At 37.3% G+C, this 144179-nt stretch overlaps 5 protein-coding genes and 3 long non-coding RNA genes across 11 annotated transcripts in view; 4 read left to right on the top strand and 4 right to left on the bottom strand.

Annotated features, from left to right (window-relative positions):
* Nucleotides 1-5838: 5838 nt before the first annotated feature.
* Nucleotides 5839-19059, bottom strand: LOC136268568 (GPN-loop GTPase 1-like). The gene is made up of 14 exons (XM_066063946.1): nucleotides 18888-19059; nucleotides 17268-17361; nucleotides 15884-15923; nucleotides 15757-15823; nucleotides 14455-14492; nucleotides 12246-12324; nucleotides 11190-11284; nucleotides 10150-10195; nucleotides 9337-9411; nucleotides 8935-9006; nucleotides 7319-7441; nucleotides 6747-6843; nucleotides 6195-6305; nucleotides 5839-5981 (listed from the first exon to the last, which is right to left on the bottom strand). The coding sequence occupies exons 1-14, from the start codon at nucleotides 19035-19037 to the stop codon at nucleotides 5908-5910; spliced, it is 1161 nt and encodes a 386-aa protein (XP_065920018.1). The 5' UTR covers nucleotides 19038-19059; the 3' UTR covers nucleotides 5839-5907.
* Nucleotides 19060-19088: 29 nt separating this feature from the next.
* Nucleotides 19089-70853, top strand: LOC136268600 (ankyrin-1-like). The gene is made up of 22 exons (XM_066063979.1): nucleotides 19089-19257; nucleotides 22071-22150; nucleotides 25671-25924; nucleotides 40146-40191; nucleotides 41850-42010; nucleotides 44426-44624; nucleotides 45625-46474; nucleotides 47708-47891; nucleotides 53746-53849; nucleotides 54139-54282; nucleotides 56983-57139; nucleotides 58104-58264; nucleotides 59477-59595; nucleotides 61148-61301; nucleotides 63545-63626; nucleotides 66584-66960; nucleotides 67004-67060; nucleotides 67123-67209; nucleotides 67626-67689; nucleotides 67742-67853; nucleotides 70219-70329; nucleotides 70693-70853. Exons 3-16 carry the CDS (start codon nucleotides 25904-25906, stop codon nucleotides 66617-66619), a joined length of 2418 nt encoding a protein of 805 aa, XP_065920051.1. The 5' UTR covers nucleotides 19089-19257; nucleotides 22071-22150; nucleotides 25671-25903; the 3' UTR covers nucleotides 66620-66960; nucleotides 67004-67060; nucleotides 67123-67209; nucleotides 67626-67689; nucleotides 67742-67853; nucleotides 70219-70329; nucleotides 70693-70853.
* LOC136247408 (uncharacterized) lies at nucleotides 67941-69350 on the bottom strand. The gene is made up of 4 exons (XM_066039087.1): nucleotides 68382-69350; nucleotides 68259-68327; nucleotides 68140-68208; nucleotides 67941-68089 (listed from the first exon to the last, which is right to left on the bottom strand). Exons 1-4 carry the CDS (start codon nucleotides 68644-68646, stop codon nucleotides 67941-67943), a joined length of 552 nt encoding a protein of 183 aa, XP_065895159.1. The 5' UTR covers nucleotides 68647-69350.
* Nucleotides 70854-85807: 14954 nt separating the features above from the next.
* LOC136268648 (uncharacterized) lies at nucleotides 85808-90367 on the bottom strand. 4 transcript variants are annotated; one of them, XR_010707080.1, is made up of 8 exons: nucleotides 90327-90367; nucleotides 90236-90260; nucleotides 90087-90173; nucleotides 89932-90022; nucleotides 89508-89619; nucleotides 87802-87901; nucleotides 87336-87446; nucleotides 86806-86971 (listed from the first exon to the last, which is right to left on the bottom strand). It is a non-coding gene; the product is annotated as an uncharacterized lncRNA (long non-coding RNA). The 4 variants fall into 4 exon arrangements; XR_010707077.1 differs by lacking the exon at nucleotides 89932-90022 and adding an exon at nucleotides 85808-86004 and having other exon boundaries at nucleotides 86149-86971; nucleotides 90236-90366; XR_010707079.1 differs by lacking the exon at nucleotides 89932-90022.
* On the top strand, nucleotides 88408-89230 carry LOC136268666 (uncharacterized). Its single transcript, XR_010707084.1, has 4 exons — nucleotides 88408-88722; nucleotides 88779-88847; nucleotides 88898-88966; nucleotides 89017-89230. It is a non-coding gene; the product is annotated as an uncharacterized lncRNA (long non-coding RNA).
* A 3461-nt stretch (nucleotides 90368-93828) lies between the features above and the next one.
* Nucleotides 93829-113533, top strand: LOC136268613 (transient receptor potential cation channel subfamily A member 1 homolog). The gene is made up of 7 exons (XM_066064001.1): nucleotides 93829-93844; nucleotides 99597-99620; nucleotides 101022-101419; nucleotides 101969-102172; nucleotides 110235-110303; nucleotides 112701-112919; nucleotides 113009-113533. The coding sequence occupies exons 3-7, from the start codon at nucleotides 101084-101086 to the stop codon at nucleotides 113369-113371; spliced, it is 1191 nt and encodes a 396-aa protein (XP_065920073.1). The 5' UTR covers nucleotides 93829-93844; nucleotides 99597-99620; nucleotides 101022-101083; the 3' UTR covers nucleotides 113372-113533.
* An 8271-nt stretch (nucleotides 113534-121804) lies between these two features.
* Nucleotides 121805-128012, top strand: LOC136268578 (probable outer membrane protein pmp20). The gene is made up of 2 exons (XM_066063958.1): nucleotides 121805-127127; nucleotides 127678-128012. The coding sequence occupies exons 1-2, from the start codon at nucleotides 122122-122124 to the stop codon at nucleotides 127760-127762; spliced, it is 5091 nt and encodes a 1696-aa protein (XP_065920030.1). The 5' UTR covers nucleotides 121805-122121; the 3' UTR covers nucleotides 127763-128012.
* A 15899-nt stretch (nucleotides 128013-143911) lies between these two features.
* LOC136268663 (uncharacterized) overlaps nucleotides 143912-144179 on the bottom strand; it is a 2558-nt gene continuing 2290 nt past the window's right edge. The window contains exon 2 of the long non-coding RNA XR_010707081.1: nucleotides 143912-144179. This exon is cut by the window's right edge and continues 601 nt beyond it. This is a non-coding gene — a long non-coding RNA (uncharacterized lncRNA).

Below are 144179 nucleotides of genomic sequence, written 5' to 3' on the forward strand. Positions count from 1 at the left end.
CTAGTAATGTTTCACTGTTAAAAAATTAATATAAGTGAAACCCATTAAAATGATAATTTTTTTAGAGGTGCTTATTGCGTATAAATAGGGGTGATGGTATTAAATGATCAACTAGTCATTAGTTATAGGAACATACTTGGTTGCTGGTCCACAAACTATGTATATAGATAGTTTCACCCATCTGTGCCAGGTCTGCACCAGCTCCATCATAAACTGATTTCGGGTGCGTGCCTTATTTTCAGAGGGGGTTTCAGCTGAAACCATTGCAACCCTACTGTATCCATCACTGGTGCAAATGGAAATTTGTACCAGGCCGCATCAGGGTAAAAGTCACATGATGGGGACATCATGGGGTATGTAAAAGCTGCAGTATAATATGTGTCAAGCTGAGGTGGCATAATATAGCTATAAGGAGACTTATAAACAGTCATGGGGGGAGCCACTTCAGCCTGACAAGCAACTGCAGCATATCCCATCATATGACCTCTTATCTGGAAGCAGCAGAAACAACTTACAAAGATTTAATAGGCGCTGTCAGTTAACTAGAAACTAGAATACTTTGAGAACCACTTCATGTTTAAATAGTTGAATCTTTATAACATGTGACCGGATTTCACATAACAAGGCTTCCACACACACAAAATCAAACTTACATTTTTACCAGAAATGGATTGCTGGCCTACACTGTACTTCCTTCAGGACTGGCAAGTCTGGTTTCTGTGGCAGCTTTCTTCCGACCCTGTCAAAGCCACGAGTGGGAGATTGGTGCCATTGAATGGCCATGGCTTTGTGATAATGGTGTGTAGTGAGCTGGGACTTCACAGAGAGCTCGCCAATAGTGTTCTCAGTCAATTTGGAGTGATTTGAGGGCCATGGAGAGCCCAAACTTGGCCTCTGGATTCCAATCATCTTCTTGCTTCATTTTATACCCCTATATTGAGCCCACCCACCACCCACCACCCTCCCGCCCTATTACTACCACCTGTGATATTATTACCCGCTCGAGAAAAGCTTCCCAAAACAGGGCTAATTTTGGGTATCAGAAATGTATACACCCACTCAGTGATAGCTAGTAAATAGATGCACACTTGGTGCAAATTGTGTTTGCACAGCTGTAGGCACTGGGAAGTTATTACACAATGATTACTTAAAATCGCCATATCTCCTAACGAAGCTTTGTGCGTCGAAGCCGGGTTTTGTCAAATTCAGTCACATATGTTTTTGGTTCAAGGAGTAGCTAGACAATTTATACATCACTGCAGGATAGATGAGCAGCTAGCCAACAACTGCATATTCAGGGATAAAAATGATAGCGCATTCTTGACTGATCTATTAGAGTATTTTAGTGTAGGTGACTGCTCTATTAGGCCATCATTATTTTATTCCTTGTTTCCCGTCACCGCCTGCATCAATTTTTAAACACCCCCATCAAATTTTACTTATTTGATTATAGATCATGTGAATGCACTATTTCATGACAGAGGGAGACACAGGATGACCAAGTGTTAAGTGTGTGCATTAGCTATGCATATAAAGAGTAACTAAAGGGTGCGTGGGTGCACAGTCTTTGCACCTTTCAAGATCACAATACTCTAATAGAACAGTCACATACTCAAATAATAAGAGTCAACTGCATAATTAATATCAGTAATCACCTCCCACTCACATCACTTTTTGCTGTACTAGGTGATGGGAAACAAGCAGTATAATATAATGATGGCCTTAGAGTATTTTCTGGTTTTAGCGGAAGGACATGAAAGGATCCAACAATGCTGCAAAGAAGCATTACACTATAAAACCCAACACTTACATTGGTGTGAATCAGGCATCTTCCATTGGTCGTTTCCGTTCCTCATTCCATTCCCATTTTCCTGCAATTCTGCTTACCCTATCTTATTGCCATAATCCAACAAGTACACAAAAATTTGGAATTTTCAACTAGAGTAGGGACCATAGCACATCAATAAAAAGTACTGAAACAAGCTGGAGTAGTGCACGATATTAAATCACAATAAAACAATAAGAAATGTTATATCCCTACTGTGCTCAAGATACCATAATAAAAATGCACAGCAGGGATAGGGGTGGGTGGTATCTCGGTTATATTGTAAAACCGCGATATTTTGATGTAACGATACCGGTATCGTCAAAAATTCTTGGAAACAATATTATCATGGTCTCGTGATTACTGCAGTGTTCTCCAATAATATCCATATTAGCTAACTACTGTAAACATGGTGCTGCTGCTTTAGCTCCAGGAAAGGGAAGGATCAGGACTATAGATTGAGATACTCTAATAGAGCAGTCAAGTAAATCTAATAGAGCATTCATGCGAATATGAAAGTAGCTACTAAAGGGACTTTATTATTTAGATTGTTATTGAGGAAAGAATATTTCTGTACACTATAGCATTATAATAAAATGTGCACGGGTGATGCAAAACCGAGATGAGTTTTAATTACTATATAGTTAGCAGTGTTTTAGTCATGTATGGGATCTTGAATTTATGTCATACACTTGGGTGTACAAGACACATCTTCACCATGCTTAATTGTATGTCTACCTGATGCCTATATCTCCATGCATAGTTCAATGAATGGTAAATGCCATGTAGAGGCAGGTACATGTAATTCTTATAATTTTGCACATCCATTCATTTTGCTGCAGGTTATATCACTTGTGTAGGCAGGTGTAGTTTCATAGTCGAGCATCTGTCAAAATATGAAAAAAATATCATGATAATTAGTAATATCGTGATATTTTTCCAATGATATATCGTGATAGTAAAATTTCAATAATGCCCAGCCCTAAGCAGAGATATAACACTTCTTATTGTTTTACTGTGATTTAATATCATGCACTACTTTCAGTACTTTTATTGATGTGCTATGGTCGCTGAAAATTCCAAGTTTTTTTGCGTGCTTGTTTGTTAACTAGTGATGGGCGATACCAGGATTTTCAGAACGATATGATATCGACTAAAAATAACCGATATTGATACTTTTCGATACAATATTGTAACATTAATTTGCATGTAAAAAATTGCTAGTTTTCTCTTTGAAGGACCTGGCTTGACAAGAACCACTGGTTTACTGATGCACAGCATGATAATGTTGGCCAGACGTTTTTTCTGTGGATTTTGCTACATATCAACCACTAAGGAGCCAGCACAGCCCTGTAATCTCGTCTCTGGACTGCAATCGTGGTCTGCCTCCATTTTGAAGTCTAACCCTTGCCCACCCCGCCACCCCTTTGTGAGCACTCGTGATACTACTTCGCTCGTCCAACTGCTCAGATTTTCTATCTTATTTGGCAGGAAACTCTACAAGCAGCTACAAGTACTGGAAGTGGTCTGACAGGTAACAGATTGATGCATCTTTAGTGTAAATTTCAGACGTGTGCTTGCTATCCTTGGAGAGTAATGCTGGCTTGAATTCTTTAAAACCGTTTATCTTGAAACTTCTAATGTGCGATTTGGATCATTTTTCCAAAATCCAGTCACATCAATTATTGTCTGAAAAATGAAGTATCCATTACGCTTTGTTGTCAGCTATGTTCAACCTGTTACACAGCATTACAAATCAATAACTGTTCAAAAAGCACCTCTGCAACCGAAGTAGCCACTATGAAAAATACAGATGATTTGCATTTCGAAGGGAAGCCATCATGTGCTACCACCAAATTGACACTTTTGGCTGTCAGCAAAGATGAATGGGACACAAAGGAGGACACTGGTAAGTTCATGAAGAATGCGTTGTACGTACTGAGGTATGCCAAAAGGCACCTCTTTGGGCTGAAGCAGTGTCGAACAGTGAAAAAATCAAGCCTGTAGCCTTAGCCATTATCGAGTTACGCTTGTCTGAAGGCATCAGTCAGTCAGTCAGTTGAAAATTCCGTAAAATTTTTTGTAGCAACTTGTTGAAAGCATTTCGGGTCAATCTGAAAGTTTGTTTGGGCCTAACCAATACAGTGGAACCTCTTATCCGGGCGGTCTGGTACCTACTACTGTCCGTATCTCAGAAATGTCCGTAACTAAGAATAACATGCTATTATGCTAAAGTGACTAACTTAAATACAAGTAATGTTGTTATTGCTATCAGTTAGTGCTATGCAGTTTAGTGGGCAGAGGTGGAAGTCACTACAGAGCAGTTATGGTCACTCCCCTGGGCTGTAAAAATGCATTATCACCTAGCAACCAAGTGGTAGTTATTAGTAGTAGAATAAACAAGCCATCAAACAGGTAAACAGCAGCCTTTAGGCTCCCTCCTTGTGCTTTCATCTAAACCAAACTTCATTATGGTCAATAAACTACAAGCCACATGACCAATTTGGGCTGTCTGGACAATGGAGGTGCCCAGATAATAGAGGTCCGGATAAGGACCTCATCACCTAAAAGTCAGCCTCGATTTTCCACTGTACCAACTCATCGTCATCTGGGAAAATCGAGGCTGACTTTTAGGTGATGTTATTTTGTGGGCCACACCCACTCCTTTGTGGTCCCTACTATACAGTACAATAGTACTGTATCTTAATAATTTGTTTGTTTATATTTTGTAACATAATATGATTATCACTTTTTTCCCCCTGAATATATCAGATTGTTAACTGTACTTTTCAGTACTCATAATCATAATCAGTGAACTTATATTCTTAAGAGAAGTATGCCAAAATCAATTATTATTGTCTATAAATGAATTATGTTTGTGGCAGGAAGGAGAAAAGACACAACTCTGTTGCATGAGATGTCCCCTGCTCACAAGATATATCAACCCCTCAATGAGGACATAACCCCTATTCAGTTCGATCTTCAGAATCATTTAAGTAACATTCGTGAACATCACAGACAAAGAAGATCTGCATGTCATGACCGATACCTGCTGTTTATACTTGATACTTCTGGAAGTGTAGGATCTGCCACATTCAGTCGGATGGTCAATAATCTTTCTGTTCTTGTTCCATTATTTTGTGACAACACTAAAGTGGCTGCAATAACATTCAGCTCAGAAATATATCATCACTTCTGCTTCAACTGCTACAACATGCAAGAGGCAAAATCTGCCATAGCCTCCATAAAATATCGAGGCGGGTTAACCCACACAGGAAGAACATTAAAATGTACTTGTGAAGAAATCCTCACTGCTTCATGTGGTCTACCTAGTGAAGATGAATACCGCAATTGTCCAGCTCCAATTGATGTGATTGTTATTACTGACGGCCATTCTAATGGTCCATTGGATGTGTGTGAACAAGCCAAGTGTCTTCACAACCACCCCTTCTATGACATCAACACATTTACCATTGGAGTAAAGAACTACAACCAGAAAGAATTAGATTGTATAGTTGACCAAAGGATCTGAATCTTAGCCACATTTTCAATATGGAGAGTTTTGATGAGTTGGTGGAGTTCCTTCAAGCTGTTATTACATTTTTGCAAACTCCTGTTGACCCAAGTGATCCGACAAACCCAAATAATTATCGATTGTGCTTTGATGCTAACACACCCTTTGAAAAGTAGTAACACATACGCTTAAATTTTGCTGCTATTTGCTGTTACTTTATGCTTAACCATATAAGGTGTATACACTAACTTGCTGGCTATACACACATATAGATATAATTTTATGAACATATGCCACTGATATGCAACATATGCTGGACCTCAATATTCTTATATACACATGTTTATATACAGGAGTACACTGCATGTGTGATTTAAACTAATTTGTATAATTATGTGCTGTAATAAAAAACAACATACTTTTCAAATACAGGCTCTACAGTTATCTGACCACTCTAGGGTACTAACTATTTTGTTAGAGTATTTTGATTCATGACATGTACTGTAGGATAATTTTTTAAAATTTGCACATTGCAAAAAGTGACATTTACAAATATGATGTGTGGATATCATGACTGAGTTCTTTTGACTTCTGTTGATGTGGAGGATTTCAAAAACTTCTGAAATGATTCTTCTTCCAGTTCTACAAATATGTACGTAAACATTCTAAGTATACAGTTGTGAACCAGTGAATGGTCCCAAACTGTAATGCAGTACATCCGTTACATACACATTAAAATTGATGGCATGCGTTTGCATTATTATACAGGTAGCAATACATACATGCTATGGTCAAATTTTACATTAATTTTTCTGTTATCACATTTACTATGTGCTGTACAAGATCAATACTTACTGTCATTTGTGTCATCTTCCATGGCATCATCTGAATCTTCCTCATCTGCTGCACCAAGGTTAACAAAAACTCTGTTGGTGGCTGTCTCCACTGGTCGTTCGGGATCTTTTGCTGAAAAATAAAATGTAGCTGTAGCAGTGTGTGGCGTATTTGTAGTGTGTGTAGTATTGTAAGAGTGTGAGTGTAGGTACACGTGTGTGCGTGTGCATGCGTGTGTGTATGTGTAGGATCGGTCTTTTATAACATCAGGTCGGTAGGGGCCAGTTTTTTTTAGCACCGTGTCACACTCCTTGTGGTGACCCTGGAAACAGCTATTAGCCAGCTAAGCTGACGACAGTCGTGAAATTATATACTATGTGATGAGCCCAGGATGCTGTCCCCACTTAGCACATACCAACCTGGTGCCTCTGCGGAGGTTTCGCAAGCCTTCCACAAGATAATACCTTAAATTTGCACATACAACAGAAACAGCTTGGTGGGTTTGTCACAATGTTAATGGCTTTGTGCACGTGTGTGTGCACGTAACAAAAAATGTGTGTGACACATACGCACCAACAATGTTTGGTGCAATATCAAGAAGGTTAGCTGCACCAAAATCTTTCCTCAACTTCTCCAATTCTGCCTTCTGCTTCTCTTCATTGTCTTTAGCCTACAATAACAATGGTATACTAAAATGAACACCACTATATACATATTAATAGCATTAATGTGTTGTATAGATGTGTATGGAGGCAATGAGCTCAAGACAGCTGCTAAAAGTATTAACACAGTAAAGTAGTATCAGGCATGTGTTGTTAAATTATGCACTGTAGTTGCTGAGTTTCAGTGGCTGTAGAAATAATAATTGCTGCACCCTTTATCATTATAAGTATGTACGTAAATACTTACTTAAGAGTGTATATCAAAATTTCTTACATACTGTATGTACATACAATGTATGTGTGGCATATGTGAGCTTATAGATCAATAGAACTTCCATTACTTGTCAAGTACACCCAGTGTATAGTACTTAAGTTTGATCAACTTTTCAATTGCATACTCACTCGCATACTTACTCAATAAGAGTGGCTACTATTTAGAATAAAAAATAAATTTCTATGCAGACGCTCATGTAATATACATACCTGTGATTGCTTGGCCTTTAATAGTTGTGGATAATAGACTGAGTGATATTCCTTCACACCATCAGCAACTGCTTGAAAAAATTCTTCTATTCCAGTTCCGAGTAAAGAGGAAACTCCAACAGCCTGTAGGAGATAGTACAACATTACAGAAAAAGTTACAGTAAAAAAAGTCACAGTAACCAGACAATTCAAATTTAGGCCTGCAAGGTATAAAAAAAAGGACAATGCATCTTATAGTGCTGGTCACTGTAAAGCGCTAATAACAATAACAATACGTAAGTCATATCCTTGTGTATGCAAAATATTTAGCAGCTCAGCAAACGGTTGGCAACGAAATGTTTCACTTTTTACTAGTCAGTGTGGTCACACTCTTAACAATTTGAATTTCATTAGAGACTAAGTAGCAGATGGAGATACTCTAATAAAACACTCACTCCGATACAACAGCTAAGAATTTGGTAGTATACAGTGACACCTACAGTACTGTACCTATGATCCATTGCTATAAAGGGGACTGCATTTAAGAAATATCAGAAGTGTACCAAGGTTGGCTTTTTGATATCCTATATTTAAGTCTACCACAGGAACAAGTGGTTTAGTGACGTACAAACTTTTTTGATCTAGATACGTAGCTGCTACGTTCTTCATGTGGTTATGTAAGTTGAACAAGTGTCTGTATTTGTACATTGAACTGCTGAGGCGTACTGAGCGTACCAACAAATTACGAACTCCCTTTCTACACTCAGACTGGGCAGAGGGGAACTGATAGTAGTGATCCAGTGGTGACCAACTAACAATCATATATGGAACCAGGAAAGCCCATACTACAGTGGCTGACCCGATTTAACATATCCATACACTAAATAGATAAAGGTGTACCTTGAAGAAAGTAATACGTATGTACAAATCAGAAAATTACTGAATAAAGGCTCATTATAATCTCCGTTATATAACAAAAGGCTGCTGTATCCTTACAGTAATAGAGCTGTACTGTAAGTGGACACATGATCATTACACTGGAGTGTTCAATATAGGAAGGGTAAGAGTGATCATATAATTGAAAAGTAAGTAAAATCAAACAGCTATTTGTTTTATCACAAAACTTTGTTAAACTACCCTAATAGAACATACACCCACTCTAAATTTGAAACAATGATTATGGTATTAACTATTAAGGTATTCAAACAATGGATATTTCTGTTAATCAATTGACATTTGGGTAATTGATACTCTACTACGTTTCATATTAATAGCTCCAACCATGACAATCAAAGTGATGAGCTTTATTAAAGGAGCAACCATCTGATGAACCAGAGAACAGAATATATAGCTACAACTGTACAGTAAGTTCGACATTTGTGGGTATCTATTGTCAGAGTTGTGTAATAGATGCCTCACCACCATAGGCAACCAAGCATTGACAGCGACTATCAGGGCTTCCTTAATGCATAAGGCTTGGTTATGCCTAACCGATACTGCCAAGCTGTTATGACAGAGAAGTGAAGCTGGTTTTTGGGTGATATTTTTTTTGGCCCAAACCTCCATGATTCCTACTATACAGTACTACCGTACATACTGTATGATACAAATTCCATGTATCATGTGTGCATGCTTACCTTCAAATTTTGATAAAACTCATCCAATACTAAGCTCATTGATCTGGCTAAACCTGAAGCATATGAGGTCTCCTAAATAATAATCACAATTTATTGTTACGATATTGTACATATGAACATACTATTAACGTACACACACACTTACACAAAAAGCAAAGCATAGCTTGTGCTATAAAGCCTTAACAAATAAATAATAAAATGAAATACGAAAAATAAATAAAACTCAGTGCAACCAAACTCTCCTAGGGGAAGGACTAGTACCCCACAGGAAGTTGCACCATTTCTTACAGGTAAAGGTTTGAAATACTCGTACACTACATATGCATGCGTGCATGTACGCATGTGCGCACACACTGCATACACACACACTACATACGCACACACACACGCACGCACACACACCTGTTGTAATGCTTCATGGAACACCTCAAAATCTTGCATCCATTCCATAGCAAATGTGTGATCAACTATGTCAGTCTGTGGCAGTTGGTAAAGTATGAACAACATATATGTGAAACAGGAAACAACACATTACACTATATAGATTACAAATACACGTATGTTGTACAAAATACCAAACAAAGAAGAACCTGAATGAATTGAAGGGGTCAGCGGCAAAAGGGGACAAGCACCATTGAAAAATAAGGTGACCATGTGGTGGGCATTAAATAGCATTTTGGGCCATAATTGAATTGCTGTAATATTTGAGACTGCCTTGAACTTTTAAATTCTGTTGTTTACTTAGTAACAACATTATTCAACATGCCTTAAATGATCCATTTCATTTTTAAGGGATGAAAAAAATCTAAAATGGCACAGCTGATCCCTTCAATTACATCTAAGTTAAAGTACAGCTGTAGTTCCAGTGATCACATTTTTGCTCAAGTACTGTGAGTACATACACACGTGTTGGTAACCCATGATGGTATTCTAGTTATGGATTGATCCATGCCTGATCGACTAGTAGTAGGCTGACCTGTTTACACAGAGGGAAACGATGTAAAATCAAACGGTACCTAGATGGCTACCAGTACTTCACAATCCATCAACCACGTGATCACTTCAAGTTGTATCACATTTTAAACCAGGACAGTCAACATATGTAAGCAAGTCAACCAGTGCATTACACATACATAGCAATTTGGGAATTGTACATGTGTGCTAGAGTTGTACTGTATGCACACAAGTCAACTTTTATGATACGGTAGAACATACCTTGTTCATCACTACTACAAAGGGTAGTTTAATCTTGTACAGAATACTGTAAGCAAAAAGTAAAGAAATAAAACACATAGCAGATACAGCACAGTACAGTACATACATGTATACAGCACACATACCTGCAGGATATGTACATATGCACACAGCCACACACAGTACAAAACAGTGGTTTATCTCATTGTAATGTACATGTACAGTATCTAGTGGTAGGGCACAGTTACCGTAAGTCGGGGTACTGTTGGCAAATGAGGTTTGTCGACTGCTCAATTAGAGTATATATTGCTCGTGTACAGTAAACCATTCTTAGACACTAAATTCAAAATCTTGTGTACCCATACTGTACTCATTGCTGCTTATAAATACTAACAAACAAACTGTGAACTGGTAAGTGACCAGTTGTCATGGCAATGGTCCACACCTTAACACAGCATTGGTAAAGTGTGCATGCAAAAGTACCTAGCCATAAACAGTTCACATAATATGTAAAAACTACAGTAAACAGTTGATACTACATAGATACAAGTATGGTATAAGAAGTCACAACTATGTGAAACAAAATGCCTACTCGGATACACCATAATATGGGCACACTGTGTGCTATCAGATTGTATAAGTGTCCCTGCTGAAAAGTACATGCATGTAAAATGATAAATGATATAGGTGGTCTGTTGGGGCTTTTTTGTACCGGGTCTTGAGTCACAGCATCCACATGTATGATTTTTAATATATAGGTCTTGTACATACGTACATTACAACCACTACTGTAACATTCTGTAGTACTCAGAACATACAGTTGGTCTTCAGTTATCCGACCCTGAAATTGAGTATTTCAAGTGTACATATGTTTCATTACACAGTATAGTTGGATGGAGGTCGGTATATAATTCAGTGGCTTGAAATCTGAACACTGCCATCATAGACCATTAGGGTTCACACAGCTGAGGGTCAACTGCACACATACTGTACACAACTATATATATATATATATATCACATGTACACTACACTAAAATGTAACTACTATACAATACATACCTGCAGGCATACAGCATGTTAGACATGAACGTGACAGGATTAACACTGCGGACTATATCCATGATGTAGACTATAACTGTAGGATATGTTGATGCCTGTAAACAATACAATACATGTAAACCCTCAGGGCATTCTACCCTTGTATACAGTATCTGAACCACTGTTCATCTACAGTGTGTATGTAAAAAGAAAAGAAAAAATGTGACTCTTAAACTTCACAAAACACCTATGCCTTGCACATATATAGGCTAGGGCTGAGCGATACTACCGCTTTAGCGATATATCGCGATATTTTGAAAGTATCGATATCGCAATATTTTGTTATTAACTATCGTGATACCATGCCTGTACATTACTGTCATTAAAAATCCATTTGTTATGCAGTACTAGGCTAAGAATCCTTGTAAGTGATAAAGTCCACCCATCTGGTTTCCCCTGCAGAGAGGTGTGAACACCATAACAACCTCAAAGCATGTGTTACAATAACTGTTACTGTAAACAAGGATGATAGTGGCTAGTTTGTTATCACCTATAAGGACTTCCTGCAGGAATGCTGAGCAATATGCTATGTAGCACCAGCTATGATTGACTTATTTGTAAGTATCGTGAACTATTTAGTATCGTGAATAGTGGCTTTAGTATTGATCGTGATACTAAAATGGCAGTATCGCTCAGCTCTAATATAGGCTATGTGCGTATCCTTACCCCAGCATATTCACCCACAGGAACACATTTGTCGATTGTCATAAACATTAAAACTCAGATACATTGTTTCTGGATTGGAAGCGTGCATATGTAGAATACAGGAATATGCAATTTATAAAAATTCAGTAATTCATTTTTGTACAACATATAAGACTTTTACAAAACTTCAACAAAACACTTGACTACATTTTGTGCAGATCCACATTCTATTTTGCACAACAGAACACATGCAATAACGCGCACTGCTAAAAATTGGACAGGAGATTTCACAAACTACACATACATCATTCCCACTAACATCTACATACCAGTATACAGAGTTTGACCATAATGCTCATGTAATTTACTTACCAAAGTTTCAGTGATAATACTCCCAGAGGCTGACCATGTAAAAACCTCTATCTGTCCAGGAGTATCCAACAAAATGTACCTATTAAGCAAACACACATGTGACCCAGTCTGGGAAAACTGGTCTTATCGCCCATTTGAAAGTATCAAGAAATGCCGGTTTTAAATATTCAGAGTGTTGTAGCTTGCCAATGGTGGTAGCTACGCGTACCAAATTTTCACACGTTTTACAACAATTTATTACCTTCCAGATCATCCACTGAAGAACTACTCAGCAGCTAAGTTTCCTGTCATTTTAGATAATTTTTTAACCGAGGTTGGCTGTATCAGGCGAGCTCCAAAAGGGATGGGAGGTGGGGGCCTGGAAGGTGGGAAAGATGCTGTTCAAAAATTGAAGAGGAACGTTTTGGGATGAATTAGGCCAAGTTATGGGCCATTCAGGTCTCACAACTGGCTAAAATAAAAGGAAATTCACTGCAGATGTATTTATTCAACATCACGGAGCTGTACAGCCACATACAGCTAGCCATTCCCAGGGTGACCACAGCTCCATTAAGGCCCCACACCGCACGTACGGATCGCCACTGGGCTTGGGAAAAGCAGCCAGCAAAACCAGACCACTCAAGTCTAGCTGATTTTGATTGTATAGTTTATTCATGTAGCTTTGTGTTCTGGGTGAAAAATCGAATCTCTGACATGGGCGATAAGACCGGTTTTCCCAGACTGGGTCACATACAGTATTATACTTAAGTGTGTTCACTAGTCATAAAAATGTTACACAAAAGTACAATAAACAAAAAATTAGGGATCATAAAAAAAGTAGTGAAACAGGAAGGTTGCCTATACCTGAAGATACTAGTGGACATGGGTATAACCAGGGATTAAAACTCCATTAGTATATTCTCAGGTATGGGCGACCTCTCTTGTTTCACTCACACCGCACGTACGGATCGCCACTGGGCTTGGGAAAAGTAGCCAGCAAAACCAGACCACTCAAGTCTAGCTGATTTTGATTGTATAGTTTATTCATGTAGCTTTGTGTTCTGGGTGAAAAATCGAATCTCTGACATGGGCGATAAGACCGGTTTTCCCAGACTGGGTCACATACAGTATTATACTTAAGTGCGTTCACTAGTCATAAAAATGTTACACAAAAGTACAATAAACAAAAAATTAAGGATCATAAAAAAGTAGTGAAACAGGAAGGTTGCCTATACCTGAAGATACTAGTGGACATGGGTATAACCAGGGATTAAAACTCCATTAGTATATTCTCAGGTATGGGCGACCTCTCTTGTTTCACTCACACCGCACGTACAGATCGCCACTGGGCTTGGGAAAAGCAGCCAGCAAAACCAGACCACTCAAGTCTAGCTGATTTTGATTGTATAGTTTATTCATGTAGCTTTGTGTTCTGGGTGAAAAATCGAATCTCTGACATGGGCGATAAGACCGGTTTTCCCAGACTGGGTCACATACAGTATTATACTTAAGTGTGTTCACTAGTCATAAAAATGTTACACAAAAGTAAAATAAACAAAAAATTAGGGATCATAAAAAAAGTAGTGAAACAGGAAGGTTGCCTATACCTGAAGATACTAGTGGGCATGGGTATAACCAGGGATTAAAACTCCATTAGTATATTCTCTGATATGGGCGACCTCTCTTGTTTCACTCCTTGTACATTCAAAACAACATCGCCAAAATTAAACACCCCAAACAAGCAACAGCGAAAAGAGCTATATAGCCAACCCCCTAGTCCAAACCGGCCACGTACATCAGAGAAGGTTGGTAATGCACCATCAAACATCTCAAGTGATCTCAAAACAGAAGTTCAATCCATTTCATTTTGCCCCGACACATCAATACCAATAAAAACTATTCTAATGCATGAATTGATATCAATAAATTATGGTTTCCATATCTAGGGTCCTTCTTTCAGTTACCAAACATTTTCTGTGGCTTTCCTAGCTAAGAAACAAATGCTACATAACGCGTAATTCTCATAAAGGTGATGAATGGACTTCAAAATAACAATGCCAACTTCATGGGACATGTTTGAAAGTGAAATTACACCTAGCAATACATCATAAGGCTATAATGCATGATCACCTTCCACTTTTAAAAATTGCATCACGTTTTTTCAACCACAATGTTTAGTCTCTTCTGGACACATACAGTACATTATGATGCATACAGTAGATAGACTAACTTGCAATCTGTTCCCTTCTTATCAATCAATCCAATAACCTTTAAAAAATGAAAATTTGGTAATGTAGTTTGACAGATAGAGAGATATTGCAATACATAGCCATACACACATGTGCAGCATATTGTAAATGAAGTTTGTTAAAATGAAACCACTTTTAAATTTGTAATGCATTTTGATAATGTGAACATTTGTCCCATTTGACAGGTCACATATACATATGTGACCGGATCTGCAAAAACCTGACACAATCGTGCATTTTTTGAACTCCTGTTTATTAAATATTCATAATCTACGTAGCCAAGTGTATGTTCTGGCAAAGTTTCAGCCTCATATGCTGTGAGTTACAACCCTACAAAGCAGCAACAACAGAAAGATTGAATTGTACAGCAAGTATAGGGAAAATAGATTACAGGTGCATACTAAAATGGTTGTAACCTGTAACTCAATAATCAGTATGACATATGGGAGTTGCAATTTGCACCATCGTGTTCATAGTGAATAGGGTTCACACAGCGGAGGGTAATCAATTATTAATCAATATCAATTATTAGGGGAATCAATTATTACTGGGTAAGTTTTTCCTTGTTTCTTCACTACACAGAAAGATTGATCACATACTACTTTCATAACTTGCATATCCTTGGGTCTACTGCAATGAAACAAAGATTTTCGAGCTACAGGGAAACAAGATGGTATCCAGGTTTTTATTACTAGACCCTTTCTTCACTAAGAACAAAGCAATGAAAAACTTTACGGAACTTAATAATATTTCACCCATTGTATTCACTGTAAATTTAGGTTTGCACGATTGTGTTGGGCTTTCACAGATCCAGTCACATATTTATAGAGCCCTAAATCCAGGGAGAGGTAAATGACAATTCCTACGTACATATAAGTACAGTGCATGTACAAACATATACTGTAGGATTGGTGTGTTTTAAAGTCTTATGTGGTGAATAGTATAAAATGAGTATATTTCAACCACTATGAATTTAGACCTATGGTAATTTCTACTAGCATCTTGATTTCAAACAACTTTTGAGTTAGCCAATGAACTGATGTTGTTAACCAAATCTATAATATTTATGAGAAGTCTTAAAAATATATTTGTTGATATGTAACTGTTGAAATGGTAAAATCTTTAATTTTATACACTACAATGTATAAGAACATAGAGAGGTACTGACACACTACACCGTACTTGTAGATTATAACCTTACTGTACATGGAAAGGGTGTAGAAGTGCAAGACACTGTATATACAAGAGTAATCACTTTAAACACACAAACAGTGACAACTTACTTGATCAAATCTTGTTGAGAAGAGGTTTAGAGAAGTGACTATAGCTCCATTGGGACCTAACCCATACCTAACATGGCAACCACACATGTGTGTATTAATTGTTGTCAAGTACCGTATAGTGACTCACTGTTTCATGATCTCTTTATACTTGACTGTATCTCTGATATCTGGAATATAGTATAATACACAAAGATATGTTATATGTACATACAGTAATATGAAACGACTGAATACTCAGTTGAACATCATTACATGAAAACACAGGAACCAGATATGGATTTTTATTACTGTAAAGCTGGTAATTTTTGAAGAGTTTCTACTTTCGGATGTTTCGAAGAGGCCCTTCTCTTCGAAAATAAATTCCACGTCCTGTTGTTCTTTGAAAAAAATTCCCACAAGTGAAAGCAACGATCCAACATTAGGCAATTTGCTTGTACATTCCTCGAGTTTTAGCTCAGTATTACTGATGATAATGGGTAAACTGTATCCAATAACCAGAAAACAGGTGATCCAGAATGGGAATTGATGCCGTCTGCTCTATAGAATCTATGGTAGGTAGCTAGCTACAATCGAGTCAGCGATTTTACTCCACTCGAGACTCCCCCCTGTCTTCTTTCCAGTGCAGGGATGGGGTTATTCCATCAGTAAGTCAGTTTTTGGCAGACATTCAGATATCTTCATAATTTGTGGCACAAATTTCCGTTTATTTGAAATCCACCCGGACTTCAAAATATACACTCTTCGAAATTAAAATCCTTCGAAATTCAGATTTTGCTTATGATGCAAAATTTACTGCTTCGATAATAACCCGCTATACGGTACCAATTTTTAGTTGTTCATGTCGCAGGCAATGTGTAAGAGTTGCAAGAAAGAACATGATGATTCATTGTGATGAAGACTAACATGAAGAGTTAGCTCTTAGTAACAACTGATGTTGTGCAGGATATTAGCAACATAAGAGAGTAATTCACTGTATGTAGCTGGTTGATACAACCTGCACAGTGTGTGAAGGATATGTTCAGCATGTGAAGCACGCTTTATCTAAGGGAGTCTGGGGACATGCCCCCCACCACCCACACACAAAAATCTATCAGTAACAATTTTGATTGTAATTTTATTTGAAAGTGAATGTTTTATTCGAGCGTTAATCGGATGGCTGGAGGTTCGAGGCTGCCCAGGTCCAGTCATGGATATTTTCTATTTTCTCCACCTTACTTTACAACTTTAAACAGACTGTAGGACCAGGTGTCCTACAGACCTTCAGCACTTGTGCTGTAAAGCCTTAACACAATAAATAATAAAAACAAAGAGTATCACTACTTGGAAAAGCAGAGGCCACTCTAAGGGAAGGGATCTAGCCCACTCTCCCCATGGTATAGTACACTATATTATGCTAAACTATATCAATGGTAACCTACACATATGTGCTTGTAATAGCACTGCAACAAAGAAATAAATACTTGCTGTGGTATTAATAAGTTTAGTACACGAATTACACACAAATAACTCACCAATATTAGCTGGGAAGGGTACTTGGTTGACTGCAGGATCAAGGTTGATGCAATATGGTGGGCATTTCTTGGAATATAAGTGGGTACTTATTCTCTGCAGAAAGAGGTGAACTTGCTAGATATAACACACTGAAAAGCATGACAAATTATGCACAAATACAGTAAGTACATACGGTAGTATGTAAAAGCTATATCACAGATTGGAATATCTTAGTATTGACACGAATTCAGAGACAAAGCTGAGGATCAATATCAACATTCAACTGCTGTGATAAAACTGGCTCCTAATTGAAAGACGTACTGGTAAAATGGAGCTGCCTTAAAGCCACCTCTCTAAAAAGGTCAACTTTTAATCCTACAAATCATGGAATTTCATGATGACAAATACATAATGTGAGCTGGGTCACATGATCTTAACGAGTATTCCAGTACCAATGTTACTAATGTTAACGAGTACTTGAGAATTTTAGTATTTGTTTCATCCCCAGTACAATTGCACTGCTACCAGTGAAGTTACGGTAAACACAACAAATGCAACAAAAATCAATTAAACATCAGACATGCAGTGTTGGCAATCAAAATTCAGTATCAGTACACAGGTTCTAATAGTTCTTGCGTGCCGACAAATTTAAAGCGGAAGTCACGTGTGGTAATTATAGTTTGAAGTTCAAAAATAAATCGATTTGATTGGTCGAAATTCTATGCACGTGATTTCGCTTGTTTTTGTTGTCGCGCAAGAACTATTAGAAGCTGTGTATAACATGTTTATGCAAGCTACATACAAAGCCATATACATCAAAGTAGCAACAATCCTTCACCTATCACTGCAGTCATAGATTGACATTGTCCTCAGACTCATGTAAATAATTGAGAAATTCTACTCCTGCTGTGATATATAACTAATAACGCTTTACTATGACAGACTACAATATAAGAATACAGTACATACTATGGCAATATTATCAAATATCAAAGAGAGCAGTGGGATGTTGCACTAGGGTTGTACGTAGCAGCAAGAGTTCATAACATTTTTTTTGCAAAGTTAACTTCTCCACAGGCTTTTGTTACATTACATACCAACAGCCACAAGCAAAAAGCATCTGCTTTGCACTCCCACTGCACAGTTTATAATATATTGACACAGTCTCAAGCGTTGTGTTACAGTCATCATGGCTCCTGGTGAAAATTGTTGTGGGGTAAGAGTAATGAGATAAAGGCTTGCTACGGAGAATATTCATGCTCGGACTTCTAATTATTAGGCCGCTCCAACAAAATTCCTTGTTTCCCATTTCATTGACCTTAAAAATACATGCGGGCAGGCAGTTCATTATCCATTATAGATATTTCCACTAGTTTTCGAAATTCATAACTATCTTACAGGTAAGAATAGAGTAGAAATATTTAAACTAAGAACCTTAACAGTGAAAAGCTAGGTAGCTAAATGGGCTTTATTCTGAATGCTAAACTATAGTTACTGCTATGATGCCTATGTAGTCACATGATAAATAATGAATATTTGAATGAATGACCATGCGGGAAGAGAATCTGCATGCGGGCGGGAAATGGGAAACAATGAATTTTGTTGGAGTGGCCTTAGACCCACAATCAATAATTTCATACCTGCATGAAAGTCGTTTTTCCTGATCCAGCCATTCCGAGACATACAATACAAGTGGGTTTATCGCTAGCAGTGACTGCTGACTCAGGTTTTGTCAGCAACGAAGCTGCCGCCTGTTCACTTGCACTAGAAGAGTCCATTCCTTCTGCCATTGTAATTCGCAATAGCGTTAATTAAATCCGGTATTTATAGAATTACGGAGCTAATTATGTAATTAGCTACGACACATTCTCGTGACGAAGTGGGTAGGTTGACATCGCCCTATGCTAGTAGTCTATAAAAAACTTGATTAATGGCACTTATGCCGAGACTTACGCATGATGTTGGCGGAATGCTGGTTTTGGAAAGTGCACTCAGTCAAGTAGAACTCACGTGAGTTAATTGCGAGGGGTTAGCTAATTGCTGTGTTATTATTATTGTTATTATTTATCAATTTTACCAAAAAGGAAGGCATACACAAAAGGCAAAGCCTGTACTTGCGCATGGTGTTGTTTCTTCTGCACTATGACAAGGCTGGCACTACATGAGGCTTTCCACTTACAAGTTTTACATAGGGAAGGTAACTAGGGCTAATTAATAATAAACCATAGAGGTCAAGGGGTGTAAAGGCAGGGGTGGATACAGGGGGGCTCTTTACCCCCCTCCAAAATTTTTGTATACCAAAGATCGAGATAGTCTAATAGAGCAGTCACTAATAAAGCAATCACAGTACTAGAATAGTGTGTAGCGAGCTATTTAAGGATTTTTATGTTCTTTATCAGCAATAAATGCATAGTTGGTGAGGTGGGCAGCTATTGTCAACTGGCTGTGACCCTTTTTTTTTTGGTCTCACCTTACCAAACCAGACAATGTAGTGCCTCAGTTCATTTTGACCCCCCCCCTTTTCATAAGTGACACTATGCATTTTTTGTTGTTGTAGAAGTTGAAGTTAGTCTTGATTTTTTTGTTTACTTTAACTGTTGTGACCGAGTGTATTAGATCAGAGTATTCACTGTTACTGTAAGTAGATCGTATCAATATAAGTGACAATTTCTTGCAAGTTTCATTCAGCTAATTTGCTAGCTAGACAGTAGTAATAGTTGATCACCACAATTAGAAAGCTACGTCCAGCATTCATGTATGTAGCTAGTATTTTTGAATTAGTGCCTACCTCTATTCTTACTACCTGCATTTTCACTATTCATTGTTTTGTAATGGAATTCCCTTGCCATCATAGCCCCCAGCATTTCTGCTGCTAAGTGCTGGACAGTTGGATAACACTAGTGACTGTTATTGCTATCTTAATTGAGATCATTCACATTTAGCTGACCCTGGGACAAGTCAGTATATAATATGTTATTGGACAGAAAGTTGTGGAGTGATGAGGTGATGATTATGATGGTAGATCTCACCAAAGCCTGGTAGACATGTCTCATAACTAGTAACCATATACATTTATTCACATATGTCGTACAATTCTCTTCTTCCCTTTCTAAAGCATATCTGAGCATATGAGCATAATAGTCATGAAAATGTGTCACAAAAGTTAACAAACAAGCATATTTTATATGAAAATAACTAGTAACTGAAGTACTTAGTTACCTTTACAAAAGTAAGTTACACGTGTGGGATAAAAGTAATGAGTAACTATATGAAGGACTCCCCAACTCTGATACCTGGAGAGTCAAGCACTCTGCACCATACTCCAAAGCACAATAATTGTGAGAGTATCCACAATTATATATAGTGTCAGTGCTAAAGGGTAATGATAATGAATCATCTGCCTGAACTACGTATGTTTTACAGAACAGTCTGACGAAGAATATGAATAGTAGCCTGACAGCCTAAGCGTCTTTCTGGAAATCCAACACTTTTTCTTTATGTAAATCAATGCAGTTTTTTGTTGTTTGTTTATTGTTGAAATTGCACGTTTTCAAAAAGTAGTGGACAAGAAACATAATTGCAATTGTAGTGGCTTAATGTGGACCCAAATTAACAGATCTGAAATAAAAGAATTGGACAGTTATAAAGTGTAATAACAAACATGTCTCTGTATATTCTACAAGTACACAATAAAGATTTTTTAACTAGAGTAGGGATCATAGCACACCACATCGATAAAAAGTACCAAAACAAGCTTGAGTAGTGCATGATATTAAATCACAGTAAAACAATAAGAATTGTTATATCCCTACTGTGCTCAAGATATGCCATAATGCACAGTAGGGATATAGCACTTCTTATTGTTTTACTGTCATTTAATATCCCTACTCTAGTAGTTACAAATTCCACAAATTTTTTTGTGTACTCTTTTTTTTGTAAAATAAAATTATTATGACTAAAAGTATTATTAATCCATGCATACCACATATGCATACCACATCAAAAGAAAGAAATGGCATTGCATGCCCCAGCTATTGATTGTCTGAAAAGTGAAGTATCCATACGCTTCGTAGTCAGCTATGTTCAAACAGTTACGAATCAAGAACTGTTCGAAAAGCACTTCTGCAATCAAAGTAGCCACTATGAAAAATACAGACAATTTCCATTACGAAGGGAAGCCATCATGCGCTACCACCAAATTGACACCTTTCAGATGAATGGGACACAAAGGAGCACACTGGTAAGTCCATGAAGAATGCATTGTATGTACTGTGGTATGTCAAAAGGCATGTGTCCGGCTGAAGCGACGTTGAACAGTGAAAAAACCAAGCCCATACATAGCCTTAGCCATTATCAAGTTATGCTTGTCCGAAGGCACAGTCAGTCAGTCACTAGAAAGTTCCGTTTAATAATTTTTAAAAGATTCCATAGCAACTTGTTGAAGTGTTTCAGGTCAATCTGAAGGGTTGTTTTCCTTAGTTTTGCCTAACCAATGCTGCCTCATCGTTGTCAGGGAAACGTAAGGCTGATTTTTGGGTGATTTTTTTCATGGGTTATGCCCAAACCTTTGTGGTTCCTACTATACAGTACAATAGTACTGTATGATTGATTGTTTCAAATGTTCACTAGATGAGTATAGAGTGGTTCTTGTATAGTACTGTCAGTAGTTGTTGTCACCTAGTGTTGATCATGAAACATTCAAAGATATATAAATTCAACTACTTAATGTGATTTGTACTATACTTACACATTACTGTACTTTAGTGACATCTGTGTTATCAGTTTGTTCCATTGTGAGATGGTTATTACAAGAATCATTGCAGGTGATGATGAGCTGAAGTGGATGATGATAAATTATATTGAATAATCAGGAGTACACTGTATATGTAGGACAATTAATGAAGTGAGGCTAGTACGTATGTATAGGTTGTATATATCCATAAAACTGACATGAGATGGTTTGCAATGCATTTCAATCATATTTACATAACAAAAAGATTCTAGCTAGAAATTCTCTTAATGCAGTCATATAGTTATTGATATTGCGGTATTGTGGTTCTGGTAAATGGCATTGAGTATCATACAGTATGATAGTACTGTATAGTAGGGACCACAAAGGTTTGGGTGTGGCACATGAAAAAACATCACCCACAAACCAGTCTCAGTTCTCCCTGATGACAACGAGGCAGTATTGGTTAGGTAATACTAAGCCCAAACAAGCCTTTACATCGACCCGAAACACTTTCACAAGTGTCGGGTCGATCTAAAGGCTTGTTTGGATTTTTTTTGTTTTAAATTTAATAAATGGAATTTTCTAGTGGCTGAGTGACTGACTGACTGAGTAACTGCCTTCAGACAAGCGTAACTCGATAACAGCTAAGACTACGGGCTTGTTTTTTTCACTGTTCGACGTCGGTTCAACCAGACACGTGCTTTTTGGCATACTGCAGTATATACAATGCATTCTTCATCGACTTACCAGTGTCCTCCTTTGTGTTCCATTCATCTTTGCTGACAGCGAAAGGTGTTTATTTGGCGGTAGCATGTGATGGCTTCCCTTTGTAATGGAAATCGTCCATATTTTTCATAGTGGCTACTTTGATTGCAGAGGTGCTTATCGAATAGTTCTTGATTCGTACTGCTGTGTAACTGGATGAACATAGCTGACAAAGGGGGGTATTACGTTTTTCAGACGATAATTGATAGCTGGGGCACGCGGTACCAATAATGGAAATGCACAGTAGAGATAGGACTGTTGATTGTAGAGTATCTCTACCCAAAAGGCGCATGCCCACTGTTGAGTTTGTTATTGTGACGTAATATGGTGGCCATGTGTTGCTTCATTTGGCCTCCAGCCTTGTGACTGCATGTGGTCAGACAGGCTGGCAGGCAGGCTGGCAGGTAAGCCATAGTCTCTCAAAGTTAACACTACAGTTATGATACTGGCTACTTCCACAGGCATCAAATTTGCTGTAAAGAGGTTTCACAAACTTGTGTAAACCTAGCATATGGATTTGTCATTCTGCTTCTTCTTTGTTGGTTATGACACAAAGAATGAGCATACGTGAGTGAACTCTGAATCCCGGGCCTTCTAATTCCATGCTGGATTACAGTAACTACAAATCCTTATGCTAAAGGTTTGCAAATATATTACTGATGGCCCACCAAATGTGGCACCAAAAGGTTAGATCCAACCCAGAATATAATGTTTTACAATGCAATGTAGAACTTGCGCATGCAGGAACTTATTATCTTGCAGCACTTATGAGCTCCATGGTTATACAAATACCAACTTATTAAAATAACAAGTTATAAATACTGTTCTGAGTGAAGATAAGCTCTTCTTTACACACTGGAACACTTTGCAGAAAATTGGAACATACCGTATACTTCATAAGTAATGGAAGTTTTACTGTTAATTATTACCGTTTTCCCAATGGCTTTAATACATTTTTATGGGGATCCACAGTATCCAGTAGTTGTGCAATACACAATTAACACTGATTGCATTCCTAAGGTCTTACATGCAACTGGAGCAACTGATATGACAGCCACATGTGGGTAAATGGACTGGCCCTTGAATTGCTTCAACAACTTACCAGCAGAACTAGGTTTTAGATAATGTAATTTGCATAAGTACACAATTGAAGCCATTTACACATAGTCTATAAAGTCTAAGTAAGTAGGATAGAGGAATTCTTAAGAAATTTGCATCATCATTGTGGTTGTGGTAAAATATCTGTGTATGGCCTCCCCATAAACATTTTACAGTTATCTATGTATGTATATAGCTGTATGTATAGGGTAAAACAGTGGACCCCAGGGCCGAGGACCAGAGGATCCAACTCTTTTTGTAATTTTACTCACTTTGCAATATTCTATACTTGTACTAGGTACCTCTGCAAGTAGTCTTGCATGGTCAATCTACTTGTTCCCCGTCACCATGTCTCATGTCTCACACGATGTTTAAACCAATTAGAAATAATAAGCACCTCTGTAAAAGTGTCTGGAGCTGACTGCATTTCTCGGCATTTATAGGCCACTTGCCTGCTGCAATATGAACATACTAGTCTACTATGTCGCCTAGAAACATTGTGCAAATGTACCACGATGTATGAAGTCTGGTTGTTGAGCTGCTGGACTGAAACTTGCTTAGCTAGTAATGGCTATTTCCCCTGAATATTGCACAATGTTCCTAAACTTTAGTAGCGAGTTGACATAATAGACTAGTATGCTCATTGTGCAGCAAACGAGTGGCTTATAAATGCAGTCAGCTTCAGACACTTTTACAGAGGCGCTTATTATTTCTAATTATCGTGTGAGACACTGTGACGGGGAACAAGTGGATTGGCCATGCAAGACTACTTGCAGAGGTACCTAATAGAATATTGTGAAGTGTACAAAATTCCAAGAACCGTTGGGTTCTCGTGGGTCCTGGGTCCTTGGTCCCCTGTTTTTACCTACCCGTATGTATAGCTACATGTATAAAATCCTGTTGGCTGGTAGTTAAATACCTGTATTACATCACACGTTTTCATTCAATGTTATTAAGCCATATGTAAATCCCAAAGGTTTTTTACTGAGTATACATAGCACATTTAATACCTCCATGTAGAGACTACATTGTAACAACCCCTCAGTACAAGATCTTGTAGAAGAATAGAACCATCACAGAACACTGTGATGAACATGCCACTGTAAACCGCATTGATTATGTAATGAGATATAACTCGCACAATTGAGCATCCGCTACTACCACACCTGCCAAGCAGGTGTTTTCCACAATGCAGCTCATTGTTACAGCCCAAAATTGTGAATGCTAGTCGTGGACGGGTTAAGCCTTGTACAGGTGTATAACCATCACACTGCAGTTAGGTGTTGTAGCAGTAGAGTCAACTGAGTTTTGTGCATTTTGTAGTGCCAGTGCGCTGACAATAATATATAGGAACATGAACACTGTTAAAATCACTGGTTGCCAAAAGGCAGGATGATTATCATAAACTTATTGACAGTAATATTCCGAAACACATTTATAAAATATGAAATGGTCAGCAAGAAGATAGGTCCTGGTTGTTAACTCTAATAGAATTCCCCTGAACTCTGTGTAGAGAGAAAGTTGCAGAATTTCAAAAAACGTAATACAGCCACTTGATTGCCTCCTTAAACACAAGGATACAAAGTGCAGTACTTAAAGTCTTATAAGAGCATTGATTTCCTCACGTTGTTTTGCACAAACATTTCTTTAGAATTGTACTGTATATAATTATACCAGTGCATGAAAAATTATTTCCTGAAAAGGCTATTATATTAGATCTAGGCTGAGTTATCTATATCTACTGTTATGGCTTTATGTGTAGTGAATGTGACATCCTGCACAATTAAACCTGATACAAGTCAATGTAACTTAAATCACTCCTCTTTAGGGGACATCTTCAAAATGAATTTAGACATCATAATGGTGCTAAAGAGGGATTTCAGCCTGTCACATTTTTACCCTACATGCTGCACAAGGGGTAATGTAATCGAACTGTATGTCTGTTGTCATCGTCTGATCAAGATTTGGGGGCAACCAGCAGCTCAAAATCCAAGTCAATAAGTAGATTTCACAAACGCAAGTCTCCTGAACTGTGGAGAGAAAGATGCAGCCACTTGCTTGATGCCAAGGATACAAAGTGCAGTGAGTATTGATTTCCTCATTGTTTTGCACAAACATTTCTTCAGAATTGTACTAGTATTAGTTAGAACAGCTGACAAGGTTTCCACACTATTGAGAGACCCGAGAATAAAGCTACCCACAAACTTAATTACTGAGGCCACAACTGTGGGTAGCCAAGCCCACATCATTTTACAGACTCTAAAACCAATGTCAGCTCGTTCTAAGTGATTTAGAAAATTTTCCTGAATGAAGTAAGTAAAGAAAGAGTGAGAGAAGGTGGAAAACTGTGCATCCTAGCATTGGGATTTATCCTTAAGTCAAGTTGGTTGTGTCAGTTCCACTGCACTGGCATCACATTCATAACATTACATGAAAAAGTGCCAGTATCAAGTAGTTACTATGCTGGGCTAGAATCATGCTTGTCTTGTCCAGAAAGTAAGCTATTATGAAGCAAACAGTGGGTGCTAGCATTGAGGTTTATCCTTTAAGTTTATTGTATCAGCTCCACACCGTGACATTGGTGTATTGACTGCTTAGATTTGAATGCTGATTGATGTCTTGTCTAGAAAGTGCACTAACAGTAAGGACATTTTGTTTTTGGCTTTTGCCGATTTTTGTTTGATAAATGTAGTAAACAGGTTACTAACTAGCTATTTAGTAACCCAGCCACAGGTTTCTATTGGATTTAGTAACCTCAGACATCAAAGGAAATATTACATAAAATTTTCTAAATATAATGAGGCCATTCCAAGTGGTAATCTTGTTTCTAGTCCCAGTTTTTGCTTTCCCTGATTTGTGCCATTACTTGGTGTTAGCTATGTCTGGTCACAATTCAGGGGCGGATCCAGGATTTTTCAAGAGGGGGGTCTCTGAGCTGGGTGGAGGGTAACCCCCCTAAAGTTCACAAAATTATTCAACTCAGCACATCCGGCCTATATACGGCTGTACGTACCATTCATACATAAAATGTGTCCTTAGGCAAACTTTAACAAGCACGATGTGTGTATCTAGCTATAACTAGCTGGAAACCTACACTGCTGTTTGTGCAGCTTATTGCTATACTATGCTATTGTAGACTTATAGCTTACTACATACGCAACTTCCTGGCACACAGTAGTCACGACGAATGATAGAGCACTTGTTCATTACACCAGAGATTTTCGATCACACTTCTTGCTTGCTTTCACCCTTGCAGAAGTGGCACCAAAAGTGAACCTTGTGCAATTGCGAGTGAAGTTGGTCTTCCTGACTGTGTCACTTTGTATTTCACACTGACGAGTGCGGGGACCGGCATTCTATGTCTTCTGGGTGAGGTCTCAAGAACAGCCGAGTGATATCATGTGCCCATATTGACCAATGGCGGAGTCAGGTGTATTACCACAAAAGAAAAGTAACGGCAGTAAAACACTCTTTATATACAAATCAGACGTACCTGACCCCAAGGCCCCCCACCTGTATCCACCCCTGCAATTGTAGGTTGCTTTAAATAGAGCCATACCAACGTGCCGATTATCTGTGTTTAAAATGCTGTTTGGTAGCTATGCATCTACTTGTTCACTATTTCCTCTTGCATAGATGATTTTTCCTATAGTGTGGTTAAATTAACCTTTATGATCTTAGTTACAGATGTAGGGCTAGTTGCTGTAGTATATAGTGTCGCTAGAATACCTAGGATCATTGTGGATCATGCCATGCCCAAATCTATGTCACTAACAGTGTTGGGCAAGCTACTTTGTAAAAGTAACTAGTTACATGTTACATATTACTTGCAACTGAACTATTTAGTTACAGTTACATATTACCCATAAAATAAACTAACTATAATAATATTACATATTATATTACTTTGTGTCTACAGCCTTAAGCTGTCATGTGTGAAACTACCACTTTATCACGTGACATGATTGCGTTGTTGGACAATGTGCAAATCTTGGTTATAAGTAAGAAGCTGGTGAATAAACTTCATTCAGTAGGCTTCGTTACTTCGGCGTTACTCAGAGGATAACTAACGAGATTAGCAACTTTGTTACTTTTAGTAATAATATTACGTAATATTAAACTCGTTACAGTAACTATATTACTTAGGTAACGCGTTACATTTGTAAGTAAAGTAACTTAAGTTATATTACCTGTTTTTATAGCGTATTTCATTATATTACTTAGTTACCACAAAAGTAATAATATTACGTAACGCGTTACTCCCAACACTGGTCACTAATCATCTCAATCAACATATACATGTAGCTCTTAATTAACACCTAAGTTTTGATCAAACTGGGTCTCCGAGTCAGATCCAGTATACTCGTGGGCAGCCAGGTCAGCAGTACTGACTCGCTGTTGGAACACCCATGTATCCCCATTCTTCTCATTCATGTCACAGTACAGTGTCTCTATAGCTGCTGAAGCCTTGTATTGAAGTGATAATTATTAAGACAATTATTCAAATTGAAGTAGACTAAGACTTTGTGCTGGCTACTATGGGAAATAACATACATCCATTAAAGAATTTGTTAATGAATGAACATGAATGGCGTCTATGTAAACATGCATAAGTCTAAGTAAACTTGAGTACACACAATTAGAGTCTAAATAAACAATTAGATAATACAAAAGTTTAAGTAAACACGAACAGAAAGTTGCAAAGACTTGATGCATATTACATTGTGTAGTTAGTTATATACATCATGTTGTTTCTTGCCTTTAAATCAATAAGCTTATAATAACATGCATATGACTACCACAGAATTTTTTGTCAACCAGACTTTCACACTGCCACACATTTACATTACAGTAGTCTGCACTTTGTATATACATACATATGTATGTATAGTGTATTAAATCTTACAGTTAATGTACAGGTAGGAGCTAGTAACAGAGAATGTTTAAATGAAAGACATTCACAATCAGTAAGTATTTATTTATACAATCGTTGTCATCTATATATAAAATTATGTGTGTGTATTGTAAGCACATGTACATACGTATATAGACACATGTGACAGCATACTAAACTAAAATGCAATTAAATACAAAGAATTTCTGTGTGATGTGGTCAAAACCCATCGTAAAAAAGGATCAGTTTTATTCTGATAGTGTGGTGAACAATTTTAAATTGCAAACTAGAAATATACCTGGCCTTTATTTTTGATGCTACATTGAGCTGGTCTGATCATGTTTCTCGTACTTGTCAGAAGTTGGGTTATTTAATTAATCAACACAGACATGTTCTTCCTTCTAAACTTCTAATGGATTCACTGGTTTTATCACACATGCATTATGTGTCTGGGGTCCATCATTGAATCAATGCCAGTTGCTACATTTACAATGACTTCAAAACTGTGCGGTGCAACTGGTGTTTTCCATTAAACAAGACTGAGCATATCTTTGACAAGAGCTGCAAAAGCTTAAAGTTATGTACCCAACGTATTCATTTCCGCTTGGCTTGTGCTATGTTCCATCAATATTATGTTTATGCCACCTATGCAGTTTGGAAACCACACACCCTACGACACTAGAACTCCACCTTACTCTGCACATTTTATTTGAATTTGGTTGTCTCAAACCGAGAAGTATGTAAGACACCATAGTATGGAACAATCTGCCTCAGAAATTAAAGGAACCGATATCTAACGTTTCAGTTACATGTTTCTGACTCCCTGTATTCACAGGCTTTAGCCTTCTCACAGGTCCCTAGTGGGATAGCATTTAATAAAACTTTTATGATGCCACTAGTACATGTGTATGTGTGTATTAAACTGCCATCAGTTCTACTGTGTTTGTGTGTACGTATTTGTGTCCCTCCAGTGAGGAAGAGCGGTGCTGTCGATCATTGAGAGGTAAACTCATCAATCAATCAATCGTACAAAAAGCAAAGCATGTAGACAAAATCACACCATAACTACATACCATACATACAGTAAATTCACCCATGTAGACTGCAATACGAAGTACATATATTCAACCAGGCAAGACCTTTGTATCTATAAAAATAATAATAATACATCCCTTCTAAAAGTTGGGACTTTATGTGCGTATTATATGTAGCTCTATAATAATTGGTACGGTTATCTTGAGTATGAGTATCATCAATAATGATGGCCCTGCACTTATAGCAGACATGATAAATGAAGAGAGATCAAATCAATTTGATATTCCATAATCTTGCAGAATCAACTTCCAATTGTGAATAGTCTGAAGCTATTAACTATACTACTGATATTTTAACAACTATTATACCTATGGACAATGGTCACTGTAACTATGGCACAAAGGCCATGCACAAAGAGCTAACTGAGATTTACTTTACATGCATAAGCAAATGTATTTACACATTATTACTGTACAAGTACACATGGCAGTTGATAGGTCATAATGTAAATCCTAAACTACAACACACGAATGTGAAGTATGCACAACACTGACATTAACACACATGGTATATAATATGTCGCAGATGCAACACGTACACACAGGACTATTATTCTAAAGCTCTTGCCTATTATGCAAAGAATTTGTAACTCATGCAGATAACAGAAGAATAAAAACTATTAAACTTTTACTTTTGCATGTATAGTAGTATGCACATGTACATATAGTGCACTTCAAAAATTTATTGAATGTAGCTAGTTGCATAATAATACAAGTCTACTCCATCTATCCATTGAATCAACCATAAGAATGATTAACTATAGTAAATTTCAGCAACTGCATGTACCTCCAGTTTGTGATGGTTAGAACAATGGTTTACTACTGCTAGCTAAACTTTTATCATCAATAAAGGAAAAGTTTATGATTATGATTATTAGCTATTACTACTGAAAATGCAGTTTTTCAAATCAGTATAATTATTCAATTGTTTAGCCCAAAATACCAATCATGTACAAATACAAGGTCATTCGTATGCACAGGGGTGCATGGGATTGGATAGCTGGTTTCTGTCATGATATACGTTATCTGGGAAATAGATAGCAGCTGAACTTGTAATGATTAATTCCGAACTTATAATTGAGAGGGTGATGGTGGTGGGTGGAAGACACTAAAGTGCTCAGGAATTGTTATGATGAATCATAATCAATGTCTCAGTTGTGAAACAATTTCACTTCAGTCTTGACACATACTGTAGCCATTTTAAGTCAAATAACTAATGTAGCTAGATGCATCATGTTATATTATATCATAGTCGGATTTCCTCATTGAGCAGCATGTCATTGAACTATCTCCATGAATTTGTAACTATGGTACTGATGTATGTAGCTAAACTAGCTACATGTTTAGTTCTGCAGGAACATCTATAATAATTATTACATGCAGATTTCACATATGTTATGAGATTAAAATTACAGTCAAAGAGAATCCCTGAAAGATGCTGGGTGACACAGTGCAAACATGCACTGAGTGGTTGAAAATAGCTATATTGCCATTTGGCACACTTAATATTCACCATTAAATTTTGAGTCCAGTTAAGCGCCGGATAGCTACTAATAATTATTATCAAACTATGCAGATGCATAATCAACTGAAGATTATAAGGAAAAGGCCATTGTTGGATTTGAAATAGCTATTTGCGGTTTGCACTTGGGTGAAGTGGAATGTTCAGTATCTATAGCTAACCGGCGCTATAAAAAGCACGCAATTTACAGTACGCTACCCAGTGTTCAAGTACGCAACTTGAGTCTCTGCCTGCAGACAACGATAGTCACCTGCGTTGCTTACTATACGATACTTTACTGTGGCTTAGTATCTACAGTATCAGCTGGGTTCGTTAAATCCTGTTGTGAATTTATTCAGTACTTTGCCGACAGATAGGCACTGGAGGGTGAACAACACGCTGAAGAGGACTGAAAACACGACCTTCGAGCCGGTCCGCCTTTTCCTATTAGAAGTAAGCTAGCTAAATTATTCAGTTCAGTGATGTTCCCGTGGGCCTAGGTCTAGCAGATTCCTACTATAGAGCCCGGACTAGTGCACCTATCAATGTATTCCCCTCCCCCCCCTCCCCCCCCCCCACTCGGGCGTAAGTCTTTACAGGGGGACGGAATTGACACGAAACTGCTGCCCCACTATGGGGCATTACAAGTATTTTTTGATGTAATCGCCTTCTGTGCTATGTCAAATCCCCGCGTTGCAACTCATGGGGCCAACAGTGGGATAGTAAGAGGGTGTCACGTAGGTACGCGCTGTAGGAAGATCTGCGACAGCGGTCCAAATGTTGACCGGCCAAAATTTCGCTTTGACCGAGAAAATATTATATATCGTATCGTTTAATGTTTGCCGATATCGAAAAGTATCGTTATGTTTTTTTCAGATTTTGATATTTCGATATGATATGTCACGTGATCTGAATTTACTTTAAAACGTGTATTTTAGCTTATTTAATAGCTTTCCATTACCTTCAGATCACTATTACTCTTAGTATGTGGGCGGAAAAATCCCCATTGTGTATAACCATATAGCTACCTACTATCAATTATGCAAGAAACCAGCAATTTACTCATGCAAATTCAGGTTACAATATCGTATCGAAAAGTATCAATATCGGACAATTTTAGTCAATATCGTATCGATATTGTCATAAATATTATATTCTCCATACCCAGGTACGGAGAATATAATATCTATCATATTGTATCATGCTGAAAATCCTGGTATTGCCCATCACTATTAATTTGACCTGTGACTAAGAGCCCTTTTCAATCATAGACCGGTGACCTAGCTTTCAGTACTTTTCAATTGTGGGTCAGAAATTTTAGCCTTGATCATTGACTTGGCACAGATTTGGTGGCCTTGGCCTTTGATTTAGACTTTGACTTAGACTTTGACTGCGGTCGCAGATCTACCTACAGTGAGTGCCTGCATGTCACCTTGCGATAGGTTTGCCCTACTATGGAGCATTTGACATTTGGCTGTGTCAAATCCCCACTATAGCCCCATATATGCCTGGGGGGGGGGGGGGGTGTGGACAGTGGGGCAATACATTGATAGGTGCATAGAGCAGAAGTAACACGATCAATTGTTCTCATGCAGGTTATTATTATCATTATATTTGATTAGCTAGAGCGTAAAGCTAATTTACAAGCACAATTGCAAATACGTATTATAGTATCTATTCAGTAAACTTTTGAACTGTTTAATTGATCGACATGAACAACACCTGAAGGCAATCGGTTCCATTCAGGAATGGTGCGTGGAAAATAGGAGTACTTAAAATAATCTATGATAGGCCGGTAATGGAGGAACTTCATGTCATTTATTAATCTGGTGGTAGTAATTGGTGATAGAGTTGGGAGATAATTTGTTGGAATATGTAAGATATTATAATATAAAGTAAAATTAGATGAGTGCTCTCTCTTCGAAGTTATAAGGTTGGCCACTTAAGTGATGACAACAATGAACTAATACTGTCCCTAATATTTCTTCTCCAAGGTTGGTTCAATACAAAGCGAGCTGAATCATTTCAAGTTTATTAATTTGATTTTGGTGGTAAGGATCTCAAATAGATGAAGCATAATCTAGTAATGGTAACACAAACTGCTTGTAGCTCAATTCTTTCAATGCTTTTGAGCAAGTGTGGAAGTTACGATTCAAAAATCCAATTAATTTCATTGCTTTGCCACATACATAGTCAACGTGCGGTTGCCAAGAAAGTTTATGTAACTCCAAGATAGGAATGTTGTTCAATGATGTTAAGAACTTGACCTGACATTGAGTATAAGAATTCACTTTTGTGGTGGTGTTTGGACATGCAGTTGTATGATACAGTAGTTATTGGTGTTAAATTTCATTTTCTACTTGTCAGCCCAGGCAGAAGGCCTTTGTAGATCTTCCTGAAATATTTGGTGGTCAGTAGCAGCAGTTAATATTGGACGATAAATCAAACAATCATCTGCCTAACTGTGCTCTGAATATCTGTGACCAGATCATTTATATCAGAAACAAGGTGGGCCCAAGAACTGAGCCCTGGGGGACATCTGATGTGACTTCGCATGGGGCAGAATATGAGCCTTCGACTACAACTTGTTGTGTTCTATTGGACAAAAATGAATTTATCCATTGCAGTGGCTTCCCTCTTATTCCATAGAATTCTAGCATTTGTACAAGCCTTGAATGTGCAACCTTATCAAAGGCTTTAGAGAAATCTAAAATGCCAATGTCAACCTGAGTTCTGTTGTTCATAAAATGGGAGAAGTCGTGTATGGTGAGGAGTAATTGCAATTCACATGAGTGTTTTGTTCTAAATCCAAACTGGTTGGGACTTAATATTTGGTGAGTTTTCAAGTGCTTCATTATCTGACTATCTAGAATATGCTCAAATGTTTAACACAAGATAGAAGTCAAAGAAACGGGTCGGTATTTTGATGGATCAGATCTCTTATAATTCTTTCTTGAAACTGGTGTAACATAAATTCTGGTGGCAGTTCACTAGTGTCTAAAGACTGTTTGAAAAGATGAGTGATCATTGGAGTCAATTCCTGTGCCAACTCATGCAGAATCTAATGTTGTCAAGCCCGCAGGCCTTGTGAGGATCTATTTGAGAAAGTAAGGTAAAAACACCATGCTCCGTAGTACTGATTTCAGGTAGAGGTGGATAAGTTGATTCTGGTAGTGCTAGTAGTGAACTTAAGTCTTTAGTGGTGAATAGAACCATCCTGCAGGAATCTGCCAGATAAGGTCCTTTTTTCTTGCAAGAAATATTCTTGTAGGAGAAACCTTCAATTCCGACAGGATTGATTGATTCTTGCCGGCACTGGGATCAGGTCCTTTATTGCAATATCTTGCATTTTTGTTCTTTTCTACTGGGTTGCATGTGGTAAACACTTATGATGCCAGATTTGGGCCAAACTTATTATTAACTTGCTATCATTTAATGACAATTGTGACCCAGTCTGAGAAAACCGGTCTTATTGCCCATGTCAGCAGATTCGATTTTTCACCCAGCACACAAAGCTACATGAATAAACTATCTAATTCCACAATCACAACCAGCTAGACTTGAGTGGTCTGGTTTTGCTGGCTGCTTTTCCCAAGCCCAGTGGCAATCTGTACATGCGGTGTGGGACCTTAATGGAACTCTGGTCAGCCTGGGGATGACTGTATGTGGCTGTACCTCTGCTGTGCATTTCCTTTCATTTTAGCCAACTTTGAGACCTGGATGGCCCAAAACTTGGCCAAATTCATCCCTACACCTTCCTTTTCAATTTTTGAACACCATCTTGCCCGCCTTCCAGGCCCCCGCCTCCCACCCCTTTTGCAGCTCGCCTGATACAATCAACCTTGGTTTAAAAACTATCTAAAATGGCAGGAAATTTAGTTGTTGGCTACTTGCACGGTGGATGCTCTGGAAGGTAAGGGATTGGTGTAAAATGTGTAAAAATTTGGTACACATAGCTTCAACCATTGGCAAGCTACAACACACTAAATACTTAAAACCGGCGTTTCTCGATACTTTTAAATAGGCGATAAACCTGGTTTTCCCAGACTGGGTCACAATTACTACCTGTACATGCATGTCCTAGGTTGAGTCCACACCAGACTTTGGTACATAGCTAGCTCGAATCTCCCCTGTTCGAGGAATCCTCTGGATAAGTTTCTAGCTAATGTGTAACCCCAGAGAATGGGTCTGCGAGGACGAGACTGTAGGGGTAGATAATAGCTAGATATCAGTAGCTACGTATATTGACTAGTTTTTTTGCGCCAGAGCTACGTATGCCCATAACAGTTTTACGCAGGACTCTCAAACAGTACTTAATTCAACAGTCTGGACTATACTGGAGAATTCGAATGCTGTTCATAAAGCAATCAGTTGCTTTTTGGCACGTGGCTGTGCTGATTGAAACACTTTAGGTATTTAATTTGTCCTGTTCTTGTTTGCTCAAGTTTTGTGTTGTACTTTTATTTTTAAAGCTATGCAGCTTCTTTGCATGCCTGTAGCTATTGTGCTTTTTGCACGTCAGTATAGTTGCATGAGTCTGAGGTAGCTATATATGTAATTTTTGAACATATTCTCTCTAAGCTTGAGTCATTTTGTTGGTTAAACTATAGCTGCCGGTCACCATTTTATTACACTGAATATTGCAAATGAACATACTAGTGAGCCATATGGAGGTGTTGGTGGAGATGGAGTCGTTTATCAGTAATTGTGACTGGATTTTGGAAAAACGATCCAAATTGCACATTAGAAGTTTCGAGATAAACGGTTTTAAAGAATTCAAGCCAGCATAACTCTCCAAGGATAGCAAGCACGTGTATGAAATTTAAACAAAAGATGCATCAATCTATTACCTTTCAGGCCACTTCTAGTACTTGTAGCTGCTTGTAGAGTTTCCCGCCAAATAAGAGAAAATCTGAGCAGTTGGATGAGCGAAGTAGTATCACGAGTGCTCACAAATGGGTGGGGGGTGGCGGGGTGGGCAAGGGTTAGACCTTAGAATGGAGGCAGACCAAGATTGGAGTCCAGAGACGAGGCAGTGCTGGCTCCCTAGAGGCTGATATGTAGCAAAATCCACAGAAAAACGTCTGGCCAACATTATCAGGCTGTCCACCAGTAAACCACTGATTCTTGCCAAGCCAGGTCCTTCACAAGGTCTAAAACCGCCACTCGAGCTCTACACACCATCCATGCAGAAAAGATGTCTGTTAAAACCAGCCTCAAGTAGTTTGAGTGGTACTAAGTGTGAAAACTACTAGTACAATAGTGTAGCTATCCACTGGATGTGTTAGTTTGATTTTGCCTGATGTGCGATTTGGATCGGTTTTGTGAAATCTGGTCACAATTTTTTGTTCATATAGCTACACCCTGTAGCTAGTTGAAATTATGAGATATTGATTGTGACTCAATCATGATTTAATAGGGGGAGGGAGTGCATGATGATAGTATGTTGATCAGCAAATGACTCAAATTATTTGAGGGTTTCTTGTAGCTATTCTGTTAGTATCATTTTCTTCTTGGTAGTAATAAGGTACCTGTAGCATGTTGAATTGGTCAGGTATGTATCTTCTCAGTCTGTGGTCTGTCTGGCTGTTTGTGTTTGTTGCTGTTGTATTGTTTCTCTGTTACATTGTTGCCTGTACTGCCGCCTGCATCTTTGTCTGTCTTCTTGGGATTCAAACTTGAAGCATTCAGCTTCAATACCTTCCATTGTCTACTGCTGTGTAGTAACTATACGGGGAGGTCATTAAATTGAGTCACTTGCTGGAGCAAAATGATGGTGTTACAAGTAAAAGGAAAAAGATCCCTAATCAAACTTAAATTTCCTAATGTTTCCTTATACTTGTTTGTTTACTTTTTTGTAACATTATTATGACTGGCGAACCCACACATAACTACTGCGACATCAAAGGAAAGGATGGTGCCAAAATTAATGTTTTCATCTGAATGTGCTCCCCAGCTATCAATTACTAACTCGAAGGTGAAGTGGCCATTACGCTTCGCTTTCAGCTATTTTCAGTACGTTACGTGGTGCAGCAAATGAAGAACAGTAGTAGAAGTGCCTCTGCAATCAACCCAGTCATCACAAAAATATGGATGATTCGCACACCCCAACTATGAATTACTGACTCAAAAATGAAGTGACCATTACGCTTTCACCTATTTTCAGCCAAAGAACAGTATTAAAAGTGCCTCTGCAATCAATCAAGTCACCACAGAAAATATGGATGATTTCCGTTTACAAACATGGGGAAGCCATGCATTGCACTACCATGAATCGACACATTGGGCTGTCAGCAAAAGAAATGGGACACAAAGGTAAGTCTATGATGTGTGCATTCTATGTACTGCAGTATGCCAAAAGGCATGTCTCGGGATGAAGCGACGTCGAAGAGTAAAAAACTCAAGCCCATAGCCTTACTGAACTGTTATCGAGTTACGCTTGCCTGAAGGCATCAGGCAGGCAGACAAGCAGGCAGTAGAAATTTTAATTGAATATATGTGACCCAGTCTGAGAAAACCAGGGTTATCGCCTATTTAAAAGTATCGAGAAATGCCAGTTTTAAGTATTTAGTGTGTTGTAGCTCGCCAATGGTTGAAGCTATGTGTACCAAATTTTCACACGTTTTACACCAATTCCTTACCTTCCAGAGCATTCACTGTGCAAGTAGCCAACAACTAAGTTTCCTGCCATTTTAGATAGTTTTTAAGCCGAGGTTGACTGTATCAGGCAAGCTACAAATTGGGTGGGAGGCGGGGGCCCTGGAAGGCAGGCAAGATGGTGTTCAAAGATTGAAAAGGAAGGCTGAGGGATGAATTAGGCCAAGTTTTGGGCCATTGAGGTCTCAAAACTGGCTAAAATAAAAGGAAATTCACGACAGAGATATTTATTCAACACCACAGAGCTGTACAGCCACATACAGTCATCCCCAGGCTGACCAGAGCTCCATTAAGGCCCCACACCACACGTACGGATCGCCACTCGGCTTGGGAAAAGCAGCCAACAAAACCAGATCACTCAAGTCTAGCAGATTTTGATTGTGGAATTGGATAGTTTATTCATGTAGCTTTGTGTCCTGGGTGAAAATCGAATCTGCTGACATGGGCGATAAGACCGGTTTTCTCAGACTGGGTTACATATATTTTTTAAATTTCATAACAATCTATTGGAAGCATTTAGGGTGTACTGAAGGAACTTTTGGGCTTGGTTATACCCGAGGGTTTGGGACTCTCGTACACTATCTGAGAAATCCAAATAGAAATCTATTAATTATTTAGAAATCTTGAAATCTGGACCCATCTAGAAATCGGATATTTTCTTTTCTGTCCGAATTATTGACTTGTCGAGGTGAACAAAGATGGCTACGATGACTATTTGCAGTATTTGACTGCATACTTGTGCTCCTGTCGAGGATTCTGTGATCCCTGTCATCCATTCATGCACAAATAAAACTTGTAAAAAATTAATATTGTATTTGAAATATTTTTGAAATACATAAATATTGGGACTCTCGTACACAATTTTGGAATTTTGTGGGGCGTTGGCGGTCCCTTGGTTATACTTAACCAATACTGCCAAGGTACCAGGATGGTATTGTGAAGCTGGTTTTTGGGTGATATTTTTGGCCAGAAAAACCCAAACCTCTAATATACAGTGCTGCCAAACTGTATGATAAGGAGGTAGTAATGAGATACTTAGTTATGTTTGGGGTTTACTTGCTGTCAGACCTTTAGTACTGGTCACTGTAAGGCCACTCGTTGTTAATTTTATGTTTCAGATCCCCTGCCTGCATTACTACGTATATCTCACCACCTAAATTTGGTCATTATTGTTATTATAAGTTTTCATCATTATTTCATCATCTCAATGTTTAATCAGGGCCGGTGGAAGCACTACGGCCACTACAGCCACTGCCGTAGCAGATTTTCACAGCCCAAGCCAGTCATGTGAGCTCATGCCTAGCTAGGCTAATCTCGAAGCTAATATAGCTACACACTAATAAGGTAGCTCCATATAGTAGTTATGTCGTCAGATAAGACATATGCTAATCTATATCTGTTTCTAGACAGACACTAACCATTCTAACCTTTAATACAGTAAAAGGATGTGCAGCCCACTTCATGTTACCACTCGTTTAACCTCTATTATATCTGTGTGTATAATGATCGAAGCACGTAATGACCAGTGCGGTGGACGTTCTTCCAGCTCTGCTGAGAGGTAGGTTGTAATTGTATAAATGAAATTAGACTTTACAACATATAGAAAGGTAGTGTGACAGCTAAGGAAGTTACAAAAGTCAGTGTATGTATGAAGCAATATCCACAATCTCTGAATCATTACCTGGCTTGTTACCTGATCAACCACTAAGAGCTTCCACTGGCCCTGTTAATGATTGTATAGAGGTTATAAATGAACTTGCGTACATAGCTAGAGGCATAGAGAAAGGAAGGTTAGATGGGCTGAAGACCAATCCCAATGTCAGGAGAAGGGACTTTTAATTAATTAACCCCTTCACTTCTCAATAAGTTAATGATTAATGTAAGATTGAGACACTCTAATAGAGCATTCAGAGAAAGGTGCATGTAAGATTGTAATGAATAATGAGCCACCCACCCACATTGGTTTAGGCTACTTGAAACATAAAATTAACAGTAAGTAGCCTAAAGCTCTAATATAATAATAACGAGTTGGCCTAGTTAATCCAGTCATGAAGTACACTTTAGTCATGCAATTACAAGGTGGTTTATTAAGATTGTACTGCTGCTAGTGTAGCATATCATGTGAAGACCATTTTGTTCTCTCCATTTACATTTCAGTTTTTCATTTTCCATCTACAAGGCATTCCACCATTCCAATTAACAGGTATACATGCTGTATAGCTAGTGTAATGTATTAAAATAATCAAAAATAAAAATTAATAAATAGTTAACAGTAATGACTACTTACCTTTAATTTCAATAGTAGTTTGAAGGGTGTACTCTTTCAATTTTTCACAGCTTGGATTTATTGATATAGTTGATTTTATTTGTTTTGAAGCGTTAAAGCTGGCCCTTTAGTTTGCTTTTACCTTTTTACTTCTACAGGCTTTGATAAGTCAGCATGTGGACTCTATTGTTTCTCTATTGCAGTATTTTCAATTAAGAACTTCAGACAATGATTTAATTAAGGCAGTAACTTACCCAGATTTCAAGTTGGGAGTTGTATATTTGTTATGTATCATTGCTGTAGCAGAATTTAAATTGGAAGAATAGCTGGTAGAGTGCTTACTTAACTTGTGAAGTGTGAGAAACATAAATTTTATATGTGTAGTAACCACACTGTATTACGATTAGGGTTGTGTGATATAATAATGATAACATGATTATCATGATACCTGTGTGATTATCGTGATAAAGATAATAATTTTTCTATTATCGATATCTCAAGATGACAATAAATCCCTGTATAAGCGGTTTAGCCGGTAGGTGTGACAACAAATTGCAGTAAAGCTGACTGCTCTATTATTAGAGTATCTTGATCACATGACTCTTATGTAGTCTATATGTTTGGTATGTAGCCTGGCTAAATAAATTATAAAAATATAGTAGTACTCTAATAGAGTGCACATTTTTTCTGAGCACTTCTCAAATTTTTCTGAGCACTTCTCAAATTTTTCTGAGCACTTTTAAATGTTCTAGATTTTCCATGGATAGATTATATTCTGGTGTAATAAGCTAGAATTTCCATTTTTAAGGTAGAAATTAATTGAGATGAGCAACTGATGGCAATAATTAGAATATTCTATAACAGGCTGCCATGTGATGTACTCTTTTTGCTTTTGCTGTATATTGCTTTAATGCCTTTACGTATATTATAATATAATTAGGGCTGTGCAATAATGAAAAAAGTCTATGTATAATTTGATTGTTTTCAATATCAAAAACCACATTATCATAATGATCGATATTATTTTGACAATGATATGTTGCATAGAGTACACTTACTATACAATAGTCAATATTGAATTTTTTGCGCATGACGGGTAACTTTCAATGTACAAAACCTTTAGTAATGTAATGGAAATCTGTATAAATATCAATGAGTTATAACGTGAAAACCAACCGTACAAGCATGCAGTTACCAAGTGAATTTTGAGATCCCTTTATATATGCAATGTTCAGCAACTAGCTAAATAATATAATATTTTACAAATGTCTTTTAAAATCTGTAAAAATAGACAAAAGCCAGCATAGCTACAATAGAAATGATATCTAATCTAAAACAGCCCAGCTGTGAAAAAGGGTGCAGCCTTCCAAAAATAGGCTAGTATGAAAAAGATGTGACATCAAAGGTTTCGTCAAAGAAATGGCTGCAATGATGTTATGCCAATTGAGTGACAGTATAATATCATCTTGACTGCCACCTTTGATATCACATCTTTTTCATACTAGCCTATTTTTAGAAGGCCACAGAGCTAGGCTGTTTTGGATTAAAGCCTAAAAAGTTAGAATTTACTTGCATTTATCCTGTATGTTATCAAGATATGGAACCGCAATCACCTTCAACTGACGAGTTGCAAACTGAAGCTCAAGAGACTATTATACGTTTGGAAGAAACCATACGTTCTACAGTTAATGTGCACACGTTGACTAATCGATTCCTACACAGAAGAGGTAGAAAACCAAAGAAATCTTTAGTACAGGTTAGCTGTCACATCTACATTACTGATTTGCTATACTATAATCATATGCAATATATAGTTAAAGGGGCAGATCCAGGAGGTTCAAAGAGAAGCCACCTTTTTGGAAGAGCATTAATTTTACTTGATGAGTTGCTGACATGTTTTTCTTAAATTCAGCAAACCAAAATCAGTATATATCAGTCAAAGAAATACTTATTGCAAGACTTGTAGTGACCAAGCATCCATTTTTCCTTACTTTGCTATATACACAATGACTTGAAAGTCCTAACCCAGCATCTTCAGATGCAATAAGCACCTCTAAAAATAATTATTTACAAATACTTTTAAAGCCTTTGGTTGCATTTCTGAAGGCCTAAATTACTATCGAGATAATTTTCTATTATCGTGATAAAGATAACAATTTTTTACTATCGAGATAATAGTAAACTTCTGTAGTTTTTGTAAATTCTATTTGGATAACATATTTATGGAATTGTCTCTACTCAACTTATAGACTATTTTCAATTACTTTTAATGTATAGCTACTTGCTAAACTATTCTTAGACGGTCTATATACTAATGTATGAAAGTATAGTTATGTTGTTTTGTGCAGATCACTCCTTATCGAGATAAAATCATTATCGAGATAAAATTGGTCCTCATTATCGAGATATAGGTATTTTCATTATCGCACAGTAATAGTTACAATGAAACACTACTGAGAAGTGATTATTTGCTATGAAATATTGCTACTATGTACTACAATTACCATACTCCAGGATGGAACCCTTTTTTAAAATTCTGGATCTGCCCCTGAATTATAACACATCTGTGAGATTGCATCTGATATGTCTGGGTCTTTCCCCGAGTTATAGCACATCTGTGAGGTTTATATCTGATTTTTAAACACTCCATCCTTGGGTAGGACATAGTGTTTACTATTAGAGCAGTCTGAGGGTGGAGTTCAATTTTTTTTGGGTGCAGTTTTGTGGTATGTATCTAGACACAAGAACGCCAGCATGCCACACCATGCATCTATTGACAAGAAGAAATTTTCATGCATTCATAGTTTCATGGTCCCTTCTCCAAAGCACACCATTTATGCATTATAGCTGTCCGCCAAATAGGGTAGACCATACAGAAAATTTGATTGGATTTGCTTCAGTGATCCGTGAGATAAGGGTGGCTAAAGCTTCAATTTCTTTCTTCATTTTTTTTATTCTTAGGGATCTACGGTAGTCTATACTTTTCACAAATATTTCATTATAAGTGTTTAGATTAGGGTTGAAATTTTGTATTTATAAAGAGCATAATAAAAGTGAATTCATGTGCTAAGTTTGCAAAGAATGTGTTAACCACTGTGCTATGAGCGTTTATTCACATAAAAAGATCAAACTTTCGTCATGGCTATATATGTACAGGGTAAACTGGCTTATGCAAATAACTCGGTATATACATAGGCTAGCCATCGTATCAGTGCCTTTTGATGGTTTGAAAAAAGAAAGGAGCAACAGCAAAGCAAAAAGAAAATAAAAAAAAAAACTGAACAACTGTAAAATCACTAGGTCGAGATAGAACAGTCACCATTGGGTAAAAATGCATGGAAAATGTTGGGGAAAAACAGGGTTCAAATCAGGACCTCCATACTGAGCACCCCAGTCCTCAACTACTGAGTCACTGCTATCGCGGTTGTTGACTTCACTTAATTTCTGCTTTATAAATGAAACTTCTAGCTTAAATTAATAGTAAACGTTCATAATTTCATAGATTTACCAATGGAAATTCTAGATTGTTCTAGAACATCCTGTGTGCATTCTATTAGAAGTCCTGTGTTCTATTAGAGTATTACAAAAATATAACATGCAGTACAATACAATTATAACTTCTGTGTCCAATAATCATCATTGTGTCTGTAGAGAAGAGAAATTGTGGGTAAGATGAACCAACCTTTGGCTAACTTTAGAGTATGAAGAAAATGAAATCCAGCCAAGCTGTGAAAAAAGGTGCGGCTTTTAAAAACCTGGGTGAAGATCAAAGGTGGTGGCCAAGAAATAGCTGAATGATGTCAATGCAAATAAATGCATAGCCATATTAAATTAGGTATTAGCATCGTTCTTCACCCAGGATTTTGCAACTCACTTCAGCCTAATCTTTATTTTGAAAGCATAATTTTATAATAGACTTGGTTTTTGAACACTGCTTCAAAACACATTGAACTGTTTTCAAAGCATAATGAGCTGTTTTCAAAGCATAATTAGCTCAAGTCTAGAAGGAAATCCCATGATTGGCTGTACCAAATGAATTCTTTCAAGGCACTGTGAAGGTATTGATATTATAGCAAAAAAAATCTCAAGTGTTTGTGATTCCTACTACATTTAGTGTTACTGTACTAAATAATGATAATAATGCTCTATATAGCAAATATTTATATCACAGGCAGTGAGGGAGCAAGATAAGAATACAGTAGACAAGTGGGTATCATACTTGGAGTCTAAACCACACAATGAAAAAGGGAAAAAAATTGTTGATCAGTTCAGCTACGAAGATGTTACAGACCAGTTTTATAATGCTGTACACTATGCAGTAATCAATAATGATGTCATCATGTTTGAAAAGCTCTGCAGTGTAGATGCAGGTACATAGTTGTTTGTGCACATATACTTTATACATAGGTACCCTCCGATTATGCTGGAATAATAATGAGCATAATAGGTGCCTGAAAGCATTGAGCATAATGCTAGGAACACTTGTGTATTACCATCAATTCTTGCTTATCAAAATACATATTACAGAAAAATATCAATATATTCTAATAGAACAGTCAGAAAATAATCAAACAGCTGACTGTTCTATTAGAGTATATTGATCTTTTCTGTAACATACATTTTGACAAGTAAGGATTTAGAGTCTGTGCTTCAGCAACTTACTGTTTTCCCATAAAGTGCAATTTCATGGAACTGAGGTATAAATATTGAGCATAATAGGTAAATATTGAGCATTACTTTAAAGATAATTGAGCAGTGCAGCATAGCATAATAGGTAAAATAATGAGCATAATTGGCGGGTCCCTATTTATACATAAAATTATTATGTATTATATACAATACGTCCATATATACATGCCTGTACGTATATACTGTAGCCATGTTTTAGCATAGATAGTATGCCCTATGTAGAACATGCTCAGATAAGTCATGATGCAACTGCACTGAGGTATTCCAAAAGGCACTTGTTGGGCTGAAGTAATGTCTCGCAGTGAAAAAAAAACCAAGCTATTGGCTTGACCATTATGGAGTTAACCTTGTCTGAAGGCATCAGTTGGTCAGTCAGTCAATCAGACTTTTACTTAAAAAAATTAATAACAGCTTATTGGAAACATTTCAGGTCACACTGAGGTTTACTTTTGGGTTTGATTATACCTAACCAATCCTGCCAAGGCACCATGAAGGTATTGTGAGGTTAGTTTCTGGTCAATAGTTTTTTTTTGTAGGAAAGTCTTCATGATCTCTACTATACAGATGATGTAGAATTTTAAATTATGAAGTCTCTCCCTATTATGATAACAAGTATATACATTGTGTTAACTTATTCATACAATAATTATATTTGCTAATCTGTTGTGTGTACATACGTAGATGTGAACAATTCTACTAATGAAGAAATTGAAAATCCTCCATTGGTCTTGGCTGCATTAAAGCTACCTAATGAGATTTTTAATGAAGAATCTGTTGATAATGGAGAATCTGTTGATGAGGTAGATTTTCCTTGCATACACGTACAAGAATCAAAGTGGACTGATTCTAAGCTTAAGCGTAAAACCACTTTTCACGCTTTACTCCAACACGACAAAGTTGATGTCAATAGCCAAAATCGTGCTGGAATTACTGCCTTGCATGTTGCTTGCAACAAAGGAAACTGTCATATGGTAAATGAACTTCTTCAAGTCAAAAACATTGAAATCAACAAGAAAGACAAAAATCATAATACACCTTTACATGCAGCTTGTGCTCGCGGCAATCAAAATATTGTTGAGTCTCTCATTAAAGCCGGAGCTGATTGCACAGTAGTAAATGATATTAAGAGACATCCTTTACATGTTGCTGTGGTTGAACGAAACCTAGAAGTAGTAATTACAATTCTTCGCAATGCTGCATCTGCTAATTTGTTACAAGATCTCTTAGATGCAAGAGACAAAAGAGGTTTTACTGTATTTCTGCTGGCTGTTCAGTCTGGAGATGAGCAGACGGTGAAGCATCTCCTGGAAGAAAAACATGCAACAATAAGTGACAAATGCGGATGTAGTTTCAATTCTTTTCATTATGCTGCTAGCAGAAACAAAGACAAAATTTTGCAGATGATATATGGACATGACGAATCTATTTCTGTTTTATTGCGTGATGATGCAATGACAATATCAGGTGACACACCTCTTCATGTTGCTGCTGAGTACAACCAAGTTGATGCCCTAAAAATTTTAATTAAAAGGTGAGAAATTCTGTTGTATCACCATTGCGATAATTATCCTTTATAATGTCAAATGCAAGAAAAAATTGGAATTTTATATTCAAGTAGAGGTCATAGAAATAAACAAGGAAGGTTGCCTACACCTGCAACTCTACCAGTGGACATTTAATCCCTACTTCAGCCAGGTAGACAATAGTATAGCTATGACTGAAGTACATATCATGTATTGGGATTAAAATTAAGGTCCACTACTTTTTATTTCTATGACCCCTATTATAAAATTTTTACTTATTTTTGTTTGTGTAACATGATTGTGACTGATGAACCTGCAAAACAAAGGATAAAATGGTGTCAGACATGTCTTAAAATATGTCTGAATGCGCTCTGACTATTAATTAATGAGAACGAAGTGACCATTCTGCTACTGTGTTACAGCACTACAAACAAAGAGCAGTACAAGAAATGCCTCTGCAACCAATTTTGTCACTATGGAAATTAAGGACAATTTGCACTATAAACATTGTAGTCAACACAAGGAAGCTGTTACACACTCCTACCCACAAATAAACACCTAAGCGGTGGTGTAGAAAGAAATAAAACACAGAGGAGGACAACATGATGCATCCATTGTAGCTGCTGTAAAATGGCATGACTTAGACCTAAGAGACATCAAACTGTGGAGAAATCCAGCTCGTAGTGTTCACATGTTGAGTTATGCTTGGCTGAATGTACTGTATCAGTCAGTTAGTTAAATGCACTTGATCAGAAAATTCAGTTATTTGAATTTGATCTAACTTGTTGGAGTGTTTGTGGTTACTCTGAAGGCACATTTGAGTTTGATTATACCTAGCCAATACTGCCAAGTTTTTGTGAAAGAAAAATGATGTTAGTTTTTGAATGATATTTTTGGGTAGACTATACTGTATGACGTTTAAAATTTTAGGTGTATGTACGTAAAACAGGTATCCTACATGTATATAGCAGGTGTAGGTAAAGTAACTGCATGTATGTATGTAATCTTTGCAGCTGCTCCTTAACCCGTACTGATATTACTAATTGATAAGTTAATGCCATGATTTTTTCTTTATTTATGGGTTCTTAATATTGCATGCCACACAAAGCAAGATTTAACACGTGTGTAATTTTCTAGATGCGTGATATAGACATTTCATTGTCTTATTCATATTTGTAATTCCCAGGAGTTGTAGCAATTAATAACTAATATACTTTATTAACACCTTTTGTGACATGTAGGGGTGCTAGTTTAGAGAGGAAAAATGTTCATGGAAGAACGCCTCTGTTAACAGCAGCTATTAATGGCAGCATCAAGTGTATGCAACTGTTAATTCAGAATGGTGCTGATGTGACCACTACTGATGATTATAAAAGAAACATTGTCCACTGCATTGTCATAAATCAGGATTTGGATGAAGTCAAAGTAAATTATGCATACATAAAGTGTACTGTAGGCTGGCCCTAACAAGACTCACTGTAATGTATTGTGAGGTGAAGAATGTGTACAGTTATGGTATCTCAAACATTAGTATCACCTTTGCTTTAATCCTCCTCTACCACAGCCTGGACACTGGGTAGCCTTTGGAGTACAGTATGTTCACCTGCAAGGAGGCTTACTGTATAGGATTGTCTGCCTACCTACCAGGAAAGAAACATAATGCTTATGTACAGTAGATATACAAAACAGACTATTTTGGGAAATTTTGTACTTCATGATCATTTATACCAAAATAGACCAACTTAGAGAGCCACAGAAGGGCGCAATCTGTGATGTACATCAAACATACAATACCACTCAAACACTACTATCTGCTTGCTTGTCCCTCATAGAATATTGAACTACCACGCTTACAGGTGTTTATGGTGTGGAATTATGCACATTGACTCCAGAACACGATCACATACAATTTATACCTCTATGTGTACTTTACTGCTACCAGCATTTACAATATTATTAGACTTTTGTGTAATATCGATATTTGTATGCATTATGCTGTACTGATATTACTAGGACCTAAGTCAAATATGCTCAAAATTTTGCCCAAAATGCTTTCAGGAATTTCCCAACTTTTTCACCTATTATGCCTTTCAGTGTTCTCATTATATGCTTGCATTATGCTCCTAAGTTAGCAAGATTTCTTACTGGAACATTTTGATCAGTGAATGCTCTATTAAAATACAGGTATTTCACTACAAATTGACTGTTCTATTAAAGAGTATTGATCTAAGGAGTTCTATGTACAAGTATATTGCAGTTTGCAGTTTTCACTGGCTGCTCTATTAGGGAGTATTGATCTATTTTCATGGAATTAAGCTCCATACTAATATGCTAGCATTATGCTGGCATAGCACTCCAGCCTATTTTGCTTTTAACATAATTATTTGACACAGGCCTAGATACTAATACTATGTTGATATCAATAGCGATATTACAAGCATTGGTATTGGTCGATTACTGTATATTTCACTTTAAGCAGTGATAAACTGCAGGATTGTGTGCATGAGCAGGGAATTTGGTGTGGCTGGTGTACACAAAGTTGAATCACAAACTGATAAACTTTTTCCATTCCTGAAGGTTCTTTGTTGCAGTCTCCTTTTTATTCTGTGATTTGTGGTGGGAAAAATCAGATATTGTTCACCAAACTACTTTGCAACAGTCATTGTTAACTACATTAATATGAGTATTAGAAAGCATATTGGATAGCTGGAGGAATTTTAGTAAATATCACTCCACCATAGAAATCAGGTGTTACAATAAAATCTAAAAATAATGAATATTGGTTGCACTTTGAAGTATCAACTGTTTCTGTAATATTGTTTAATCAGAAAATCTGTGTGGACATTAAATATCAGATATCATATTGGATGACAGTACACCAGTACAGCCTTAATAAATAATACAGTACAGCTCAGCTTCAAGGTAACATTTGTCTGTATCTAACACTTGATTGAAACATGGGCTAGATGTAAGCAGACATGAGCAAAATCGAAGGCAAGCCGTGTCCTTTTGCAGTTTGTACTGTGACTAAACTTGCATTGCAACACAATCATTGGCTAGAGTATAATTTTATGCGGACATGTGAGACACACACAGAATGCGGGCAAAATTCAAGCGAAATGTGAGCAAAAGTTGGGGGAAAATGCATCCAGGGCTTTTACCTTGGAGCTGAGCTGTACCATACCAGGCATGGATGTAGGAGAATTACATCACTTGCTAGAAATCAGTCAGCATTTTAAGACTATAGACTCTAATAGAACAGTCAACAGACAAATCAAGTATATGCTCTATAGCTGAAGTCAAATTTAATACTAAAGAGATTACCTATTTTACAATGTATAACCATTAATGTACCATGAAGCCACCTAACTTCGAAGGCAAATTTTAGGATATATATCTTATAAACCTTGGTTGGCCATGGTACTTTGAGTTAAGCCATGGCTGGCTATGGTACATTTTTAAATGTACCATGGCCTTGATGTGGGAGCAGTACCACCAATTTCTTTATATAAAAACTCAACCTGAAATCGATTGTGGGAATTTATTATTGGTCATGGGATGAAAACCATGAATCCGATTTTGCATCCCACAGCATTCAGATGGAAATGATTTGTCACCCTTGTCATCCTATGAGTTAAGAAAATGTTGGTTTAAAGTGAGAGCTAGTGCTATAGCATGTTCACAAGCAGTTTGCTGCATTTTCAAATACGGACCATGCACACTTTTCGAGTAACATGAGATAAACACTCTGCAGTAAAGTTTACCCCTATAGATGTTTAGCAAGTGTTGTAAATAGTCTGTAAAATGATGCAGCAGCTTTAAAATACTTGTAAAATTGCTTGTTGACCTTATCCGTGATACCCTTAGGACTTGCCCATTCATGTTAACAACATAGTCACAACATTAGTTGCTGCTGTCCCATAATCAAATTTCACAAGCTGGTCTATATAATAAATTCAGTGGTCATTCTTGTATTGGTTTGGGTGATTTATCACCCGCGGGCTCTTAGCCTGCAATTGGCGTGGTACATATCAGCTGTATCACGTGCCCTCGTCATTTGTCTGATATATACACCCACACCTCGGGCCTGACAGCCCTTGAGCTTGGGTATGATTATTATACTAGCTATTAAAAAGAATTAAAATTGTAAAGGGAGTAGGGATTGGTATAATATACATGCTACAAAAAGTAAGGAAACAAGCTCAAAAATGTTACAGCTGAAATGAGAAATGATCCAGCAATAAAAAGTAAGGAAACAAGATTAGATGACTACTTGTTAAAATGAGACACACTTTAATGCCTAATTTTGGCTAGCATTTTGAAATGAGACCATCAAATTAGCCAAAAGTAGGGATTAAAGTATGTCTCATTTTAGCAAGTAGTCGTCTAATCTTGTTTCCTTACTTTTTATTACTGGATCATTTCTCATTTCAGCTGTAACATTTTTGAGCTTGTTTCCTTACTTTTTGTAGCCTTTTCATTATATCAATCCCTACTCCCTTTAATAATTTTAATTTTTTTTAAATAGCTAGTTTGTTTACTTTTTCTGTCTAGCTAGCTAGCTATATATAGCTATATTTATTATTTTTATACTCTTTGTTTTCCACATAGTATAAATATCACTTGAAGTAGCTATCTTTTACCTTCGTAAGCAATAAACACCTCCAATCACTTTGTCTTTTAAAGCTATTACAGCAACTGTTAAAGGCTTCAGCTGCATTTTTAATGGCCTAAATACTGATGACTTAACAGTAAACATCATAAGAGTGGAACCCTTGCTTTTAGAAGTCTGGATCCCAAGGTGGATCTGCCCCTCAAAGGCATTATTAGCTAGCTACCTTGCAAAAAAGCTAAACTGGTAAGACTATAAAATGACTACCCAGCGTTAATAAATGCTAGAGACAACTCCTTGGGTACTACACGCATTCACCCTCGTCTTACACACACGCACTCACACTTTGCTAAAATTACGTGTTTGGGTTGTGGTGTGCACCGCAACTATTAATTATCCTTCGAGAAGAACAAAGAAGCAAATGAATGATGACAGCAAACAGCGTGGTGTAGTGGACAGAACATTATTGGAACAACAGATTCGTGAATCCGCCGTCATTACCTTGGCTGTCTGAAATTCTGGAGCCGTACACCTAGCACAACCGGGTCTTACAGCAGGCAGGCAGATGAAATCCAGGTGAATGGACAAATTTCATAATAACAAAAGTTGACCCTAGCAACCTGAATTTTACAATATTTGTAGGGGTAAATGTCTATAGTACCATCTCCAAATTTTAAAAGGATAGCATATAGGTCATGAGATATAACATTTTAAATTTTGTCATTTTTCCATACATTGTCTATGAGAGGGGGCAACAGCTGCCCCTTCTGGGTGGGCAATCACATAAATAATGTGTGGGGATAACAACAAATTCAATTAATGTCATTTTGAAATTTGTAGTTTTCCTGTACATTATCCATGTGATTGCCCAGAAGGGGAAACTGTTACCCCCTCCCATAGATAATGTATGAGAAACTGCAAACTTTAAAATGTCGTATCTCATGATCGACCTACATAATTATGCTATCCTCTTAAAAATTGGAGATGTTACTTTTGACATTCAGACCTACAAAATACAGGTTGCTAGGGGCAATGGTTTAAAATTCATTATTATGAAATTCATCTGTTTCAAAAGTTTTAAATTCACTGTACATCGAAACATTCAACTTATCGCTTCGTTTAACCAAGGTACACAGTATTAATGCATTCCAGGTGGATTTTTTAGGTAAAACTTATTGCAAGGCTTTTTTTAAAGTGCAAAAATTATGAAGTCATATGATTTCTTACCAATCCCTACATATTAAGTACTATCATACTTAATGATATCAGACAAATCACTCGGGCCCATGATACAGCTACATAGTCAAACCTCATAAATTACTTTAATTTGTTGTGAAGTCATAGCTGCTCTTCTGCTTTGTAGTTGGAACTGGTCAGCAAGCTTTCTAGAACCACTCCTACATAATACTACATACGTATGTTTATGACAGTATTGACAGGTCTTATGTTATCATATAGCCAAAAATATCAATTATCGTCAGCATTTCATCAAAACCATCATAACTTTGTAAGTGAACAACCTATGAAAGTCCAGTTTTCACTGTTCAATAGACCGTTTTTCACTCTTCATATAAATCGAATTTCAAAGCGCTAGCAGAAGTAATTAGCTCATTATGTCAAAAAGAATAAAACTGTAATTGTTGCCGAAGTGAATCTACCTGCATTATCGACCTCCCAATGCATTTCCATAGATCTATTATTGACGGGTTTAGAAACTTTCCGCTCTAACTTTATGTGGAATTCACGGATTCCCTAAAGATTTTTATATAATGTGGGCATATCCTTGGAGAGTAAATCGCTCAGGTTTGGCTGTGTTGTGCTGTTCTATCATTCTGTAATTACGTTACGGGCTTTTGTGGTTGGTGAAAAACCACCTAACTGTTCGTAATAACTGGGTATCTAGGATCTAGGACTAGTAGAAAATATACATGAAATACCTAACACTTACCAGCAAAGAAAACCACATATTTTGCTCTTTGTTTAATCCGCATACTAATAATTACATTATGCATGCTTCAATACTATCGATAATAGATATGTGTCGATAATTGGTCGCTTACGCTATGTGACCCAGTCTGAGAAAACCAGTCTTATCGCCTATTTATAAGTATTGAGAAATGCCGGTTTTAAGTATTTAGTGTGTTGCAGCTTGTGGAAGCTATGTGTACCAAATTTTCACACGTTTTACACCAATTCCTTACCTTCCAGAACATCCACTGTGCAAGTAGCCAAAAGCTAAGTTTCCCGCCATTTTAGATAGTTTTTAACCATGGTTGACTGTATCAGGTGAGCTCCAAAAGGGGAGGGAGGCGGGGACCCGGAAGGTGGGCAAGAGGCTGTTTTAAAACTTGAAAAGGAAGGCATAGAGATGAATTAGGCCAAGTTATGGGCCATTCAGGTATCAAAACTGGTTGAAATGAAAGGAAATTCACAGCAGAAGTATTCATTCAACACCACAGAGCTGTACAGCCACATATAGCCATCCCCAGGCTGACCAGAGCTCCATTAAGGCCCCACACCACACGTACGGATCGCCACTGGGCTTGGGAAAAGCAGCCAGCAACTATGTATACTTTTACTGCATAATTTCTGTTTAAATAATGGATGCTATGTGTACAAAATTTATATAAAAGATCTCATTTAAACTATTTATCATTTACACTTTAGACATTCTTCAATCGCAAGCTTGACAATGCTGCTATGTTGATTGATGCTCAAGACATTGATGGCCAGACTCCACTTCATATAGCATGTATAATTGGACTTTACAAGTAAGTTCATACCATGTGTTTGCATAGCATGTCTTTATATGATTTTCACATACACTACTTTAGAGCAGTTGATGTATTGGTATATAGAAGGTGTGCTCGATAGTTTGTACTTGAATTTACTTAACCATTGTCACTAAAGTCTAGTAGTAGATGCTGAAGCTAGATAATTTTTGCTGGGAAATCTTGATCCCAACTATCAGCCAAGTGCTACTTTATGTTATACATTAACTGGTTAAAAATACACTCCTAAAATTTTTGTAAACGTACGTAATGTGTGCATCTTGTTCAGAATTGCAGTGGAGTTGTTGAAGAATGGTGCAAAGATGACTTTGAAAGATGACAATGGCAGTGCTCCTTTGCTTGTAGCTTCTATTAGAGGACATTTGGAACTTGTTAAATTGCTGGTTGACAACTATGCAGATATTGATGTTGCGTAAGTTACAATATGTACGTATGCTAAAAAATAGGTGCTATGTAAGTTTATTGCAGTTTAGTGTTGGCAAAGTTTGTGGATTTAAAATTTGTCTTTTACGTAAATACATCTACGTACCTGAGAAATTTTGTACTAGTTAAGTTAATTAAGGCTTGTAATTACATAGTTTTGAATGCTTGTTCAATGCACCATGAAACAAATGTTGTGATGGTATCATCAGTGCTTAGTTCTATTATGTGTTTCTTGCCATGTTTAATTAAGGGAGTTATTATGGGGTTTGTATATAACTCATCATCTCCAAGCACACATATGTAAGTCTGTCAGTATTCATGTATTTTATCACTTTTAGCACTAAAATTACATATTAAGAATAACCTCAATACACTTGTTCATTATTCAGAATATCTTTACTGAATTCTTGAAGTTATTTCACATGGGTGAGCTACTCCATATGTTTCTACCGGATTTCATTTTGGGAAGTGATAGAATGCCTATAGGAAGTAGAAAATGGACCAAGATAAATAGTATCTATTCCAAAACATGCAGCCAAAATGTGAAAAAAGAGTGTGACGCCAGGGTGAAAATCAAAGGTGGCCAAGAAATGGCTGCAATTATGTTAAAGCCAATTATTTTTGATGAGTGCACTCACAAATGATTAGCATTAACCATTTTTTAGCCACAACCTTTGATGTCACAACTTTTTCACCCTGGCTTTTCTGGAGCCACATCCTCAATTCACAGCTTAGCTGTTTTGGTATACTTCTAATTGTTTGCTTTCTTTTTACTTGCAAATTGTCTTTTTCTTTACTACAGGAATGAGGGAAGAGTGCAGGTCTTCTCTAGCTTGTAACATAGCTAAACTCTTTACAAGGTGACTTGTAATGTAGCTGAACTCTCTAGAGGTTGACTTGCTTGTAGCTAAGTATTCTCTAGGATGACTTGTTATGTACTGTAGCTGAACTCTCTACAAGGTGACTTGTAACATACGTAGCTGTACTCTCTTCAGGGTGACTTGCCAGATCTTTCAAAAGGTTAAGTAGTAGTCTCTACAGAGATACCTGTAATGTAGTAGAGCTATCTGCAGGGTGACGTGTAACATAGCTGATCTCTCTACAGGGTTACTTGTGGCATAGCTAAACTCTCTACAAAGAGACTTGTAATGTAGCTGAACTCTCTACAGGATGACTTGTAACATAGCTAAACTCCCTAGAGGTTGTCTTGTTTGTAGCTAAACTCTCTGCAGGATGTAAGTAGACTCTCTGCAGGATGTAGCTAAACTCTTTACATGGTGTCTTTTGACATACATAACTAAATGCTCTAATAGTAGTATAAGAGTGACTTATTACTTAGCTGAGCGCTCTTATAGGATGACTGTTCTCAATCGCATACTTACTACAAGCAGTTTGTTTTTGCTTTAAAACTTGGCAGTTTTAACTCCGATTCACCATTCTTCAATGATAAATCTACCTACGTATATGCACACTGGTACAATAGTTTTTTGTTAGCAATCCACAATTGCACAATTGTTATGTTTACCTTGGTTTCTTCCAAACCATAAAAGTTTTGAGGTTTGATAGTTAACCTATCCAAGTACCAATTTACAGCTTCTTTTCATAAGCAGTTTACACTGTAGGTGTGACAATAATAGTTATTTAACGTGAATAGTCATTAATAACTCCCTGACCATTTATTGTATTGAAACCAAACTTGGTACTAACAATTGCCTTTAAACTTCACCTATGCGTACTAAATGTCAAGGTAATCAGATAATGCATGGCAGCTTTTACATAAGTGTAGAAAATCAAGATATTAAACTACTAAGATTTGAAGGCTCGCATATGCTTGAAAATTGCATTATTGTTCTTCCTTTCAAAAGCACACTGGTGTGATGTGCCAACATCTTGTACTGAGTATCGTGATCATTATTAAAGTATGTGGGTAAGGCTTGTGTATACTATACCTAGAAAAAAGTATATGTAAATATGTATAGTGTTCATGATACTGTACACTGTACCAATGTGTTAGTGCTATTCAGTTGTGACATTTAATGGCAGTGATATATAGGTACTGTACTTACTGTATGTAAAAACCAGCTACAAAGTAGGGATTTAATTGCTGATAAGGAGTTTTCAGTTGTACTGATCTCCAATTAATTAATATGTACCTGTGTACCTCGAAAACATTACTCCTCAAAATATTTAGGCTATACAAACAGACAATTACACACCACAAAAAATTAATACATGCTCCTTTTCCAGATTACTCAACATTTTGTTGAGTTATCAAATTGGGTGGTAGTTACAGCAGATCATTTATTCTGTGGGACTATTCTTAAAGTGTAACAGCTACTGTTACCAAAAAGATCTGGATAATACTAACAGCAGTACAAGCACACACCTTTTGTAATGTAGTGCTTACATAGTTAGTGAGGCTTTCTATTTGTTTGTAGTGAGCAAGAAGCTTTTTAACATTACAAATAATAGTATTTATACTTGCCATGCAAACTATTGTTGGCAATTTTCTTTCTCAGTGTGGATTGTGCCGATTACCAAAATGATAGAATATTGCTATGATTATCAGTAACCAAACCAATTATTAATTCAATTGTCGGTACATTTCTATTACAGTGGTAATACATACTGTTTATTACGTATATGCAAGCAGCTATGATGGATGTACATAACTTGTTATTTGCTTCAGCAATGAAACAACTGGCTGGACTTCTTTAACTTGGGCTTCATCTCAAGGACATACAAAGATTGTCAAGTACTTATTAGACAAAGGGGCTGATGTAGATGGAAAATTCTCCCCTGATAAACTTAAAAGTAAAAGTGGCAATAATAAAACATCTTGGAATGTAAGTAGATTTACGTATGTATATAGTGCGGATATTTGTGTGAAATGATAGCATGTATGTATGTAATATGTAATTGTGTATGTGTTTCAGATTAACTCTACCATGGTAGTTTAGACCCTTGATTATTAATACATTGAGTCCCCATGATCTTATCAGTGAGATGACTTCAACCTTTAGAGGTCTAAGGCCAGGCCTTAAATTAACGTGTGGTCAACGGACAAATAGCACAATGTCTTCACATAATTAGTTTTGGGCGGACACACATGTCCTTGCAAAACCAATAGTGGTACCATAAAAGCTGATGTGTACATTTTTGTTATGTAGTGCTAACAATAGCTGTCACTTGGTTGCTAGGAGATGCTACATATTCCCAACCCAAGGATTTACCAATGCCACCTCCCCTTTGTGTACTGCTATCACCAGCAGCTGTAATGACCACAGCCTGGTGATATGTTGCAGCTATGTGGTTGTATTTAACTTCAAAACTAACTCCCTATTCCAATTCCAGCAGTGTAAAGTGCTCCTCTAGCTCATGTCTGTACAATTTTACTCTATGTCTGTACATTTGTGAATATGTAAGGACATTAATTTTGTCCTTGGCACCTTAAAAATTAAATTAAGGCCTGTAAGGCTATTGCATAAATATCTTTTGCTGCATGAATCTCATTGCCGCTACCACTGCACTGTGGGTGTGGCTGTATGATGCACTGGGAGTGCTGTAGCATGCATGTTATAGCTGCTGCTATTACAATGAGGGTGTTGCTGCATGATTCAGTGTGAGACCACTGCCGCATGACATTCTGAGAGTGCTACTGCATGATGCTCTGAGGGCACATAAAGCTATGTTAGTCTATTCTAAAAGGAGTTGATGCTGAATTTAGTAAAAGTAGTGGTGTTTGCATTGAAGTTAATGTATGTAACTACTGGTGTTGGATATGTGAATTTTATGCATAACATTTCACAGACCACTCCACTGATAACAGCCTCCTTCTATGGCAGAGTGGAAGTTGTGAAACTACTACTTGATAAGGGTGCTAATGTAACCTATGAGGATTCAGAAACAGATAAAGGAACAACAAACTTCTCCTGCAACTGTTTGGTGTTTGCTATTCTCTATGGACATAGGTGCGTGGGTTGCACAGACACAGACACACAAACACATGTGCATACAAACACACATGTATCATGGACTCACCATTATCCTTTTTTGTGTCCCCATTCTTTTGCTGAACCCCTAAACAACTCCTGTCACGGTTACTCACCTTACTTAATGAAAATTCTCGGTGAAATTTGTTTACTAGTAAAAGTTTTATTTTCATATATCTACCAATGGACATTCAATGTGCTTTCTATTGGTAGTCCTCAAAAAAATTAGCACTCTATTAGAATATTACTGTACAATGACATTAACGAATATAACATGTAATACAATACAATTATAAATTCTGTCTTCAATAATCATCATTGTATCTGTATAGATAAGAAGAAAAGGGCAAATTCCAAAGCCAGCTGATGGCTGCCTTTGGGGGCATATAAAGTACAAAAAGAAATAAAACCCACACAAAAAATAGCCAAGATGTGTAACATCATCGCAGCCATTTCTTGGCCTTGACAACATTTTTCACCTATACTGCACCCTTTTTCAGAGCTGGTGTTGATTTACTTACTTACTTACTTTATATAGTGCCTTCAGACAAGTGTAACTAAATGACAGCCAAGGCTAAGGGCTTTATTTTTCACTACTAGATGTTGCTTCAGCCCAACAGGTGCCTTTTGGCATACCACAGTATGTACAATGCACACATCATTGAGTTACCTTTGTCATCCCCCATTTTGTTTTGCTGACAGTGCAGAGTGTCAGTTTGTGGCAGCATATTACGGCTTCTCTTTGGATTTTGATGAGTAGCTATCATGTTTAGCATCCTTATTTTCCATAGTGACTGAATTGATTGCAGAGACACTTCTCATACTGTTCTTAGTTTGAAACACTGTGTAATGGGTTGAACATGAAGAGTAATGGCCTCTTTTTACTGTATGGGATGCATGTTGACGCTATGGCATGTCTAGCACATATGCAGTGGTTCACCAGTCAGAACTTTAAGTTCAGTTAGGAATCACGATAATAAACAGTATTGAAACAAGGGAGGTCATCTACACCTGCAGATATGACATTTAATCCTTAATTCATAACAATGACTGAATTAGGGATTGAATGTCCACTAGTATATCTGCAGGTGTAGGTGACCTCCCTTGTTTCACTAATTTTTATTTTTATGATCCCTAATCGAACTTAAAATTTCTGATCTTTCCTTGTACTTGTATACCATATTGTTATAGGGATGTTGCCCTTGCAATTGTTAACTCAGACAGTTGGCAAGACGCTATGAGATGGCGTGCTGAGAATGACAAATATGGACAACACACTCCAATGAAACTGCTTATTACACATATGCCAGGCAAGTTTAAGCATGATTTGTAGTAGCAAAGATTGAAGTGAACTTTAATAGGAGCACTAAACATCAGTATTGAAGATATTTCAATTACGTACATGTTATTTCATAACCAGTGAAATCATTGCATACTCCTAGTATAAATGTAGGCTTTGCACAATGCTAGAACTATACGATACCAGTAATCTGGAGTGTTTGTAAGTCATACAACACTGTGGCAGGTAATTGAATAGATGACCCCAGACAATTGCTTTGTATAATTGCACTCTGACTAGTTAAGATACCCTATACAAGGAAACAAGTCAGTGTGTCACAATATATATTATGACATGCACAATTGTATCTTTCTGCTATCAAGCAAGATTTCAAGGCTGAAGAAGGCTTTATCACAGCATTTTTTGTTTGTTAATATTGAGTCATACGTAACTTAACAGCTTTATGATGCAGGCCATACCAACATTATGATAGTGTTCCAGTAAGTTGCTCTGACTAAGTGTGATACGTAGTTTGGAGAATGTGGTTTAGGTAGATACCATATTCATTGTGATTAGTCAATTAAATTTGTAATGCATCACACCAAGAAACTTTACTACTATGTGCAATACACAGAAGTGTCCACATATACCGCCAGTTTGGTTTAGTTTCAAGGTACATGTATACCAGCCATAATGACTTTAACTTGTATGACAACAGATTGCTTGAGAATCCTGTTCAAGGAGCTTTAAATTAATAGTAAATGCAGCAACTTTGTAATTATACAGAAGCAGCAGAAGGTGTGCGGCTTAGGGGGCCTTGAAGCTCCCAACTTTTACTCAGTATATCAAGATACTCTAATAGAGCAGTCACATTCTAACAAGTCTAAAGTACCATTTTTCAAAACTTTCCTTGTGGACATACCCTCTAGCTACTGAAACACTTCAGCGAAACCTTAGCCCCTAACTTTTCAACTCTCTGATGTTACTGTACACTGTACCTCATACTAATGTTATCTTGAATTTATTTTTTTCCAAATGCGGTCTCATATATGAAGAAACCATTTTATGTCAAAGTTGAAAGGTGTATTCTATTGTCATAATGCACCAAGTTGTGGTTTATTAATGCTGTATGTAGTTTTCCACCAAAGCGCGCTGTGTTATCCACAGAGTGCACTTTATATTCCTTCTGTGCAGCAATAAATGCGCATTGGTGACTCAGACACAGAGATACTCACGATTACCTTGTACTAAATCAGTTGACAACAATATTAGTGGTGACATGAAAATTTAAAAAGTTACTATGCACATACTGTATAATATATTATAATGTATTTAAAAATGCTGTCCGCTAAACTGATTACTGTGCACTACTGCAATGATGGTGACTGCATATCAGGTAGGCATGTGTGTTACTTACAGATGCCATGAAAAATAATTAATTTTTTGGTATGGGTTTTTTCTTCAAAAGTGCAATGCTTTACATGGAACAATATCTAGAACTATACACCTCAGTTTGCCATTTTGTAATTCTTTCTACTAAAAGACGCTTTAAATAAATGATGATGTCTCATCCAATCACACAGATGTTGCAACAGCTGTGATGAATAAGTGCATACAGAAGAAAAAGAAGAGTGGTGGGAGTTATTCTGTCACTTATACCTATGAGTTTTTGGATGATAATGATGAAGATTACAAAGATGATGATAAGGATGATGATGATGATGATGATAATAAATGGTAAGACAATATGACATACTACATGTAATAATGTTATTACATAGCATGCTTGTATTGTAACAAGTAGAAGGAAAAATTAGGAATTTTAAGTTACTAGCACATCACACGAAGCGGTCTTCTGCAGAATGAAATCACCCTCCACATGCTTTTTACGTGTGGTAGCTGCAAATCACATTACCTCAAGAATGTGAATCAATAAGTAATAATCCCAGACAAGGTTTTTATTAGGTCCATGCAAACAAGTAGAATTTGAGGAAGACGAGAACGGGATGGGAACAGAAAGCCGGAATGGGAACGATCCATGAAAAATGTCTGATAAAGATCATCATGCAATATTATTATAATATTTCTTTGCAGCATTGTTTGGATCCTTTGCTAAAATGATCGAAACACTCTAATAGAGCAGTCAAGAATGTTTTGTTAACTATCCCACAAGGGACCCACATTGATAGATGGACTATAGCTGTCATAGATTAGCTATATAGACTAGCTAGTCATCAATATTGAAAGTTAGTTACTCCTTTGAAACCATAAACATTATTAAATTAATACTCCTATGACTGATCATATGTGACCGGGCCTGCGAAAACAGGGCATGTGGACACAAACTACATTCCATCACTCTACAGGCCATATATTAGTGCTGGAAAAGTATATTTCCATTCTGTAACTTGCATCATGATGCCAATTAAATGCTTACTAAGAGCTGAACATTGCAATGCCATAGCATAATGATACAAAAAGTTATGAGTGATGAAATTGTGAAAAAGTAGGCAAAAATCATGTGCCCACATGCTCTATTGTCGCAGGCCTGGTCTCATATTGTCCTCTATGAATAGCTACCACATAGCCATTATTTGACCTTTTTCTGAGGTTGCAGGTACAACTTCCCACATCTATATGCAGGCACTGTCCATTAACTTAGAATCATTTGTAAACCTATTCATGTTAAATTTTATGCATGACTTCAAGGGAGTAATTAACCTGCAACGTTGATGACTTAGCTAGTCTGCATCTATGACAACTATAGAGTCCATCAATTACCAGTATTTTATGGTCCCTATAGCTGCACAGTGGGATAAACATTGTTGACTGCTCTATTAGAGTATTTTAATGCAGGTGACTGCTCTATTACAGTGTTTCGATCATTTAGCAAAAAAATCCAAACAATGTTGCAAAGAAACATTGTGCTGCAAATATAACCTATATCCAACTTGTATATTGCATGATGATCTTTATCAGGTATTTTCCATGGGTAGTTCCCATTCCAGCTTTCCGTTCCCATCCCGTTCCCGTGTTCCTCGAATTCTACTTACCCTACTATACAGTAATACCTGGTTTTTCTTTGTATATTAACAGGGTGTGTTTATTTAATAAAACCCAACATTTAGGATACACATTTGAAGTGTTTTGTACATCTATATAGAAATCTTTATATGTGACTTGTCACGTGTTTAATAATAAACTTGTACAATGTAGGCTTGCATTGCGCCAATTAATGGCAATTATGCTGGCATAATGCTTAATGCTTTTGCTAGCCTATTATGCTCATGCAATTATCCCAATATATTACGACAATTTTTAAGGATTTTAATTAAAGTGTGCAATGCATGCACCAAAAATGCAGCAAAACATTAACACACTATACCTTGATACTGATGTAATGCAAGAAAATGTGCAATATTATTGTTTCTTGGCTGATTATACACTTTGCAGAAATACTGTAAGATTGAGACACTCTAATAGAGCAGTCACTTACTCTAATACAGCAGTTAGGAAAGGCTGATATGGTCTAATAAAACAGTCAACTCTAGAGCATAATCTTGATTTTTAAAGCATGATTTTGAGCATAATAGGTTGGATTTTTGAGGACTGCTTAAAAGCATGCATAATAGGCTATTTTATAAGCATAATAAACTCAAACCTTTTAGAATGGTGGCTTTTATTATTGGCTTTCCGTTTACATAATGTATTCATTTCTATGTTTTTGCACTGTCTTAGCAGCACACATGTAAAGCTATACATATTTTCCCGCCCAATTGCACTTGTGATTGAAACCAATTTGCATAAGTAGTAGCAAATTGTCATGAAAATAAAAAGCAATTAAAGTTAGTGATCATGATTGCCCACTTGGGCCAAATGGTGTCAAGGCTGGTAGCATACTGTAGTTACGTACTTGTGTGAGTAGTGTATGAATGTGATGTGTTTGTGGTCATGTGCATGCAATTATTTACTTGTGATAGCACGTCTGAAAAGAAAACGTCACAAGTGAGCAAGTGGGCAGCTAGTGAATTTAAAAAAGAAGCACACGCACTGAAAGTTATGGTATGATATACAGCATGTGTGTTGTCATGTACAGTACATGTAATGGCTTGCCTGGGAAGTTTATTAACTGTTGGACTGTTGGCTGCATTCCATACTTTACTCAGCCAGGGGAGTTCAAAGGGTAAGCACTAACTCCCTCTAGATTACCAAATATTTTGGTAGGCTGACAGATGAAAGCATGCTCATTGGTAGAAAAGGGAGGTGATATCTAGGACACTGAAGGCAACTCTAGCTACTGGAGTGGAGCTAAGCCCCATCTAAGATCTTAGTGGGACTGAAAACCCACTTAAAGATTGATACACTCTAATAGAACAGTCATTGTAATACTCTAGTTGACAAATATAACGTCTTTAAACAGGCTGTAGGACTAGATGTCTTACAGACTTTCAGAATTTGTGCTGTAAAGCCTTGATAAGCAAAAAATAAAATGTCTGCTTTAACAAGAACAAAGAAGTATATTTATGACATCAGTTGAGATTATACCTCTTTACACTCCTCAATTTAAGGTGTTATCTGAACACTTTGCTACCTATTGTTCATATAATATTATAGTCTTGGCTATCTTATCAGCGTTAAATTCTAAATCATTTGCAACTGTATGACTTTTAGTACCGGAGTAGCTGCACTATGTGAAATCAGCTTTTGACATGTAGTTAAACTCTGCATAGATAGCAAATAATAAGTTTGATGTGCTGGAGGTGAGGGCAAAAGGTTGTTTACAAAATGAAATTTGAATGTGTAGGTATGGATTAGGCTCAGTTATGAGTAATTCGGGACTACAGTGAAAGGAAATTTACATCATAGGCCTTTATTCAGCACCACTGAGCTGTACATCCACACACTACAGGTTGGCCAGAGCTCCATCAATACACCAGACTGTTTGTAAGGCTTGTCACTGACTTTGTGAAAAGCAGACCATTGATTTGATAGTTAAATTTTATATTCATGTAGCTTTGTGTTTGTGGTGGCAAATCAAACTTGCTGTCATGGGTGATAAGATCGGTTTTCCCAGATCCAGTCACATTTGCTGTACCCTAGAATACATTTCCCCATGCAAAACTGGATGTGATGTAGCTACAGGTTTACATTTAGGGGCAGTGGAGCAGGCCAAAGAGTGAGGGAGGGGGCCAGGCCAGCTGTAAGCTGAAGACAAAAAAAAAATCAATAAATTAAAAAATTAAAAAAGAGAGGTAAAAAGGTAACTACCTGTTGATAATAGGTGCCCTCCACCAACTAAATGTCCTTATTTATACATAGCTAAGTAGCTTGCTACACTGCTTCTCTGAATACAATGACTGCTCTATTAGAGTACCTAGATCCTGACTGTTCTATTAGAGTATCTCAATCTTTTCTTGCAAACATTTTTCCATAAAAGTGGAGGGGCCCATGGCCCCCCCTGTCTCCACCGCCTATGTTTACACTGTCTCACTAGGGATCAGTGATAATACTTGGTGTGTAATCAAATCTTCTAATCTGAATGCAGAAATATCTCACATGAACGGTGACTCAAACATTTACTTCTTGACAATGTACAATAGAATTTGCCATAATCCTTTTCACTGTGCTTGTATGAAGATACAGTAGTAGGTAGGGGAAAATCTTTTTGATTCAGGGTGGGAAGTCATTTAGAGGTTTAATTGAAATCTAAATATTGGGTGGTGTCTTCGTGTTGCACACACGAATTATAAAGAAATAAAATACATTATTTCAGTATTTAAAGCTATATTTCAGTATTTCTCTGCGATCTCCTATAGTCTCTAGTAGTCTCCTATAGTCTCTAGTAGTCTCCTATAGTCTCTAGTAGTCTCCTATAGTCTCTAGTGGTCTCCTATAGTCTCTAGCAGTCTTCTATAGTCTCTGGTAGTCTCTATAGTCTCTAGTAGTCTCTAGTAGTCTCTAGTAGTCTCCAGTAGTCTCCTATAGTGTCCAGTAGTCTCCTATAGTCTCTAGTAGTCTCCTATAGTGTCTATGGTCTCTAGTAGTCTCCTATAGTCTCTAGTAGTCTCCTATAGTCTCTAGTAGTCTCCTATAGTCTCTAGTAGTCTCCTATAGTCTCTAGTAGTCTCCGATAGTCTCCTATAGTCTCTAATAGTCTCCTATAGTCTCTAGTAGTCTCCCATGGTCTCTAGTAGTCTCCTATAGTCTCTAGTAGTCTCCCATGGTCTCTAGCAGTCTCTATGGTCTCTAGCAGTCTCTATGGTCTTTAGTAGTCTCTATGGTCTCTAGTAGTCTCCTATAGTCTCTAGTAGTCTCCTATAGTCTCTAGTAGTCTCCTATAGTCTCCAGTAGTCTCCTATAGTCTCTAGCAGTCTCCGATAGTCTCCTATAGTCTCTAGCAGTCTCCTATAGTCTCTAGCAGTCTCCCATGGTCTCTAGCAGTCTCCGATAGTCTCCTATAGTCTTTAGTAGTCTCCTATAGTCTCTAGCAGTCTCCCATGGTCTCTAGTAGTCTCCTATAGTATCCCATGGACTCTAGCAGTCTCCTATAGTCTCTAGTAGTCTCCTATAGTCTCCTATAGTCTCCCATGGTCTCTAGCAGTCTCCGATAGTCTCTAGCAGTCTCCTATATTCTCTAGTAGTCTCCTATAGTCTCCTATAGTCTCCCATGGTCTCTAGCAGTCTCCGATAGTCTCTAGCAGTCTCCTATATTCTCTAGTAGTCTCCTATAGTCTCTAGTAGTCTCCCATGGTCTCTAGCAGTCTCCCATGGTCTCTAGTAGTCTCCTATAGTCTCTATAGTAGTCTCCTATAGTATATCATATATTGCTACCCCATACACATAAACATTATTTCATTCATCAAATCCAAGCTAGCTATACCATTTATGCACTAGCCGTATAACAAGCTATGCTAGATAGCCAATGCTGGTCAGAATTTTGCAATAATACTAATAATTGCTTATTACTAATATTGTGTATTGTGTATTAACCTGCTTATGTCATTAATCATCCAATATAGACATCCTTATCATCACTGTCTCATCTGTTGTACTGACGACTCACCACATTGCAGTGAACTAGAATCCCAAGTCTAGCAAAGCCGGCTGTGGCAAAGATTAACTTGTAATACTCATACACATTGCTTCAGATCTGTGTATATATTATTTCAAGTTTTAATTAACTTGTGCTCTGTATTGTAAACTGTTTATAACTTGTTTATACCTTCACATAGTAATCTATGCTCTCACGTGTGCCATATCCACCTCACCAGATGCACGTGCACACATAAATAAAATGGCGGTGTGAATAGCGTGGCACTGAACCAGGGCTGGCACTGAACTCAACTCGTGTATTAGTGGTGGTTGTTTACGTGGAAGTGGACGTTTCCATACTTGGGTGAGGAAATTGTGGTTTCGCCCAACCTTTATTTATTTGTTAGGAAACGTGTAAACAATCGGCGACCATCGGCAGTGCGGACAAACTTAAACCTGAATAGGTTAGTGATTCAACCATCAGTTCGTCAAGTCCCCAATCCAATTGATGTGAACATCCCAATAGGTGCACACCGTTTCAAATAACGATTGCAGGAAAGGCGGGGTTACAAGCGGGAGGAGACCGACAATCATGGTTCCATCAAATAACATTGTGAGTGTTGGGTATAGAGCAATAGTGTTCTATTACTATTTATTTAATAAATTGCTCATATGAATTATAAAACACTTGGATGGCTTACTTGTGTATAAGCACGCAATGGATCGAGGTAAGTTGGAAGGCTACGAATGTGTGTTGGAAGTTATTATCTGTGATTGTGGGTTTGAGTTTATTTTGACTGAAATGTAATGTTGGAGAACAGAGTAAGGATTCTTGTGAGCTGGAGACATGAGTTTTGTGTTAATACATTGTTTTCCACTGTGACGTTAAGGGGGGGGGGGGGGTCAGGAGTTAGCAAGCGTACCAAAATCAGTTTGGAGATGCCCCCCCAGCTGCAACATTGGATTATTAATTTGTTCCCACCGTGGCAAGCCGCTGATACATATTAATTTTGTTATTTTCTACTTTAGGACACATGTAGACCATCGGCAGTGTGGACAAACTTTAACCTGAATATGCTAGTTTGCTTAGCCAGTACGTCAAGTCCTTAATCCAATTGTTACAATTGTTGTGAACATCCCAATAGGTGCTCGCCATTCCAAATACAGATTGCAGGAAAGGCGAGGTGGTTTTCGTCCAACCCTAAGGCGGGTTGTAATCGGGAGGAGACCGACAAAAATGGTTCATCAAATAACACTGTGAGTCTTGGTTGTATATAGAACAACAATTACTATTTAGTTTATAAATGGTGTACAATTGTACTGTGTGTGTGTGTGTGTGTGGGTTTAGTTAGTCCAAGGGTTGTTTGGATCCAGATTCTTCTTCCATTTCTTTGTTGGAATGGTTGAGCTGCTCCTTGTTGTATGCCTTTTTCCATTCTCGCTGTCCTGCCCATTATGACCCTCTTCGTCATCGCTGCTACTAGTGATCTCACCTGTCCAACGTTAAATAAACCATGACATCATGCGTGGCTAGTGTGCTCACCTGCCGAAAATTGATCATCCTTTGGTTCTATTATTGTACGATTGTTGTCATCCACAGGGTCTGTGCTACCTGTAGACACAGACAATATTAGTTTGGAATTATAAGAAGCCTGCGTTTACCATCAGGGCTGGCTGGTTTAGTCAATGGCCCAGTCTTGGGTTCCACCCCTTCCACTGGCACACTGGTAGCTGTGTAAGTGTAATATTGATCATGGCCCCACAAGGTCACAAAAACTTAATCACCTTGGCAGACTGTTACGGTAATGTTTTCCAGTAGTGTGTCCTGCCAAACTACCGTGCACTTTCTAGATTTGGAATTTGTGCCTCTCTTTATAGTGCAGTTATTGGTTCCTTTTGGCACAAAGTCCCTTGCCACGTTGTTAGCCCCCATCTTGCAGCATTTGACTGCATCCCTGATAGCGGTTGCGCTGTTTGTTAGAGCTTGCGCCATGTCCTCGAGGCAGATTGCCACGGCTCTTCTCCCTTGGAGCGTTACCCCTGTCCGCATGCTCTGTAATACCTGTGTGTCGTATTAAGATTTACCCTAAGTATAAACCACACGTGCCCAATCCGCTCACCACATGCTTTCCTTTTTCCTCCACCATTTTTTCTGCCCAACTCACCGCCTCTTCTATGGTGCTGAGGACTACTGCCTTTTTAGCATCCAGAGGGTCAAGGGAATGCTCAGCTAGGCGTTGTGATTCTGTAGGGCACAAGATGGGCAATACCCGTTCTTCGATGAACTCCTCCAGTTCATCCATCAGGTAGCCAAAGTTACTCTCCACAGCAAGCTGCAAAGGTTATTACGATCAGGCACAGTGTACACATGCACATGCGTGCTCTCTCAACAGACGGTATGTTCTAACTACTACACTATTACCTTTTCTGCAAAGTAAAGGCACACCGTATACCCGGTCACCAGTCTGGGATCCACCCCGGCCAGTCTACTCATAGTCCTCTTGAAAAGTTCATTGTGGACGTAAACAACATCATTCCTGAGCGCTTCACCCATACTGATGGCCCATCCGACTGCCGATGTAGCATTTCTGCATGCCACTCTCAAGCCACTGAACGCAGCAGACTCAATTTCATTAACCGGTCCCACGGCCGGTTTATCAAAGGGTATCAGCAGCGCTCTTGACATGTACCTACACATGGGACAGAAGAATATTACCACCAACCATCGTTAACAGGTCATTGATGCTTTATCAACTTTGTACAGTTTTATTTTAATCTTATTTTGACTCTTACCTCCTTACGCTGCACATGTTAAAATTGCAGCACAAAAGTGGGATTGAACGCGGCTTGTAAAGTCCTGTCCGCATGTTTCCGGTCAGCTTGCCGTTGCACAGCTGTATCAGCAGATCTCCAATGTCGTCCATGTTTTTTGGATCATCCAGGGCAAACGGCAGAGTGGATTTCTTTATTCCCTCCATACACAGACTATCGGAAGTCCCCTTCATCTTCATGAGGTGGCTGACCTCTCTCTGTCCAAACACAGACAGAGTGCACTCTATGGCTGTGGATTTTCCTTTAGGGTTATACATAACAGTCGGCCTCGCTAAGATCACACCGCACATACCTGTCTCGGTGTCTCCAAACAAGAATGGAATCAGACACGAACCATTCAGGTCCAGCACGGTGTCATAGTGGAGAGCCATGATGCCCGCTGCTACTGATAGCACACCTGCTCCATAAACCAATGTGTAAGACCTCATCCATGCAATAGCCTGGCTCACCTGCTACAAAATTGTGCTTCAGTGTGCTCTTCATTACCTCCAGTAGCGCATTAAGGGTGTTGCTGGACTCCAGAGGTACGGCAATGTTGCTGAAGAGTGGCAGCGTCAGACTTTGGCTCTTAACAGCAGGCAGCTCAATGTTTGGTCCTCCGATCGGCTGCCAAGCGTATTTGGACTCTCTTGTAGGAATTAGAATGCCAGATCACAGACACATCTATTGGTGGGCTTCAAAAAAAAATTGTGATCAGCCATTGTCGGCTCATTTGTGTGTGTCGTGGTCTACATTAATGTACGAATGAGTGCAGCTTACCACCCTTGACATATGCTTTGTTCCCTTGCAGCGGTCCTTATGGGTGAGTGCTACTTTGAAGGAAGACACTACTCGGTCAACCCATCCAGTGTTGTGATGGCGTCATCTATCAACCATGTGTCACGCACGGACATAAAATACTGTGAGTTTCCACTGTCTTGTATGTCACCCTTAGGGTTACCCACACGCACGGTCGCACTTGCCAGCTGACAACCAGCTACCAGATGTGCATGTGCTGCTCACCTGTGTGTATGTATGCTGCCCTAATAGTCCCATCAAATGTATGAAAGGATGATGGAAGGGGTGTTAATGATGGACTATTAATGTTGGCTTCAAACAAATGCATGTGCTGATCGACCACAGACACAAACCCTATATCTATTGGTGGGCTTCAAAAAAAAAATGTGATCCACCATTGTCGGCTCCTTTGTGTGTGTTGTGGTGTGCATTAATGTACGAATGAGTGCACCTTACCACCCTTGACATATGCTTTGTTCCCTTGCAGGGTGAGTGATACTTTCGAGGAAGACACAACTCGGTCAACTCATCCAGGACCACTTCAGGGCCGGAAGGTGGACAATGACTGACTCAAGTGCTCTTTATTTTCTTATTTTAAAAAAAAAATTTTATGAATATTTATTATTATTAATATTTTGTGCAAATCAATTTTAACTCCTAGTCATCCGGATAGTCTTTAGCTCACACCTTAAATTGCCACAACTTAGATGTGAAATAGTTTGAAAGTTCTATAGCCCCTAAATGGTGACACAGCAAATTGTTTATAATGCCACATAATTATAATCCAGATGACTTGTTTGGCAAAATCGGGGCACATATGTGTACTGAACCACTGAGAACCCTAAGGAGCGCTCTGTTGCATTGTAACCATCAACAATAACTATCAAAGCCTGGATGGCTTGTGGGCCTTAAGGTTAGGGGTGGTTGACTAATATTTGTTTTGTGTTATTTGCCACTAGTGCTATGATTTGTGGTATGTGTAGCCACTTCTGAGAATAAAAAAATGTGTTAATGATGGTGTTGAATGAACATTAATTTTTAGATGATGTGTTGTCAGGATACTGAGAAACCCTTGGGTAGACATAAGACATAATCAAGCTACAGAGGTGTCAATCACCAGCTGACCATTGAAGCTACCTGCACCTTGGTGACCACCTGGTAAACTGCATGCTGACTCCAAACCATCAACCTTAGGGTACGCCTACATTAATTTGGGTTTTACCTATTGACATTTTATCATCACCTAACCCTATTATGTCCAGATCCACGACTCCCTGTCACTAGCTAAAGATGTTCTAACTATAATAGTATTGTTGTTTGTGAAGATAGATTGACAAACATGACTGTATATGGCTCTATACACTAAACCCAGTCCTATTGCCTAGCTATACATAATTGCAAGTATTGAGTTAAATGCCTTTTTAAAAATTTTTAAGGTGTTGAATGTCGCCAATGAATGAGGTAGTGATATGGTAGGACGTATAGTGCCACCATACATAAATTTCCAAAACGTCATAAATATTTCATAATTACAGTGCTCCTGACAAGATGCTAATATCTTTGTCAAACTCCACCAGCTCTTTTATGTACCATCTAACAACATTTTACAGTAAAGAAAATAGTTAATCTATTTGCATGGAAGTGCCACCACCGCCCACACGATTTTGATCAAAAATCACATTATCTGTTTCAACACTCACATAGAGCAATAATAGTTAAGTTAACAATAGATTCAGTTAAGGTGGAAGGTATGGAATGATGTTACAGAAATATATTTGTGGAATTAACTTAAATTAGTGAATTACACATAATTATTTTAAAATACAAAATTGAAATCAACTACACAATGGAGTACACAAAAAAAGCCAAATTTTGTAAGAATGATGTGTATATTACATGTGACAAAGTTACAGAAAGAAAATGTACAAAAGCCACACCCACCATTGTTAATCAAGCAATGAAACTTTGCGATGAGACTTATACTTCTTCATTTGCTTTTCGAGTGCTGGCCCTCCCTCTATGCCTTCCAAGTATCCAAACATGTAGTCTCTAGCTTTCCTATAATAATTGCCAATGTTCTCTGAGCTAACCTGGTCCAATCCTTGAGGAATTGTAGTACGTAAACGCTGTATGGTGTAGTTGGTGTTAGCACGTGTAAATCTTTTTGCTTGGCCCCAGCACTTCTCTATGGGGTTGAGCTCGCAATGAAACTTTGGCAAAAATATGCACACATGATGGTGATCAATCAAAAAATGCTCAATCTTTGTCTTCTCTTCCTTAAAATCAGTGTGACTTGCAATTTCTTCACGCATCTCATCCAGCTTTATTTTTGGTTTGTGCTTGCCCCTTTCAGTGAGAACCCGGATTAGCCCTTTAGGAATGCCAATGTTAAAAACTAACCGCTGGACTTTTCCATTCCATATGGTGTCTCGCATAACCGGTTGCTTTCCACCAGGCTTAGCATTCATCTTATAGGCATTTAGAGCATCATCACCATAAGCTCCATGACAACTGCTATGATCAAAAACCCACGCAAGCTTGTAGCCTTCACTAGAGGAATATTTGGTATTTTAGTTGGTCCATAAACTTAGCAGAAGTCCAATACCCATCTTTTGATTCTCCATACTCAAGAGTGGCTCTTGCACTCTGAACCAAACCAGGTTCGGTGACAGAAACAGCAGCAAACTCACTATCCGTTAACTTTAGATATCCATCCTTTTCAGTAATGAAATCTGATACCATTATACCGGCCCCTCTGCTTTTAGGTACCAACATGTGATCATCTTTGGAACCCCATTGCGTCCGCTCATAATCACATGATTGAAATGTGGACTGGTCATGGAAGATCACAATAGTTTTTTCAATCTGATTTGCAGGAGGGGTCTCCAAGTCAGCTGGAAGACATGCAGCAGCTTCTGGAGTTGGAGCATTATCTTTGTTCAAAAATCCTAAAGCAACCAGTTTTCTTAAAAATTTCTTTCGGTATTCTACGACATCATCTCGTTCATGTCAATCGACATACGTACCCTTTTTGGCATTGACGACAGAAAATTCAAGTTCATGAAGCCACAGTCTGGCAGTCTCCATACTAATCTTACGCGGATAGCCAGGCTCAAGGGTCTCATTAAGAAGTAATGTTTCATTGACCCACTTGCAGAACATAGGAAGCCTAAGGTTTCTTCTTCCTTTGCTTGCAGCATTTTGCCTTACATATGCTGTTGCCACTTTATTTAATTCTTCATTGTGCCACAACACTCCGGTTCTTCTGTATTTTCCTTGCAACGTGTCAGGAAATGTGCCTTCATTGACTAAGAAGGTAGCTCTCCATGATCTAACGGTTCTATCGGTTCTGCCTAAAACTATGGAAATATACTTAGCAGCCTCTGATAGGTTGATAGATAGAACGTGTACGAGCAGATAATACAACAGAATACACAGAGATAATATATCATCCCGTGAAAGCCCCTCAGCCCATTCCATAGCATGGACATGAATGGAGCTCTCTTCGTCAAATGGATCAGTTTTGGGGTCATAATCAACATCAGACTCTTCATCACTTTCAATAATCTCTGGTGCTTGCAGAAGATCTTGAATAGAACTAGAAGATTGTTCCAACAATGGCAACTGTTCCTCTTCACTGCTATAAGTAGCCTCTAACCTACTTTTCTTACTACTCCTAGCTTCCTCTAACTGTTTTTGTCTCTTAGTCTTACCAGGCATCACCAATAATCGTTTAGTACAGCTTAAAACAACAAAACAGATCGCTAGTGCGCTATAATTAGAATAACGAAAATTACGCAATCCTGGTTTCTATTGGATAAAACATAGCAACCCCATTGACGTCATTAAAACTAATCAAACTAGGGCTTAAACGAAAGGTTTGATTGTGGCGATCAGTTTTTTATATTGTTGCTATGGGATGAAACGCTTCGTTATGGAGGTATCGCTGTATGAAATTTTGGAAGTTTATGCATGGTGGCACTATATACAGTAGTTCGAATTATCACTGGCCATTGCACTTGTTATTGTAATGTTTAAAAGAAACACTTGACATAATAAGGAAACATAACAAATTAGCACAATTATTGTATAATTCATCACCACCTGTAGCTGTTCCATTATGTCATCACCGTTAGAATTCCTATATAAAGGGTAAGCTTAAATGACAGTCATATACAGTCTATGATCTCATAATGACAAGCTTAGTCTTACTGGTGACTTTGTTCAATTGCTACTTAGCAATGTTCTGCACTATTGGATTCGTGTCAGGGGTACACTTCAAGTCGGAATGGGCCAGTTATGTTCAACTGGTAATAGCTCAACATCAAAGGAACACACAGGGACCATGTGTCTTAAGTCCTACCCAATTTTCGATAATTTGGATGCAAAGTCAAAGTAGTGGTGATATTGAATCTCCTAGACAAGTAAGGATACACACTTACCTGTACTATGAAATGCCATTCACCTTTTTTTTAATGTATATAACAGATTGCTGATCACAGTATTGATAACAACTCCCTACAGAATAACTTGTGATGTAATAAAATTCTATAATGGAGTAAATAAATTAGCCGAATGCTCTATTAGGGTGACTGTTCTATTAGAGTATCTCGATCTCGCATTTGCTACACGGAGTTGGCTTTCGAATTAACTCAGTGGTTTGTAATCCGATTCTTCTGTACTACTGCAAGGACTTTCTATGAAGATTATTCCAGCTATACACCGATTTTCAGCTCATTGCTCTAAGCGGTTTGCCTAGTAGGCGTGAAAACTAATACTTTTTTATTCATAAAAATCGATCGCGTAATTGTGACACAGGTTGGGTTTTGTGTCATATCTCCGTGGTCTTTATCTCGATTCCTTTCAAACCACCAAAAGGCACTCCTACGATGGTTACTCCATCTACATAGCAATTTTCAACTCATTCCATGAAGCGGTTTACCCTGTAGGCGTGACAACAAATCGATCTTGTTTTACGCGAATAATCGGTCATAACTCCTGAACCATTCATCGGATTTGTACCAAATTTGATGCTAGGATTCGCCTTTGGACTCCCTTTCTGTGTGCCAAATTTCAAGGCGATCGGAGTACGCGTTTGCTTGTTACAGCAATTTTTGCAAGTGTGCGAAAAGACGAAGAAGAAAAAAAGAAACGAAGAAAAAAAAACCAAACTTTGGCAGCTCGTATCTCGGAAATGGCTGGAGCGATTTCCTTCAAATTTGGAATGTAGACTCCCTTGGCTGGCGGGCAACTGTGTAGCAAATTTGGTTCCAATCAGATAAGTGATCACCGAGATACAAAGGTGTGAAAATGACGTTTTCGTTCTTCCTGTCAATATACTCACGGTGTGGCGCGCCGGCTTCTTGGGCCGCACGACACACTACCGTGTGTCTTGATCTATATACATACATGTAATAAAAATTGTTTGGCTAAATTGTACCTAAAATGTACTAATAGTTTCAAGTTGATATACCATTAAAGCTTCAGTGTAGATAAGGCATCTTGAACCTGGAGATAAACATTACACATTTTTTCCTAATGCATACAGACATGGAACTATGTACGTTAATGTAACCCTACTACAAGGTACAATGTACTAGCTATAACCCTGCTGTGGATTTCAGATACATCTGCAGTAGCTATAAAGACATGGGTGATCATGGATAAGGTGGGCTGGTTAACTGTGTCATTAATCATCATATGTTGCGGTCTGGCTATATTTCCTAGAATTAACTTACATATATATTGTATAACCTTCCCAATGGTTTATTCCTTAAAAGGGCAATGATACAGTCTGTACAATAATACCCGTTATAACATGGAGCAGTACACCATAAGCTTTTGTGGACAAATCAATGAATTTTACCACAAAACATCAAGCCACCCTAATCTGAAAAGGCCCAGATTGCCCTTCAATCTTGCTCTGTTCATGCAATGACATGCTCCCATAGGTATACACAAAGGAGTCGAAATACTGATAAAGAATATTAATGCAGACACATCATGACTCACTCACATGCACAGGCGAGCATGGCATCCCTGTATATATATGTATATATTCATACAAACATTACACACCACTCTTTACACTGCTCATGTGCATATACTACAAACACACACACACGGTTTTTTTTGTGTATACACACTAAGCCTAAACATAAACACTAAACCGTACACAGGCTTATACACGGTACACACACTACAATCACATACACCTTACGGTTTGTACTGCTGGTCGTTGCAGATCCAGAACTGTAGCTGCATGCCACAATACCTTCTTTATACAATAATGGTTTGTTGTTGTTGGTTGTTGCAATTATATCAAATATGGTCATGTTCTCATGAGGTCAATAAATATAGCTAAGGTCAATACATTATAAAATGAATTATTGATGGAAATGTCAGGATTCTAAAGAGGTTATATGATCAGGAAGATTACTCCACAACTGAACGACATTAGGGGAAAAAAAGAACCGTATTCAGTCAAAGTGTCAATTCTCGGCAATACTTGTACAAACAACTGCCCCTTGCCAGTGGCTCAGTCCTGTAGTAATTCATCACAATAGGTAACATACGTAGGTGTCCAACTGAGAATCTGTACCAGCTTAACAGATGTGACAGGCAGACTGGACATCCTGCAGCTGAATTCCTTACTAATTTCCTTTCAATAAACATTGATCATGAAAAGCTACCTCAGTTTAGTTATCTCTACTAGTGTATATATACACCGAATGGAATCTTAGTGTGACAAAACATATGTTATAACCGGCTAGTGATTTGATTGTAGCAAGAGTCTATAACCCCCAAACCCCTAGCCCCCCATCTCACTTTTATTATGAACTCCTGGTTGTAGGAAAATAGAAAATGAATACTAAAATCATTCCACAAATGACACAAAAAAAGTCAATAGAGCATAGTCATTAATTGGTCTGCAACGTGAGTCATTTCGAATATATCCATAGGTTCTTGGTGTCATGGACACTCAGCGATGATGAACTAACAGTAGAGTCACGTGACGGCCTGATATTTTGAAATCAGCTGTAAGCGAGCGGGTAAGCAATATCGAGTAGTTAATCGGAAAAGAGATTGATATCAGCTTAAATATGCTAGTAAGTGATCACCGTGGTCCTGATAACACACACGGGCGCCGCACTGAAATTGAAGTTATGGTGGCCGCAGCCGGCAATGTACCATAGCAGTGCATGCATATGGAATGGGACCCAGGGTGTTGATCACTATGATTGATTAGAACGTTAATTGATTGAAACCGAACATGGGCGCTTGCTGTTGCAAACATTACAAGTAAGTTGTTTGCCAGGGTATGGGAGCATGGAGCCAAGTACATATAGGTAGTGAGATCATGGTTGTATTATGTATAATGAGATATATCCAGTGAGATAACCACTGGCCAGCCTAAACTTAAGAGCCACAGTTGAAGTTTGGTGTCCACATAATTGCTTGTACACTGTTGTAAGACATTAGCTGCATCCATGACTCAATATCATTGGCTTTGTAGTAATGCTGATAGTACACCACCTGCAGCTGCTGGGATATTAAAGGGTGAGATTTGTGTGCAGTTTCAAATGTACGTAGAGTTGTGATTTGTCAAATGTGTCTACTGTATGTATGGTATAAAGTTGTCAGTGCACGTGTGCGTGTAGTGTGTGTGCGTGCACGTGTAGTGTGTGTTTGTGTGTGTGTGTGTGTGTGATGTAGTGTATGTGTACGTGCGTGCAAGCGAGTTCAACGGCTAGAGTTAATGTATACGTGTGCATTATCCAATTTGGTCAGGGCGCTTTTTAATTTGGAAAGGTTAAAATTTTTTCTTTTGTTGCGGTATTGTTCTTATGTTTTCGAACATAAGTTTACTTAACTAATAGCAGGTAGGGTACAGACTGTGGACCCTAGGGTCACATAAGGACCATGCATGCAAAGCAGTCCACAACAAATAGCTACAAGCAAGTTTACCGGGCATTTATATCATTGTATTACCCATGCTAGGCTTTATAAGGCTTTAAGGTATACTTTCACGTTTGCGCAGATATGCGTTTGCGAGTGTATAAACGTGAGTTGTATGCATAATATGTGTGTGGTTATGCGCCATGTGAATGTCTATGTGTTGTTAACGTCTATATAGCAGTGTTCTTGTGTGGCATGAGTGCTAATACAATCATGTGAATTGTTGTATTATTGTTTCTTTTTAATATTTGTTTAACCTTTTAGAAATTAATTATATTGATGAAGATAGGTGAGCCATTAATAACTTTCATTAGTTAATGCTGACACAGGGGTCTCAATGTGTTAAGTAATGGTTGATTGTTAAACATTCTCAAAGAAGGTGCTAAGCATTCTCTATTAACAAGTGGTCCTAAATTAGTCTATCAGGCCCCTTAATCAGACTTTGTCATGGGTTAGATACTTTTTTATCTCCAAAAAAAAACCCTGTAGGGTGAAAAGGTGTACTTTTGTTCACAATTGGTGTGCACATGTGTGTGTGTATGTGGGGGGGGGATCCTCAGAACCCCTCTTGGTTATTTGCCTGTCTGCACATATACAAGTGGTATGCACATTTGTGACCAGATTTGCGAAAAGGGGGTCCTCCACACACATCCAATTTAACACATTCAGCATATCGTAACTTTGAACATGGAGAAACTATGGACTTGAAATTTTCACTGTCCAGAGCACTAACATAGTGTAAGGGGTGGTACAATTTTCAGGTTTGTAGCTTTAGTGAGCATCACGTTATGATCTTTCAAATTCATAAAAGTGGATGTGTGTGGAAGACCCCTAGGCCTTTACGCTACGCAAATCTGGTCACATATTGTGCTTTAGTGTTCAAAGTGATGATATGGTTTGTATAGAGCTGTACTCAGACAGAGACACTTTTATGAAAACAAAAGTTACACTGGTACAATTAACAGGGCACTGTGATACAGTATCTACCATTATTTACTCTTGTACTTTAATAGAACAAGTAGATTACGTTGGCAATAATAGAGGCTACTGAAGTAACTGTAATTTGCTTTATGCATGTATACCAAGCTATACTGTATTGTGTGACTTGGCTGCAGTCAAAAAGTATTATTACTTAATATTTGTATGTTTCCAGAGAGCCAGTGCAATGCACAGACATTTCAAGGCCGGTGCAATGTACCGGGTGTGCAAGGCCGGTGCAGTGCACTGAAGCATGACTGAAATAAGGTGAATAATTGAAGTGTTCATACAGTTGTCGTACATTGTAGCAACCCAAAGCTGTATTACTGAAAATAAATAAATTAAAAACTTTATTTATCATGTTTAATGATTTGTTTATTCACTTTTTTTGTTTGTTTTAGAATGGATGCTGATCAAATTTAAAGAAGTGAGTTGGCATTGTTTAGCATCAGTATGTTATAGAGGAGGGCATCCATTGCCAAATGACAGTCTTTCCCTACAAGTATGACAGTTACCTTTAGCAAAATATCACTAAAAGTATTTTCTAATTTGCACCTCAAGTTGCCTTACTGTCAGCAGTTCCAGGGGGTGCAGACCTACTGTAGGAGTTTGACACTTTGTTATAACACAGATTTGGCACCTGTTATATACTGGTGAATGCATTGCTCACCATGATTCACCTCAGTGATGGTAGCTACTACCTACCATCTTTACAGCTTCCCCAGTGTGTTTCCCACAATTAAAAATGGAGTGCTCAATGGTAGCATGCTCTGGCCACATTAAGCTTTCACGATGCCCAGTTAAGTGATGCTCCAGTATAAAGTTGCACGGGTTTAAATCACGGTGAATCCCATCCTCATCGCCAATATGTCATGTATCAACGTCTGAAAAGTTAGCTTTACAGTAGTTATCATATGTACGCAAAATAATAAAAAATCGGCTATCGTCTATTACATATGGATCAGGAATGCCATAGTCAACAGCCAAACACACAGCCGACATAGACACAGGTACTGTTAATGGCACCTTGAAATGTTATATAACATATCACTAAATTAGTTAATCAGTCTATCACATACTTTAAAGTTGTACAAAGAAACATAATTATTTGGATACCAAACCACGATACTGAATTGTTTGTTTGGATATCCAAACCCAAAAATACAGAATTGTTAAGATACCCATACAGATAGTTAGTTCTCCTTGTAGGGGTAGATACTAGTTGGATAGTATGCGACAGTATCGGTACTTCGCATATACACTGTACTGTAGAGTCATCGAGGCATGTCATTTTAAGTAGATTAAATAAATTTCTGACAAAATAATTGATGGATAATTTAACGGAAGACTCAAGTGATAGCTCGCCATTTAAACAGCACTGACTATCGTTCACTGCAATATTGTTAGAAAATGTTTTGAATTTACTCAACATGGTGTTCATGCATGTGTTAATGAAATCATCAACCCCAATTTTGCATTATAAATCATGAACAGATAATCTGTTATGCAACTAAATTTGTATCACACAGGTTTAATACAAAATAAAACGATAAACCACACATGACTCCTAGAAGGGGGCCATCCTATAAGTTAAAAGATAATCACGATTAATAGTTTGTTCTGTATTGTATTGGGTACAATATCTTTTCCTAAATTGTCGTTTATGCCTATAAACATGTACTTCGATTCAGTTACAACCTAGCTATCAATCAAGGTTCCTCTAGTATATGTTAAATGGAGCCTATATTGCAACCCAAGTGCTTAATCAGTAATTATTGTTATGTTATGTTGTTACAGTTACATGTGTGTTGTTATTGATTTGTTTCAGTTTACTCGTCGATGAGAAGAAGATTCAGACTGATTACATTTTTTTTAAATTAATGTACTAAGAGCTAATGATTAAATCAATCAGAATCAATACACAGATCTAACCTGGCTAACCTAGAGCTGAAGCAGAAATTGTTATGTATTGGTACCCCTATCCCTAATAAATAAATGGAAAACATCCCACACTGGTTTGTTGTGTGCTCATTTCATGTACCTAAATGTAGGGCTTCTTTAACGATCATTGGACATGCATAAATACGTACTGCTATATAATTTACTAAACACACAAGGTATGCGGTATACAAAACAAGGTGATTTTTCTGTTCCAGATTTATTGGAACTGCCTGTACAAGTCGTGCTTTTTTTTCTTCTTTTTTATTTGAAGCCTTGAACGAGATAAGTGTATAGCAAACATCATGCAAACTTCTACATATGATTATGAGCCGTATGCACGATAGAGCGTGATTCAGTATGTTACAGAAAATGACAACAATACTTGATTTAATCAATATTAATGTTCCTTTTTTTAAAAAAATGTGGATAACAATGATGCTTAATGACAAGGTGATTATTTTTTTAGGGTTAGTCAAAGGTTAACCAAGTTGAACCAAAACCCTATCCTGGTCACATCCATATTTATTCTCATGTGCACCCTAAGTCTTGCTCTTACAAATGACAAGATAATGTTACAAACACATCTTACATAACATTTAACATATATACCTCCAGTGACTCGGTTCCAGCAACAAAGCTAACTAACCCCATTAAGGTTTCAATCTGTAAACTGACCAGCTATCAACACTGTTAACTTTAAAGGTCAAAGTCATACCATAGGTATCTATGCTCTTAAGCTGTACAATTTTTTTTTCTTCATTTTTAATTTATTAAACACACACACACACAAACAGTAGCTAGCTTTCCACCTTCTTTTACCCTTCAGGTTTATAAAGACTGCGGGCTACATATAGCTGAAAATCCTTTCTGGTTAGGGTAAGATTTCTTTTATGGGGGGGGGGGGGGGGGGGGAGGATGGGGTTATTTGGAAGCTACATCCTATTATACACTAACCTTTAAGGTTATATCTTATCATCTAGGTAACATCGCTGTCCGTTCATAACGTCAGCGGTCGCGTGAGCGTCGAGTTACCTGCGTACCGCATACCGTGGTACGGACTGAGATATAAGCGCAGTAAGGCTTTTGTTCCCACAATCGATATAATGTACTCTGTAGCAAGCTTTTAGGCGAGCAATGGTTTGGTTGGTTAATAAAATGCAACCGTTGCTTCAGATGATCACTTAGAGTTGCTGACTATTAGCAATCAACTGAGATACGTTGGCATCGACTTTCATCTTCGTATAGCTGTCGTGATGAATTCCGGGGATAAGACTAGTCACTGGTGTGATTCACCCTAGTAGTTCTTATCAACCTTTACCAGTTAGGCACTGGAGTGTGTACACAGAAGACAGGGCCTGTTCGAGGCGTTTACTCAAAGTCTATGAGGAGCCTAAATGAAAATCTCAGATGTAGTTAGTACTGAGGTAGCTTATACACCAGGCCCGCACATGGCAAAAGTCACAATACAAGTTAGTCTGCAATGAATTGAATTGAATGAATTGTAGTTACCAAATATGCACAGCAATCACCCTCCCATTCTGATGTTGTCCCCACCACACACTGGTACTCTGCTCGCTTGTATCGAGAGTGTAACTTGCTCACATATGTACGTGAGCAAGTTACACTCTCACTTGCTCACATTTTTTTGGACAGTGATAAGTACTTGTAAGCATTGCAGAATTTATTGGGCCAATAGATATTAATGTTGTAAACAGTATACATGTATTTGCTCCATAGCGTTTAACTGGAATCTTACAGAGCTTAGATAATTTCCCTTTATGTTGCTATACTAGGGGTATCAGTCTGATGGGTATACTGTACTTACTCAAACAAAGTCTAACTTACTATTTAAAAAATAAAAATAAAGAATGCCCAATGACACTAAATTGCAATGATCCCAATGACACTATATTGTAGGCACGCACACACACCCATACAAGCCCACGCGTACTTATTCAGTGGCATATTCTTTATAGCATGCAGTGGACAGACTGACAGTGTACAGATGATGATGCGTTACCCATATTGACTGTGTGAATTTTATGGCTGTTGGAAGTTAGGATCTGTTGTCACTCTCTATTCTAGTATAGCGACATAGCCCCCAAATTTAACACAATTGTGCACTTTTTTTCATAAAACTATGAAATTTCCACACAAATAGTACTCCTGGTGATATGTAATTTCTGATATAGTACCATCACAGATTTGACCTTTGGTGACCTCTATGGCCACTTTTATACAAAAAAAAACAGATCATTTTTGCCCTTATTTCCATGAGGCATTAAATGACAAGTAAACATATAGTACGAAAGCAAAGGTCTTGATGTAATAAAAATCTCAGTTTTTATTTTGAAGTCATTAGGTGATATAATTCCAAAGTTATGGTCACTTCTGTTAGCTGCAAACCTTTAAATTCACCTACCTTTGGGGCGTAAATTAACCATGGCCACTTTGTGCTAGTTTGGCACTGTATCAAAAATACATGTCTCTAGGAGTATTATTTGTGTCGAACGTTTCAGGATTTTATGAAAAAGTGCACAATTTTTTACTTGTGCCGCTGTACTATTCTGGGTGGAACAGGATTGATTATTTCAAGTACAAAATTGCTATTTAAAGCATTTGATATGCAAAGCAAGTTTGTATTTGGTGTAACCAAACCAGCCGTGTCTGCCATATCTGCAATAATATTAATGAGCTTACAATGACTGGATTCAAGTAGGCATATTGTTATCTACTTACAGCTGATGGAGTCTAATGTTTGCTATGATATTTGAATGGAGGATTTACCACAAGGGTGATGCATGCTCCAGATGTAAAAGATGTACATCATCGGTGTGCCGGCATCATGGAGATCATCAGTGACTTGTGACAATGCCATATGTGTCTAATTATTTTGAGTGATGAATATTACATGTACACTTACAATGTACAACATTATATCAGTGTGTTTGCTAAAACTAGAGCTGCGTTCACATACATAAGTATGTAAGAAAGTATACGCTGTTCTCTAAAAACGGTTGCATGGCTCCACCCAAACAAGGCATGCAATACAGCATTTCAGTGACTTGTAAATTGCTTTGTGATGGTAGGCACACAAAATCAAATTTTGGTAATACTTTTATGCTACTAGAAGCAATAAAAAATTAAAATTTTCTAACAAGGAATAGGGATCGCTGAAAAAAAGCCAGCAAACAAGAAGGGATCGCTGCGGTAATAATGTTATCCACAAATCCCTATTTTGACTCAATATATAGGCTACTCATTCTTGTGAACTACTAAAGCCTCTGCGCTCAAGTGTTAATTGCATCATGTAAAATCATTTTAGGTTAATTGAGTATCCAATTAGATGGTTAACTCCCTCTTGTATATTTTATGTGGATTACATTATTAAGTACTCACTAAAACAAAACCTTGATGCAAATTTTCATAAGTTTATACGAATATCAATATCGTAACAACGGACTATACATTGTCCTCAATATTTTACGCATGGATACTCATACAGCACTACTACCCATCACTCAAGTTATATGGTTTGGGACAGCCAATAAGTACGGTAATTTGAAGTGCTTTTTTTTTCAAATCGGGGATTGCAGTTTAACCACAAACCACCCACTTTACAAATTTCACTTAACATAATGCCTTATGGTGATCTTTATGATGCTTTCCACTATTTGGAACATCAAATGATGCTTAATTGTAGGCTCCACCCTCTCAATATGAACAACGCTGATATCGGGAGGGAAACACGCACAACCCACAATTTTTTCATAGAAAGGTGTCTTTCAAAATAAATAGTAACTTGATGTGTGAAGGAACAATGTGCAACGTAAATTGACCGTGTATGGACCACAAAGTGATTTTAATCCTAATACAACACACTTTTCTATAATATGGTCTGACTATACATGTAGGTACCACAGATAACACTTGTACTTGTGTGTTTTATTAGGATTAAAAATCACTTTATGATCTGACCCTAGCATGGTCAATTTGTTACGCATTGTTCCTTCATTATTATTTATTTTGAATGACGCCTATCTATGTAAATTTTGTGGTCAGTGGGTGTTTCCACTGCCAAAATTATCCGTTTTAATACTGAGAGGGTGGAGTCTACAATTAAATATCATTTGATGTTCTAAATAGAGGAAAATGTCATAGAAGTCACCATAATGCATTACATAAGTAAATTTTATAAAGTAGGTGTGGTTAGTGGTCAAACTAAAAAACCCAATTTGAAAAAAAAAGCACTTCAAATTTCCATACTTATTGCCTGTTACAAGCCAAGTAGCTTGAGTGAAGAGTAGTAGTGTTGTATGAAATACATGTGTGAAATATTGAAATCAATGTAAAGTTAGTTGGTATGCCACACTCTCATTAATAATATGAGAGTGTGTTTGCATAATATTATGTAGTCATAATTAAACTATAGGAATTTTCTTAGCAGGTACATACTTAACCACCCATCTACTTGGATTCTTTGGAAACCATTTGAGCTAAATTATATTGACATTCGATAATTCATTATATAACTGTAAGATAAAGGTATTAGCAAAATTTGATTTTGTGTAGTCGATGCCATCACAAATCAATTGCAATGCTCAAGTCAGATCACTCATTTTCTCTATTGCCTGGCAAGGCTGGCATAGACCTAAATACAGACCTCTGTAATAGAAATTGTATGGCACATACGCGCACAGTTTTAGTTTTAGAAAACACACTGATATAATATTGTACATTGTAAGTGTACATGTAATATTAAACACTCGAAATAATTGGACACATGATTTTATGATATGACGAAGGTCACTGATGATATCCATGATGCTGGCACACCGATGATGTACATCTTTTACATCTGGAGCATGCATCACCCCTTGTGGTAAATCCTCCATTCAAATATCATATTAGACTCCATCAGCTGTAAGTAGATACCAATATGCCTACTTGAATCCAGTCATTGTAAACTCATTAATATTATTGCAGATATGGCAGACACGGCCGGTTTGGTTACACCAAATACAAATTTGTTTTGCATATCAAATGCTTTAAAGAGCAATCTTACTTGAAGTAATCAATCCTGTTCCACCCAGAGTAGAGAGTGACAAAAACATCCGAAGCTTAAACAGCCATAAACTATAAAGTCCACACAGTCAATATGGGTAACTCATCATCGTATGTATACTGTCAGTGTGTCCACTGCATGCTACAAATTTAAAGAATATGCCATTATGTGAGCAAGTGTGTGTGGGTGTCCATATTTGTGTGAGTGTCTGCATGAGCCAGCATAGTCAAGTGGTTCAGAGCATCAACGTGTTAATCGAAAGGTTGCAGGTTCGATTCCCAGTCAGGACACTTTGGTTGTGTTGTTGTTTCCTTGAGCAAGAAACTTTAATCACATTGCTCCAGTATACACAGCTGTTAAATGGGGACCTGGTGTTAACTAGGGAAACAGCCCACCAAGCTGTAACATCAGTGGGTACCTGGTAATAACTGGTGAAGCAAATATCAAACTGTTGTCCATGTCTCACTGATGGGTGGTTCAGTACACATGTGTGACCCAATTTTGCAAAACAAGTCATCTGGATTACAATTATGTGGCATTATAAACAATTTGCTGTGTCACCATTTAGGGGCTGTAGAACTTTCAAAGTATTTCACATCTAAGTTGTGGCAATTTAAGGTGTGAGCTAAAGACTATCCGGATGACTAGGTGTTAAAATTGATTTGCACAAAATATTAATAATATTCATAAAAAAAATTTTTTTTAAATAAGAAAATAAAGAGCGCTTGAGTCAGTCATTGTCCATCTTCCGGCCCTGAAGTGGTCCTGGATGGGTTGACCGAGTAGTGTCTTCCTTCAAAGTAGCACTCACCCACAAGGACCGCTGCAAGAGAACAAAGCATATGTCAAGGGTGGTAAGCTGCACTCATTCGTACATTAATGTAGACCACGACACACACAAATGAGCCGACAATGGCGGATCACAAAATTTTTTTTGAAGCCCACCAATAGATATAGGGTTTGTGTCTGTGGTCGATCAGCACATGCATTTGTTTGAAGCCAACATTAATAGTCCATCATTAACACCCCTTCCATCATCCTTTCATACATTTGATGGGACTATTAGGGCAGCATACATACACACAGGTGGGCAGCACATGCACATCTGGTAGCTGGTTGTCAGCTGGCAAGTGCGACCGTGCGTGTGGGTAACCCTAAGGGTGACATACAAGACAGTGGAAACTCACAGTATTTTATGTCTGTGCGTGACACATGGTTGATGGATGACGCCATCACAACACTGGATGGGTTGACCGAGTAGTGTCTTCCTTCAAAGTAGCACTCACCCATAAGGACCGCTGCAAGGGAACAAAGCATATGCCAAGGGTGGTAAGCTGTACTCATTCGTACATTAATGCAGACCACGACACACACAAATGAGCCGACAATGGCGGATCACAAATATTTTTTTTGAAGCCCACCAATACATATAGGGTTTGTGTCTGTGGTCGATCAGCACAAGCATTATGTTTGAAGCCAACATTAATAGTCCATCATTAACACCCCTTCCATCATCCTTTCATACATTTGATGGGACTATTAGGGCAGCATACATACACACAGGTGGGCAGCACATACACATCTGGTAGCTGGTTGTCAGCTGGAAAGTGCGACGGTAACCCCAAAGTGTCATACACGACAGTGGCAACTCACAATATTTTATGCCCATGCGATGGCGAAAGGTAGCCATCACAACACTGGATGAGTTGACAGTTGTGTCTTCCTCCAAAGTAGCACTCACCCATAAGGACCGCTGCAAGGGAACAAAGCATATGTCAAGGGTGGTAAGCTGTACTCATTCGTACATTAATGTAGACCACAACACACACAAAGTAAGTAAAAGGTGGACATTTTTTTTTGAAGCCCACCCATAGAGATAGGGTTTGTGTCTGTGGTAGATCAGCACATGCTTTCAGTCAGAATCACTAGTCTGTATACACGTGTCCACAGCAAGTCAACAGAATTACACTCAAGTATATATGAGACAATGTCAGCAACATCAAGATGCCGATGAAGGACTTCACATCCAGTGATGGAGGCTATGCTAATCAACGCCCAGTCACATGATCGACCATATGTCAAGTGTGGTAAGCTGCACTCATGAGCCTTATCCACAATGACGATTAGTGACATCAAAAATAAAAATGGCCCCGATAGTTGGGGGACGGTTGTAAATTTTGTATGGGCGACTTTTGGGAAGAAATTTTTGAACAATTATATCTCAGCCAAGAAAGAAGATATCGAGCTCTAACCCGCAGTTATGGTTTTAAGATAGTACCAAGAGTTCATAATATAAAGAAAGGAGTATCTAACTCTGAATATACCCCATAGAAACACTCTGCGTCAAGTTCCCCGTAAATGTTAGTGTATTTTCCGCAAACTGTTGACACTTTACTATATCACACATATTTGACAGGTGACAAGGGACTTTGGGACTCAACGTGGCAAGGGACTTTGTGCCGAAAGGAACCAATAACTGCACTATAAAGAGAGGCACAAATTCCTATTCTAGAAAGTGCACGGTAGTTTGGCAGGACACACTACCGGAAAACATTACCGTAACAGTCTGCCAAGGTGATTATAAGTTTTTGTGATCTTGTGGGGACATGATCAATATTACACTTACACAGCTACCAGTGTGCCAGTGGAAAGGGTGGAACCCAAGACTGGGCGTTTGACTGTACCAGCCAGCCCTTATGGTAAACGCAGGCTTCTTATAATTCCAAATTAATATTGTCTGTGTCTACAGGTAGCACAGAGCCTGTGGATGACAACAATCGTACAATAATAGAACCAAAGGATGATCAATTTTCGGCAGGTGAGCACACTAGCCACGCATGATGTCATGGTTTATTTAACGTTGGACAGGTGAGATCACTAGTAGCAGCGATGACGAAGAGGGTCATAATGGGCAGGACAGCGAGAATGGAAAAAGGCGTACAACAAGGAGCAGCTCAACCATTCCAGCAAAGAAATGGAAGAAGAATCTGGATCCAAACAACCCTTTGGACTAACTAAACCCACACACACACACACACACACACACACACACACACACACACACACACACACACACACACACACACACACACACACACACACACACACACACACACACACACACACACACACACACACACACACACACACACACACACACACACACACACACACACACACACACACACACACACACACACACACACACACACACACACACACACACACACACACACACACACACACACACACACACACACACACACACACACACACACACACACACACACACACAGTACAATTGTACACCATTTATAAACTAAATAGTAATTGTTGTTCTATATACAACCAAGACTCACAGTGTTATTTGATGAACCATTTTTGTCGGTCTCCTATCGATTGCAAACCCGCCTTAGGGTTGGACGAAACCACCTTGCCTTTTCTGCAATCGGTATTTGGGATGGCGAGCACCTATTGGGATGTTCACATCAATTGTAACAATTGCATTAGGGACTTGACGTACTGGCTAAACAAAATAGCATATTCAGGTTACATGGTCTACATGTGTACTAAAGTAGAAAATAACAAAAATTAATATGTATCAGCGGCTTGCCACGGTGGGAACAAATTAATAATCCAATGTTGCAACTAAAGGGACATCTCCAAACTGATTTTGGTACGCTTGATAACTCCTGACCCCCCCCCCCCCCCCCCCCCCTTAACGTCACACAGTGGAAAACTCATGTCTCCAACTTCATGTCTCCAACTCACAAGAATGCTTACTCTGTTCTCCAGCATTTCAGGCAGAATAAGCTCAAACCCACAATCGCAGATAATAACTTCCCGCGTACCAAAATCAGTTTGGAGATGCCCCCTAAGCAAGCACACAGTGCACCATTTATACAATAGAACACTATTGCTCTATAACCAACACTCACAATGTTATTTTCCGGAACCATTATCGTCGGTTTCCTCCCGCTGGCAACCCCGCCTTTCCTGCAATCGTTATTTGAAACGGTGTGCGCCTATTGGGATGTTCACATCAATTGGATTGGGGACTTGACGAACTGATGGTTGAATCACTAACCTATTCAGGTTTAAGCTTGTCCGCACTGCCGATGGTATAGCACGTGTCCTAACGAATAAACGAAGGTTGGGCGAAACGACAAATTCCTCACCCAAGTACGGAAACGTCCACTTCCACGTAAACAACCACCACAGTGCCACACTTTCACACCGCCATTTTAATTATGTGTGCACGTGCATCAGGTGAGGTGGATATGGCACACGTGAGAGCATAGATTACTATGTGAAGGTATAAACAAGTTTTAAACAGTTTACAATACAGAGCACAAGTAAATTAAAACTTGAAATAATATATACACAGATCTGAAGTGATGTGTATGAGTATTACAAGTTAATCTTTGCCACAGCCGGCATTACTAGACTTGGGATTCCAGTTCACTGCACGAATGGGGTGAGTCGTCAGTACAACAGATGAGACAGTGATGATACGGATGTCTATATTGGATGATAAATGAAGTAAGCAGGTTAATAGACAATACACAATATTAGTAAGAATCAATTATTAATATTACTGACCAGCATTGGCTATCTAGCATATAGCTTCAGTTGTTATACGGCTAGTGTATAAATGAGGTAGCTAGCTTGGATTTGATGAATGAAATACTGTTTATGTGTATGGGGTAGCAATATATGATATACTATAGGAGACTGCTAGAGACTATATGAGAGTACTAGAGACTATAGGAGACTGCTAGAGACAATAGGAGACTACTAGAGACCATGGGAGACTACTAGAGACCATGGGAGACTACTAGAGACCATGGGAGACTACTAGAGACCATAGGAGACTATAGGAGACTGCTAGAGACCGTAGGAGACTACTAGAGACCATAGGAGACTACTAGAGACCATAGGAGACTACTAGAGACCATGGGAGACTACTAGAGACTGCTAGAGACCATAGGAGACTACTAGAGACCATAGGAGACTATAAGAGACTGCTAGAGACCATAGAGACTATAGGAGACCATAGAGACTATAGGAGACCATAGGAGACCACTAGAGACTATAGGAGACTACTAGAGACTATAGGAGACTACTAGAGACCATAGGAGACTACTAGAGACTATAGGAGACTATAGGAGACTGCTAGAGACCATGGGAGACTACTAGAGACTATAGAAGACTATAAGAGACTGCTAGAGACTATAGGAGACTACTAGAGACTATAGGAGACTACTAGAGACCATGGGAGACTACTAGAGATTATAGGAGACTACTAGAGACTATAGGAGACTACTAGAGACTATAGGAGACCACTAGAGACTGTATGAGACTACTAGAGACCATGGGAGACTACTAGAGACTACTAGAGACTATAGGAGACTACTAGAGACTATAGGAGACTACTAGAGACTATCGGAGACTACTAGAGACTATAGGAGACTACTAGAGACTATAGGAGACTACTAGAGACCATAGTAGACTACTACAGACCATGGGAGACTACTAGAGACTATAGGAGACTGCTAGAGACCATAGGAGACCACTAGAGACTATATGAGACTACTAGAGACCATGGGAGACTACTAGAGACTACTAGAGACTATAGGAGACTACTAGAGACTATAGGAGACTATTAGAGACTATAGGAGACTATCGGAGACTACTAGAGACTATAGGAGACTACTAGAGACTATAGGAGACTACTAGAGACTATAGAGACTACCAGAGACTATAGGAGACTACTAGAGACTATAGGAGACTACTAGAGACTATAGGAGACCACTAGAGACTACTAGAGACTATAGGAGACTACTAGAGACTATAGGAGACCACTAGAGACTACTAGAGACTATAGGAGACTACTAGAGACTATGGGAGACTACTAGAGACTACTAGAGACTATAGGAGACTACTAGAGACTATAGGAGACTATTGGAGACTACTAGAGACTATAGGAGACTACTAGAGACTATAGGAGACTATTGGAGACTACTAGAGACTATAGGAGACTACTAGAGACTATATGAGACTACTAGAGACCATGGGAGACTACTAGAGACTACTAGAGACTATAGGAGACTACTAGAGACTATAGGAGACTACTAGAGACTATAGGAGACTATCGGAGACTACTAGAGACTATAGGAGACTACTAGAGACTATAGGAGACTACTAGAGACTATAGAGACTACCAGAGACTATAGGAGACTACTAGAGACTATAGGAGACTACTAGAGACTATAGGAGACTACTAGAGACTATAGGAGACCACTAGAGACTACTAGAGACTATAGGAGACTACTAGAGACTATAGGAGACCACTAGAGACTACTAGAGACTATAGGAGACTACTAGAGACTATGGGAGACTACTAGAGACTACTAGAGACTATAGGAGACTACTAGAGACTATAGGAGACTATTGGAGACTACTAGAGACTATAGGAGACTACTAGAGACTATAGGAGACTACTAGAGACTATAGGAGACTACTAGAGACTATAGAGACTACCAGAGACTATAGGAGACTACTGGAGACTACTAGAGACTATAGGAGACTACTAGAGACTATAGGAGATCGCAGAGAAATACTGAAATATAGCTTTAAATACTGAAATATATCTTTAAATACTGAAATAATGTATTTTATTTCTTTATAATTCGTGTGTGCAACATGAAGACAGCACCAAATATTGCTGCTCACACAGTCATGTTCCCATGTTTACCACTGTATTAATGTTTCCAGGTTGACGCTAAGCGTCTTGAACTCCTAAATCATCCACTCTCAACAAAGCTGCTAGCCTATAAGTGGAGGTCTTTTGGATTGTACTTGTACTTGGTAAACTTGATCACCTACTGTACGTTTCTTTCCTTTTTGACTGCATTTGCCTTAGTGTCACCAACACCAAACAGTGATGAATGTAAGCTTCTTGATTAAAAATTGATTTGTATTGTATTAACGTGTATTTAATTTCATAGGTGTTACAAATGGTATGTTATATTGTTGAGAAATGGATTTGTGAGTTCAAAGTATTTTATGTAGCAAATTGTTATATGTCATCAATTGAAACACTTACAAAGTACAAATTATTTTATGCAACAAAAATAATTTTATGGAAGAGTATCATGCACTGATTCATACATTTTAACAATCACAAATACATCACATCCCTTTTAGCTACTATGTGACCAAAAGAAACTGTTGTTAACTTGGAGTGGCTTTTGCATCTATATACTGTAATATGTCAAATATTGTTGCAAGTGCTATACAATGCAAAATAGCAAGTGAGAAACAAATACATATAGCACAAGACAAAGCCAAGTGCTATTACTTAGTTTTGAGAGTACTCTTTGAGTGAGTTTATTAAACAGGTGTAGTATATCATGTGCAATGCAATAATAAAACAGCTAGGTTAATTGTAATGGCATTCTAACAGAACAGTCTCACGTATATTTGCTATTAATACTAAAAAAGCCAAGCTAATGTTAACATAAAAGATGGTGGTATAAACATGAATTCTGTGTATGCAGGAGTTAATCCACATAATTATATGTGGAGGGGTGGTGCTTATATATAATAGCAAACAAGACATGAATTGTTGTTATATTGTTGTTATGTACATGTCTTATTCTTGTTTGTGTAGAAATGCAAAATGCTTCATTCTGTAAGTTATAAGTTATATGCTTATTGATCATATAATGTTGCTGGAAATACTGTATAGATATAGCTAATGTTTGTTAGGAGATTTATTATATGTTATACTACAGATATCATGGTATATGAAATAGCATAATTCTACAGTACCCTGCTGCTAAAAAGTGGAAATATCATAAATGACAAAATCACCTGGAATAGTCTTAATGTATCTAAACATCAAATCCAGCATTAAAAGCAAGAAAACACTTAGAGAAGACTGAAAATTAAATTTTAAAAAAATGCCAAACCCTGATATTGATTTTGGTCTGCCTCCCTGTTGGTCTGCTAGCCTGACCACAATAAGATATTACTATGACACATTCATTTATTGTATAGCTCATTCAAGTTAAGCAGCAAGATTGAGGTACTCAAATATAAAGTAGTTACAGCCACGTGTGTATATCATTGTTATGTTATAACAAAATGTTAACTAATAGTACAATTAAAATTTAAATGAAGTAGGATCCCAGTGATAAACAAGACATAAAGTGATGGTAACTATTATAACGTACATAGCTATGTGGGAAAATCCTTTCTTTGGCATTGAGCAAATGGTGGTAACGTGCCAATGTAGGCATTTTCCCAAATAGCTGTGTTGTCATAGCTGCCATCATTTGTGAGTTGCTGAGAAAAAGTCGGTCATTTTCACACATTCCTCGAATTCTATTTTATTACTTCTCTGTTGTCTATAGTAACAAAGGAGTGGACGGCAAATGTTTCAGCCTTTTGTGCTAAATAGTCTTGGAGTTATAGTTCTAGGCAGTTGGTACAGGAATAATACAGCAGATACATAACTTACAGGTGTATATTTAATCGATCATAACACACGAATGATGCAAACTTCAAAGGTGAAGCTTGGCTCAGTCTGCTCACCATGAACTGGACAATCGATCAAGATTAGTGTTTTCCCTGTACATCTCTGCGTCTCTGTGCAGACAAGAAAGAAGGCCATGAATTGACAACGATAAACTTTATTTTTACCACACTGCATACAGTATAAGCGCCCATAATTCATGCATCTTGTGCTGGCTGTATGAAAAGATTTTTCTTACTCCCCATGAAAAGGCGAATCTGATGGTGTATAGGTTTAATTGATTTGAGCTTTGTTTCAGTGTATACCAATGCAGTTAAAACATGTAATTTTTTTATGGAGCACATGTCCCACTTTATTTCAATTACAAAGCAAAAACGGCCAGTTGTCACTCAGCAGGTCACATTATCTTGCTTCACTACTTTATATCATTGGAGCCTTCATTTTCAAATTTATAATTTTAACTGTTCTAGTTCTAAGTGATAGAAAAGCTGTTATAGTGTGATAGTATCTTTCCTTTAATATTTATATATTTGAATACCAAGTATACCATGTTAATACAACATCTCGTTTCCACGTGGAAGCGATTACAGCAATTTGTAATGTTTTCTGTATTTTGTACCATTATATGTACTGGCAGAAATTCCTTGTGCTTTGCATATTATAAGGGTACTAGCACTGGTACCTACCCTACAGTGCAGGACTGCTTACAATGTCATGCATTTTATACTAAGTTTAATCTTGTAGCTGTCTAGTGACAAAAGTTCCTATACACAGCATTGGAAACCCAAGTATAAAACATCACCTGTCCATAGTTTAAGTATATAGATAATGTAGTATGCTTCAAGGCACACATTCAGAAAAGAATGTTGCACCAATAATGTTCAGAATCAAACTGTAGTATAACTAGTAGTACCTGTCCTATTAGGCACGTTATATATGTAACATATATCATTTTATGAAGTTTAAAATGCTGACAACAAAAGACATGAATTTGTACATACCACTGGAGCAATAATTGGTACCTGCTTCACAGTGCAGCACTTGCCATACTGTGTATGTTATGTGCTAAATATGCAGAGCCATCTCCACACTAACTAAGCAATGGGAACTACGCATTGGTTAGTGAGGTAATTGTCTGATATCAAAGAAAAGTAGACAGACAGGCAGACAAATGGCTTTCAGCTTTACATAAACATATATAGATATATAGATGCATATACAGTGGAACTTCTCTTAACAAACTCCCTGAATTATTACAGTATGGCAACACTAGTTGTTAAGTCAAACATGCAATTTTCTTGAATAATTGTCCAACAAACCATAGCAACTGTTGCTTAGCAATAATTTTTACACTCACCAATGGTTGGCAATGATATTGCAAGGCAACATGGATATTTACAAATGTTTGTGACACAACAAGTAATATACTAATTCTGTTGCTTAGTTTGCTATAGCTATAGTGTATCAACTGTCTCAGTAAAAGCCTGCCCAGTTTGCACAAACATGCATTTCGATGGTGTACATTTTAAGCCAAATCCCAATATTGTAGACTAACGCAATGAAAGTTATGGCTGCGAATGTACGTAAGTGCCTGTAGTTTATCAATCAGTACAGTCTAACTGTTTAAGTAGGGATCCCCGAAAGTGACACGCGCCACCCAAAATTCCACCTTTAAAAATCATCCTAGAGACATCTTATGCCACGAAAATCACCTTTATGGAATAATATTCAAGGGGTGCGACACCTTCGCAAATCTGTATGTGATTTGAAATCATTTCATGATTTGAAACCTGATTTGTGATTTGAAATTGGATTTGTGATTTGAAAATTGATTTGAAACTTCACTTGTGATTGCCATAGTGTGATTTGTGATGTTATTACTGTGTTCTGAAGGACAGTAGTTCATGATTAAAACTAGTATTGTATCACTGTCAGCTTGTATTGTTTAGAAATATGTTTTCGAGAGTAATTTTCAAGCAGTTTTAATTATTTGCGTGGGCAAAACCGCTCGAGATTTTGTTGATTTGTGATTTGGTAGCTGAAGGGCATACGTGATTTGGAGAAGTGTCGTACCCCTTGATAATATTAGTCCATCTAACGTGAAATACAGCATTAAAAACAAGAAAACACTTACCGGTGACCAGATATAGAATTTTAAAAAGTCTCCAAAACTTGAAATTTCGTCTCACTGCCTCACTGACCACAGTCGCAAGCCTAGAGCCCAAACGAAGCAGCACACGGTCACCATTTTACACCACAACAACAAACTCACCAGTGGGATGTGCCTTTTGGGTTCCAACGTGTGTACATCCTGTGCGCCTTGTCTTTCCTTTTATCTTCAATCAGGTTGGTTGTCTTCTACTTCAAGCATCAAAACCATACCAAGGTGTTAATTCTCCGTATCAACACTTCTCTGAAGACTCCACAAAATTATTTCAGAAAGCGCTTATGCTGCTGAGACACTGCTGAGAGAGTGGGGCACTTATAATGTCAAGTGTTGCACATGAAACATTTAGGCTGCTGAGTTGTCACTTTGAGTTTTGCCAATGCCTGGACTGCAATCGATGAAGAGATTTGTTAATACATAATAGATGGACTGATACTCGACAGATTGTTCTTCTGAACACACTGACTCAGCCACTCAGTGCCGGACGGCGAGATCAGCGAGTGATTGGATGGTACTTGAGTGGAAATTGTATTACTTCATCTTGTTAGTTGAGACTAAGCTCCCGATAACTAAAAGGGCCTGTTCATTCAAACAACTTCCGACCCGGGTATATAGAATGCAGACCATGCAGACCATCGTACTGATACAGGTCATAGATCCAAGCGGCACCACTGCTACTACGAGGTAAGCTATGCATGGTACTGCAGGCCTATGTGCTTCCAATTTTGGCACAGCACATACTTTAAATTAATAAGCTGTACAGGAACTTAATAGCTAGTTCACAAGTTACACTGTAACTAGCTGTGCTAGCTACAACAAAAACTAAACAAACTAGTATTTTTTTTAAATTGTTAATTTAAAAATGAAGTAGGGATCTATACAATAAAAAGTAGTGAAACAAGAGATAGTATTACAGCATAGCTTGATGGAGAAGTCCCTACTTTGGCACATTAGCTATAGTTTGCTCAATGTCAAAGTAGGGACTTCCCCATCAAGCTATGCTGTAATACTATCACTTGTTTCACTACTTTTTATTGCATAGATCCCCACTTCATTTTTAAATTAACATTTAAAAAAAATACTAGTTATCAGTATAGTCACTGTACAAATCGATTTCCTTGCTTTTCCTACTATGATTCCAAAACTACTCACCACAGAAGGCTGAAACTTTGGTGATCCATTCCTTGGATACTGTAGATAATACTGAGAAAATAAACAGAAATTCAGAAGTTATGCAAACAAGGCTGGTTTTTGCTGAGATGGTTACATATACCACAAGCTACTATTGGAGATATGTACGACGTTACAGGACACAATATTGATGTTTTATTAAAGGTACACTGAAATGGTAATTATACACGTTGTTTTTTATTATCAATCCTTGCTATTAGTGGGATAGGTTGTATGTAATTTAGTCAGATTTTGTTTTGTTTAATAATACAATTTAGTGTATTATGGTTAGTCAATTATATTACATCATAATGCATCAGACAAAGAAACTTTAGTACATGTTAAGTGCCATTAAAGTGACAGAAGTGGCCATGTACAGCTAGATTTGATTTAGTTTCACATCATATCTACCATAACAACTTGAAACATGGTAAGAACTTGTACTGCAACCAGTTACAAGCCTATGGGAGATGGTTAGTGAATTCATGCTGGTCCGTTATAGTCTCATGTAGCCAGACCACTACTTTTCTTTTGTGTGTGGGTGGGAAAAACTTTTTCTTTTTCCTGCCCACGCACAAAAGAAAAAGTAGTGGTTTGGCTACATGAGACTAGGTCTGTTGTAGTGAAGAATGCTCCAGAATGTTGGACTGTATTTAATCAACATTTGTGACTGAATTTTGGAAAACCACCCATATGGGCACGCGTGAAATAATTAGAATTTTCATGGTTAGTGGGTTGCTAAAAAGAGTAGGAAACAGTTTTAAAAATATTTTAATTTCTCGTAATTTAATGTGTTGAGAATGGCTTAAAACCAACAACAAGTATATTTGCACTATAAAGTTTGTGATGTGATCATTAAATATTTTAGGTGTCAAATGCCCCCATATGGGTGATTCTCCAAACTTCGGTCACATTTAAGGCTCCAATACAGCAGATGGAGGTAGAGAAGTGTGAAAAAAAAAACAATTGTGATGGTGCCACTGGCAAGATATGCATGAAATGTTATCCCTACCAGGCATGCAGAGAAGCGACTCAGGAAAGTGTAACACAGATACCATTGTTTGTTTCATGGTACTGCTAACCCAGTTTTATAAACAAACCGAAATAATCCTACTTCAGTGAAATGAAGTGTGAGCTTCGATAGTACAAAGCAATGCAGGCTGCTCAGCTACAGGTAACTACAGAACAACTCCACTATTGTTTTCCAGCAGAACGTTCAAGTACTCTTGAATCTGAATAGGAGAGCTTGGTATTACTACCTGCACATTAGACTTTCACTGCTTATCTACCTGGTTTTCCCATTGTAAAGTGTGTTATAACAGTACTTCTGGTTCTTTGTCTTAATTACATTACAACATGACGTAACAAGACTTTGTGGCTTACTTAATATCTCGGTATAACAACATAATTGAATTATTTAAAAGGTGTTTTTGTGCATTACACGATCAAGCAACCCATTTATTCGGCAGTGAATTTTCCATTTCAGTGGACCTTTAATAGTATATACACTGTATATTATGTTTGTATCTAGCATTTGCATTCATATTATGTTGCTTGCTTTTTTAACAGCATCTAATGTGGATGACTGCAAAGGTAAGATTTGAATGTGTACTAATAACCAAAATTATATAAGCTGCAGTAGTAGGGATCATTCTGAAATGGCTGCAATGATGTTAATGCTAACAAATATAATAAGGCACACTAGTCTACAACCATGCCTGAATTGTAGGAATTAAATGCCCATTAGTATATCTGCTGGTATCTCTTGTTTCAGGCATAAAGGTTACCAAAGGTCAAATCTGCAGTGGGTGTGTGTGTGTGTGTGTTTGCATGTACTATGTATGTTTGTATATTTGTTTGTCTTTCCACACCCATGTGAGCAAAACTTTGTTTGCTAAAAACAGCCTTTATGTGATAAATAAAGGCCATATAGAGCCTGTATTAAACTTCCAGGCAGGTAAGCTTTGGTATAAGATGGTTAATACATGCCTGTTTGAAACACTGGTGAAATGAGTTTATAAGGATGCGATGATGGCCTTTCCCAATGGGCTCTAGGGACGTCTAACAGCTGAAAAATAACACAGCTGGCCTCCTAGGCTACCAAGTATAACGAATTCCTCTGAGTTGAAAAGGGGGTGTGCCCATACATACGAGAACGAAAATGAAGACTTTGCCTGGAGAATTTGCATAAGAAAATGCTATAGACAAACTTTAAAACAGTTAAGAAGATACTTCTGTGCATTATTAGTAGGTTACAGCGGTTTGTTCAAGGTACACCTCCTTAGCAACATAATTAGAGAATTACAAAATATTTCATCAATCACGAAATACAAATTACAAAGCAAAACCCAATATAAATATTAGTTTAGTACACTGTTTGATGCCTGGTTTTTAGAAGTAACACAACATCAACTTGTTTCTGTTGATTTTGCTACATATCAGCCACTAAGAAGCCAGCACAGCCCTGTAATTTTGTGTCTGGACTTCAGTCGTGCTCTGCCTCCATTTTGAGTCAATCTCTTGTCCACCCCAACATCCCCCACCCTCCTCCCCTTTGTGAGCACTCATGGTACTACTTTGCTCATCCAACTACTCAGATTTTCTATCTTATTTGGCGGGAATTTCTAGAAGCAGCTACAAGTACTGGAAGTGGTCTGAAAGGTAATAAATTGATGCATCTTTTGTGTAAATTTCATATGCGTGCTTGCTATCCTTGGGAAGTTATGCTGACTTGAATTCGTTAAAATCGTTTATCTCAAAACTTCTGATGTGCGATTTGGATCATTTTTCCAAAATCTAGTCACCCACTGTATATGTATCTAAAAATACATGTTATGAGGAGTACTATTTTCGTATGCGAAGTTTCATGGTTTTATGAAAAGTGCAATTTTTTTGGTTGCACTGCTATACTAAAAAGACATATGTACTTTATATAACATAAGGATGTAAATTATAAACCAACATGTTTAATGTATATATAATTATTTTTCACAGCTAACTATGGCCTGTTTGCTGTGGCCATCATCATTATTTTGTTTTCTGCCATCCGGATTATCATGGAAATACTTGAATTATACTACCTACATCTAACATATTTTTTTCAATTGGAAAATTGGTTGGAAGTTTTTCTATTTGTGTCCTCCATAATCTTTGTGTCATATGGGCTGCAGTCTGGATGTCAATGTCCAGCCTCTTGGCAGTGGCAGTTTGGTGCAGTTATATTGTTGATTGCATGGTTAAATTTGGTATTGTTTTTGAAGACGTTTCCTTTAACTGGAGTTTATGTTCTGATGTTTATGGATATTCTCTACACTATCTTGAAAATAATTCTACTTCCCACTTTATTTGTGATTTCGTTTGGTCTAACATTTTATATGATATTTTACCGACCAGTGAGTTGAAAATGTGACAGTACCATATGTATGTATAGTGTACTTGTTGTATTAGTTTTAAGGCATTCAATTCAATCTTGTTTTTAAATTTAGAATTTAGAAGACAAGCAGTCATCTTTCCTTTGTGATATACTTGTCTATTGAATACTCTTTAGTGCATGAGTGCACATGGTATAATACCTTTGTTATATTGTTTTTGGATTGGTTATATAGAATCTTTCTTAGGGTTAGAAATAAACCACTGTTCTCTTATTAAGTGAATCAAATACGTATGTGTCCCAGCCAAACAAAACCAGTCTTATAGCCATTCCAGATACTCAAGTTCAGTCTTGACCTTCCTTAGCTTCCCATACCTTAAATGATATGAAATAAATCTATTTGAAATCTCTGCCACAATATTGTGCTATGCAACACCATTAAGCAGACAAAGTTTTTAAACAGCTACCTTATTCACAGGTCAAGTTATGAATTGTCAAGTTGTGTCAGTTGGCATAAGACTGGTTTTAATTTGTCGGACTGGATAAAATATTCATTCATTTACCACAACAGGGTAGACGCTCAGCATTTTCTTCTCCTGGTCGCTCCTTGCTCAAAACTTTTGTGATGACCACTGGAGAGTTTGACTTTGATGGGATATTCTTTAATAGTCAAGAAGATGCTGAAGAAGGGAACAATCTGTTTTATCCTCAAGTGGCATACGCTTTGTGGATTGTGTTTATTATACTAATGCCCATCATTTTGACAAATTTACTGGTAAAGCTATATAGAGTAGTGTATGTGTAACATTCATAATTTACACTCTTATTTTGAGTTTGCAAGAAACACATTTTATGAGATATCAACTTAGAAACAATAATTCATCATGCATAATATATGCATCATAAGTGACCATAAGTCGTGTACCTTATCATGCATAGTTGTACATGTGATAAGCGCCTTGAATGCTATGTCACTTCATGGATTGATTTTTGCTTTAAGACATTTTTATTGCTTTACAACATGTATATAGAGCAGATATTCTTCAGATTGTAGTACCACTGCCTAGACATATTATGCCATGTACTTAAAATACAGAGCAAATTCTGGTAAATAGTTAGTGTATGTTGTTATGGCATTATTTCATGACATCATAGAGCACCTTAAGTCACTCAGTTATGCTGTATTCTTATATTTTCTGTACAGGGTATAATTATGCCATGTTTTCATTACAACATTGCATGCTTTGCGCAGCTTACTGACTATAAAACAAGGTCGTAACCAGCACCCATAAGCTTACATATTTGATGGCATGTAGATTATAGAAGTACAGTAGGAACTGTGAGACTTGAAGTAGTGTGTAACTTATAGTTCCTTACGCTATTATACATAATGGACTCTGATTAATAAATAAGTCATCATGTAATGGTTGTAACATGGGAAATGAGGGCTTTTCCTGATACGTATGCCTAATATCCTGGGGGCCGCAAGCCCAACAGCTGAGGGCATACATATCAGACAAAAGCCTAAATCTCCGTGTTATAGCTAATATCAATCCATAATAGGCTAATAGCAGGCTAATAGCCCAGGCCGGATAATCAGTCACCCAAGCCAACACGAGTACATCTATCTATCTGTCTGTCTGTCTGTCTGTCTGTCTGTCTATCTATCTATCTATCTAAAGCACTGCTGCAAGTGCTGTATGGGAAATATAGCATGAAAAGAGTGGGCGAGAGACAAATATAGCACAAGGTGAAGCCAAGTGCTATATTTCATCTTGAGACCACTCTTTGAGTGCTATATTTCATGTACAGCACGAGTTAAGGCAGTGCTTTATCTGGTATAGAGAACTGTCAACTTGAGATACACACAGGACACACAAAACAATTAAAATCTCATGGAGTAGTGTTATCATCGGTAGAATAGGCATTGCACCTGTGTTTCACCTGTGTTGCACTGTGCTGTGCCTGCATTAGTTGTTTTGTGACTCTGGTATGTCTTCTCAACAACTAAAAGTGGTACTGTAATAAGCATATTTCCGTGATATTCCTAGGACTTGTCTGTTTATATGAACAAAATGTAGTAAGAACGTTCACTGCTGCTGATCACAAACAACCATCATCAAAAAATTCAAGTGTGTCTATAAATAAAATCCAGTGGTGCTCCTATTACTGGTTGGGCTGACTGGTCAACCAGCACAGTACAGGCTATCAGCCTAGACTGGCTTGGTTGATTAGTTGTACTGGCCAAGAGTGAGTGATTACTCACTCAAAGCAGGCTATTAGCCTGCAAATAGGCCTGGTAGTTCTATAACTACCTGATATAGAACTGTGGGTCTATGAAGTGTCCTATAACTGCCCAATATACCGTATAGCCGGAAAGTTTGGCGAGTGAACGATGTTTCGCCAAACTAAAATCTGCCAAATTGTTTGTCCAATACAAATCTGTATTAGCTCAACAAATCCGCCAAACTTTGTTCTCGCCAAAATCCTATTGCGACAAATTTGCCAAAGTTTCCTCCCGCCAAACTTTCCAGCTATACGGTAGAACACTTGTGCTTGTATGGCTAATATAGGACACTTTTTTGCTTAGATCCTCCCATGCAAATATATGCATGTGTGAAAAATTTGATTATGGGTCAGCAATTGGTATGTTCTGGCTATGTTGCCTAGATGTGTAAGCTTACTTGAAGAGTAGTTATTTCGTGTTATCATTAATGTGGGTGTGGTCCATATTCAAAAACGTGCAGACACACTTGCTATAGGGATGCAGTGATTACGCCAGAATAATTTTCAGCATAATGCTATTCTAGTATTATGCTAGCATTTCGAAAGAATTATGAAAGATTTCATGAATGAATGATCGATATACTCTAATAGAACAGTCACCAGATCGAGATACTCTAATGGAACACTCACCAGATCGAGATACTCTAATAGAACACTCATCTATATATACTCTAATAAAGCAATCAATCCTACTTTTTGCCTATTAGAACAATGGAATATCTTGTTTATTTGCAATAATTAACCATAGAATTTTAAATAAAGAGTCAATTCTACATTTTTATTTCTATATTTTTTTTGAGAATAATGCATAAGTTTTGGAGCATAATGCAAGCCTTTTCCAGGAAATTTTGAATGGAATAATGCAAAGAATCATGAGCATAATTACCTCAGCCCTAACTTGTTATAGTACTAGTTCTCACGTTAGCCCACATTTTTCAACTCGTAGGAAATGAGAATTACAAAATGCTTTCCATCTACATGTAAGTGCATGGTTTTCACCAACTGGTGCATGCTAATCACGTGAGTATTGTTTGATCCCACATGTGCAATCGATTTTGACCGTGTCTGTATAATCACTGCCCAGTTATAGCCCAGACTACATTCTTATGTATACCAAATGGGCTACATTGTGAATGTAGCCTGGGTGGCTCCTTTGATCTAAGGTGTGAAAGTGTTACATGTAACTATGTGAATGTTATAGTAGAATGCATATTTCAAGTATAAAACAAAAGCATTTTAAAACTAGCATTAACATTAACTTCCATGCATGATGCAAGTTACAGTAAGAATGAAATCATGTTCTTTCTAGTTCATAGAATTGGACATGTGTGGAAGATTCTTTTTGCAAATTTGGTCACACGTGTAGTATGTGTGTGAAACATGGATGTATGTATACCATGCAAATATTATCTAATCCAAAACAGCCAAGCTGTAAAAAAAAGAGTGCAGCCCCCAAAAAGGCTATGGTGAAAAAAAGAATTGTCGTTATTAAAATTTTTACCATTAACCTACCATCACAGCCATTTCTTGGCTGCCACCTTGGATTTCACTTTTTTTTCACCATAGCCTTATTGAGGGCTGCACTCTTTTTTTACAGCTTGGCTATTTTGGATTAGATATCACTTCTTTTTGTATAGCCCAAAGTTGGCCTATGGCTGGCTTTGGGGCTATTTAACCGATCTTTTTTTTTTCTTTACCACAAGGAGAAGACAAAAGATTTAATCATAATCAAGATTTAAAGCAGATTTTTAATACTTTAACTATTTTTGATTTTATCAGTAATTATACAAAATACATAATTATATTTATTACATGCCAATTATTTCCTACAGGATAACTTGTTTGCAGCTGATCTCTCTGCTGGTGACTTGAAACGTAGCTGAACTCTCTACAGGGTGATTTGCATGCAGCTAAACTCTCTATAGGATTCTCCCTACAGGGTGACTTGTTTCTAGCTGAACTCTCTATAAGGTTATCTGTTTGTAGTTAAACTCTCTACAGGGTGATTTGTATGTAGCTGAACTCTCTATATACAAGATCATTTGTTTCTAGCTTATCTCTCTATAATGTAACATGTTTGTAGCTGAACTCTCTACAGGATGGTTTCTTTGTAGCTGATCTCTCTACAACGCAACTTGTTTCTAGGTGAACTCTCTACAGGGTGATCTGTTCATGGCAGAACTCTCTACTGAGTGACTGAACTCTCTACAGGGTGGTTTCTTTGTAGCTGAACTCTCTACAAGGTAATTTCTTCTAGCTGATCTCTCTACAGAAGGGTCATTCCATACCAAATCAACAAAAAAAAATCCGGACCACTTTCGATTTTCATGAAATTTGGCACAAATGTGGACCCTATCAAGAAACTTTCTCACACCAAAATTTGGCTCATTTCATTGGTCTCCCTTTAAGTTATGACCACTCAAAGTTTCTGCTGAAAATTTTATTTTGCTTACACGTCTTCAATAAAATGACCATTGCTTGTGATTCACGTAGAAACTTCTGGTTAAGATGTTTGAACTCCTTATTAAATTCTCTGTCAGGTGATATATAATGTTTTATAATTGCTAAAAGGAAAAGGTCAAACCACAAAAATGTAGCCTTTTCCTTTGATCTTAATTTTCAAAAATATATATTCTTTGATTAAATTTATTTTTGGTATACATGTTGCTCTAATACCCATCCTTCACCACTGTGAGTTTAAAGTTGGGACCAATAGTAGATCATGAGTTATAAGTGTTAATGTGTAGCCTTGTAATCACTGCTGTTTGTATGGTTCAAGTATGCAAAGATGCAATACCAATTGCAAGTAAGTTTATATAATGCTATGTCACAATCATTTTATACATTGTTGGTTTATAAGTAAAATTAACTTGTTTATGTTTTGTAAGAAAACCCAGTAAAAGCTTATACTTAAATACATATACTTAAGTAATTTACCCCTTATCAAGCTTGTTCCTGATTATGACACCAAGTCTATTATATAGTAGTGAAATATTGAACTTGATGACCTTTTCACTAGCTACAGTAACTGCTACTGCTACTGTTAGCATTTAATGCTGACTGTTGATATGCAAGTACATATTTTGATACACAAATGTTGCTATAATGGAAACTATCTAAGCCAGTCAGGGCCAATTTTTTTGGCCTTAATATGCAGGTGGCTATTTATATAGTTTGATGTGTATAAAAGTCTTACTAGAACAATTTAAAGTTGGCCCTTAATAGAAAGGTGGCCTTTCATTACAGGTGGCCACTAAGACAAGTTCCACTGTAATTTGAAACACTTACAAATAAAACATAATGTTATGTAGCTGCATTCTTTGTTCTTAACACGGACATGAATGTTTCAATATTGTAATCTACTAGAGATTTTCTAACAAGTAGTAATGAATGACTGATGCAGTATTAACAGCCTTTTCAACTTATACCTTAAAAATTCAATTGTGTACTGACATCAATGCATCAGGTTTCATTGCATATCAGAGTTACATGTGAATGATTGTAGAGACTGTCATGCAATATGCACCACTTTCAGTCTCAACCTTTACTATAACGCTCTGATTTAACTTTGAAATTAATTGCCTTGACCCTTTCCTTAATCAATTGTTGATGTATTTCACTTAAAGCTATAGATATGTATCAGTGTGCAATTGCTGTAGTGAACCTTTGTACAATGTACTTTCTATGGAACATTTCTATGATTAAGAGCTACATTGCAATTTTTATCATGATACAGTTGATGTATGGAGTTTACACCAGGTACCTTAGGGCCAAAATTTCTGGGCCTTAATGTGCAGGTAGCTGCTTAATACATTTGCATAAGTGTATAGCAACAATTTAAAATTGGCCCTTATGGAGTGGTGGCCACTTCCACTCTGTTCTATCAAATTTTTGATGAGTAAGTGGTTTTAGAACTGTACATCTTTCCAGCAAAGGCATTGTTTATAGGTACAAACATATAAAGGTAGCCTTTAAGTGTTCAGTAGTAGGCTTGCCCTTTCAAAGTATGATTCAAAAGTGATAATACCTTGTAACATATCTTAGCGGCTACCTTAAAGGCCACCTTTTTATAAGGGCCAACTTAAAATAGGATATTTCTACTCTATAATGCAACTATATGAAGTAGCTATCTACTAAGAAGCTTTGGATATCACTAAGACATGGCATTTCAATTCAACAGTTCCACTTTACATGTACATATGTATGAATAACTGTGTCGTTTACATCCATTATACACATGTATATAAGATTGGAAACTATCATCATAATCTGTGGCCGAATATTATTATTATACAGTAAGTAAAATTGAAAGAATAGATTGGAATATCATTAGTTGTACAGTAAATCCCTTATGAATATAGCTACCTCTATAATAAGTTGTAGTGGCCACCTCTATTTTATAGCACATTGAACTTACAGCAAAAACATAATCAGTGATTCCTTTATTATAGGCAGCCTTATTATTGCTCCAACTTTTCTGTTAATATGGTTTCACTGTAGTGAGCCCTTGTCAATACAAACCCTAACTATTCTTAGAGGTGTACCGATATGGGTTTTTGGCTTGTACCGATATCCGATATTGATGCCACCAAAAGAAGCCGATAACCGATAGTCGATCCGATATTTGCATTATAGTTAAAAGTGTACATTTACCTACCCTACAACAACATGTACATATATTCATTGCTATACTCTACCTGTGGTGGTATACAGCTTGGGTTTCTATTGTGCAATCCAGACAATTAGGCACCCACAAACATTTTTATGTATACTCCCATGAAGCCTTATACGGACATTTCTGCATTCTAATTGTTTGTGAGAAAGCTGGTACAGCAAGTTTCCTTGGTTATCTTGTGACCCTTTTTATTACAAGGTACTCTATAACTGCTTCATTTATAAAGACTGTGATAAACTTTCTAGCAACAGACAGTAAAATCACGTGTGTTTATATGGCTTCTAGTAGCGTAGCGCTTGTTTCAGAGTGAACAATAAGCCACTGGCACTAAAGAGCCACATGAATAACGTAGAAAACCAATGCACAATCCGTTTATGTACAAACTATTGCTACTGTATAAATATCGGTAGCGATATCGGTCCTCCTGCTGTTCTGTACAGATACCGATATTGGTAAAAATTACCATATTGGTGGTCGATATTATAGCCGATCCGATTATCGGTACACCTCTAACTATTCTAATGCATAAAATGGTATTTGACATACCAATATAAGGTTACTTGCAACTGGTATTGGAAATTTCACTGTAAAAATACCATACAAACAGCAGTGATTACAAGGCTACACATTAACACTTATAACTCATGATCTACTATTGGTCCCAACTTTAAACTCACAGTGGTGAAGGATGGGTATTAGAGCAAAATGTATAACAAAAATAAATTTAATTAAAGAATATATATTTTTGAAAATTAAGATCAAAGGAAAAGGATACATTTTGTGGTTTGACCTTTTCCTTTTAGCAATTATAAAACATTATATATCACCTGACAGAGAATTTAATAAGGAGTTCAAACATCTTAACCAGAAGTTTCTACGTCAATCACAAGCAAAGTTATGGTCATTTTATTGAAGATGTGTAAGCAAAATAAAATTTTCAGCAGAAACTTTGAGTGGTCATAACTTAAAGGAAGAGCAATGAAAAGAGCCAAATTTTGGTGTGAGAAAGTTTCTTGACAGGGTCCATGTTTGTGCTAAATTTCATGAAAATCGAAAGTGGTCCGGATTTTTTTTTGTTGATTTGGTATGGAATGACCCAGAACTAATAAACAAAAAAGCACTTTGATATGGGCAAGAATGAGTGAGTTATGAGGCTTTAAAATATCCCATACATTTAGTACTATATACATACACAACTTGCAGGAGATACACAATACTGTAGGAGTATGCAAACCAGGTGAACCAGATAAAGGAAGACAGCCAAGCCAGCTAGAGCCTAGTAAGCCAGGTAAAGGCAAAGTGTACAATACAAGAAAACATACCACACTCTTTACAATACATTAGTACAAACAGACAGCCAACCCAACCAGAGCCTAGCAAGCCAGAAAAAAATACAAGTAAACAATACAACAAACATACCGCTATTAATCCTGTTATTGTGCAGCTGGCATGGCAAACTTCCTTTGTGTTGGTGTCGGGCATGGCCGCCTTAATTAGCTACCTGCTTCACGGAGGACATCCACTGGAAGCTGGCATGTCAACTTGAGACTTCGTGTGCCAGCTGGAAATACTTTCAAAAACAAATGAACAGTAGTTCGCTCGTCTAAATAAGTATTTGAATCTTCCTGCTTTGTAGTGGGTGTCACGTGCTGTTTTGATCAGCATTAAATAGAATTGTCGTACCATGTCTATCACCTCCACAAAAATACCTGCCCATTATACGATTGACTCTTCGTACAACACGGATTCTATTCCAGGTGAGTGCGAAGCCTTAGGCCTTGTAGTTTTCTCAAACATTATTTATTTATGATGTAATTTTAAATGCTATTATTCTTAGTACTTAGTTGTATAATTATTAGATATGTCTATTTTGTAGATTGGTTTGGCAGTAGATGATATTAAAGGCATACAAGACAATGCTGCTCTGAAACGTTTGGCTCTTAAGGTAACTTGAAAATCATTTTTATACTGTGAATTTGTTACTTGATACAGTAGCTATTTCAGAATTCGTTACCACAAAGCAATAACAGTGCAAAACAGAGCTCATACACACTGTCTTGAGTCAATAATTTCTTTCACTGGTTGAATTTTGGTAATGAATCATACCAACATGTGATCTTTAATAATGGTGATCTTTGGCCATACCTGACAACAATACTAGAGTAATTACCACTGTATTCCATCTATTTACAAAAATATATTTAGCCTCTGACTTTCCATTGCCTTGATAAACTATCTGCATTTTTGTCATTTAAAATAGTAATAATTTACGTAGTGTAGTGAGTGAGAATTTAGTGGCAAAATTTTCTTATTGCTTCAAACATATGTAACATTTTGCTTGGAGTAACTAAACCTCTGTGGTAGTTGGATTGAAACTGGATATGGAAAATGGAAGCATAAAACTGAGATGAATGGAACAGTCATATAATGTGTATGCTAGAGTGAACCTTACTTACTGTACTGGTCACCTTTTGAAGATCACCTTGTTATGAAAACTGCCCTTTTACAAAGATCACATTGTAATTGTGAACCTGTTAAGTATGTAGTTAGGTCCCAAACAAATATATACTATGTAACTAAGTAAGGCATTCTCGGTGACTGACCACTTCTGCATGGATGAAGCTCATATTAAACATTTTGTATGTTACTAATGAACTAGTGTATGGTACAGATTGTGTAACCTCATGTAGGGCCACCCACAGTCGCAGGGGGGGGGGGGGGGGGGGGGAATTTGCCCCTGGGCCCCGCCTGAAAGGGCCCATTGAATACCTGTTTAAAAGATTGATATACTGTAATAGAGCAGTCAAGATCTATATACTCTAATAGAGCAGTCACAGTATTCTTCAGAGGAGAAGCGTAGCAAGCTTATAATAAAGAGGTAGTTGGTGAGGGACAGCTATTGTCAGTGCCAACATGTAATGACCTTTATTTTTTATTTTTTATTTTGGTCTTCGACTTACAGCTAGGCTAGCTAAAGTTGTGATTCAAAGTGGAACCCTCCTTGCCCCTGGGACCCCACTTTAACTCTTTGTCCTGGCCCCTTAATTTCTCTGGGTGGTCCTGACATCATGACTTGAAGTCTTGAGTGAATGTGTGTATACTAAGATATAGGAGATGGCTTATTACAAAGTCATGAACTATAGCCATGCTTGTGGGTATATTTACAGTGCAGACATAAACCTATACTCTAATGAATGCCTCAGTTCATGGTGATTATGAAGAATGACACAAGTCCCAACTCTGTAGCCTGTTGCACTTGAGACATATGGTCGATTAAAGAAGCGCCTGTAATTTTTTCTCATATAGGCACTATACAAATCAATTATTTTGTTCTTCTTGTTGTCTATCGCTATATTTCCGAAAGCACTTACCAGAAACTTTAACAGTCCATTGGTTTTCCCACTAGACAACAAAAAATTATAAAATGAAGTTTAAGGAAAATGCAAACAAGTCAGGTTTTCGCTCAGCTGGTCACATTTTGCTTCCAGTATCCATTTCCAATAGGGGAGTTTAGTATAAGTGTCTGGGAATACAATTAGTGTAATTGCATATTGCACAACCACTGATCCCCATAAAAATGTATTGAAGCCATTGAGAAAACGATGATAATTGACAACAAAACCTCTGTTACTTACAAAGTATCCGATTTTCTGTACATAGATACTGTAGGAACTACATTGATTTTCCTTTTGTTTTGTGGCTGTCTGCTGTTAATAGGATAAAGGTTACCGAGTTATGGAGCTGTAAAGTTCAAGATTTTATAAAACAATTCTTTCCAAGGCTGATACTTGTGAGCTTCTGCTTGAAAACCACTCAGAACTGATTAGCGCTGCAAGACTTTTAATAGATAATTTCATTTATTTCATGGAATATGAATGCTACAATCGACCAGAAGGGTCGACAAGCAAACATGATGTTTAATGCACCTGTAAACACTATCCAGGTGATCCTAATGTTTGTTCTTGTGTTTTTCTTTGATCAAAACATAGAAACAAGTATCTGTTTGCATTCCTTGATACCAGAACACTTTTCGCTATGCATTATGAACTTTAGTAGTTTGTAACTAGCCAGCCACATAACCTATGACAAGCACACAACCACCAACACGTATAGAAATCCTTCCAGTGTTGTTTGCAAGACTCCTTTTGTTTCCGTATAACAAAAGTTTTAGTGTCTGTGGTCATCTGTTTCCCAATGGTTTCTGTACATTTTTATGGTTAACCACAGCATCCAGTGGTTGCACAACGGCAATTAACAGAGCAATTAAAATATTTCCGCTTATGCTAAAGTCAGCTATTGCAGTATTGTATGCTAAATTATTATTGGTTGTATATATTAATAGGTGGACTTGACCTTACATATTGAGAGCTTTGCCTTCATTCATAATCATTTTAGAAAGAATTCGAAAAAGGAAAAACTGTTGTACAAAACTGATGGTGATGACCAATTTTTGAAAAGAAATCAAGTTTATGCTCGCAAAGGTCGTTCACTGTGGCAAGTGTTCAAACAGCTGTCCTTAGGATTCCAAGATAAGATTAAACTAGATGACATCCAACCTGAGGTAAAAGAAAACCTAGTATAAGAATGTTTGTTGCCTTGTTGGTAAGACACACATAAATTATGTTGTTACTGGTTGCTTATTAATGTTAGCCAACTACTGAGGAACTTCAAAAAGAAATTGCCCTACTTAAGAATATCATTGAAGAAATTGGCAAAAAAGTTAACACTGACTCTAATGAACTGTCCAAGTCAAATGACATGCTCACAGCAAAGGTTGATCAACAAAATACAGAACTGGCAACAATTTCTAAACAGGTTCAACGTACTTTGGCCCACACCTTGTATTTAACACAGAAGCTCTCTAAATCTGATGATGCTGCTGCCTCTGTTAGTGACCTACAAGCTACGGTGATTCATGACTATGAACCTGCTGCTACAGGCTTCAGAGGAGAGTACACACTTGACAGTAGTTTTGTGAAAGTACCCAACAGGAATGATGATGATGATGATTAGTAAATACGTCTTCTACTTACAATTAATTTTGAACAAACACTGCTGCATTATTTAGCATATAGGCTGTACTAAGCTACTTTGCATAAATTTTGACTGCATTAAGGTATTTTTTGATATGCATTATGCATATTACGTACATTTAATTTGTGTTGGGTTTAATCAATACTTTGTGTAGTTAAAATCTCTACAGAGAAACTTGCAACCAAGGTGAAACTTCTACAGCGTGACCTGTAACATACCTGTGACTACTCACAGCATGATGCATATAATTACACTGTAAGCACTTGCATTGTAATACACATTATTCTGTAAATGACCTGTAATTTGATGGGATGCAGTTTGTGCCCACACCCCCAGTTTTTGCAGTCCTTTTCACATATTATTGCATGTAACTATATACACTCTATTCTGTGTTCATTTTAATGCTTTTACCTGAGCTTAGTAATAATTAAAAGAAATAAACAACATGCAATCAGTCCAGATAGACCTTGCTACATTTAACTATTAGCTATTCATTATTCAGAATGTGTGTGCTAACATGTAGTTAGTGTATCCCAGAAAACATGCAGATGTAATTATCAAGTATAGGAGGTCTAACTTTATGTAGAAGTAGGAAATTATTTACAGAGCATGAGTGCAATAATTTTAATATGGCTTTTGTATATTAACACTGTGTGCAATTAGCACACATACATACGATACAGTAATACGATCATGCTAGTTAATGTATATGCATTATTTGGGTAGAAATATTCAAAGTAGCATCAGAAACATAACACCATAGTTTCAAACAGATTTAGAATTGTAGTATTTGGCACATTTGCTTGCTCCCTGTACATGTTCATCAATACTCTGTGGTAGCCAGTGAGAAATTCACAGGTAATCACTAGGGATACTATAAGTATATCAGTGCTACTAACATTAGTGTTAATGCTTAGATCGATCACAAAATACCCGTCACATTATAACAGAATGGTGGTGGAATCTATGGTGGTTTGCTTGCTTTCCGTACATGTTCATCAGTACTCTGTGGTAACTACTATGCAAGCACACAACCTGTATATGTATGTGTTTGTGAGATCTCTGGTATGTATGTATAATATGTATTACAGAAATATAAGGACCCCTGCAATGTATTATACACAGTTCTTTGTATGTCTTTGTTATGCAACTAAATGACAAAAAGCTACAAAAATCTGTTTTACTACGTAATTATTATATATATATCTACTGTTGTTAATCTGTTACCATTATGCTTGACAACCAATGGGGCGGATTTTCATTTCCACAGAAGGTGGGCTGAACCATCCAAGTCTGCCGAACTGTATGAATCCTAGTGCAGCACCATAATTGTAGTTAAGGTTAATGTGCCAGCAGCTGTAATGCCACCAACCGCCTGGCTTGCTGCTAGTATGCGCAAAAATAGGACAAGTTGATCCTTGTGGTTGATCCAATGTTTTGAATGTTTGTCCATTGATTGGATGTGTTACAAAAGGGTCAGCTGGTGTGATCCCAACAAATCCTGATATACTGAGTCGATATCGATCATTTGCTGGTCCTACTTTAAAATGACTGTAGTGTAGGTACGACTTGGTTCCATTATCAAAGGTAATATCAATACGTAGTTCCCACTGTCCCTGATTTGTTAAACAATGGATTGTCTAAGTCCAAACCAAAATTCATCATCGATGTCACCAAATCCATCCTCATATTCAGACCAACCCCTGTGGAAATTTGTGGAAGACTTTATATTTCGCCTCTGAATAACTAGCCATCCTCCTCCTCCAGATTTAGTGTCACAGTAGACATCCATGTTGGAACACTTGACCCCACAAAAGTTAGCAATGGTGTAGACTCCTGAAGATTTTGCATTGAATCGACTGTTGTTATAGCCAAGACAGCAACAACTGTTAATAAGATCACCATCACTTTGACACTCTCCATCAACTAATGCTATTCCTATAGCACTAACTAGAACTACTAGTGATAAAATAGTAGTCATTGCAACATTGAACTCTATTAACTACTACAGTTACTACAGTTATAATGTTGTAACTGAGCTCTAAATCATGTAGTAGGTATTTCTTTCTGTTTTATACTATTGAATATTATTTCCTTATAAGGCTAAAACTGTGTTCATGTATATAAATTACTTTATATGGTAATAGTTGTTGCCTCTACCATATTAGTGAACAATAATTCCCCTACAAAGCTATACTATAGTTGTGGTGAGGTGTTTAAAGATTTCTGTGTTGTATGCAATGACAATTATAGACTGTACATCTGATAAACATATACTACTGTAACAGTATTAGTACACTTCTCAAGGCAGCCATTATTCTGTTTACTTGATATTTACCAGGACACTAATTATTGCTCTATTCATTAACAGATTTCATAGCACACTAGTAATATTGAGTCCTTAACACATTGGCTGCTGTGGCACATCCCAGGGGGGCAATGATGATGCCACTATTTGTTCAGAACTCCATTACTTATAATTATGTGTTCATATATACACAGTCTACCCAAGCCACCATTTCACCATACCGAGTTCTATCATTGTTTATTTTGTTCTAACACTAAGCACAACATTTTCACAAAGCTGCTAAGTGTACACAACAATATATAAAAATTAACAAGTAAACATTAGAGCTGTACCGATAATCGGATTGGCCAAAGTATCGGCCACCGATATGGCAATTTTAACCAATATCGGCATCGGTACAGAACAGTACGAGGACCGATATCGCTACCGAATTTATACAGCAATAGTTTGTACATAAACGGATTATAATATTGGTTTTCTACGTTATCTATGTGGCTCGTGTTCAGTAGCAGTGACTTATTGTTTACTGGACAGCAAGCGCTACGCTACGAGAAGCCATACAAACACACGCGATTCTAGTGTTTGTTGCTGGAAAGCTTATCAGTCTTAAATAAATGAAGCAGTTATATATAGTATACCTTTGTAATAAAAGAACAGTCACAAGAAAACCTACTGTACCAGCCTTCACACAAGCCAATAAAATGCGGAGTAATGCAGAAATATCCGTTTAAGGCTTCATGGGAGTATGCATAAAAATGTTTGTGGGTGCCTAATTGTCTGGATTGCACTATAGAAACCCAAACCACTATTACCACAGGCATAGAGTGAGCAATGAATATATCCACATGTTGTTGTAGAGTAGGTAACTGTACACTTTTGCATAGATTAACTATGACTTTTGTTTGTAATGCAAATATCGGATCAACTATCAGTTATCGGCTTCTTTTAGTGGTATCCATATCGGATATCGGTACATGCCAAAATCCCATATCGGTACAGCTCTAGTAAACATGACTTCATGATAACAAGAGTCCATAATAAGAGAGTACATGACATTAGATACATCAGATTATACATGAGATTATATAAACCAATTTACGAGCTGCACATCTTGCATAATTAATCTAATGTCACAGTACTTAAGTCATAACCATACACAGATACATACTCTACACCCACTGCAAGCATGTTAACTTCAATTTATTGTGATGCAATAAATTAATTACATTAAATTTGGTCCACAACAAAATTAGTTTGCTAATTCTCTATAGCAATGCAAGTTGTTTTAATTGTGTGGTTATATAATACCAACGTGTATGAAATGATCAGTAAATTAATGAATATCGTAACCAAAAAACTGGTATATATGTGGTGGTATGTGGACAGTTCTGTACAAGCTACAGTTTATCACACAAAAGGTCATACATATATGTGACCCAGTCTGGGAAAACCAGTCTCATCGCCTATTTAAAAGTATTGAGAAATGGTGGCTGGTAGGATTGCTAAGGTGGCTGGTATGTAAACTAAAAGTCCTTATTTTGACTCTTCTGTTGAGGTAAAATAGGCATGTGGTTTACATTACCACCTCAGTCAGCAACCCCTTCTCCATCTATATGCAACTAATTAGCTAATGATCCCTATATTTTTCTTGTTCACTTTAAAATTTTGTTTCCCTAGTATCTATAAAAGCATTGAACCATACAGTATTCATAATAGCCTTTTAAAATCCTAATAGAACACTCACCTAAACACCACGTACCTTAGAAAGCATCCTCAACTTCAAAAGAAGCCATAGAAATTATTTTGCAAACAACATAGGTCTCATAGTGAGTATGAAGTCTAAAAATAATTATTGTAAACTTTTTATTTTAAAAATAATATTATAATGCTGCTTTGTTCATCTGTTGTTAACATGAACCACAGTAGTGGCTCATAATAGAGACCACTTGTGAGTTTTGCCAAATCCTACCCCAAAAAGCTTAATTTGGATGTCTAGTAGTAAAATTAATATGATTCAGAAGTTAAAATGTACTTTTTAAGAACTAAATATGTATAAGCCACTTTATTATATTTCACTGACCCACAAGCAAATCTGTGCATGCATGTGTTTTTAGTAAAAAAAAAATCTGTAAATAGGAAAATAGCCTGGGCTTCAAATCTTGATACTGTATTGACAAATTAAAGTTCATGCATTTATTACCCACCAAGGGTTATACCAGTTCAGAGTAGTGCCTTTTGAAGTTCCAGCTGTATTTCAAAGATTGATACAGTGGGTCTTAGCAGGATTGCAGCCAATTGCAAAGCTTTTGTTTCAGTGCAACTGGATGATTACAGCTGTGTTGATCAGTTGAGGAAGGCTGCATTGATGCTAAACTGAAATACTGTAAGTGCAAACTTAATAATTATGTCTGAGATGAGGTTGAATGTTTAGACCATGTTGTAACCAAGGATGGACTTAAACCTACTGTAACAACAGTAACCTAGATGCTTTTATGAATTTTCCTCCCCTATACCATCTTGAGACAACTACAACAGGTTTTAGGACTGACATCGTACTATCAACTTTAAACAGGCTGTAGGACCAGGTGTCCTACACACCTTCAGCACTTGTGGCCTTAATAAATAAATTAAAAATCATCGTTTAATTTGAAGTTTTGTGACAGAAGCTGGTAACATCAATATTACTTGAGTACTCTGATAGAGGACTAGTACAGTAAGTTAGGCCTAGAAGCCATTTTATCGCAATAATTATCAGGATTACATCCTGTGGCTTATGCAAGTGATCTGTGTCTGTATCTGAAGCAAACTATTCCATCACCAATTTAGAAATACTAGCTAGTTGTTGTATGGAAAATCACCCATTTTTGATATTATCTATATGGACATAATAGTGTTACTATTTTTACTGATCATGCAGCTGTTAAGGCTATCTTGAGTTGTTCCAAGGCAAACATGCATGATGGTGGAGAAAACGTTATGGGAATGGAATAAAACATCATACAACATTCTGGGAAACAGAATCTACATGTTAACTATCTATGGTATTGCCAACTCCACTGCACCAACTGATGGACTTAGCACAAATTGCAGTTATTTCTCGTCAACCAGAAACTTAGATGGTCTTCTGCATAATGAAACAGATATCGGGATTTGTAACAGTCATGATACATTCCCCAATGAATGAGTATGATGAAACAATTCTGGTCTGGATACTAAAGATAAAACAACTCTCTACAATGAATAGTACTAAGAAGACTGCAGCTTACAATGAAGAACTATTGCTCTCTGATCAAACTAACTAAACCAGTGAGACCCCTCCACATACTGAAAATCCAAGAGAAAATCTGAATGTGGTCAGGTCAAGCTTACTGATGGGGGAAGATAATGTAAAGTAAAATAACTCTTAGACTAATAATGACGATGTAACTTTTAACAATAATATTACTGAAACCATATCATACAGTACAATAGTACTGTATATATATGAGTGTATAGTAGGAACCACAAAGGTTTGGGTGTGGCCCATGAAATATATCACCCAAAAACCAGCCTCACTTTCCCTGATGATGATACAGCAGCATTGGTTAGACAAAACTAAGCCCAAACAAGCCTTCAGATCAACCCAAAACACTTTCAACAAGCGGTTACCGAATTTTAAAAATAATTTATTAAACAGAATTTTCTAATGACTGACTGTGAGTAGCTAACTGACTGATTCCTTCACACAAGCATACAGTAACTCGATAACAACTAAGGTTATGGGCTTGATTTTTTCAATGTTCGACATTGCTTCAGCCGAACATGTGCCTTTTGGCATATCATAGTATGTGCAACATTATGCAATCTTCATGAACTTACCAGTGTCCTCCTTTGTGTCCCATTCATCTTTGCTGACAACGAATGGTGTTGATTTGGCTATAGCACATGTTGGCTTCCCTTTGTAATGGAAATTGTCTGTATTTTTGTAGTGGCTACCTTGACTGTAGAGTGCTTTTTGAATAGTTCTTAATTCATAATAGTGTGTAACGGGTTGTACATAGCTGACAACAATGTATAATGGATACTTCACTTTTCAGATGATAATTGATTTCTGGGGTGCACGGAGTTTTACAAAACAATTACAAACAAGTGCACAAATGTTTTTTGAATTTTCAACTAGAATAGGGACCATAGCACATTGATAAAAAGTATTGAAACAAGCTGGAGTAATACACAATATTAAATCACAGTGATTAAGTAGTGTTATATCCCTACCATGCTCAAGGTACCATAAGGAAATGCACAGTAGGGATATAACACTTCTTATTGATTTACTATGATTTAATATCATGCACTAGTACTACTCCAGCTTGTTTCAGTACTTTTTATCGATGTGCTATGGTACCTAACTCTAGTTGAAAATTCCAAATTTTTTGTGTAGTTGTATTGGAACAATAAACAGTATACTTTGTATTACTGCTTCATTATTTTATGTGCTAATTCTATTGTTGGAAAAAATGTGTTGGAAGAAGACTGAGTGACTTTAGCCTTTGAGCATTGTGTTGGAAGCTGATTGTCAGCTTCTATTAATCAAAAGCAATGCAAATTAATCTGTATTAATGTATATAACTTAAGATTTGGCAAAAGACAGCAGCTGCTATCATCTTCAGCAATATGGAATTGTGTATAGCAGTATTTACTGCAGTAATCTCAGTATAATATATAATCTTCAGCTTTCTACTTATCCTGTGATAATACATGTCACTGCAACAAACAGTGTACATCCAAATAGAGACCTGCGTATGGCAATTTCAACTGTTTGGGTTTAAAGGGTTGACGTGATCTGTTGTAGTTCTAATATATACTGACTTGCTTGCCTCTTGTATCTTAGCAATCACTGTTTTCCATATTTAGCTACATAAATAATATTATATTATTGTTTGACCTGTAACTAAATGAGTTACCATTTCTTCTATATTATACAATGCTTGCCAACTATTGCGTGACTGGATTGAGAATCAACAGTGTAAGACTTGAGGTGAAGCCATGCACTGTAATTGGAAACCAACTGCTACTTCCTTTATAAAACATTGTTTGTAAACATTAGTTGTGTTGGGTTACTAACCACTAGAAAGACTTCTACAAAATGGTTAAACCCTCTTCAGCACTTGGAGGATTTTGTTTGCAAATGGAAACCATGATGTGTAGATTAAATTGGGACAAGGAACCTGTGTAGCTTTTATCATTGTGAGCTCCAAAGAAGGGCACAGTTCAGTCCTAGAACTGTTGTAACGATATAATCATTAATATGTTGTAACATTATCAATGATGGTTTCCATTTTCATGATAATAATAAAGTTTGCCCACTACAGTAAGTAGTTACCCACAGCAAACAATCCAATCAGCCAGCAAGTATACTTGACGTAATGAACATGGCAGACTTTGAAAGCTTTAAATTTTAAATAGTTCATGTGTAGACATTCTTATAGATTTTCACCTTACAGGAGTGTATAATATGAATGAAGGTGAATGTGTTATAATTGCTGTGATTCTAAACATACCATGCAGCTCATGGAATTTTTAGTAAACAATGTGTGTACCATGACAGAAAAACTGAAAAACATTTGTGAATATTGATTGCTCTGGTTGGTTCAGTAAGCAATATGGGTTTGCAGAAATTTTATACAGTGTGAATCTTGGTCTAATTGTACCATTAATCAGCTTGCTGTATTGCACAGAAATTTTAAGGTTGTATGACCTACTGATGTCTCACTAACTAACTAACTAACTGACCTACTGATGTCTCAGTACTGTAGACTAATTTTTAAAATGAAAATTAAGTGCAATGTATATATAATTATACCCATTAAATAAGTATTAATCAATGAAACTATAACAGCTGTACTATACAAACATACATGTACTGTATATACAGCATGGACTGCATGGCAAAATCTTGTCCTTATATGTTCAGTACCAATTCAGGTGCTGTGTAAAAATATGGGGAAATGCAATCACACTGTAACTTCAAATTAGGAAAACAAATTAATCTGTGAATGTGAACATTACTATAGCTTTCTATTACCATACCTATAGGGTCACCTGGGGCTCTGTGATACATACTATTCAGCTTCTGTAAAGGAAGTATAATATTTATTATGGCGCATCAAGACACACAAAGAAGACCTGTATCAACAATTTAATTGTGGGTTACAGGATATGGTTTAACTGTAGATACATGAACAAAGAAATGTATATAGTAACAGTGGTACATAAATGGCTTTTAAAGCAGACTTTGTATGAAAACAAAATAACCTAATTATAATGAGTGAGGTCTATAGTGGCTTCTGTTATGCACACATAGCTACATTGTAAGTCTCTGAAACTACAAATACAGCAGAGTTACTGTGCTGTGAAACACATATATTCATGATTGGTTAACATGATATCAAAGACTGCAAGCTTTGTTATAATACTGACTGTGTTCTTATGGAATGTTGAAGGACTCCAAGGGACTGGTGGAGCACATACTCAAGTTGATGCAGGCAGACAAAATGGCCAAGATGAACTTCCTTTTAACTTAATTCACAATCAATCTTTTGATTCCATTGATGATTTGCTCAGTAATGCCACTAGCAATTCCATAGTCAACATAAGAAGTGATGTTGTGCTGTCTTCATGTGTGCTACTAGAAGGTCTCGAAAACATTACAATAACTGGACATGAAAGTCCTACAGTAAATTGTAATGGTACTGGAGCACTCAAGTTTGTCTCATGTAAGAATGTGACTGTTGCTGGTGTTAACTGGGAGAAGTGTGGTTCCAGCACTGAGGAAGCCTATCCAGGAATTAAGTTTTACAATTCATCTAATGTTGTAATTCAAGACTGTTTTTTCCATAATTTAACAGGGCAGGCTGTTCTGATGTCGATAGTATCAGGAAATGTGCACATTACCAATTGCAACTTCACACACATTAACAAGTATGAAGGTCATGGTGTTGCATTGCATTACTCAATTAAAGATGACTGTCATTTACTGATTGAAAAGTGCATTTTCTCTAACAATGGACCTGCCAAAAGTGTGATCTACATTGGCAGTGCAACAAAGCAATCCCACGAACATTTAAGAATAGAATATTCAAGGTTTAATGACAATGATGGTGTACCCATTTACATTTCACAACACAGTCTACATTTTAAAGGTGATGTAATATTTGAAAATAATGTGGCAACTAGTGGAGCAGGAATTTTGAGCAGCAAATCGATTGTTGTATTTGATGACAAATCTAATGTTAGTTTTTACAATAATTCGGTGTATACTAATGGTGGAGCAATTTTTCTTAATGATTCCAAATTACATTTCGGAGAATACACAGTTGTAAAATTCAAAAATAATAGTGCAGAAGTAGATGGTGGTGCACTGTTCACCATAAACAAGTCAAATTTATCATCTGCTGGAAAGTCTGTGTTAATTTTTCAAGGTAATAAGGCAAGTGTCAGTGGAGGAGCATTATACTGTGAAAAATGCAGTGCATCAGTTGGAGAAAACTCAACAATGACATTCAGTGACAATAGTGCAATCCGCGGTGGAGCTGTGTATTCTAGCACTTATTCTAATATATCATTTGTCGGCAAATCAAATGTGACATTTAATAACAATAGGGCAGAATATGGTGGGGCTTTGTATTCCATAAGTTACTCTAAAATATTATTCAGTAATAGTTCAACTGTGTTGTTTACTGGTAATGATGCTAATGAGAATGGAGGAGCTGTTAATTCTTTTGAGAACAGTAGTGTTGTATTTAATGGGAATTCAGTAGTGACTTTTGCTGACAATAGAGCCAAACATGGTGGTGCAATGTTCTCTTTAACTTATTCTATAATATCATTTGATGGAAATACAACAGTAACATTTGCTGGAAATGGTGCAATGTACGAAGGAACTGTGTATTCTAGTACTTATTCTAATATATCATTTGATGGAAAATCAAATGTGACATTTAATAAAAACAGGGCGGAATATGGTGGGGCTTTGTATTCCATAAGTTATTCTCAAATATCATTCAATAATAGTTCAATAGTGTTGTTTACTGGTAATGATGCTAATGAGAATGGAGGAGCTGTTAATTCTTTTGAGAACAGCAGTGTCGTATTTAATGGGAATTCAGTAGTGACTTTTGCTGACAATAGAGCCAAATATGGTGGTGCAATGTTCTCTTTATCTTATTCTACAATATCATTTAATGGAAATACAACAGCGACGTTTGATGGAAATAGTGCAACATATGAAGGAGCTGTGCATTCTAGTGGTTATTCTAATGTATCATTTGTTGGAAAGTCAAATGTGACATTTAAAAATAATTATGTCAGTGAGACTGGGGGAGCAATTGGCTCATTGTACAATTCTATCGTATCAATGGATGAAAATTCAGTTGTGCAATTCATTCACAACAGTGCAAAATATGGAGGAGCATTCTACACTAAAAATTATTGTTATATATCATTTCATGGGAACTCAAAGGTGACATTTAAATATAACTTTGCCATGGAAAATGGAGGGGCAGTTAACTTTCATGAAAACTGCAAAATTACATTTGATAATACCTCAGCAGTGACATTTAAAAATAATACAGCCAAGAATGGAGGAGCTGTATACATTCTTGACCAGTCATTCATTTCAGTTGATGGAAACTCAACAGTAAGGTTTGCTTACAATAGAGCTACCTTCGGAGGAGCCATGTTCTCTCTTAATTATTGTGATGTGTCATTTGAGGGAAAGTCTACAGGGATATTTAATGATAACAAGGCTGCAGAAGGGGGAGGAGTATATTGTGAGATTTATTCTAATCTACTCTTTAATGGAAACACAATTGTGACATTTAAAGGTAACAAAGCCACTGCAAATGGAGGATGCATTTATTGTTATGAGAGTTGTAGTGTCATATTCCAAGGAAACTCAATGATAGCATTTATGAGAAACAATGCTGAAAATGGTGCAGTTCTTTTCTCTTCTACATATTCTGATGTAGCTTTCAATGGTAATGTAACAGTCACATTTGAAAGTAATAAAGCCAGTAAAAATGGAGGAAGTATTAATTTAGATGACAATTCTAATGCAATATTTGATGGCAATTCAACTGTGGCATTTGGTCAGAATACAGCAACAATGGGTGGTGCCATGTACTGCAACAGACATTCATATGTAGTAGTTGAAGGAAACACAAAAGTGGATTTTATTGCCAACAAAGCTGTTCATGGTGGAGCTCTTAATATCCAACAGTCCATCATTGAGTTTACCAGCAATTCATCTACAAGATTCATCTATAATGTAGCTAATAAAAGTGGTGGGGCAGTATATTTTAGTACTAACTTCACTGCATCATTTGATAATGAGATTGTTGTTATTTTTCACCAGAACAGTGCTATTCTTCACGGTGGAGCCATTTATGGTGAACTAATAGAAAACAATCAGAGTAAAATTTCATCAAAATTTGCTGATATAAAATTTGACAATAACACTGCTCTAGTAGGTGATGATGTTTATATGCACATACAACCATCATGTAATGAAGCATGTTTGAATAACAGCATAGTGGGATTAAATGTGACACACAATTATCCTCCTCATCACCTAGCCTTATATAATCCAACCACCTGTGCTGATACCATCAATTCATCAAGAAAATGTCAGAATTATTTTGTGTCTAACATAATGCTTGGTCAGAACATTAAGATTAATGCCTGTGTGCTAAGCTTTCATGATCAACCCGCTGGAGGAGTTGACTTTGTGGTGAGTGGTGGAAGTGAACAATACTTTCTTGAAGCAACAAGATTTGTGCCAATTGCATGTCAACTATTTGAAGGAATCAGCATAATAGGTGAGAAAATTTCTAATAAAAAAAATTTTTCGATGACTATTACATCATACACTAACAGTGAGTCAGAAATTTCTATCAAACTGGTAGCAGAACTGTCACCATGTCACCCTGGTTTCTTCTACGATAATGCTACACAGAAGTGTGTGTGCTACAATGATCGTGACATTGTGTCTTGTTCTGGTAGTACATCTATTGTCAAAAGAGGTTACTGGTTTGGTGTTATTGATAGTAGGCCAACAGTGACAGTTTGTCCTAACAATTATTGTAATTTTACTTGTTGTGAAATGACTAATGGATTCCATCAACTTTCACCAGTAAGAACTAACCAGTGTAATTCTCATAGGTCAGGAATTGCTTGTGGTAACTGTAATGAGGGCTATACTCTCCCGTTTGATTCTCCAGAATGTGTGGACATTGACAAATGTACACCTGAGCAGGCATCACTGGTAATCATATTATCTATGATATACTGGATAGCATTAGTTGTAGTGGTGTTCATTGTAACATACTATCAGACTGGGATTGGTTATTGTTATGCTGTAACGTACTATTATAGCATGCTAGATATTTTGTTGGGTCAACACTTGTATACATCACGAGGATTGTTTACTACCATTAGCATTATTTCCAGCATTGCGAAAGCCACTCCACAATATCTAGGGCAACTTTGCTTGGTGGAGGATATGAGTGGAATTGACCAACAGTTCATTCATTATGTACATCCATTAGCTGTCACAATAATAGTTGCAATAATCTGCTTATTGGCGAGAATGTCTTACAGGTTTTCAGCATATGTAAGCAGAGGAATAATACGTGTAATATGTTTTCTTTTACTGTTGTCATATACCTCTGTGGCAACAACTTCATTACTGCTATTGAGATCATTAACATTTGTAAATGTGGATAAGGTTTACACTTACCTCTCACCTGACATGGAATATTTTCAAGGTCGTCATCTAGAATACGTTGCCATAGCAGCATTATGTACTATAGCAATTGTAATTGGTCTGCCACTTTTACTTGTACTTGAACCGTTTCTTAATCACAAGATCAACTTCACCAGTGTGAAGCCACTACTAGACCAGTTTCAAGGATGCTACAAAGACAAATATCGTTGTTTTGCAGCCTATTACATGATTTGTCGAGTAGTGTTAATTTTAATAATCCTTGCTAATTCATCTAATGACAATGCTAAACAAGTATTATTACACACTGCTTGTACATTACTAGCCTTGACACAGCTGATAGTGAAACCATACAAAAGTGAAATTCTTAATATCTTTGATGGAGTAGTCTTACAAATAATGATCTTTGCTTCAGTAGTGTCGCTCTTTGACAGTTTTGGTTCAGATGTGCTTTTAGTTGTCACCATTATTTTAGTGGTGCTACCCTTACTATCATTTGTTGTAATGGAACTGGTGGTGTACAAAGATAAAATCAAGAATGTTATTATGAACTATTGTTGCCATAAACCTACTAGGAACACTAACAGTGAAATCAACAATATTCCCACCATTGATGTCATTACCATAGATGATAACATGAGAAGAAATGTTACTATATGTGAAATGTAAGCATGTACAGTACCTATATGTATTATAATAGAACCAGGGAAGCCTTGAGGGATATGTGGGGGCAGGTTCTGAGTGAGAGTATCGTTGAACATAGAATGAGTGTCAGTTTTGTTCAAGTGTGTACCACTCACTTAATACATGGAAATGAGTTCAAGAATGTAACTACGTATGTAGCTTGGTGTACTGATACTGATAATGAGTTTAAAATTTTGCTTCCTAATTCCTTGCTTATCAGTCCTATTTTGTGTTTACCATCCATATCTTTAAATAGGGGATGCATGCATGCAGCAATTTTATATACATACAAATATAAATTAAGTTATAACCTTTTTCACTACCATAAAGGTGTGGTTGTTGAAAAGGCCAGGTCACATATACAGTTCTTCTCAAACTTCAGACTTCCTGCATTAACAGGCTTAAGCCTTCTCACAGGTTCCTAGTAGGGTAGCATTAAGTACACACGTATAGGACCAGTGTATATACATAATAACACTTAATGATGTACTCTTCCCTGTATTATTTCTTACTTCACATATTCACTCCTAGACACAATCCTAAATTTGGTTATGATGATAATGATGTTCGTTTTCGCGAGTCATTCATGGAAGTAATGAATGAGATTGAAGACTGATCTAAGGCAGCAAAAAGTGTTTACACGTTAACCTTGTAAAGCTAGACATTATCAACTACAACAAATATTGTTTAAAGACCATCGATGTATGTATATTCTTGTGGGGTTCATGAAAATGAATTCCAGAAAAGAATTAATTTGCATATCACACATTATATTGTAATAACAGTTACTTTACCCATGGTATTTTAGCAGTGTATCTGCTTAGTTTATTGTACATATACTTACTTGATACATGAATGAGTGAATATATTAGCATATAAAAATTTGAAATTCCCTTAGCCTCTAATTATGTACTATAGTATATAAAAATGAAGTAGGGATCCAAGCAATAAAAGCAAGAGATGAGTGATGGTATTAAAGTATAGCTCAGTAGGAAATCCCTACATTGGCATATAACTACAGTACATTGGCATATAACATGCTAATGTAGGGATTTTCCACTGAGCTATGCTATAATACCATCACTCATCTCTTGTTACACTACTATTTATCACTTGGATCCCTACTTTAAAATTAATTTGCTTGGTTTTTTGTTATAGCAAACAGCTGTACACATGTGACTGTTCTATTAGGGTGACTGTGGCATTAGAATATCTTGAGTCAGCCTTTCTTCAGGGGCGGATCCAGGGGGGGGCTTTGGGGGCTGAAGCCCCCCCTTCATATTTAGGCTTTACTTGATCAATATACTGAGTATTATAATGAAATTTTGTCTTAGCATAATTATATAATCACTAATAATACAAATACTCATAAAACCACCTTATAAACATCTTTCCAAGGTATTATCAGTGGATTTATGCTAAAGTTTATACAACAAGGACCCGGATCAGCATCGGAGGTGTACAAGATCGAGATACTCTAATAGAGCAGTCAGCTAACTACTCTAATAGAACATTCACTAGAAACATGTAGTTGGTTCTGTTATGGAATTTTTCCAAATCTGCCTGCACCTATATACATACAATGAAGTGCATTGGTCTGTTTAAAGGGCTTCATTCATCTACTTGTGTAGTTAATATGTATGGCAATACTTAATTTGCTCTCAGATTCAATCTTGTATTGTTCAAATTTCAAAATTTTCCACTTTCAACATTCTTATTCTAACATGCACCTATTCAGTGTTGTGCAATTGTGAGAGGGGTACATCATGTACTTGGTTGTCTGTACCTACCCAAACTTTTCCATTAGCAAAATGCTTCAGAGAGCCACACCTATAATCTAAAGGCAGTATATAAAATATCTACAGGTATGAATTTTATGTGGAAATGTCTCCAAATTGCAGTATTTTAGCATCTATTTTTCAAAATTTTCCTGGGGGAGCATGCCCCCAGACCCCCCTAGTTCCAGCATGCTTCACACACCTATACCCAAGAGATTAGTACCTTGAGTTAGCCCCCCCCCCCCCCCCTTTTATAAATCCTAGATCCGCCCCTGTTCTTACCAGGGGGTTTGTCACTATTTTCACTGTGCTAGCATTATGAATACAGCTAGACCAATAATAATAGGGTGTGTCATCATGATCCAGTACAGTACGTGTATACAAGCATCACATACTGTATAATATAATTATACAGCATAGTAACATCCTGTCCGTATACTCAAATATACATCGGAACGCCGGCTTCGCTTCAGAGGCAGCTCCAGTGTGTCCTGGCTCTCTCCAGAAGTTCAGGCGCTTGAAGGGGATTGGCGAGAAGCTGTAGCTTTCTTCCTCGGCATGGCATTACGAAGAGCAATCGACTCGTTTGATTAGTTGCACGTGTTACTGCGCGCGCATCGATCAGTATTCAGTTTAGGTAAGGTATTGTGCAAAAATATGGCCAAATGCAAGGGTGATGGTATGTAACTTGAATCATGAAAATAATTAACAATGGAATTTGTGAATGTGAATATTAATAATAATATACTATGTCTAAATAGAGTCACCTGAGATGCAACTAAGCCTATAATAAGAAGTTTAATACCCAGGATCAGATCCAGTGGGGTTTAAAGGGTTCCATGGAATCACCCTTTTTGGAAGAGCCTTGATGAACTGCTGCCAAGTTTTCTCTAATTCAGTACACCAAAATCAGTTTATCAGTCAAATAAGTACCCATTGTAAACACTACTACGTAACTCAATTTATCTTTCTTCACTGTAAAATCAATTGAAACCGTTAGCCCAGCAACTTTATACGAAAGAGGTACCACTAAAAATAATTATCATTTCGATGGTTTGAAGCTACATGTATTGTAGTTACTTCTAAAGACTTCAGTTGTATTTCTAAAGGCCTAAATGTTAAGATTTAACATTGAGAGAGAGAGATGTCTTGTTTTGTTAAGACAAAATAAAACTTAAGTACAGGGGTCTAGACTCAGGGGTACCATGCATGCACTGGATGGACAGTACAGGAGCCCAGGCAAGACTTACACTTTCAAATTACAATACAAAAATAGTAATTATAGCATGCAGAAAAGCTCAGTTTAGGCAAACTGATAGATCCCAGTCCAGGGAGGCTCTAGAATTAAAAATTCTGTATGAGCAGGAGACAGCAATGTGAGCAGCCTGCTTAAACAGGGATCTTATATGGTCTTCTTTGCCACTTCACAAGCATTGGCTACTTGGGCAATTGTGTCTGGCATACAATGTCCTTAACAACCAATCTTGATGGAAATGAGATTAACAGATAAGCCAGAAAGCAGAAGGTCATATTGTAAACAGCTATACCGGTCTTCCTTACTAGCTCTAGTAGCCAAAAGATGTTGCTGGGTATTGGTGGGAATAGTTAGTTCGAACAAATAGATGGAATTATTGGAAACTAATGACTGTGATGGTTAACTGTGATGGTTAACAACAGCATTGCTATACTTTCCTATCTTGGCTGTTTTGAAGGCTGTATTTCTTTCAGCTTGTTGTAGATGTAGGTGATAGTGTTTGATGCAAAAAAAAATGATTAGGACTGGGCGGTATTGAAATTGTACTATATCAAGGAAGTGTTATTATGGAGTAACCAAAAAATAACAGCTATCATTTCTATTTAGGACTTCTTCTGAAGTGACTTAGGCTTAAGCATTAATTTCAGTGTCTTAAAATCTATCTGGTTGTATGATTTGTTGCTTTGTATCTTAGCTGCTTCCAAAGTTCTTGACCAGTAAAGAGACTCCAGACATCAAAAGTTTTCATAGTAATGTAGAATGGTAGAGACATGTTTACATGAATGAACAACTATATGAAGCCAATGACAATAGTGATTCCTAACATCACTGATTTAATATGTGAGCACTTTTATCTTTTTAAACTTGTATGGGGATAGCTATAGTGTTACAAGCTAAATAGATTTCTTCTTTGACAGAAATGATTTAGCACAAAGTGAAAGTACAGTAGTACAACATCATATCTTTATGTACTTGTTACTATTTGATATGGAATCAAGCATAACTTCACCACACCCTGATGTACAGAAGTATACTACTCTATTTGTATAATACATTTTTCATACTGCATGTTATGTCAAAAACTAAGATCATATTTTTGTTCTGGGTGATGTTTGTATATTAGGGATCAGAGATATTCAAAATAAGAAACTACAAACTTTTGAGCATTTGAGGGATTGGATAAAATTATTGTAAATTTTAGCTGATCATACAGTGAAATAATATATATGTGTATACACTGTATGTGTCCTAAAATATTTATGTGAGTAATTGAGATAAGGCCTATTGTAGCCATTTAAGTTACCCAATATTGTAAAATGGTTTTGAAGTGAATCAGCAATTGTGTTAATACTTCAAGGGTATCTTGGTACTCCTATGATTGCTTTCCAACCATAGACAAAGAAATAGTCTGTACAACTACATTTATACTAATTATTGATCTGGTTGATTAAAGGCAGTGAAGCACCAATGTATGCATTGGAAGATAACACTGAACTTCTTTTACAAGAGATTGACCTATGTACTGTAAAATGGGTATGGTTGAAATTGCAGAAGTTGGAATATCACCCACATGACTGTCTTGTTGGGTACTAAACAAACTACATGTAAGGATATCCACATGATGAATACTAATAGCTATCAAAGGCATCAGAGTGGTACGACCAGTGAGGCCAGAGCCTCAACACTTTTTGGTTCAGTGAAATAAAAAAATTAAACTTGATGAAGCCAAACTAAAAGTAGTTAACATGTAATATTTGGCATCAATTTATTAGCAATAATGGACAGAAACAACACTGTCTTTCACTCAGAACAACTTCTGTCGACCTCGTCTGTATTAAGCACCTCTAACTGTTATACCATGCAGCTTTTGCTTTGTTTCTCTTTGTAGCAGCTTGGAAACACTTCTTACTGTTTATTAATAGACTCAAATGATAAGGTTAGGAGTTCAACAGTAGTATGGAGATGTCAGTCTCCACTGAACACTTGCACACAGTACTACAACCAAAGAGTGCCTCCAAATGGCACCTCTAAATGTGCAATTTAAAATTTCCTGGGGGAATGCCCCCCAGACTGAGCCTTACCACTTTCACTTTTACTCTGAGTCCCTTGATAGCTATTATATTATGTAACACTTTAGCATGGGCATTCAAATGTATTAAAGTAATGGTTGGGGTTTAGCTAGCATATTCCCTGGGAAATATGATGGGAAAGTGGTTTGCTCATGTCTTTGATGACTAACCAATTCAAAGAAATAGTACAGTTAGATGTGTTATGTTGAACAACATGCAGACTACTAGAGTTGTAGTAAGGTTGTCTCCATGGAATGAAAATGTTTTCTATCAGTACTTGGATCCTGCATGCTTGAAATGTAAAATAATCATTGTTGAAACCAATGGCACTACTCTTCATTCTGAACAAATTTAGCTTGATTCTGAGACATCTTTTATAACATGCCATCAGTATTAGCCAAACGCTTTTTTTAATTCCATAAAATAGATTTCAGTAATACTGTATGTATAAATGATCCTCCATGAATTTGTGTACTCATGTGTATTGTAGCTTTACAGCTGTAGCTAAACCTATATAGATTATAGCTCTTATTAATGAAATTCTGTAAATAAAATTACTGTATAACACATTAACCACGAAGCTATATACATGTATTTAGCTATACCTTACAGTATAAGATAATCGAACACAATATACTAAAACAATAGCTGTATATGGGTATTCTACTGCTTGCCTCAGGGTTCAGTGCTTTGTCCTGTGTTATTTAATAGCTCAATTACGTGACTATCCAAGTCAGCAGTTCTGTTTTGTAATTTGCTGATACCTTTAAAATGTTTCGTGTAATTCATGATGCTCAGGATTTTCAACAATTACAGTAGTGCATGACATCAGTAAGTTATTAACTAGCTTGGACCAGTCCAATATTAATTTTCTGTATGATTGTTATGTACTGTATCTTGGTCCACAACATGCACATGGGCATTGTGTGAGTATAATTTATTTACTGATATCTTGTACAAAAATATCCTCTATAATGACACTATCAAAGACCTTGATGTAGCTTTACTTATTGATGGTAGCTAGTTATTATGATCATATATACTGCATCTGTCATTTATAAAGCTAATCGGATCTTTACTATTATTTATAAGAGTTTTCATTTTACAGACAACAATATGTTCATTACTCTTTAGCTGTAAGTAGCTACATATAGCTAGTAATTAAGACCAGTGATTGAGTACTGGCAATAATTATGTAGACCACACTGTATTCTTGATCAACAATGCATTGAAAAGGAGCGGTAAAAGCAATCAGAATATTTATCAGCTTACCACAAGATGTTATCTTTACTCAGAACATTCAGGTACTGCGCTTAATGTTCACAGACACTGCATTGTCATTGACTTAGAAGTGACAGCTACATAATAAATATCATGTAATCTGTTCCAAACATCCACTGTTTTGAGATCAGATACGTACGCCCATTGCATATATACTTTTATAAGTACTGTACTCATGTACATACAGTAGCTATGATTACAATATGAATATACAATAAATCAACACATGCAGAACTGATCTAAGGAGGAAGAATTAGGGAGGGGGTAGGGGGCAATACTTCATCTCAAATTACAGCTATGAGTCAATGCATAATATTATAATAGTATGGTGTAGCTAGTTGCTGAATATACGGTACCTACACTGTATGTATGCTTCATCATGGGTCACAAATGTAAAGGAGCTACGTACTGTACTCTCTAGCAATAGTTATAATAATACAGTATCAGTGTGATCATTTGTAATTGTAGACAGATGATCAAGCATGGTGGATATCTTGGTAGAAACTCTAGATTAATTATAAGAATACCTGAAAAGGGGCACTTGTACGGTTGGAAGTCCCCTTGCACGTAGCATAGCAACCATTATGGTTTTCACTGTAAGTAAATCTTTTTCTATAATAAAAGTTGTTACAAATCAAATTGAATGTAGCTACCCATATTTAATCATAATTATAAAACAATTTGTGGATTACTATGCACTTTGCAGTGTTAAGCTTTCTTATTACCATATGATTAAGTGGACTATTGCTAACTCGATTGTTTAGCTTCAGTTGCAGTCAGCTAGCAACTGCTCGTGACAAGAAATGCTATCCAGTTTTCAGCTGCTGTTTATCATCAGTGGACTTGCAGTGTCATTGAGCTACGGACTAAACGAGGATCTACCTGACAAACTACTTGGTACTACAGCACCCATGTTGTGCCCCCCCATATGCCAGCTCTAGAATCACTACTGCCTATACTCAACATGACTTTACAGGGAAGTTTCGCATTGCATCCTACATACAACACTGCCTTGATGTATTGTATTGTCCACATGATCATTAGTCCACTGTTTTTCTTTAGTTCAATAGTATTAAACCCTGTGTAGCTAACTCAGTATATAGCTATAGTCCATTGATAACTACTGGTATTATGCCTGATAGATACAGTTCAAGTGCTCTATCAAAAATAATATTACTTGCTTTTTAATGTATCCTGTGTTGTTCACTCAAAGCAAGATTCATAATATAAAGTAGTAAGAGAGGGTGTTCAACAGGAGTACATTACAGCAAACACACTGGGTGAGGTAGAATGTCAACACCTAGCTTGGTTTGTTCTGTATTGTGTATTTTGCAAATAAAAAAGAAAGGTACAAGCTTTTTATGGTTGTGCTAGGCAAACAATGGCTTGAAAAGCTGTCAATCTTGTAATGGAACAATGGAAATGGACCACCCTCCTGCATGTGAGTCCAGGACTGGCTACAGAGAATTTATTTGGAGTGGTCTAACACTTCTGTAGTTTTCATCGCCTCCGTCCCTTGCTCCTAACAAGTTATAAATAGACAAGTATTACAAAATTTATGTTTTAAGTTACAGGGGTGTAGCGTACAGGACTTATCACTAATCTGGTCTCTGCACATGAATATTAACTAAACTTTGGTACATACATAACATAAGTAACCATATAAGGTGTGGTTATATATTTGTTGTGAATATCCATATAATAAGGGTTATGCTCACTACCAAGAATCTTTATTGGAAGTGATGGTTGACATTGAAGACTGACATGATGTGGTAAACAGTATAACATTCGTGCATATTAATTAACAGTGACAGATTTCAAATATTTTATTATGTGTGTGTACATGTGTAATATTCAATTCGTGTGAATCAAAGTATGTAATTTTAATCTCTTAATATACCTTGAAGTATTACCAAACTCAACACTGCTGTTTTTGTTGCTTGACAATTTTTTTACTTGTGCAAATCCAATGAAACCATGTGTAGGAGATTTTTGACCTTTGAAGATGCACTAACCAATAAACATTTCAATTACCTAGCTTTGCTATTATTTTTATCAGTTGTTTTGTTCTACAAAACCTACTAGCTATTAATATAATTCAAAAGGGCTGAGCTATGAAAAAAGATTGCCACCATCAACATGTCAGGCTAGTTTGAGAAGATGTGATATCAAAGGATGGCAGACAATAAATGGTGGCAGTAATATTAATGTCGATGAATTTGTAAAAACAACAACATGACATTATGATCACTATAGCTATTACTTGGTCTTCATCAAAAACCTAGCAGATGACAGGTAGGCCTGCGTCAATATGCTGGCGTAATAAAAAGCATAATAGGCTAGAGTACTATGCCAGCATAATGATGGCATATTAGGTGGATATTTCCATGAAAATAGATCGATACTCCCTAATAGAGCAATCGGTGGAAACTGCAAACTGCTACAGAGCACTCAAATGCATTATACATAGCACCTTAGATCGATACTCTTTAATAGAACAGTCACTTTGTGGTGAAATACTCTAATAGAGCATTCACTTATTAAAATGTTCCAAGATAATTGTAACAAATGTTACTAACTTAGGAGAATAATTCAAGTATGATAGGAACACTGAAAGAGCATAATAGGTGAAAATTTTGGGAAATTCCTGAAAGCATTTTGGGCAAAATTTTGAGAATATTTGACTCAGGCCTATTGACAGGTTTTTTTACTAGATTTTATTTTTTGTATAAGCAAGCCCCAATTTGTATTCCATTGCAGATTTGTGCCATTACTGAGGTCTGCAAGAGCATTCAGCCAGTCTACATTAGCAGTCTAGGTAAGCAGTTGGCTTCTCTTATCCAACTTTGAAGAGAATCAGATAAAGTATGCAGAGATAATGAGGAACAGAGGATGAAAATATGAAAATATGAAGAACACCAGACAGTTCTGCAGTTCTGAACATGCATACGTATATAATGCAATGATGGCTAAAGTGAATTCAGCTCGAATTTAGAATAATATTATTATAGTATAGGCTCCTTACAGGGGCGGATCCAGAGTTTGGAAAGAGGGGGGCACCTTGCTGAAAAACAGTTGAAGACCAAAAAAAAAAAAAAAAGGTCACAACAATAATAGCTAGTTATCCTTTACCAAATATATCACGTCTGTTATGTAAAATAAAATCCTATTTATAACTTCATAGGTAAGCTACACTGCCTCATGAACATTGTGACTGCTTTATTAGAGTAATCGACTGCTCTATTAGAGTATCTTGATCTTGTATGCAATTTCTTGAAGGTGGAGGGGGGCATTTGCCCCAAATGCCCCATCCTGGATCCGCCATTGCCTTATTACCAAGGATTTACTGTTACTAAAAGTAGCTTAAAATCGAATCTCAGAGCTCAAAAGTTTCTCGAGAAATGCCCTCAGACATTTTCAGCTATGTATATCAACTTTTAGAAACCCTCTTTTGAAACCCTAGATCTGCCATGGGGGACTGAACTCCCCTGGATCTGCCACTGTTGTACAGTACAATAGTGTCATATACATAATTATGTTATGGTCGCTATATGTTATCATTATGTAAATTTTATAGCAATTTGTCTTGTCTAATTATGGTTGCACACAAAATAGGTTTCAATCAGGAAGTTCTAAGAAACTACTTCAACAATATCAATACATCCGAAACTTTTTAAATTAATACACCATAATGTGTTTAGGTCTTTATCAAGGTCTTTATCAAGGCCTAATGTCAACTTCATTGTTTTCTTTAAAATACACTTAACAAATACACATGATCAGTTTCTTAGTGACTCTTAACTTGTGATAAACACCCTGTATATATATATCTAATCAAAAACAGCCAAGCTGTAAAAAAAGGTGCGGCCCCCAAAAAAGGCCATGGTGAAAAAAGATGTGAAATCCAAGGTGGCGGCCAAGAAATGGCTGTGATGGTAGGTTAATGGTTACATTTTAATAACCACAATTCAGGTGAATTTGGTGCCAAGACCAAGCGGCACAAAATTCACCTGAATTGTCGTTATTAAAATGTAACCATTAACCTACCATCACAGCCATTTCTTGGCCGCCACCTTGGATTTCACATCTTTTTTCACCATGGCCTTTTTTGTGGGCCGTACCTTTTTTTACAGCTTGGCTGTTTTTGATTAGATATCACTTCTTTTTGTATTTGTATACTGCAAAGCCGGCCTGTGGCTGGCTTTGGGGCTTTTTTAACCCATGTGTTTTTTCTTTACCACAGGAAGAAGAAAAGAACTTAAAGAAGATTTTTAATACTTCAATTGTTTTTGATTTTATTAGTAATTATACAAATTATATACATATATTTATTACATGCCCATTATTCCCCACAGGATATTTTTTTGCAGTTGATCTCTCTACTGGGTGACTTGAAATGTAGCTGAACTATATACAGGATGGTTTCTTTCTAGCTGAACTCTCTACAAGGTGACCTCTTCTAGCTGGTCTCTCTACAGGGTGATTTGTTTCTAGCTGAATTCTCTACAGGTGATTTGTTTGCAGCTAAACTCTCTACATGGTGGTTTGTTTGTAGCTGAACTCTCTACATGATGGTTTCTTTGTAACTGAACTCTCTATAAGGTGACTTTGTCTAGCTGAACTCTCTACAGGGCGATTTTGTTTGTAGCTGAACTCTCTACAGGGTGATTTGTTTGCAGCTGAACTCTCTACAAGATGGTTTCTTTGTAGCTGAACCCTCTACAAGGTGACTTCGTCCAGCTGATCTCTCTACGGGGTGATTTGTTTCTAGCTGAACTCTCTACAGGTGATTTGTTTGCAGCTAAACTCTCTACATGGTGGTTTCTTTGTAGTTGAACTCCCTACATTATGGTTTCTTTGTAGCTGAACTCTCTACAAGGTAACTTCTTCTCTACAGGGTGATTTGTTGCAGTTGAATTCTCTACAAGGTGGTTTGTTTGAGGCTGAACTCTCTACATGGCGGTTTCTTTGTAGCTGAACTCTCTACAGAGTGATTTGTTTGCAGCTGAACTCTCTACATAATGATTTCTTTGTAACTGAACACTCTACAAGGTGACTTCTTCTAGCTGATCTTTCTACAGGGTGAATTGTTGTAGCTGAACTATCTACAAGGTAACTTCTTCTAGCTGATCTCTCTACAGGGTGATTTGTTTGTAACTGAACTCTCTGCATGATGGTTTCTCTGTAGTTGAACTCTCTACAAGGTGACTTCTTCTAGCTGATCCCTCTACAGGGAGATTTACTTGTAGCTGAACTCACTACAAGTGATTTATTTGCAGCTGAACTCTTTATGTGGTGGTTTCTTTGTAGCTGAACTCTGTACATGATGGTTTCTTTGTAGCTGAACTCTTTACAAGGTGACTTCTTCAAGCTGAACTCTCTATGGGGTAATTTCTTTGTAGCTGAACTCTCTATATGATGGTTTCTTTGTAACTGAACTCTCTACAAGGTAATTTCTTCTAGCTGATCTTTCTACTGGGTGATTTGTTTGCAGCTGAACTCTCTACATGGTGGTTTCTTTGTTGCTGAACTCTCTACAAGGTGAATTCTTCTACCTGATCTCTCTACAGGGTAATTTGTTTGTAACTGAACTCTGTACAAGTGCGTTTTTGTGGGTGATCTCACTGCAGGTTGATTTGTTTGCAGCTGAACTCACTAAAGGGTGATTTTGCTTGTAGCTGAACTCCTTACATTGTGTCTAGTTTCTAGCTGATCTCTCTACAGGGTGATTTGTTTGTAGCTGATCTCTATACAAGTTGATTTGTGTGTAGCTGATCTCTCTGCAGGTTGATTAATTTGTAGCCGATCTCTCTACAAGGTAATTTGTTTGTAACTGAACTGTCTATAAGGTGATTTATTTGTAGCTGATCTCTCTGCAGGTTGATTTGTTTTAGCTGAACTCTCTACAGGGTGATTTACTTGTAGCTGAACTCCTTACATTGTGTCTAGTTTCTAGCTGATCTCTCTACAGGGTGATTTTTTGTAGCTGACCTCTCTTCAGGGTGATTTTATTTCTAGCTGATTGCTCTACAGGTTGATTTGTTTGTAGATGAACTCTCTACAGGGTAATTTGCTTGTAGCTGAACTCCTTACTTTGTGTCTAGTTTGTAGCTGATCTCTCTACAGGGTGATTTGTTTGTAGCTGATCTCTATACAAGTTGATTTGTGTGTAGCTGATCTCTCTGCAGGGTGATTTGTTTGTAGCCGATCTCTCTACAAGGTAATTTGTTTGTAGCTGAACTATCTATAAGGTGATTTGTATGTAGCTGATCTCTCTGCAGATTGATTTGTTTTGGCTGAACTCTCTACATGGTGATTTGTTTCTAGCTTATCTCTCTACAGGTTGATTTGTGTGTAACTGATCTCTCTACAATCTGATTTGTTTGTAGTTGATCTCTCTGCAGGTTGATTTGTTTCTAGATGATCTCTCTACAGGTTGATTTGTTTATTGCTGATCGCTCTAAAGGTTGATTTGTTTGTAGCTGAACTCTCTGCAAAGTGTTTTGTTTGTAGTTGATCTCTCTACAAGGTTATTTTTTGTAGCTGACCTCTCCTCAGGGTGATTTATTTCTAGCTGATCTCTCTGCAGGGTGATTTTTTGTAGCTGACCTCTCTTCAGGGTGATTTGTTTCTAGCTGATTGCTCTACAGGTTGATTTGTTTGTAGATGAACTCTCTACAGGGTAATTTGCTTGTAGCTGAACTCCTTACTTTGTGTCTGGTTTGTAGCTGATCTCTCTACAGGGTGATTTGTTTGTAGCTGATCTCTATACAAGTTGATTTGTGTGTAGCTGATCTCTCTGCAGGGTGATTTGTTTGTAGTCGATCTCTCTACAAGGTAATTTGTTTGTAGCTGAGCTATCTATATGGTGATTTGTATGTAGCTGATCTCTCTGCAGATTGATTTGCTTTAGCTGAACTCTCTACAGGGTGATTTGTTTCTAGTTTATCTCTCTACAGGTTGATTTGTGTGTAACTGATCTCTCTACAATCTGATTTGTTTGTAGCTGATCACTCTGCAGGTTGATTTGTTTCTAGATGATCTCTCTACAGGTTGATTTGTTTGTAGCTGAACTCTCTGCAAAGTGTTTTGTTTGTAGTTGATCTCTCTACAAGGTGATTTTTTGTAACTGACCTCTCTTCAGGGTGATTTGTTTCTAGCTGATATCTCTACAGGGTGATTTTTTGTAGCTGACCTCTCTTAAGGGTGATTTGTTTCTAGCTGATCGCTCTACAGGTTGGTTTGTTTGTAGTTGAACTCTCTACAGGGTGATTTGCTTGTAGCTGAACTCCTTACATTGTGTCTAGTTTCTAGCTGATCTCTCTACAGGGTGATTTGTTTGTAGCTGATCTCTCTACAAGTTGAATTGTGTGTAGCTGATCTCTCTGCAGGTTGATTTGTTTGTATCCGATCTCTCTACAAGGTAATTTGTTTGTAGCTGAACTGTCTATAAGGTGATTTGTTTGTAGCTGATCTCACTGCAGGTTGATTTGTTTTAGCTGAACTCTCTACAGGGTGACTTGTTTGTAGCTGAACTCCTTACATTGTGTGTAGTTTGTAGCTGATCTCTCTACAGGGTGATTTGTTTGTAGCTGATCTCTCTACAAGTTGATTTGTGTGTAGCTGATCTCTCTGCAGGTTGATTTGTTTGTAGCCAATCTCTCTACAGGGTAATTTGTTTGTAGCTGAACTCTCTATAAGGTGATTTGTTTGTAACTGATCTCTCTGCAGGTTGATTTGTTTTAGCTGAACTCTCTACAGGGTGATTGCTTGTAGCTGAACTCCTTACATCGTGTCTAGTTTCTAGCTGATGTTTCTACAGGGTGATTTTTTGCAGCTGAACTCTCTACAGGGTGATTTGTTTCTAGCTTATCTCTCTACAGGTAGATTTGTGTTGATTTGTTCATTGCTGATCACTCTAAAGGGTAATTTGTTTGTAGCTGAACTCTCTCCACAGTGACTTGTGTGTAGCTGAATTCTGTGTAGCTGAATTCTCTAGAGAGTGACTTAATTGTAGCTGAATTTTCTACAGGGTGCATGACTTGTTTATAGCTGAACTTTCTTCAGTGTGACTTGTAATGTTCTGAATCTCTATAGTGATATATTTGCTTAACTCTCCACATGGTGACTGTCTTCTTGCTGAACTGTCTATAAGATTAACTGTTTGCAGCTGAATTCCCTACAGAATAACTTGTGATGTAATAAAATTCTATAATGGAGTAAATAAATTAACCGAATGCTCTATTAGGGTGACTGTTCTATTAGAGTATCTCGATCTCGCATTTGCTACACGGAGTTGGCTTTCGAATCATAACTCAGTGGTTTGTAATCCGATTCTTCTGTACTACTGCAAGTACTTTCTATGAAGATTATTCCAGCTATACATCGATTTTCAGCTCATTGCTCTAAGCGGTTTGCCTAGTAGGCGTGAAAACTAATACTTTTTTATTCGTAAAAATCGATCGCGTAATTGTGACACAGGTTGGGTTTTGTGTCATATCTCCATGGTCTTTATCTCGATTCCTTTCAAACCACCAAAAGGCACTCCTACGATGGTTACTCCATCTACATAGCAATTTTCAACTCATTCCATGAAGCGGTTTACCCTGTAGGCGTGACAACAAATCGATCTTGTTTTACGCGAATAATCGGTCATAACTCCTGAACCATTCATCGGATTTGTACCAAATTTGATGCTAGGATTCGCCGTTGGACTCCCTTTCTGTGTGCCAAATTTCAAGGCGATCGGAGTACGCGTTTGCTTGTTATAGCAATTTTTGCAAGTGTGCGAAAAGACGAAGAAGAAAAAAAACGAAGAAACAAAAACGAAACTTTGGCCACTCGTATCTCGGAAATGGCTTGAGTGATTTCCTTCAAATTTGGAATGTAGACTCCCCTAGCTGGCGGGCAACTCTGTAGCAAATTTGGTTCCAATCGGATGAGGTATCACCGAGATACAAATGTGTTATGACGTTTTCTTTCTTCCTGTCAATATACTCACGGTGTGGCGCGCCGGCTTCTTGGGCCGCACGACACACTATCGTGTGTCTTGATATCAAGACTCACGGTAGTGAGTCGCGCGGCCAGTAAAGCAGAAACGCGCGCCGCAGACAATAAATGACGCGACCACTACGTGAGGATTTTACAAGAACGAACGTTGTCAAATTCGGCCTTCCTGTAATCCACCCGTCATTTACGCTATCCCTCTGAAACTCTGGAGTTGAACTCATCGTGTCACTAGTAACTACCACACAAGCAGTGAAGCAAATCCATGCCGATTGTTTCGTGATCGAGGTTGCCGACATCAAAGGGGAAGTTTCATTTTTTATCGCATGCGGTTAGACGCAACCGCAGGTGTATGCCTTGCGTTCCTTTGTGCATTCCGAACATTGATCGCCCTGTTATCGCTTCAGTATTCACTCAATCACCTCAAGATTCACATCATCGATTTCACCATACATGATTACCCTACAGTCGTGATTTCAGCACCAAATGAAGTTTCAGTCGTCCTCAGTCGACCTACAGGCCAAATACAAATCCCAGATTGTTGTTTTCCGCAATACTCGCTTGGCATGTAGGGCAATGTGTCTTTAAACTGTTCTAAAAGTTTCGTTCAGATTGAAACATTTGTTTTCGAGAATGGCTAGTTTGAAATTTGAATTTAGTCGCCCCCACGTCAGTGGCGGATCCAGGATGGGGCATTTGGGGCAAATGCCCCCCCCCCCCTTCAAGAAATTGCATACAAGATCCATATACTCTAATAGAGCAGTCAATTACTCTAATAAAGCAGTCACAATGTTCATGAGGCAGTGTAGCTTACCTATGAAGCTACAAATAGGATTTTATTTTACATAACAGACGTGATATAGTAGGTAAGGATAAGTAGCTATTATTGTTGTGACCTTTTTTTTTTTTTTTTTTTTTTGGTCTTCAACTGGTTTTCAGCAAGTTTTTTGGTCTTCAACTGTTTTTCAGAAAGGTGCCCCCCCTCTTTCGAAACTCTGGATCCGCCCCTGCACGTCATTTGCTCTCTAAGAATTTTACTCGGAATTTAAAGAATGACGCAGAGCACAACTGCGGTCACTGGGTATTGATGAACTGGCGCTCTATGTAGTTAATCAGTACATATAGCCACCAAGAAGTGTGCTGCCATAGATTATAGTCCATAGATATAATCTATGGTGCTGCATATACCATCCTTCGTTTTGAAATTAGTCGCCCCCACATAATTTGTCCTCTAAGGGCACGGCTTAAAGAATGACACAAGAGTATAACTGCGGTTACCAGTTGTTGACACAAGCTGTGAGTAATTAGCACATGTAGCTAGCTTAAAAGGAAGTGTGCAAAATCGCCTAATACAATTGTCACCATGCATTATTGCATTTTATAGCACCCCCACACAAAATTACACATGTAATTACAACATACAGAGGAGACACATGAATACCAAACACTTTTCACAACAATAATGTAAGAATTGTACAATAATGACTGTAATATAACTGCTATGCAAATGTTTTCCAGTGGCCCGCCATGGTAGCGAGTCTCACATGACGGCATGTATATTCATCCAAACACAATGGGAGTAATGAATGAGTATGATGACAACAAGTTGGTATGACTCCATTTGTAGAATCCAGATGAGTGGGT

This window comes from Dysidea avara, chromosome 1, assembly GCF_963678975.1.
Source record: "Dysidea avara chromosome 1, odDysAvar1.4, whole genome shotgun sequence".
NCBI classification, from domain to species: Eukaryota; Metazoa; Porifera; class Demospongiae; order Dictyoceratida; family Dysideidae; genus Dysidea; species Dysidea avara.

What these genes read in the sequence shown, in the direction of transcription:
- LOC136268568 (XM_066063946.1), bottom strand. Translation starts at nt 19,037, where the DNA reads ATGGCAGAAGGAATGGACTCTTCTAGTGCAAGTGAACAGGCGGCAGCT. An exon ending in AACATGCTGTATGCCTGCAG is followed by an intron (nt 10,196 to 11,189) that starts GTATGTATTGTA and finishes TTTTGCTTACAG; the next exon opens with TATTCTGTACAAGATTAAAC. An exon ending in TTGTAGTAGTGATGAACAAG is followed by an intron (nt 9,412 to 10,149) that starts GTATGTTCTACC and finishes CAACTGCCACAG; the next exon opens with ACTGACATAGTTGATCACAC.
- LOC136268578 (XM_066063958.1), top strand. Translation starts at nt 122,122, where the DNA reads ATGATATCAAAGACTGCAAGCTTTGTTATAATACTGACTGTGTTCTTA. An exon ending in AATGTTACTATATGTGAAAT is followed by an intron (nt 127,128 to 127,677) that starts GTAAGCATGTAC and finishes ATTCACTCCTAG; the next exon opens with ACACAATCCTAAATTTGGTT.
- LOC136247408 (XM_066039087.1), bottom strand. Translation starts at nt 68,646, where the DNA reads ATGCGGACAGGGGTAACGCTCCAAGGGAGAAGAGCCGTGGCAATCTGC. An exon ending in TACCGTAACAGTCTGCCAAG is followed by an intron (nt 68,328 to 68,381) that starts GTGATTAAGTTT and finishes ACACTTACACAG; the next exon opens with CTACCAGTGTGCCAGTGGAA. An exon ending in TAAACCAGCCAGCCCTGATG is followed by an intron (nt 68,209 to 68,258) that starts GTAAACGCAGGC and finishes CTGTGTCTACAG; the next exon opens with GTAGCACAGACCCTGTGGAT.
- LOC136268600 (XM_066063979.1), top strand. Translation starts at nt 25,904, where the DNA reads ATGCCAAGGATACAAAGTGCA. An exon ending in GATGATGATGATAATAAATG is followed by an intron (nt 61,302 to 63,544) that starts GTAAGACAATAT and finishes TACTTGTGATAG; the next exon opens with CACGTCTGAAAAGAAAACGT. An exon ending in CACACGCACTGAAAGTTATG is followed by an intron (nt 63,627 to 66,583) that starts GTATGATATACA and finishes CATCCAATATAG; the next exon opens with ACATCCTTATCATCACTGTC.
- LOC136268613 (XM_066064001.1), top strand. Translation starts at nt 101,084, where the DNA reads ATGGAAATACTTGAATTATACTACCTACATCTAACATATTTTTTTCAA. An exon ending in ATATGATATTTTACCGACCA is followed by an intron (nt 101,420 to 101,968) that starts GTGAGTTGAAAA and finishes TTACCACAACAG; the next exon opens with GGTAGACGCTCAGCATTTTC. An exon ending in TAGATGACATCCAACCTGAG is followed by an intron (nt 112,920 to 113,008) that starts GTAAAAGAAAAC and finishes TATTAATGTTAG; the next exon opens with CCAACTACTGAGGAACTTCA.